Genomic DNA, 144,179 nt, shown 5'->3' on the forward strand with positions numbered 1-144,179 from the left:
TGCAACTGTATGAAAACGGGCTGGGGAAGCCCAGCCGGTGACCCCCCCAGGAGCAGTGTGGTTGCCACAGTGAGAAGGACACAAGCTGGAATGGCCAATCACGTGGCAAGCGGACAAAGGAAGATATGAAGGCGTTTGTGTGAGGAGTTACAGAGAGTGTCACCGACAGGAAGATGCTGAGGTAGGAGGAAAGTGATGTGATGCAGTCAGGACAGAAGACAAAGGAGGTCTTATGCAGGCCCTCTGAACCCTGTCACCCACGGAGGGAGGGGGGCCCGGCGACACACTCGTTTGAAGATTTCCGATGATTTATTGCATACTACTTGACTCCTTCACTGTGTCTGAGAGTGGGACAATGACGCGGGTCACTGCGGCGCCCTTAGCTGCCAGTCCAGCACTGACACAGACAATCGACAGTCAGCTCGCCCATTCAAGTTACTGTCCACTGGCACAAAACAATGGATTTATTGAGACATCTCCTTGCTCACCCAGCTTCAGATCACTTCATGATAGTTGACCATTTCTTTTTTAATGGTTATTTTGTTTACCTAAAAAGCGTGGGTAAGCTAAAACGAAATATAGCGTCTAGGGGGCGTGGTGTCACAAAGGAAAATCATATCAGATGCGCCGGCGCGGCGGACAGCTCCTGCCGTAGCTTCGGTAACTTTGCGTATTCACATGAATAATTATACCAGCTTTGTACTCGGTGCCCTCTTGCGGTTGAGATTTTTATTTTTTTACCTCAAGGTTTAAAAATTTGAAGTCGTTTGAGGGGTACATGAAATTCAGATGAGTCTCCTGTGGAAATGAATTCAACCGCAATAATTCCCACCATCCACAGCTGCAAACAAACAACGCCACACTTCCACTCTTTCCCTGAGAAGCCCACTTTAGTGTGGTATAAGAAAATGGGGGGGGGGGGGGGGAGAGAATACTAGCCGTCCACCTCCTCCTCCCTTTCCCTCTCCACCTCCTCCTAACGGTAAACACACTCAACTACAAACTCCTGGAGCACACAGCCAGCGATCCCTCCGCAACAGCTGAATAAAAACTTGAGCGGGACGGACGGAGAGAGCGAAAGGAGAAGAGAGAGAGGGGAGAGAGAGGGGGAGAGAGAGAGAGAAAAGGACAGAGGGGTGAGGGAACGCAGAGTGCCTGTTGGGGTCAGAGAATGGCGGAGAGCCGGAATGATCCGTGTTCTTTTTCAGATCGGCAAATGTAAGCCGGCGATTCTCAGTCGCGGGAAAGCAATCCATTTGAAAGGGCGAAGGGGAACAAGCGGAGCCGAAGGAGAAGCAGGAACCGCGCCGCCCAGACGCCGTCGGTGCTGCTCCCATTACAGCCCGAGATGTTCTGTCAGTCGGGAATGCGATGGGTGCTTATGTGCGCTTTTCTGCAAGCGGTCTCACCCAGAGGAAGCGACGGACGGCTGAAGCAGTGTGACACACCTAGATCGGTGAGTTTCAGAGCGGAGCCGAAACGCCGTTTTACCTGCCCGCGGCGGGAGCGGCGCTCCGAGTCCGAGTCAAGCAGGTGAACGCGGCTCCTCGACCTGAAAGTTTACACGGATCTCCAAGACTAGTTTGCGAGGTTTGGACTGTCTGTCACATCATGACAGGCGGCATGAAGAGAAATAATTAGTGTTTAAACTCTGTATATCATTTAAATCAAAATAAAGCTGTATCGCCTTTATTTTGATATCTTTTTGTTACTTTTGAGCATCTTCACATGCAACTTTTCTGCAAGTTGTAAGCATCGTTCAATACAATTAATTTAGCTTTTATTAAATTTCAGATTTGATTTTAATTCTGTATTTTTTTCTAATTCAATTCCACTTACAATATAATAATACGACATGAAATATTCCTCCCATATTATTATTTGCAACGCAAATTACACTTTTCTGTTAACTCCGATACATCTAATTCTTGTCATTTATTTTTATGATTATGGTGACGATGATGACAGATTAAAATATGTTTAAGACGCAACCAACTAGTGTATTTTGTAAGGCATTTTACTGGAGTGTTTTATTACACAAATAAATCATTTTAATCAAAATGTGTAGTCGTGAAATAAAGAGAAAACTGGTATTTTGTTGTTCCTTCAAATAAACATTTTATTGATTTCAGTATCTGTTTCAGTGCATTTTAAGGCCTAATAAGTAAAACTATAAATAAAGCTGAACGAAATGTCGCTTTCGTCATGTAGCCCCATTTTCTTTAGCGACAAAGTGAACAGACGAGCTGGGTCCTCTGTACCACCAACAGTGCTAATTAAACTACTACGTTTCAAGCTTTAGCAATGATCGATTCCATAAAGCGTGTGCAGGGGTCTTAATTTTCTGCTGACCGGCGCGTTTTAAATGTACCTTATAGTGAACTTGTGGCCGTCTGTTCTTCGATGTACATTTTATCACGGACCGCAGAGAGGAGCAAACAATCGTGACGGAACACCACTTCAAGTCGCAGGCACCCCGTTGTACACAATCCAGGCGTCGATCCCAAGACGATGTGGTCTCATAAAACCCAATGAATCATTTGCTAAGGAGGCCAGGCTATTATTCAATTACAAAGCCACAAATGAGTCAATTAACAAATAAACGCACTATCAACAGTCACGGGTGAGCATGTTGTTAAAACAAACATGGAACATATTGGAAATTAAAATGTATACATTTTCAGTTTGAGCTTATGATAATGCGGCGATTAAAGAATTAGAATGAATATTCTATCATCAGAGATTGATCGTACTGTGTTTCCGCGGTATTACTGTTGCATCGGTATTATTCTCCATCATAAACTTTCCTACAAGCATACCTTAGCCTACATGCTTCAAAGAATTATTATTATTATTGTTGGTGTTGATGATCAACAGTCATTTGTTACTGTCGTTGTTACGGAATTTGAGAAATACATTTTTCCTTATTTACTATAAACTTAATTAAATTGGATTGTCCTCTCACTAAATATTTCTTGAATCTTTGCTATTGTTACTATAATGTCAAGCTGTTGAAAATTAAAACAACGATTTATAATGGCGCGAAATATGTAGCGCGATGCATTTTCCCTGTTTGTTAAAACATAAAAAATGGAATTCATGTCGGCATGTATCCGAAATGACTAATATTCTGATATAAATAATAAAGATGTTCGGTTAAATATACGTGGGCTATATTTTAAATGCTAATAAAATATATAAATATGCCTATATTTAATGCATATGCTAAAATCCAAAGTTGGCCTATTATGTGTAAAATCATATCTGGCCCAAAGGCTGCGGTGCGCCGGGCGATCCCGAGACGCGCGCTCTGCCTGTCCCTCGCAGAGCTCCGAGCTCCAGCGGCGATCGGCGCAGAGACAGAAAACGCGGCTGAAACACGGAGCCCGGCCGCCCGCTTTCTGTCGCTTCCTTCTCTCCCCGGCCTTTTGGCCTCCGGGATATTATTTCTTGGCGCCCCGCATGTCAGGAATTAGTACTCCTTGTATTTTCATGTCGGGCAGGCCTTTGTTTAATGCGACCCTCAGCTTCTCCCCCGGTCTCTCTCTTTGGCCTTTCTTTAACGTGTTTATTTTTGCGGCGCCCCTGTCCCTCAGCAGAGCGATATGAACTCCTTCCTGTGGACGGTCAGACGCGAGCCCCCGCTGCCGCCCTCCTACCTCTTCGGGACGATCCACGTGCCCTACACCAGGGTGTGGGACTACATTCCCGAGAGCTCCAAGCAGGCCTTCCAGACCAGCACCAACGTGTACTTCGAGCTGGACCTGACCGACCCGCTGACCATCTCCAAGCTGACCAGCTGCCAGCTGCTGCCACATGGCGAGAACCTGCAGACGCTGCTTCCCCGTGACCTCTACCGCCGCCTCAAGCGCCACCTGGACTATGTCAAGCACATGATGCCGCTGTGGATGACGGCCGACCAGCGTGGGCGGGGCCTCTACGCCGACTACCTGTTCAACGCCATCGCAGGCAACTGGGAGCGCAAGCGGCCTGTGTGGGTCATGCTGATGGTGAACTCGCTCACTGAGTGGGACGTGCGTTCACGGGGGGCCCCCGTGCTTGACTTATTCCTGGCCCAGGAGGCCGAGCGGCTGGGTAAGCGGACTGGTGCCGTGGAGAGAGTGGAGGAGCAATGTCATCCACTCAACGGGCTCAACTTCTCGCAGGTGAGGTTGGGGAGCTGGGGGGCGGGGCTGGGGGCGGGGCTGGGGGAGCTGGGGGCGGGGCTGGGGGCGGAGCACTGGAATGGGTTTTTTTTTTAGTCATCCTGCATTTTTAGTCAGTCGGATCACCAGCACATGCTGTGTTTGTTTTGGGGACGTCTACAGGAGCGTAAACAGCTGTACCCCCAGCCGAATCCCCCCCCCCAAACTCTCAGCAGCCTCAGTTTATCTGTGACATCGCCACCTCTTGCACTGTAACCTGAGCTTGAAAGATGGACAAATTAACCCAATTATCCGATGACACGATAAACAGGCAGGAGATTTGTCCGGTTTCTGTGTCATTTCCCCCCCCCCTGCCCTCCCCCAGGGGTGTCCAAAAGCAGTGAGGGTCCACACTGGGGGTGCGGGGGGGGTGAGTCATACTGAAATTTTTTTCCAATTACAGGTTTTTTTTTTTTTTGGTTAGTGGGGACGCGAACAGCCTGGTGTGAATCGCCGGGTGTAAGTGCTGTACTCTGTGGTTTTCACCAGTGTGCGGTTTGTTCACACTGAAGTGCAGTGCCGTGCTCAAAAGGGAGTCACACTGGATTCAGTGGGAAATCGAGGACACCCACGGAGAAACGAAAATCATCCCAGCCTGTGCTGTGGCGGACGGACGGAGTGGGGACCCAGGGGTGTGGGGGAGAAGGGATCTCTGTGAAGTGCTGTGGTGGCTGAAGCAGGAGAGATAAATGCGAACGCAAGCGGTTTTTTACAGGCAGAAGTATCTCCTTTGCGTTCCTCCGCAAATTCCTGTGTGTATGTTCATCTGTGCCCTGCTGGAAAATCAGACTAGTCCCTGTTAGCCTGTAGCGAGGTCGTTACAGTCATGGTGGACTGTCACATCCATAGTATATCCACTAGCTAACCTGGAGCTGGAGGGCGCCGACCTGTAGGGGGCCCCGTGTTTTTTTCATGTTGTTACAGCAGGATTCTATGCTGTATGTAGGGGCCCCACAAATATATTAACCCAGGGGCCCCTACCCCCCTAAATTTGCCCCTGAGCTAAAATAAGACAGCTAAAGGCTCGCTGTCACCTTTTAAAGGCAACGAGGATCTGACTCGCGCCTGATTGGTGGGACACTAATGGGCTGGTGAGTAGGAGGTACTAAGAGCAGCAAGTGCAACGCCTGTGATTTGAGCTGCCGCCGTTCCTCGTGTGAGGTCTTGGGGGGGGGGGGGCACAAGCAGTACCACCCTGGTGCCGTAACAGTATCTCTGTACCCGGGGGCCCCTGATTCCGACCTACAGTGTGAGTGAGGTGGGGCTTGCGGGGGGGTGGGGGGGCTCTCCGTTTTCAACGTCGCCTCCTAACTACGCTGTCAGGAGCGGAAACGTACACCATGCTGCCCCGTGATGAGTGGAGGGGGGGGGGGTCGTGCTGATTGGCCTCTGGGTCCGGGACACAGGATCAGGGCAGGAACCACAAGCACACGTTTCAGACTGACATGTTCTGTCTCAGTATCTGCCTCATTTATTTAAACCTTTAAAGATCCTTTTAAAGTTCCTTTCGAAGGCACAGTCCTAACCCTACCATTTCATCAGAGGCAGGTAAGTCAGGTAAAACTGGAGTAAAATTCCAGACCAAGATTTTGTTCCAACCAACCAGTTGAGTCCTCTGTGACTGTGACTCTTTATTTTCAACTGGTTGGTTGAAACAAAATCTTGGTCTGGACTTTTACTCTCTGGACCTGGACTACCCACCTCTGCATTGAATTTTCTATAGTATTTCTAGGGAGGAATGCAGATTATTTCCTCTTGTTTCTACACCCCATCTACAGAGACTGATGATTGTTCTTGTAATAGATGAGCCAGACTTTAATCTACATTAATTGCTTTTTTAAGATTTGTCATTTGTCCAAGAAAGTTTCAGACTTGAGTGAAAAAACGGAGGTTGCCCATAATTAACATCACGTGGTCTGGCCATATTTGCGGTTCCCTGCTGTTTTGGCCCGGTGTCCAATAAAAAACAGCGGACTGTAACGTGTCTATAACAATTTAAATAGGTAACTTCAAACGCACTTCGCGAGACCACAGAGGAGTAATTAGCGAAGCTCTCTAATTAGACTTTAGCCGTTCTGAGTTTGTATGAGGCCACAACCACCACCAAGGGTGGGATGTCAGACGTGCTGGGTTTGAATCTGAGTGTTTGGTGATGCGGACTGTGGGCGGGGCTTTGGGGCTGGCTTTCCTACCCGCTGCCTGCTCCAGGCGTGCTGCTGTCGCTCTTCCTGCGACGGCAACATCCTGTGCACGTTTCCGGTGAAATAAACCCTCGCCTGTCACCAGTGTCAGAGGCCTAACCAGTGAGAAACACTTACTGGGTTACTGGGCAGCTACAACTTGACTGAAAAACAGCAGGCGAATACATTTGCTTTATTTTGACTATTTTAGCACTACGGTTGACCACAGTGTTGGAAGAGTGAGGTGGTTAGGATGGTCAGCCACTAGGGGAGAGAGCGATGTGCAAACCCCCCCCCCCCGCCCCTGATTTGGGATCTGATTGGGCTAAGGAGACCTTGGGTGCTGCTGGCTATGGTATGCAGCCCCTGGTAGCCTTCAATGGCCCCCACATTTTTCTTTGGGGGGTGTCGAGGGTCACAGGATGTGGTCTGCAGGTGAAAGGTGGATGCAGGATGTTCAGCATTCTCTGGGGTATCTGTATCTTCTGATATGGCCGTAGACGAGGTGGGGGGGGGCTTTAAGCTCTGGTTCTCTGGCGTCTGGTTCCGCGGCCACAGCTATCGGGGGCATGATAAGAATTTGGTTACCGAGCTCTCGGCTTGGGAAACAAAGGGGGGGGGGTGGTGGTGGTGGATGTTTCTTCTCCCGCCATTTGCGGTACGATGCGGTCGGACAGCTGGGCGGGGCCAACTGCAAGAGTACCCCCCCCTCAAGGAGAAACATCACAGGGCAGAGCAGCAGAGCCGACCCCTTGGCCTCCGCTGGGTATAAATATGCGCTGTTTTCCCGCTTGGTTTTGAGGCGTGTCATGACATCATCGCATGGCTGGCGCCGGGGGGGTCGGGGAGGTTGCAGCCCTCCTGTGAGCTTACAGGCCCCCCTAGTGGGGGTTAGGGTGAGGCCAGACCAGGTTACTCTACTGGTTCACTGTGACCTCAGGAGCCCGATTCCTCCCCTCGTCACCTCGGGGCCGGTCCTGTTTCTCCTCTGACAGGGGGGGTCGGGGGCTGGGGGGGGCCATGTCCCCGGCTCCCGCAAACAGAGGGCTTTCAGCCAGCAGCAGACAGAAAGCATCATTTGCCGATATTTTAATTACACATGCAGTGGCGGCGTCTGCTTTGCACGGAGCCGCAATGCTGCTCTTCTCTCGTTTTTCTGCATTGTTCCACAAACACTTCGTGCTGCATTAGCCAGACTGATTGCCGGTAAACAAGCCATATTTTAAAGAAGGAATTAGGTAAATTTCTGTCACTCCCAGGCTTAAAATATTTACATTCCGGCCCTTATGTGTTGGAGATGTTTGGAATGCCGCTCGGCTCCAAAGCCGGCTGCCCCGCTGTTCCCCGTTCATTGCTGCTCTCTCCCGCTGTTCCCCGTTCATTGCTGCTCTCTCCCACTGTTCCCCGTTCATTGCTGCTCTCTCCCGCTGTTCCCCGTTCATTGCTGCTCTCTCCCGCTGTTCCCCGTTCATTGCTGCTCTCTCCCACTGTTCCCCGTTCATTGCTGCTCTCTCCCGCTGTTCCCCGTTCATTGCTGCTCTCTCCCGCTGTTCCCCGTTCATTGCTGCTCTCTCCCTCTCTCTGATCTGTAGCCTCTGTGCGGATGAGGAGGATTTAACAGGCCCCCCTCTGGCTGCCAATGCGATGCACGGCTGCAGCATCGCAGCCCTGCGGCAGTATTCACGGATATCGGATCATCTCCTGGCTCTACTAATACACAGACGATAGTCCAAATGTTGCTTAAATTACTTAATTGGCCTCCCTAATAACTAAATTGCCCCTCGTTATCCTGAACTGCTTACGCAATTAGGACTTGGCTGGTGCAGCGACGTGCAGGGGAATGCGTCAGTCGCAGACGGCTCCCGGCACCCGTGCTGCCTGGTAGCTCGCGTCAGACTGGGACGTGCGGTGCCTTGGGTCTGCTTCACGCTGCATTTCCTGCTAGCTTCTTTTTGCATTTTGCATGCCTTCCCCTGTGGGGGGCACCACATAAACCAGTGTTTTTTTGAGCTGTGCTTTGGCATGCATGACACCACTTGCCAGTGACAAAACGTGGGGTCTCCGGCAGTGTGGGCCGCATCTCTCATTCAGCCTATTAGTCGGCACCATTTTGCCCAGCCTGCCCCCCCACTTACAAGCTTGACTTCTACTGAGCGTGCCCAGCACCAGGCCACCAGGTGTTGGGGGCGGCAAAGAGCAGTGCTCTCCCTGCACCATTCCCCAAATCCTCCGTTCAGCCGCATTCCTTCTCCGCATGGGAGAGGCGTTTTATCGTTACTCCATTGGCGTGGCGCTGAGAGGAGAGCTTCTCTCTGCCGTAATCGCATGAGCCGAGGCTAAGATGTGCGCTCCACATTCGGCCTGACGGCAGCAAGGCAGAGACAAATTAAGTTAATTAAGGGGATTGTTTTGCTTGAAAGTTCTGAAGGAAGGTGTGTTTTTCCAGGCCCAGCTGTCTGAGGCAACGGCTGATTGATCACAGACAAGAATGCGACTCGCGGACTTGTAGGAAAACATTTCTCCGGAATGCCGTCGCTGGAGGTGTGATAGGCATCTCAGATCGGAATCGCAGCAGAATCGCTGACCGCCCGTGTTTGCACGCATCCAGCGCGGGGCTGTGTCACGTGCGCTCGCTCGCCAAGCCTCGCCGTGTTCGGGGAAGGCCGGCTCATTCCCGGTAGAGAGTGCCGGAAAGCCAGGGAATAAGGATCAAAGCATCCCGAGGTAGTTTGCTAAGCAGAAAAGAGACGCAATGGCTATGAATGAGTGATAAGATCACAGATAAACAGCTATTACAGGAGATGGAAATAAGCCTCAAAGAGGCACCATATATGGAAGCGAATTTCCCTGTGGGCCTAAGAGTGTCGCCATAGGCTGCTAAGGGCTCCTGTTAACCTCCTCAGCACGTGTAGGCGGGTCCCCCGACTCTCTCCCAGCATGCCTGGCGGTCCGTCCCGCGAAGGCCCTTTATTTTTTTTCCCCGCTGACCTTGGGTGGAATTTTGTCATCCATCACTCCCGTAAGATGTCCGCGCACCCGCTGGGGGGAATCACCTCTGAGGCGGTGCGCCCTCTTCCAGCAGGGGTCAGGGCTGGAGCACGGCGCACATTCCTGCACCCGCCTGCCGCTCCTCTCGTAAACTTTTACTGGGGCGTGCATAAATCGCCGGGTTCCCGCTGCCTCACCGGGCGACAAGCATGTGAGCCACAGCAGAAGGGGACTAGGCTGGGGGCGGCTTCATCAAACGTCAACGCTAACGTCGCTAGCCGTTGCTAGGCATGGCCTCGGTCTTGTCGACCTTTGACCTTTGAGTTGTCCGCACTTGTAAGAAAGAGTTTCCTGCAAGGGGCACTCTGGGATACGTTTACCCGGTCATTCCTACCCCCCGGCCTCCCACTCCCCCCTCGCCAGTGTTTATGTTTAACGGAAGGGGTTAGGGGTTAGAGACTAATGCTGTCCATTTATGGGGGAGGGTCAGGGGTTAGGTTCTAATCCCGTAATGAAGGCAGCAAAGCCCGCCAGCCTGTGGCACATCACATTAAGAAATGAGTCATGATCAAAGGCCTTTCGGTTTGCGTCTTGTTGCTGCTGTTTCTCCTGAGTAATAAGCCTATTTTGAGACAGTAATTCATTATTCACCATAACTGCTTATTTAGAGGACATGAGTGACTGGGTGCAAATCCCAGGAAGGATGAATATGTAAAACTTGCTGTTCAGAGCGAAGCTTCTTAGTATGCAGCAGAACTGGGCGTCTTTGGACCCATGGGAGGTAACGGAGACCCACACAAGGGAACTTCAGCAGTCACCACTCTGACGCTGGGCCCAGACCCAGAACCGTGGAGCATAGGGCAGGTGTGAGGTTCTCATCCACATTGGGACCCGTGACCTGCACGTCCTGATTTTGCCCAATTCAAAGTGTCCCCTTTGTTAAGGGAAATGTCACCGATACAAAACATAGAAATATGCTCACCTGCAGAGGCTGTACGTAGCAATGTAACGGTACATCTTTAGTTCATGATGATATAATGATAATGAGGCTTGAACCAACAACCTTCCAGCCCACTAAGCCACACACCACAGCTAGCTGGATGGTAAGAAGCCTTGAGTTTGAAAGTGAGGAAAAAAAAACAGACTGATATGGTGATGGCATACAACATTGAACTCGGAAAAATCAGGACGTCTCCCATGACTGGTGAAGAAAATGGGGGACCCTATATCGGAGATGGACTGCATGGCGTGGATGTGGACTGGACGTGGATTGGATGTGGACTGGACGTGGATTGGATGTGGACTGGATGTGGACTGGACGTGGATTGGATGTGGACTGGACGTGGATTGGATGTGGACTGGATGTGGACCGGTGCTTACGCAGACATATTTCCCGAGAGCCAGGTTCACTGCAAGCTGGTGAATAAAAAGCCCTTGTGGAGTCCCTACACAATTTTTCTATGCTCAAACTTGATCTTGGACTCTGCAGCCCTGAGTTGTGTTTCACGTGTGTATCGGTTCTCTGGAGTACTGGTTTTATAGCATGCTCCCTGCCTGTTCACATCTTCTCCATCACATCATGCCCACATCCCCAACGGGGACTGTGTGTGCCTCCGCGGGTTACAATGCTGTACTCGTAATCGGAAAGTTGCCGGTTCAAATCCGATGGTCAGCAGAATGATGTCACCGTTGGGCCCTTGAGCTGGATCATTAACCCCAATTGCTCCAGGCCCTGTCTTCTGAAAAATATCTCCTAAGTAAACGCCGGTAATCCCTCTGCTCTCGCTGACACTCTCCCAGCCTCTTGCCAAATTGGGTCCTTCAATCCCAGTTTAGCACCGGAATCCAGGGTGGTCATTTACTGGAGGAAGCTGGGAGCCTCGTCCCAAACATCCGCTTAAGGCTTTGAAGGAGAGATTAATGCTAAGGAAACAATAACAGGCGCCTCATTATCTTACCTAGCTAAAGCCGTCCGCTAAGCTGCAGCTTCCCCCCGCTGCTTACCACGCCCATAACGGGGGGGGCCACCGTGTGGAATCAGGCCCTCCTCTGTGCTGCCTTCCTCCAGCGGTACCTGTGCATTTATCCAGGTGGCCTTTCTACCATCTCGGGTCGGGCATTTCAGGTCGGTGCCTCGGCTCAAAGAGGCATTGTGCCACTCCGGTTAGCACGAGGCATTGGGACGTTTGGCTTTGGGAATGTAAGCTGTCCCCTGGCTGACCTGTGACCCCACCCCATTCAGACACCATTCGGCACAGGGGAGAAAGGCAGGGAGGGGGTGGCAGAAGAGCAGATTGCGATCGTTTAGTGCCAGGAAATGATCTATGTCAGAGACACAGGTAAACAGAAAGTCTGTTCAGGAAAAAGGTCAAAAAAGAGACTGGAAAACCCGCTGCTCTCCTCTCCTCCATCTTTCCTCTCCTCTGTTTCTCCTCTCCTCTGTCTCTCCTCTCCTCCGCTCCGTCTCTCCTCTCCTCTCGCTCATTCTTGGGCCAAAACAAAAAGGGATGCAATTTCTTCGTCTCTCTCGTTTTTTTTCCCTGCCCGTCTCGCTCTGAGGTTCCTTCTTCTCTGCTCTGATCTTGCTCAATTTCACCTGCCATTCACAATTCCAGCTGTTCCCCCCCCCCCCACCCTCGTTGACAACAAGCCCTTCTTATGCTTCCCTGGAACAGTTTAAATGTAATATCCACCATGTGGCACCGTTTATAGAAGGCAAATGAATTGAAAAATCAAATTCACTTAAGGATTCCAGGCGTAGTCCCCGAAGGCCTTGTGTGTCGGAGTGGGGGGGGGGGGGGGGGGCACATTGACGGGCAGCTGTAATTGCAGTCACGCAGAAAGTCGTGGTGGGTGGGGGGGTGGCAGAGAGCTGCTGAGGTAAGCCTGGACCACAGCCATGAGGCAGCTCCCATCCTGAGTCTTACTGCCTCATCACCGGTAGGCCGATCAAGCTTTGGAGGGGGGTGGAGGGACAGGCAGGCGAGCAGGGCTTTGATTTGTGAGCGAGCATCAGGCAGGATGGGGGGGTAGAGTTTATCAGCCTTGGGTTCAAAACATCTGAACTGCTCCAGGCTGCGTCGAGTGCAAACAAACGCAGGTGGCGGGATAATGGACGACATGCAGGGGCACCGATAGCTCTCACTGCGCTTCACTGGACGGGCCAGTAACTGCACTGCACAATTACCCAAACGGAGAGCCAGGGAGGGGGCTCACAGCGACCGTCCAACATTCCGGCGGCAGGGCAGGAGCGGAGGACGGGGGGGGGGGGGGGGGGGGGCGTGTCAGGAGTGTGAAACACATTCGGATGTGCGAGTTTGGCTTGGCGCAGGAAAGTCCGTGTGTAAGCAGAGGGGGTAATTGGTTTCTGATGCCACTGTCAGTTCCATGCCAGACCACCTGCCTTGGGGGGGCGGGGGTGGGTCAGGAGGGTTAAACACCCCAGCCCTGCCGTGAGTGCTTCCCAAGACCACCGGCCGCTTCGCACGCAGAGTGCTGCCGTCGCCGTGCTGTCCGGCCAGACCGATGCTCCGATCCTCCGGAAAGTTCTCCCCGGTTGTATTAAGAGTTCTGGCCGCAGACTAGGTGGCTGCAGAGCTTCCTACAGCCGATGTAAAAAAATATGCCTTAAACGGGGTTAAGCCAAAGTATTTAAACACTGCAAGTCATGTTGCTTAGAAGGCAGTTTTCCTGTTTGATGAATCCTCTCACTGGTGAAGGGACATGGTGTCAATCTGCTGTGACTGAGCCTGTCATCGTCAACGAGGACCACTAAGGAGAAAGTTGGCAGTGCGAAAGAAGCTCTCGCTAGCTTCACTTGTTTCCCAGATGCTTTTATTTGAGGAAGCGGGGTCTGCCAGTTCCAGGAGCATTTAGGGTCTTACTCAGGGGCCCAATAGTGAACTTTCTCATCTGGGATTTGAACTAGTAACCCTCCGATTGCATCCACTGGATCTAAACCTGCTGAGTTGGACTAAACTGTAATATCCCCTACAACACCAATAAAAATGAAGCTGAAATCTTGTTTTTGTATTTTCACTGCATGAAGTAAAGCCTTTTAAAAGTGTATTAAAAAGTCTGTGCATTATTTCCAACTTCTTAGAGCCAGGTATTCGTATTGGGGGGGGGGGGCGTAGGTCATGACGTCAAAGACTGACCTGTCTAACGAGCTATAATTAACATTGTACAGATTATCTGAAGGGAAAATTCAGATTTGCAGAGTGTTGTGCTGGACAAGGAAACACGTCACGTTTACCCTGGATTGACCGCAGTGACTTAGATCTGGTTAGAGCCCCTGTCTCCCTTCTCCTTCTCCATTTTTCCTTAAGCAGATCTGCTTTCACCTGGTGTGAGAAACAGGGACAGCAGAACTAGCTCAAAATGAACAGGAAATTCTCAGAATACTGAAGATTCACTTTCTCTGGTCCCTCACACACACCGACACGCACCACTCTTCGGAGCAGCTGTTTTGTAGATGAATTTCGATAAAATGGTAGAATCTAGTGGAAGACACTTACTTCGCTGTTTGATTGTGAGCTGCTGATTTGTCGTTTCGTGGTGGGAAGTACTGTTAGAGTTTTGCGATATTTTTTCAATTGATTTTGTTTTCAAAAGACTGTTAATACTGTGCATAAAAATCGTGCTTTGGAGCTGTAGTGAAAGTGCAATGACAGCGTGTGGTTTTGTCATTTAAATTTCACGGCGCACTTCGAGCTCCCTGCCGCAATCACGGCTTTCACCGTGACTCTGAAAACTAAATCTGAAAGTAAATAAGAAGTAAAACAGAGTGAGTCATTTTCAGAAAATATAAAATCCGGCTCTTAAAACCAACTGTAACTAAACTGAAGACGCAAATAAAAAAGAAAAATTGGTAATGAAAGCTGCAAAACTGTAATAATGGCTGACCACCCCCCCCATCCCAAAACCAAGCATGCCGAAGGCCAAATCAAGCACTTCAGTGGGGTGCAAATGGATTTTTAATGCTGGCTAACAGCAGGAGCGCTGTAGTGGCCAACGGATGGGGGTGGAAGTGATGGAAGGTGACTGACCGCGAAGGGGACAGCGGATGTCACCTCCCACCCCCCACACCCAAAAATGGCCCAACCCGCTTCTGCTCTGCACATGAATACCCAGCATGCACTGCTCGCTCACTCTGCTGCCCTGCCCAGAGCTTCGGCTAGTGGCCCCGAGGTGCCAACGTGACGTGCGGCTTTGGGAGCCGGATATGGCTGCTGGAGGAGCGACCAGGAGAGACGGAGAAGGGACGCCTCTCTCGGAGGGGGGGCTGCGTAAAATTACTGCAGCACAGAAGGTAAATTGAAAAAGAAATGGTGAAAAGGGGGAAAACTGGGAAGCTGAATCGCAAAGCTGACCCCCCCCAGGTGTCGTAAAACTATGTTATGTGCTGTGAAATGCAGACGGGCAGATATTCTACATACCATGAGCTTCCACATGGACCCGTCCAGCGTCTTACATGCTGCGTGTACCCAGTTTGGAGCGGCCAGCCACCATCAAGCCTCTGCCTGAGCCATCAGGTCCATGCAGGCCTAACGGTCACTCTGTGTCCTACTGATGTCTGCGGCCACGACAGAGGAAGGAAGTGACCTGGGGGCCTGAGTGGAGGGGGACAGGTGCGCCGCCTTAGGGCTGGCCCGCGCAGTGCCTGAGCGATTTTGTTTTTTTTTTTTTCCCCGTAATGTCTTTAGCAGAAACATGCAGTGTTTTTTTTTTTGGTGGGGGGGGAACCTCATGATTTCAGGCTCTATTGGGGTAAACATCAAGAGGGGAGGAGGTTAAAATAAAAAAGTTGTGGACCTTCCAAATATTTACCTGTTGACAAACTGGTCAGAGGCTGCTTTCGTCTCGGGGGTGAGGTGCCGGCTGACAAACCCCCCCCCCCCCATGGCCTGGGCACTGCAATGAAGTGACCCACGACCCATTTCTAGTTAGGGGGACCTCTGTTGTTATGTGGGGACGCCTTCAATTGAACATGCTGGATTTTAGCCTGTAAAGAAGATACAGGAGATAGGAGTCAGTCATGGGGGGGGGGGGGGGAGTATGGTGATTGGGAGTAAGAAAAATGCTGCCTGTCTTTCATTTTATTTTACTGAGGTGACGTGTGAACAAATTGCTCTTGCATGGCCTTTTACACCCACCCCCTTATATGAATCCCCTCTGCACTCCCCCCCCAGTCTATAGACATATTGCACTGAAGTTCCCTTGTACCCTCCCTTTAAGAGAACACTTTTCCTCCACTTACCGCATTTGAACAGGAGACACTGATTATTTGTTAAAACCTCAGCGGTCTGAAAAGTAAGAGGGAAGATAGAAAAAGTGCAAAGTCTGGTTTAGGTCAGTGAGATATTCCAAGAATCCCAGTAACAGTCATGGCCAGCTTTTTCTGGCGGGACTCGCCGGAGTGGGTGGTGCAGAGGAGACAGGGAAGCGGGGGCAGGTAGGCTCAGAGGTAGGAACAGGAATTAGCTGGACACCCCAGTTATATTCTCCATTGGACCTGCTTCTGTAAATGTTCTCATACAGCAAACCGGTTTTGCCTGTTTCGGGGTGTTTGGAGTGGATACAATCCTGGACTCAATCCTGGAGCAAAAATCTAGGAATCATCTAACCCGTTGGCCGGGCCAGGATTCGGGGTAGGAGTCGGCGTCGAGTCAGCTGATCCTCAGCAATGGCTTGTTCTGGAATCTTAGCACAAACAAACACTTAATAAGTGGGGCGACTCTTTCAGGAAAGGAATGTTTTTGAAACTGAACGTCACAATTTAAGACGGATGCTCTCGGCCAACCTTTATGTTTCTACGCTTCTCTGCCCGTCTATAAATATTCCTCTTCCAGCTTTCGGTGGTCACACTCCGTTATTATTCCTGGAGAAGCTTATAAGACACTTAAATTATTGCTAGACAGTGCTGCTTAGAGACAGAGGGTGTTAGCATGGTGCTGGAATTTTATGTTTAACTTACTTTCTCCTCCTGTGGTCGACTGATGCTATTTGTAGATGGACGTTAAACCTGCTCGTGTGAAGAAGCTGCAAGAAGATGCAGATGCTTCTTTAAATGTCTTGCGAGCAGATAACACTGCACCAATTGCCAATGTTTCAAGAGCGACAGTAAAATGTAGTGGGGCTAAGTAGTTGTTATCATCACGATGGACATAGCAACTGTCAAACCTCTGAAGGTTTTCAAGGTCAGAAAAAACATGACCATGGACTGGAGTACGGTAATATTCCGGAAGGTTCTTTCCCACGTAGTCAGGAGAAAAACAGAGCTGGAGATGGTCTACTGGGGACACCTTTCTTAAGGCCCCCTTTCTCAGAGGGATAGGCCCAGGTTAGTAGTCTATGGAAGAACATCCAGACCGCTTCCTAACGAGGAGGCTAAGTCTAATAGGGACTGACGTCCGCAGGCGGGAGGAAGGCTGGGCTGCCAAACAGCTTGAAGTGGTTTTTTAGGAGGGGTGAAAAATTTGACTTATCTTTTCATCTCCTTTGTGCATATTCGTCTGTGCTGCAGAGCAGCTAAGATGGGGAGCTTGGCATCTGTTACCGTGCAGAGTTGAAGTTGGACCACTGTGGTGCGCATCTGAATTTGGCACAATATGATGTGAAAAGTAGAACTTGGCCTTTCCTTCAGTATAGGATTTAGCTCTGCTATGTTCTTGCTGAGTTTATCCTGTGCTAACATAGACAGTTTAGCTGTGCCTGTGTTCTCACTGGGGTTAGCCTATGCTAACAAATAGTTTAGCTTAGCCTATGTACCTCTGTATGCGCTATCATACAGAGTTTTGCTTTGCCACTAAGACCACTGTGCATCAGAGACACTGCCATATAAGCTTATGTGTTTGTTGTTGCCATTAGCAACTCTCAAGGCAAACTCCAGTAGGAAGGTACATGCCACAGATGATTGTTTTGAGAACAGCAGATGTAGGTACTGGTTCCTGTAGCCTGTCCTGTACTATGCCAAAAGTTTTCATGTGGAATGCCCTCCCTGGTCATTCTGTGATGTCAGAGGTAGACGGGAGGAAGAGGGATGAGACTGAAGAAGATAAGAGGGGAAGGAAGAGCAAACAGGTTTTGTGGAAGCAAGAGGAAGATAGGAGGGATTGGAAGGTCAGACAGGGAGCTGTGGAATGACTAAACATTCTCAGATGAAAGGACTCCTCCCAGCCTCCTCGATAAACACATTTCAGTGTCACAAGTCTGAAAGGCGGCGCAGTGACAGACAGGACATCTATTCAGGACGTCACACAGTGTGTCAGGCAGACCTCCAGCTCTGTATAGAGTATCAGGCAGACCTCCAGCTCTGTATCAAGTATCAGGCAGACCTCCAGCTCTGCATGGAATGTCAGGCAGACTTCCAGCTCTGCATGCAGTGTCAGGCAGACCTCCAGCTCTACGTGGAATGTCAGGCAGACCCCCGGCTCTGTGTGAAGTGTCAGGCAGACCCCCCAGCTCTGCGTGGAGTGTCAGGCAGACCCCTCAGTTCTGTGTGGAGTATCAGGCAGACCCCCAGCTCTGCGTGGAGTGTCAGGCAGACCCCTCAGTTCTGTGTGGAGTATCAGGCAGACCCCCAGCTCTGTGTGGAGTGTCAGGCAGACCCCCGTTTAATCACTGGGAAGCAAGTAACTGAATAAGTATGGAGTTTCCCCGAGAGTCCCGGACTTTTAGGGGAAGCCTACCTCAGCACCTCCTGCTCATTACTGGTTTGCGTCTCTGAGGTCATCTCAAGCTTAAATTAACTATGAGAGGGCTCTTGTACACCTTCTATCAGGGATCCGATTACGCTTTCCCCCAGTTACGCCATTTCGCTGCGCCCCCACCCGTGCCATGCAGGTTGGGGCTCCTGGCATGAACAGGCCCCCCCACCCCTCCCGTGTCACTTTCCTCCATAAATAGTGTGTGTGTGTTAACGGCGTTGTGTTTTGTTAGCTTGCGCAGTTGCGGTGGCGAGGGTGCTCATTTGTGGAGAGACCTGGCAGCGCGGGGGGGGGGGGGGGGACTCCCCACCACACGCTGTAAACGGCCCCGGCGCTAATCTAAACTCCAGCGAACATGACATTTAACAGCTGCGGTCAGCGTGCCTCCCGGGGCAGGGCAGGGTCCTGTCATTAAGGCGCGTCTGTGGAGCCGCGGGGAAACCGCGCGACCGCAGCGGGCCGGACCCAGGGAGGCCGGGGACCACAGGGCCAGGCATGTCAGGAGCCACGGGGGGGGGCGCGTCTCCACTAATGGGTCCACGCAATCCTCCCACAAGCGAAAACATCCTTTTGATCTTGTTTATTTACAGCTAAATCAGTATCTCTCTCATGTCTATGCTGTTGCCTTCCACAGCTGCTTCAGCTGAAGGTTTTCTTTCCCGCATTTAAAATAACAAACAAATTAAAGGGAATCTTAATTAAGGCCTTTTGGATAGCAGGCCGCATGTCTGAGATGGGGGGGGGGTGGGTGTCAAAAGCAAAGCGTCTAGTAGTGATTCCTGTCAAGCAGAACCCGGCCTCTCGTACCCCGAAGCTGGACATAAACATCTTGGGATGTGGCAGATTGGCATGTGTCACCGGGAAGCGGCTTCCACAGTGGGGGGAGAAGGGGATCATTAAGGGGGAGGGGTGCCAGCTAGGGTTGGCTGAGTCAGACGGCAGCACCGCGGTCTTATGAGATTTGGAGATAGACAGCAAGAGGTCGTGTCAGGGCCGACCCTACCTGCCCCCCCCCCGCCCTTCAGCAACCACGCCGACTTGCAGTTGGTCAGCTGGATTTAGTGGGGGCGCACTGCGATGAGAGATCCTCACACAGATCCGAGAACAAAGAGCATTCAGACTGTAGTGCAGACACCAGAACTCGGGACAGGTTGTTGCACTGGATGCAAAAAATGCAGCCCCACTGTACGGTACAGTGGGAAAAGATGGCAGTGTAGCCAGGGATGAGGAGCACTGGAGCTTCCTGGCAGCCACTGCGGCATCTGCAGACAGCGGAGCCTGTCAAAGTTCTGAAAACGGGCCACATACCGCGATGAAACTTGGTATGTAGCATGTGGTGTGTGTGTGTGTGTGTGTGTGTGTAGGGGGAGGGGGGCTGCAGTGAAGACGGTACTCACTGTCTGCATTGCTGTGGAAGAGATTTATTTCCCTAATAGGATTTCGGTCCTTTATCTGTTTAACCTCCTCAACCTAAAGGCCTTTCAGAAAAATACCTCCATGTTTTTGGGAGGCTCTACATGTCGTGCAATATCTTCCGACTTACAGATGCTCCATGCGGGGATCGCCACCGAGCAGCAACAAACCCCGGCCAGCCCCAACATTCACAATTACTCTCAGTCACACTTTTCACACTGTATTACCCTGACAGGCCACATGTTTAGAAAAAAAAAAACAAACATTATTATTTTCTGTTCTGTCAGGGCGTGAATCAGACCTTACGGTGACAGTCCGACATAACCATCTCCTGCACTTAAAATCACAGACTATATGAGGCATCCAAAACTTGCCCCATCTTATTCACTCGGGCCCCAGACCCTTCTTACATCTGTCCAAAATGCATCTTAAAATTGCTTCAAAAAGACGACATTCTATTTTCCGAGGTTCAGATGTAGCATTTTTTCTTGGGTCACCCGCATATCCTCTATACTACGTGTTTAGCGTTCGGGTATTGAAGTAGTATTTTGAATTGACTTAAATCTGTTCTAGAAAGTATTCCCCTGGAAAACGATTACTTCTCATTTGCACACTGACATTTTACTCCGCTCTAATCCAGCGAGACATCCGGGGAGGTGCCAGAAATGTAAAGTGCCACCATTACATTCAGATCGTGAAGATTTAAATAGCATAAGTAACACTGACACATAAATGTTCTATTAAAATACTTTCCTATAACCGAAGCTTATAAATCGTGTTGAGCGTGAAGGGCTGCAGTCGACAGACCCACTGCGTTCAGGGTTTGAGGAGCGCCGATGCCGCCAGGGCCGATCGTTTCCTGCAGGAGTGTCTGGTGCGGCGTGTCGGAGGGTAATTATCGCGCACCGGAGCCAGTGAGTCAACTGCTGCCGCTCGCCTGCCGGCTCGGTCTGTTTTTCTCTTTTGTGGTTTACCAGAAGTCGCGTGCTTTGCGAGTGGCTCGGCGCTGATGCTCATCTGGCTCGGAAGGAAGACTTACGGGCTGCCTGAAAAACTAGAAGAGACAGGAATGGGCGCGATATGGACCACGTCCGAAATCTTACCGTAGTATAAGACGAACCCCACTGTGGTTGGTAGGTGCAGTTCACATCGGATGATGTGGAGTATTGAGTTGATAGTGTTTAGGTTTAGGTGAATGTGTTTTACTGCCAATTTTCCAGAAGGGCCCGTTTTACCCAATAACAACGTAATAATATACCAACTCTATCTACAAGTGTCTCAATTTTTTTAAACTTAACTCTCATGTTTTTAAGTTGTTCTAAATAGAAATAAGTTGTGAATATATTCTTGCTTGCAATATTAATATGTGGATTCGCTGATTTCGCATGGAGTCTGAATATAAATGACACAAGCGAAATGTTTAAACTGATGTGGGAGGGTTATGAAGGATACTGATGACCAAGGTGTGATTGTGTGTGTGGCTGGTGGCTGAATATAAGGGGTTAAGTTGTGTTTATGGCTGTAGGGGGGTAGGGGAAGCACAAGGTCGGGTCAAAGAACCAGCAGGTCACTGGCTGTGACCTGCTGGTTCTGATGACACCGACTTGGACCTGATGGGAAGTATTGCTCTGCACATCGGTAGGCCTGAACCTGGGCTTAGACCCCTTATCCCCCCCCCCCATCGACCACACTTCTGGAACATTCCAGTTGGACGCCTCTCACAGAGGATTCTTTGGGAATTCATTTGTCTTTTAAAGTTTTTTTTTTAATTAAAGCAATGAATCTTTTGTGAAAAAAAAAACTAATTTAGAAAATTTCCTGGTCAGTGTATGTGAGACGGCTTCCAAACCAAACCTTTTTCTTAATGGGTGGCTGTGGTGAATGGGCTGTAATTACGCCCACGGTCTCCGCCGGTATCTTACGCTGTAAGTGGTTTCTCCCGCCCGTGATCTCCGATGCGTGGGAGCGCCCGTGAGCGTGGCGGGGGTTTTCAGGAGTAGGGGGGAACTCCAGTCTCTGTGGTTCCGCCACATTCTGCATTCACGCCGGGGCCGCCACAATCCATTGCTGCTCCGCGGATGCAGCCCGGAAAACTGGCCCTCGTGCCCGGAATGTCATGCTGGAATGCTACACTGAGAGGTGCAGACGAGCCCAGAACCAGCCAACCATGGAGGAACTTTCCAGCCAGCTCCTGATGGATGCTTGCTCGGAAGCTCACGTCAGGAACTGCAGAAGGTGGATGGTCCTTGTGATCACGTGTCACGACCCTCGAGCCCATATCCCATCTCCAAGCTACGAACCCAGCCCTCTCACCTCATATAAACACCCTTATCACTTATCCATTTAGTAGTGACATTTAACCAAATCGTTTGAGAAAGCAGGATCAGTCAGTATCAGTAATAGTTTGGGGTTAAGGTCCCCGCTGCTCAGGGGCCTGGTGTTTCAGTAACAGTTTGGGGTTAAAATGCTGGTGTAATTTCCCGATTCTGGGATTTGAACCGGCGACCTTCTGAACACAGACACAGCATCGTAACTCAGTAAGCAGCACATACGCCGCATTGTTTGACAGGCTGCTACAACATTCTCCTGTGGATTCCTGATGTTCATCACTTAGTGGGGGGGGGGAGCCCCTTCTTTCCTGAAGTTCAGCACCCTCTGATAGACATGAGTCCCCCCGCCCAGATGTTGTGCATCACAAGCAGGAGGCTGTTCCATGGGGGGGGCTGAGCTTCTGCTGGCCAGACCAGGACTCAAACTGCTTTAGGCTGTAATGAAGAGCAGCTCTCAGACTGTCTTTGCTTGGTGTTTCCTGGCACTTCTCCTCCCATCTACTCATTCGTTGCTCTCTTCCTGTCATCAAAGAGCTGCCCCCTCTGCCCCCCACCCTCTACGTCTGCCTCCCTGCTCCTCGCCCTGTCACACAGCGTTAACCCCCCCCCCGATTGGTGTCCTCATGTGATGGGAGAGGTGTCCTCGCTGGCTGCCCGTGGGTCCTCGCTGCTCCCAAACGCCTCGAGCTGGCCGCTCCTCTCCCCCTCATCTGCTTTCCATTTACACCCCATCCTCTGCGAATCAGTGTCCGGATGCCACCTGGCTGTGGAGGAATGTGGGGGGGCGGGCTACGAGGGTGCACGCGACGCATTCCCCGCGAGTGTGACGCATTCCCTGCGAGCGCAAAACGGATACATACAAAAGCAGCAGCTGACTCCTCCCCGGCGAGCTTTTCCCGACGGCGCCGGTTTCCCGGCCCCCGTCTGCCAAACGCCACGCATCTTTATCGTCCTGACACGGGAGATTACGTGTCGGGGGGTGGGGTCGCCTTTCATGGCACAGGAAGAAAAGAGCGGCCTGTAAAGTATTTTCCAGCTCGGGGAAAGCATTTCTCCTCTAGGTATTCCGGCCGTTCCGGGTTCTCCCATGGCTCCGCTCTCTCTTCGTCCTCCTCCCCGCTCTGGCTCATTCTCATTGGCTCCCCATTCCTTCCTGTCCTAAACACCCCCCGCCCCGCAGATGTGTTGACAGAACTTTTTCGGAATACAGCAAGATGCATTAAAAGTGACAGCCAGCGGTGGGTGGTGGCACTGAGGGATCTCTGGCGGGCAGACGCACGGAAGGCGTGAGCCAGACCGCTGCACACACCCCACCCCTCGAACCCCACTCGCTGATAGCTGATACATACACAGATCCAGAGGGGCGAATGCGCACGGCTCGAATTTTGAACAGATCCTGAGAGCCCTGCACCTGTTTGCACTCATATTGAGATGCATGGGTGCAGACACCACGTCACACTCGCAATAAAAACGTAGCTTTTTAACCCCGAAACACCATGAAACAGTATAAATGAAAAACAACTTTCTCTGCATTTCCTGATGAACACCCCTATTTTGCAGGTGGTACAGTCGGGTTCATTAGTGCTCAAACCCAGGCCCGGCTATCCTCCTGCACACAGGCATGCCGCCCCACTCAGTGTCTCACTTAAGAAGGAGCCGGCCCCGCCAGCAAGTGCTCTCTACATGTCGCCCCCCCCCGCCGTGAAATTGGACATTTCTCCCCCGATTTGCCGTGAAATGGCGCGTTTGTCTGGATTAGCATTTAGCATTCTGGGGAGCCAGAGGCTGCGATCCAGGGCACCTGGCGGACAGACAGACGTGGCCCCAGCTTGATGAACCACACCTCCGGACCCTGAGCCACACACGGGTGCAAGACAGAGGGGAGACAAGGGCTGAGCTAAGGGACAGTCCAGGCGGGGCGGCCTGTAAAGGTGTGTCATAAACCAGGATTACTGGTGTGGGTTTGTCCTGCAGAATACACGGCTTTCTGGGTCCTGAAGCACGGAGCCAGCTGTGATCTGGAGGGTGGGGGGAGGGTGGGGGCCATAGTTTTCCCTGGCAGTCAGCTCCTGCTCCTCCTGCTAACTGGAAACACATGGCGGCCTCTCTCTCATTTTCTTTCCCATGAGCACACACGCACGCACACACCACACACACCTGTAAAAGTCGGCTATCCTCGGGCTCTGTACCCCTGTGCTCCTCATGGCTGAACTCAATGGCCCCTATCAGGCAAATTAAATTCACAGCCTTGCGTGTGGTGCACTTTAAATAGCTGTGATCGGCCAACAGCGGCGAATGAGCCGCATAGGGCATGTTCGCCTTTTCTGCTCCTCTTCTCCCATTGGCTCTTTTGCATTTCGCACATTTCTCTCTCGTCTTTGCCGGGCTGGACCTGACAGACCACAGATCGACTATAGACCTCATTGGAAGACATGAAAACCTTAGCCGATCTGGCATCATCTACGTCTCCAGGACTGAGAGCAGTCCATCTGATTCGGGCACAAAGACACCTCATGTCAGACCCAAAAGGACTCTGTGTTTTTATTGGACCAGGCTAAAGTAGTGTGCAAAGGCATTGGCAGTTTTTAGCTCTGGCTTGCTGCTGCCCCCTGCAGGGCTGGCTTACAATTGCGACGGGTCAAAGAGGCCCTGGCTCTGGATATGATTATGAAAGCATCAGGGCCCCTTTGACCCAGCTCAGCAACCCCTCCCCCCATTCTGTGTGTCCCCCCCCCTGTTCCACGTTCCTCCAATAGCTCCTGGTCTGCCCAGCTCGGGCCCCTGGCAAGAAGTGCTGCTCTTTTCTCTGCATTGTGCTGCTGCCATGCTGGTCAATATTGACACACTCTGGCTCTTTCTGTCCCACTATGGAGGGACAGCACCACACTACTGGGGCAGCAGTGGTGAAGTGTGGGGGAGGGTCCTGGCGACACAGCTGCCTCTACAGCAACGCTTTGTTGTTCCTCTTCATTTCCTCGAGGCGGGAAAGACGGGATGAGAGCAGCGGGATCCACGGCTGCCAAGTCAAACAGCCGGCTTGTTTGTGGACAAGTGTAAAGAGAGCAGAGGTAATCCCCCTACCGTTATTAACTTTGAGGGGTCGGGGGGGGGGGGGGTAGGGGGATTAGGTGTGGTGGCGAGGGAGAGGGAGGGGACCACAGAACAGAGGAGAGGTGTCAGAGTGTGAGGCTGCTGGATCAGAGAGAGGGATGAAGATCTCAGTCACTGGCTGAGCTGTTGGGGGCAGCGTGGGGGGTGTGGATCATCGGCACGTGGGTTTCCCAGATTCCTGATGGATTGAGGAGACTGGAACTGAAACAGGGAGACGGAGAGCCAATGAGAGACAGCGTGGAGAGACTGATCACCAAATTAAAAACCAAATTTAAAAACATTCACTGCTCATTTGGGGTTTGGCGTTAGCATTCCGCAGCAGTTCACATTTGCGTCGTGCCCTGGACTGGGTGCATGTAGCCCTTAGGGGTTCCGGGACTCCCTCAGGAGTCCGGGAGTGTTGTAGAGTACTCAGGGAGTGTTGTAGAGTACTCAGGGGTATAGCAGAGAGACCTGGCGCACCGTTCAGCCCGCGCGTGATCAGTGGAAAGCATCGCTGACCTTGAGATAAGTAAAAATTACAACTCAAAAGCCAAGGCCTTGTAAAAATATTTTGGCAATTCTTAAAGTTGGAAATCACATCTGAAGCCCCCCCCCGCCCCCCCCCCTACTATTTGCCATGGTGTTGTTTTTATGAAATTCGAGGCGTTACTGGGATACATCTGAAAAGTTTCACAGCTTTCGGAGGTGGACAGTAAAACTGGCAGAGACGGCATGGAAGCCGGGACTGCATCTGGACACGACCTGCACTTGCGATAAATATCTGCGGGGGGAGGAGAGGTGGACGGGATTGGACCAACAGGCAGTTAACAGGCAGGAGGCGTGAGGGCGGGTGGGGGAAAGGATTCGAAATAGGGATAGTAGTGAAAATGCCGGGTAATACGTGAGGCGTTAAATGCTCGCCCCCGCTGACCTGCCTCAGACAAGGGCCCCCTTTAAACACCACGCTTTGTGGGACCTTTGGAACAGTATCCCATCCCTTTTTACAAGAGTAGGGGGGCTCCTGTGCGGTATGACCAGGCAGGACCGGCCTATCATGGGCGGGGGGGCAGTTGCTAGACTCCCGACCTTTTGTATGTTATTACAGCACCCCCCTCCCCCCCCCTCGAACTAGCAAGGTTCTGGGGACAACCAAATCCTATCCCCCTCCGATCAGCAAGAAAAACAAGCTTTTTGTGTGGGGTAGTGGGGGCACAGCCTTCTGAGGAATGAAATCGTATGCTTTTCTTTGTTGTCGTGTGGTTTTTTTGCACTGTTGTCATGGGTTGCATTCATTTCGGCTCAATTTTGGGCCGGGCCCTCACTTTGGATTCGCGTCCGAGTCCCTCTTGGATGCTAACAAACAGTGACAAAGACAACAGAGGGACAGATCTGGACACGAATGCCTCCCTTGTGGACCTACCGTTTGATTTTTATTTGTTGTGTTGGTCTCCATCTCTCTCTCTCTCTCTCTCTCTCTCTGAAAGGCTCAAATGTGGCACTCCCAAATTGTCAGCGTGGGCCCATGAGAATGGTGGGACGGGGGGTACCGGCTCACTGGGGCAATCATCCAACACCTTGTCATCGGCACCAACTCATTACACACGATAAAAAAAAGTGAACATTCTGGACAGGGGACCGAACATGAGCGCTATCAAACAGCCGGCTGAATTTGCTTTAAGGTCAATTGCCTATGTATTCTCGCATGTTTTGAAAAATGACTCTGCCTTTCTTTGGGCCAGTGGAAGAAGGGGAGGGGGGTGGGATTCTTTTCTTTTTCTTTTTTCTTTTTCTTTTCCTTCTTCACTAATGAAATTTTGGAATGCAACACTCGAGTGAAAGCTGGAGTTCCAGACGGTCCCAGGCAGGCCTGCGATCGGCCTTGTCTCTGCAGAGCTTTTATTTGATTATCATCTGAGTTTGACACAGGTGTGTGTGTGTGTGTGGGGGGGGGGCTTACGGGGGCTGGGAGTACTTTTTCCCCCCAATGCAGATCGGAAAGGCCATTTTGACCCCACCCCCTTTCAGTGATAAAGGCTCAGAAGGTGTGTAGCAGGTGAGGGGGGGGTGTCCAGGTTACAGTCAAGGGTGTGTCAGATTACTCACACAGGCGTGTGCTGGTTCTGCCCGCCCCCCCAGTCTGGCACGCTCACCTTGTTTAGGGAGGCACCTAGTGCTCACAGGCTGGTGCCGCTGGCAGCAGTAGAAAGGCCCCATTGGGCGCAGTGCCACATGGGTCAGGGGGCTGTGGGGATGGGAGAGGCTGACCTGGCAGGTGGAGCGCGACAGGAAAGGAGCGGCGCCCACAAGGTAGAGAGGGATTAGCGGGACGCGGTAATTCTCACGGCAGGGGCTCCGGGGGGGGGGGGGGGCAGTAGAGGGATGACGCCTTGGAGGGGGGCTGATCAAGCCCCGTGCCGTCGGATATGGGGCCGAAAATAGACCGTGAGACACTTCACTAGTAGGGGTGGGCCTCACATGCGATGGGATGTCCTGTCAGTGACTGGCCAGTACTGACCCCCCCACCCTCCCCAGTCACTGCACAGAGGGTGTGAGGGGCACCAGTGAAGGTTTGGAAGGTAACCAGTACATTACAGGGTTTGCAAACTCAGGGGGCGTCCAGAAATGAATCTCTCTTATGCTGGGGTACAAGAATAAGCGGCCGGTGAATAGGGACTGGGTGTGATCCGCCGTCTGAGTTTGAGGTCTTGGACTTCAGAAGAGCATCACAGACCAAAGAGAAACCTGAGAGACTGATGTATGAATAAAAATATATGTGCTATCGATGTCTGAAATAATGCACTACACCCAAGAATTGATTGTATCAAAAAAAAATATTTAAGAAAAGATAAGAAAATGTTTAAAATATAAACTATACAGTTTCTGTTGGCTGCGTTTTGAGTGCCGTGAAACTGAATCCTCAGAGATAACTATCCCTGCTGTCAAAAGGCTGATCGATAACTGACAGCAGCAGTCCTGCTGCCAGGCCAATCAGAGGTCAGTTCCAAGGAGGGGGCGGGACGGCATGATTTAACCCCTCGTGTCAGACACAACTGCTGTGTCGCTTAGGTTGCTGGTTGTGGCACGCCATAAATTCTCCCTAAAGAGGGCTTACTCTCCGCTTTAACGGGCAGCGGAAATTTACGGCCTGCCAGGGTCCAGCGAGCTGTTTTTAGAGGGGCTCTGTCTTCCTGTTTGAGCGCCTTTCTCTTTTGGCCTCCAGGTCGTCGGGGTGGAGCTCAGCCCCCTGTCATGCTCTGATTGGGGAAATGAGCCAAAATGGAAAGTTTTGAAATGCAGAACTACATAAAACCAGCCAGATATTTCATTTGTGTGTGGTCCAGATATTCCTTACCTTGTGGGGACCGAATGTCCCCACAACGTGATGAATACCTGTTTCCTGGTCCCCATAAGGAAAAACTCGATTTTATAAAAATCTGTGACTGCAGTTAAAAAACTGTTTTGTTTGGTTACATATGGTTATGGTTAGGGCTGGGTAGATGTTATGGTTGTCATAGTTAGCATTAGCATTTTTCCCTTAGAAATGGATGAGCGGTCCCCACAAACATATGATTACTATGATTAATCAATCTGTGTGTGTGTGTATGTATGTATCTATTACATTATGGGGACCAAACGTTCCCACAATGTGATAAAAACCTGTTACTTTGACGTTGTGGGGACCTAAAGTCTCATATTTTATTTGGTTACTTATGGTTAAGGTTAGGGCTGGGTAGGAGTTAAGGTCGTCATTGTTGGGAGTAGGGTTTTGCCCATAGGAATGAATGGACGGTCCCCACAAAGATATGAGAACAGGTCTTTGTGTATGTGTGTGTGTCTTCTCCATTGTGGCCAGATACTGCGGCGCCCTCCGCTTCATATTTACAGCGCAGTTGATAATCCAAAGAAACGCAGAGCGAGACGCAGCACAGACTGCTGTTTTGTTCCCTAAAGGACGACCCCTTTCACGTTACCAGGAAGCATTTGCAATCAAAATATAATGGCGCGTTCAGGAATTGCTGAGGACAGCCCAGTCATTTTCATCCGCCCAGATAGCGATGGTGCTAAAATAAGGGTCCTTTGAAACTGACAGTTTCTAATAAGTAGCCGGCCTTGAATCCTTGGCTGCTTCAGAGTCTTCTGGACTGGGGGATTCCAGCCTTTCCATGTCCATGCACTGGTTTATGTTGTACAAAAATGTCACAGACTGGTAAGCCTGGGGAGGGGGGGGGGGGTTTCTGCCGCATCGATTGGCGATTTGATAAGTTTAACTGCTTCCACTGTTTTCCGATGTGAACAGAGCACGCACATGTGAGGGGTTGTAAAAAATATATAGGTTCTTTTTATGAAAACACATAGTATATTTTTGGAAGTTCACCAACCCCTCCACAAAACACCCAGCGTTGCGCGGCCTGCAGGATTACTGGCTGCAGACTGGTACCGGTCCGCGGAGCTCGGCCTCAGTACCCCCCAGTCCAGATGGTGAACAAAAGCTCGCTGAGAACGACCAAACCCCTGCAATGGAAACTGCTTGTTTTAAAGTAATTTAATTTTATTACCTACAAGAACTATGTTATAAAAAAATTGCAGTAAAACAACATGGGGAATAATACAGTACAGGATCAGATTTAACCAAATTTCCCCTTTCAGGATTGAGCAGGTTCCTCTGTAAGTGTCACTGAAGGTCAGCCTGTCCCTGCTTCCCCCTGCTGCAGGTTCTGTTTGCGCTGAACCAGACCCTGCTGCAGCATGAGAGCGCCCGGGCGGGCAGCGTGCCGGGTTCCTACACCACCGAGGATCTCATCACCCACTACAACTGCGGTGACCTCAGCTCCATCATCTTCAGCCACGACACCTCGCAGGTCAGAGGTCATGACGCATATCTGTCCCGGCGCCGAGTGGGTCCGCAAGAGCCGCTGCTTCTGCCCTGAGAAACGTGTGCCGCCCTTTCAGCGCACACTGAGCCTATTCATTAACAAAGACCTTTTTCAGTACTTGAATGCTCACCTAGTGCTGCCGGGCATCTTGTTTGCTGAAGCGCTTGATCTGCAGACATTTCTGTTCACGTCTGTTTGAGGTTGAGAAAACTGCTTCCAGAAAAATTGACACTGATGGCCAGCCAATCACCATGTTAGCGCTCTGCATGCGGTAGTGGGTTACTGACCCTGATAGCCAGAGGATGAACGCATTAGCGCTCTACACCTGGCAGTGGGTTACTGACCATGATAGCCAGAGGATGAACGCGTTAGCGCTCTACACCTGGCAGTGGGTTACTGACCCTGACAGCCAATGGATCACCGCATTAGCACTGTACACCCGGCAGTGGGATACTGACCCTGACAGCCAATGGATCACTGCGTTAGCGCTCAACACCCAGCAGTGGGATACTGACCCTGACAGCCAATGGATCACCACATTAGCACTGTACACCAGGCAGTGGGATACTGACCCTGACAGCCAATGGATCACCACATTATCACTGTATACCCGGCAGTGGGATACTGACCCTGACAGCCAATGGATCACTGTGTTAGCGCTCAACACCCAGCAGTGGGTTACTGACCCTGTTAGCCAGAGGATAACGGCATTAGCGCTCTATACCCGGCAGTGGGTTACTGACCCTGACAGCCAATGGATCACCAGATTAGCACTGTATACCCGGCAGTGGGATACTGACCCTGACAGCCAATGGATCACCGCATTAGCACTGTACACCCGGCAGTGGGATACTGACCCTGATAACCAGAGGATGACCGCATTAGCGCTCTACACCCAACAGTGGGTTACTGACTCTGACGGGCAGCAGATCACCATGTTAGCACTGTACACCCGGCAGTGGGTTACTGACCCTGACAGCCAATGGATCACCGCATTAGCACTGTACACCCGGCAGTGGGATACTGACCCTGACAGCTAGTAGATTGTCGCCATACTGAAGTGTCCCAAAGTAAGCGCTGTAGGGCTGGGGGGGCAGGTGTTTGACAGCATGCAGACTTTAATCTGCACCCTCAGCTTAATCTTCATTACGGCTCCGGCTGGAGAGCCAGTGACACCAGGGGTTAATGGCTTTCAGCAGCAGCCGGTGTACGGGGGGGGCCGGGGCGCAAGAGTAGGGGCTGGCCGGGGGGGGGGCGGTCGCTTTGTGTCGCTTTAGATTTCCTGGACAGAGTGCAGTTGATAGGCCTTCCTATGATAAGGTATCTGCCTGTGGTCCACCTTGCCCCCCCCACCCCACCTCCCTGCATTCACTCTTTCTTCTTCTGCATTTTTTATTTTATTTTTTTCTTTACAAAAAGCTTTTCCTAGCACCTGCCATAAATCACCAGCCCCGGGTACAGATAAGCAGGGGGGGTGCTTCACGTGGGGCGGGGCGTGAAGACAAGAAGAGAGGAACATGCAGTGAAATGCACATTGGAAGTAGCTGGGGAGAGAGACCAAGAGAGAGAGAGAGCAACCGAGATAGAGAGAGAGAGGGAGGAACCAAGACAGAGAGAGAGAACGCGTGACCCTGGATCATAACCGCTTTCCCGCACCCCCTCCATCAGCGTAACACAGCATGGACAAGCCGGCAGGTCCTGCCACACGGCAGAAGGCTCGCCTGAGCTGCGTAAGGGGAAACAGAAGGCTGCGGAATTTCCCAGGGCCAGTGATTTAATGGTTTAATGGTTTATTTGTTTATTCCACGAATGTTCTGAAATTTCGGACTATTTCTGATGTCATGTTAAACAGCTGGACTTCAGCTGTTGTAGAAAAATAAGCAATATAACAGGGTCACATTTTTCCAACTTCAGATACATTTTATTAATTCCAGTTTATACTGCCTGATATTAGCAGATGTAGGATCCACATTAAATATCAGAAAACAGGCTTCCAATAAAGTATATAAACCCCCGATTTCACTGTAGCTGTTGCCAGCCGCTCTGTTTTTACTTATGTGGGAACGGCACAGAGACAGAGTATCGGTCGTGTTGCTCTGCTGAAATGACGTAGCTTTTTATTTGCTCATCACTGGTTATTTTCACTCCTTTGGATGACTAAATATGCTGAGCAGAGAATGTCCAGCACCCATGAGGAAGTCGGGATGTATTAATGCAGGGCCTGCGAGCAGAGCCCAGCCAGACTGCCTGCCCTTTTGGTCGCTGACTGATAGCGTGTATCAGTGTTACTATTAAACTGATTTTTCAACTCGCCACTGCACTGTACTTGATATATAAGCGGCCCCTTGGGACTCGGAGCGCGAATGGCTGGATTTCTGAAAAGACGCAATTCCGAATTTCCAGTACTGGTCCTAGCATCGCTGCCGGTGTTGCCCGTTCTGAGGCAACGTGGAATTGGAGGTTGAAATATTAATAGGACACCAGCAGGATCACTCCAACATACCTAATGGTGACTCGATACACTGTACATTGATCTGCGTAGCTGAGATGCTGGGAAATCACTGTTACTCTGTTTGTGGGTAAGAAAGCACCGGCATCCATCTTCAGACTGCTTACCCATTACAGGAGTGTGGGGGGCCTGTTCCAAGTAAGACAGAGCCGCTGACCAAGTCCACTGTGGGGCCTGTTCCAAGTAAGACAGAGCCGCTGACCAAGTCCACTGCGGGGCCTGTTCCAAGTAAGACAGAGCCACTGACCAAGTCCACTGCGGGGCCTGTTCCAAGTAAGACAGAGCCACTGACCAAGTCCACTGCGGGGCCTGTTCCAAGTAAGACAGAGCCGCTGACCAAGTCCACTGCGGGGCCTGTTCCAAGTAAGACAGAGCCGCTGACCAAGTCCACTGTGGGGCCTGTTCCAAGTAAGACAGAGCCACTGACCAAGTCCACTGCGGGGCCTGTTCCAAGTAAGACAGAGCCACTGACCAAGTCCACTGCGGGGCCTGTTCCAAGTAAGACAGAGCCACTGACCAAGTCCACTGCGGGGCCTGTTCCAAGTAAGACAGAGCCACTGACCAAGTCCACTGCACATGCTCTTGGCTACACGTTTTGAGCGATTTAGATACACCATGTAACTGCAACACAGGGAGAACAGGCCAGATTCAACAGAGGTGTCAAACAACACTTCTACTGACCACAACTAAATATTGTCAATTTAATACTGAATTACACTGAAAGACACTGATATGAGTCTGTATGTCGAGCTTCTGTCATCTACTTCATCATCAGATGACCTCCCTGGTTAGTGCTAGTTAGTTCAGTCTTACTTGTTAGAAGGTCTCTTAACGAAATATTATGGTGAAGCCCTGGTGGGAACTGCTGAGCTTGTTGACACACTTTCTGCGGTTCCTGCGAACACTCCATGCCTGAATAAAAGCCCTACCTTCCCAGAAAACACCCCCCCAGTTCTCTGCAAAGTGAGGTGCACAACTGCCGAAATAAATGCTCTCTTCTCACATTATGTCCCACATGGGTGTGTCAGCCTGTCCACAGCCTGACAGTCAGCTTCGTGCCATTGGATGGTTCCCTCAGAAGACATCACCCCTGTCTCACAACTCGACCTCTGATTGGTCAATTTCAGTTATGGAAAAACAAAACCCTGAATATAATTGTTTCCTGACAAGGACACACTGGCTTACTGTGTCACCACTGCCGGGAATGACGCGGCTCCTTACTCTGAAGCTGGCTGGGAATCAAAGCGCATGCGAGTCGTGAAGTAATTGTGAACTAATATACCAGATGTTAAAAATAACCATTTATGTTATGTTCTTTTCGCCGTAAAGCATATTATTACTGGAGTTGTGTGCTTCTCAAATGTTATGGGAATACATATGTTTACTAAGAGATGTGTTTGAGCTTCAGGTCCTAGTTCTGATTTTTAACAAACATCAGCGTTGTGGACCTGCCTGTCACTTTCCGATTTCTGGATGCTCCCAGGACACTGTGTGGCACCGTTTAAGGCAAGTCTGATTGCAGTGAGGTGATTCATAGGAAAAATGCAGGTTCAGTTCCTAGTTAGGGAGCTAAGTACAGTGGCGATCCCCGACCTGCAGGTGGCACTGTTAGGTGAGCTTTCTTGCAGCCTCGGGGTCCTGGAGCAGCAAGGTGAATGTGGGCCCATACAGCCAGAAGCCTGTGTACTTATGCACCTGCTGCTTGAGCCAGCGCAGTTGATCCCAGCTGTCGACTCCGAGTCCTTGCGGAGTGGGTGGGGGGGGACCCTTGCAGCTGCCCTTTCTAATCTGGGGGTGGGGGGGGGGGAGTTTATGGGGCAAGAATGTAGGGATTCAGAGCATCTGCTAGACGGCTTATTTAGCATTTGACCACCCTCCTGTGCCCCTCCCTAACCCCATCTCATGCTTCTTGACAAATATTTCCCACGGTACAGAAAGTAAGGAACTTGTTACTATCAAATGCTTTGACCCAGCGACCTGAGGGGGAGGTTCTGGGCTTCCTGGCGCAGGTAGAACCAGCCTTAGTCCCAATCGGGACACGTCTAACCCGGCAGGAGAGTTGCTTGAACATACTGGAACCAATCCAAGAGCCCGTTCCAAGGAGGAGAGTGCAAACTGGGGCAATGAGTGTTTGCAGGGATAAATGCGAGTTTCCCTGCCATGTCTCACACCTCAGGCTTTGACAGCAGTGTCAGAGACACCTTCTCCCCCCTATGCCCCCATCCCAGCCCCCAGGTACAGGTATGTGTTGGCTCACATTGACCAGCTGACTGTCATCCCCCCTCTCTCTGCCCCCCCCCTCCCCCCACAGCTACCCCACTTTGTGAACAGCACCTTGCCGGACCATGAACGCAGCACGGCCCAGCAGATCGACAGCTACTTCCGCCGTGAGCTCATCTACAAGCGCAACCAGCGCATGGCACACCGTGTCTCCGCACTCATGCAGCGCAGCCCCACGCAGACCTTCTTCTTCGCCTTTGGGGCGGGTAAGGGGCGGGGCCAGGATGGGGCGGGGTCAGGATGGGGCGGGGCCAGGATGGGGCGGGGCCAGGATGGGGCGGGGCCATGGCAGGGCATCCGGGAAGATGGGAGCGTGTGATCTTGGATTATATGCTGTTCTGCTTTGGTGTCCTGGAGCCACGAGGGTCTCTGAGGACGTCCTGCAGAGCAACGTCCCCAGGAATTCCCACCATGGCCATAAAGATTAACGGGATGTGGTGAAGACGCAGCCTGATCGCGTCGTGACACATGAGGGGGCTGGGGGGGGGGGGGGGGGGGTGCAGACGCTGAACCTGGTCAAGCATCTTCATCTTCTCTGGACGGCTGAATCATGCAAGTGTGTGACCAAATGTTGAGCAGCACACATAGGCTTAGAGTGTGGCTTTAAGTATAATGATAGGACTGAATATGGGCTGTACTCCAGGCCTACCACAATCCTGGCCAGGATAAGTAATCAGAAGATTCGTGGATGGAAGAATGTGGATGAATGATTGTGGGTAAAATGTGGATTGACTATTGTGTGAATGTGGGCAGAGCGTAGACTGAGTGTGGACTGAATGTGGAGTGAATGCAGATTGAGTGCTGAGTGCATGTGGGCAGAATGTGGATTGAGTGCCTTGTGAATGTGGAGAGAATGTGGATTGAGTGCCGTGTGAATGTGGACAGAATGTGGATTGAGTGCCGTGTGAATGTGGAGCGAATGTGGATTGAGTGCCGTGTGAATGCAGTCAGAATGTGGAGCGAATGTGGATTAAATGTTACGTGAATGTGGACAGAATGTGGACTGAAGCAGATCGACTGTCGCATGTATGTGGACTGAGTGTGGAAATCCCTGCAGTATATTTGTCATCAACATGAAAGCGTCACTCCAGTGCTGATACCGCTGCAGTTGTTCGAAAAAAAAAAGAAAGAGTCGTTTGTTTCAATTAGCATTCCTGGGTAATGCTGCTAATGTTTCCTGTAGGGCGCTGTCCCTCCCAAGAGAGCTCTGTGTCTGCGCGTGTGGGGCTGGCTCCTGTGCCCCCCCCATGTGTGCGCACTACACACACTGATTAATTCCCATCAAGAGTGTTCCTTAGTTCTTTGATCCTCTCTGTTGCATTTGGGGAAAAAGTCACTGCAACCATATCCAGCCACATGTGTGTGTGCGTCTCTCAGTGAGTGTGCGTTCATTGCCTTTACACCGTATAAACATAGTTATGCACTTGTAGGTCCAGGATACCTGAACTTTTGTGTGTGTGTTATGCATGTGTGTGCTTGTAAGGTTATGTCTGTGCTCACTAAAATGACTGTGTATATACATAAAAATCCACATGTTTATACGTGCACAGGCGTGGGATGTGTTTGCGTGTCTGCTCATATGGTGTGATGATGTGTATATATAGGCCTTCTAAAACACGTGTGTATGAACACAGGCGGGTCCCAGACGTGTGCAGTTACCACACGCATGTCTGCCGAGGCTATCGACCTAGCGGGGGCAGTGTTGAATCTGAACCGCACCGTGCTGCTTCTAAAGAACGTGTTTACAGAATCCGTTAAGGAAACTTTCAAACAAAAGCATCATTTTTAATTAATTTGTCAGCAGCATACTTCGGAGTGCGTTGAACCCGATGGTGAACTATAATAAATTTTAGGACCACAGGCAGATCCAGCCTTCTGGGAGGTGCGGACAGGGAGCCCGGAATTTGGCCGGACGCTCCTTGGCTTTGGGGGCTTTTCCAGGCCCGTGTCCGAGTCCCGTCTCCAGATGGTGTCGGCACAGTGGACCACGGCACCTTGGCTGATGGAGAAACCCCCACCGACGGCTGGACCTGGCAGCTCTTTTCTGCCATGTTTCCATGGAAACAGCCACATGTAGAGCCCCATGATCGTTGTCCTAGATGGTTCTGTTAAACACTGCAGAAATATCACACATATATGGCATTATGACAGAGGGATGACCAAGCCTGTGTAGACTGGATATAGGTGAAGAAGCTTAAGGAAGAAACGTCTGAAGACGAAATATAAGGAACCTCATCTGGCCAACAGTCTGCATAGAGGACGTCCGGGCAGGTTCTCCAGGTGCAGGTCCTCCATAGACAGGCTCTCAAGGGACAGGTCCTCCATGGACAAGTTCTCCACGGACAGGTTCTCCATAAAGCAGGTCCTCCATGGACAGGTTCTCTAGGGGCAGATCCTCCATAGGCAGGTCCTCCATGGCCAGGTCCTCCATAAAGCAGGTCTTATGTGGACAGGTTCTCTAGGGGCAGATCCTCCATAGGCAGGTTCTGTAGGGGCAGATCCTCCAGGGGCAGGTCCACCAGAGGCAGGTCCTCCATGGACAGGTTCTCTAGGGGCAAAACCTCCAGGGGCAGGTCTTCCAGGGGCAGGTCTTCCATGGGCAGGTCCGCCAGGGGCAGGTCCGCCAGGGGCAGGTTCTCTAGGGGCAAAACCTCCAGGGGCAGGTCTTCCATAGACAGGCTCTCCAGGGACAGGTCCTCCATGGACAGGCTCTCAAGGGACAGGTCCTCCATGGACAAGTTCTCCACGGACAGGTTCTCCATGGACAGGCTCTCAAGGGACAGGTCCTCCATGGACAAGTTCTCCACGGACAGGTTCTCCATGAAGCAGGTCCTCCATGGACAGGTTCTCTAGGGGCAGATCCTCCATAGGCAGGTCCTCCATGGCCAGGTCCTCCATAAAGCAGGTCTTATGTGGACAGGATCTCTAGGGGCAGATCCTCCATAGGCAGGTTCTGTAGGGGCAGATCCTCCAGGGGCAGGTCTTCCATGGGCAGGTCCGCCAGGGGCAGGTATCACACCCTTCCCTTGGTACTAGCTGCTCATTTAGGGCTATCGGTGTTTATAATGCCCCCCCTCCCAGTCTCCAAATCTCGGATATGGAGCTCAGAGAAAAGGAGGAAAAGAAAAACAATGTCTGAAGGAGAAGAAGAATAAACAGGCACCAAGTTTCAGGCGTCTAAAGTTACTTGGTTCGTTCCACACATTTTCCAAGGGCTGTGTGTATAAAGTACTTTGGGCAGGCCATCCATCTGAGCTGTGCCCCCCCCAGCCCCGCCGAACATACCCCCCCCCCATCAGCCCTCCTCTCCCAGTCCCCCCAGACCCTCTGAGGTGACATGGCACTCCCTGCCAGGGGCTCTGGGTAGTAACACAACATTTTTCAGTTTTATGCCCGAGTTGTTTTTGAAAACATGGCAGGAGGAGAGTCATAACAAGGGGGGAAGTTAATAAATACGAGCAATGATGTGATGGATTTTACTCTCTCTGGTGCCCCCTGCAGGGCAGGAATTTTACACTGATAAAGGTGGTCTGCTGGGAGGCTGGCCCACAGATTTCAGAGGACAGCTTTACGCCTGACTTACACTGGACGCAGCGGGGAGGCCACTATCCAAATAATTAGCTCAATAAAGCAAAGCTGAGGCAGATGGAGAAGCAGAGTACCCTGGATTTCCCCAGTCCTGATTTAGGGTCTTCTGGGTAATGGTTCCCTCACTAATCCATAACAGGCAGGGAGGTCTGATGTAAATCCGGGCTGCAGCCACGCTGACCCTGCAGACGACATGCTGACTATCGATCCCCCGTCATGGCTCACCGCTCCCTGATTGATGCCTTTTCGTTATTCGGGCAAATGGCGCAGCACTAACACCTCCACTTATATGCCATTACACTCCTCATTGAACGCATAGACAGCTGGCTAAACGACAGTGTCTCTTTCAGAGGGATGAACAGGCCTGTTCTCACACACACACACACACACACACACCAGCAGTGGAAGAACTTTTTCTAGCATTTTAATTTTTTTTTTACAGTGACACACAGTCACACAGAGACACACACAGATAGGCAAAAACACACACAGACACACACAGACAAGTACAGACAGGCACAGCCCGACAGAGAGGCACAGACAGGCACAGACAGGCATAGCCAGACATAGAGGCACAGACAGGCACAGCCCGACAGAGAGGCACAAACAGGCACAGCCCGACAGAGAGGCACAGACAGGCACAGCCCGACAGAGAGGTACAGACATTGCACAGACCGGCATAGCCACACAGAGAGGCACAGACAGTGCACAGACCAGCATAGCCACACAGAGAGGCACAGACAGGCACAGCCCGAGAGATAGGCAGAGACATTGCACAGACCGGAATAGCCAGACAGAGAGGCACAGACAGGCAGACACACACAGACAGGCAAAAACACACACAGACAGACACAGACAAGTACAGACAGGCACAGCCCGACAGAGAGGCACAGACAGTGCACAGACCGGCATAGCCAGACAGAGAGGCACAGACAGGCACAGTCCGACAGAGAGGCACAGAGAGGCACAGCCCGACAGAGAGGCACAGACAGGCACAGCCCGACAGAGAGGCACAGACAGGCACAGCCCGACAGAGAGGCACAGACAGGTACAGGCTGACAGAGGCACAGACAGGTACAGGCCGACAGAGAGGCACAGACATTGCACAGACCGGCATAGCCAGACAGAGAGGCACAGACAGGCACAGCCCGACAGAGAGGTACAGACATTGCACAGACCGGCATAGCCAGACAGAGAGGCACAGACAGGCAGACACACACAGACAGGTATAGAGAGACAGACAGAGACAGAGTGCTTCAGACACGCACACAGACAGGAACAGACACGCTCTCCTCCCTCATTAGCACCCCTGAGCTGGCCGGGACCTCCGTGCTGCGGCATCCTGCCGCCATTCCCCGGCTTCTCGGTGCCACCCCTCTTTATTAAAAACATCCCCTGGAATTTCCTGCAGCCACTGCATCCCAGCCACCGGTGGAGCGAAGCATGCAGCGAGCCAAGGGCCGTGCGTGAGGGTGTGTGTGAGAGCCGCACGATGGCAGGAGCCCTGGGGAGGCAGTAGGAGTGACGCCCTGATGATAACCATCCTGATTTTTTACCCGTTTAATATAAATGCTGCTTTATTATATACTGTGTTTTGGCCCTGCTGATTTGTCTTGAGGGGAAAATATGAGCGGGGGCATTTTCCGGAGGTTTCTCCACATATGCCGAGCAGTTGTGTTGTGCGTGCGGTGTTAGTGAGGCACCCTCCCTGACGGCCGCCAGGCTGACGGGGGCCGAGACCTCCTCTCTCTGCCCTGCTCCAGCGCCCCTCCCTTCCCCCTGCGCCCCTGTCCCCTTACTTCTTTATCGATCATGTCTCCCCCAACCCCCCCGATCCAATCTCAACCTTCCCTAGAGGATGTGGAATCGGAGGGGTGTCCTCCTGTTTTTATGGGGGGGGGGTGTTGTATGTGTACATTTTTCAGATGCATATGTGAGCATGATGTGGACTCGCACCCCCCCCACGCCTGCGAGCCTGACACTGTGCAGAACCCCCCCCCCCCCACCCATGTTTTTTTTTCCCTGCTCCTCTGGCTCACATGACCTCGCACTTGTGCACACATGGCAACTGCTGCCTAATATTTGTAGCCCATAATTTCTGAATTATATCTGAAGAGGTGCGACACTCTAACTTAATCTTGTCAGAGCCAATTTCCTGACGGATTCCAGGTGCCCCTTTCTGTCTTGCTCTGTCCGTGCCCTGGAAATTGTCCTTGGAGGTTATATCATCATTAGTCATGAATAGTGTTGTTGCTGCTCTGCCCCCGGTGGTAGCAGTAGGGGTAACATTCACAGGAGGTTGCTGCTTTCAGGTCTCCTGGATGTAACCTGCCTTTGGTGAGACAATTAAACCGGTACTGCCTGTGGCTGCAGGGACAAATGGGTGAGGTGTGAAGAGACACTAATGCAGGCTGGTTGCAGTGCAACTGCGGCTACGGTAACAGAACAGTTTCAGGGAGGCCTGTTTGTGCAGGAGGCCTCACTAGGGGGCAGCACACCATGCCAGGTTAATATCTGGGACGCTGTGTTGGTTCTTGGTCCATCACAGGCAGGAAAAGGAAAGGTGGTCTGTTTGTGGTGGGGATGGGGTGGTACTTTCATCAGTCCCAGTGGGGGGTGGCTCTGGATGGAAAGGATGATTTCGTCTGAGGCACTGACAGCGGTGTGACTTTCCAGCACGCAGGGATCCTTCTCCAGAACATCAGCTTCTCTCTACATGCTGCTCTATTCCTTCTCCAGTATGTATTTCGTCTGAGTCAAAACTCATCGTTCGCCACCGTCGTTCCAAGTTTCGGCACCTTGGTACTGTAGCCCCGGTGTGATCGCGCCTCAGGCCTGTGAGCCCCGCCCACAATTCGATAGCCTCGCCACTCGTCGTGTGCTTCATTAATGACGAGAACGGTTTTTCGTTCCAACGCGCTTCACATAAACGTGGGAGGGCCTATCCCAGTGCCTCTGCTTATGCCGTGATTCGACACACGGGACTGGCCGTGATGTGTGGGAGAATTTCAAAGGTGTCATTATTGCAAAAGGGAATGATGTGAAGAGTTTAGCCCAGTGTCTCCCAGTCCAGTGTCTCCCAGTCCAGTGTCTCCCAGTCCAGTGTCTCCCAGTCCAGTCCCTGCTCCACGTTACCAGGAGCTGGTAGGGAGCAAAATCGGGGACCGTCTGTAGGTCCCCAGGGACCGGTCTGGAAAACACTGGTTTAGCTGGTAAATCCAGGTTAATTTAAGATGACTCTTTTCACATTGTTAACTGGGTAGCGCGGCTGCTGGTGAAGGTGGAGAGGGTAGCCGGAACTTCACGCATAAGGACGTACCAGGAGGGAGGCTGGGAGTACATGGTTACCTTGGAATACCGGCTGAGATTAAAATTTCACTGAAACAGTTGAGCTTTGAGAAAAAGTGTCCAGTGAAACTGAACAAATGAAACAGGTCTGGATGCTGTTCAACTGAATAGTTAATTCAATATTAGTTCGAACACAGGAACTTGTGGTCATAGGTGGAAATTAGTGGGAGAACATGTTAAACTGGAACTACATAGCGTGTAGTTAGTGTATGGAATAGTCCTCCTGTTAGTGCAGTGCAGTGGTTCTCAAACTCGGTCCTCAGGTACTGAATTAAATATTCCGTAACTACAAAGGAAATGGAGGAACTGCTACTGATTTCAGTCCAGTAAAGGTGGGTAGTTCAGGTTCAGAAAGTAAAAATCCAGACTAAGATTCTGTTTCAACCAGCTAGTTCAGTATAAATGGTCATAGTTACAGAGTACTGGTTGAAACTGGTTGAAACAAAATCTTGGTCTGGATTTTTACTGGCACTAATATTAATATGAAACAGCTGGATGAGTCTTTCAATCAAAGAATAAACCAGTCAAAGCACAAGAGGAACTGAACCAATTAGCCAAGCACAGGAACCTTTCAGGTTTAAAGTAGTTTTTAAAACATGAAGTAACTTAGTCTCCCCCTTGACATGCATCATGTGATCACCCTACTGCTTATACTCCCATAATGCACCTGGCTTCAGGCACAACTCCATCATAACATAGTAAGGCTCTTACTGTGTAGTCAGGGAAGGCTCCGGTCTGCTGAGTGACTCATTAAAGTGTCGTGTAATCGACAGCAGAAGCAAAGCACAAAGGAGGAGAGGGAAAAAAGCACCGATTAAATGTGGTAGAAGAGATTGATAAAATGAGTGAGAACATATTTTACACAGGTAGGGCATGATGAAGATGGAATCAAAGAGGCGCTGGAGTGAATAATATGACAGATGTGAGCTGAGTGCCTGCTCTGTACATATAAGGCAGGTCTAATGTGAGCCTCTCCGAGGACTTTCTGTTGGACCGCCGGGCAGAAGGACATGTGGAGTTAAAGCGTCAGCTGTCAAGAACGAAACCAAACAGCGGGTGCAATTTTCACTAAACGTTTTAACGTGTCACAGGCCTGACCCCCCCCCCCCCCCCCAACCCCTGCACTTCCCCCCCCACCTCCCTTCTGGGACAGTTATACACAGCAGTGGTGCCCCGGCCAGTCAAACAAGGCATGAGCAAACGGACAGTCTAAATATTTAAAGTGACAGAGGTAACGGTAAATGTTCCTGCAGAAAACCATTCATGTCGGTTGTCAGGGGTCCTCGGGGGGGGGGCGACCCTCACAGGATAGGCCTGCAGAGGATCTCAGAGTCCTGTAGCAGCACTTCTGACCCGCCCCTCCCCACTGCCGGGACTAATATCCTCACGCACTCAGAGCGGTACCTCTTGTTGGGGGGGGTGGTCCCTGCTCGGATCCTATTAATGTGCTAATGAAAGCAGACAGGAACAGCGAAAGGCCTGGGATTTCCTGACCCCACGCGAGACCCGCACTCTTTTCGATGTCCAGGCCGGATTAAGCGGATACACGATCCCAGGTGCCGGAGCGCTGGGCCCGGATCGCGACCCGGAAATGACTGGGCTTGTCGTTGTATTATGGGCCCGGAGCGTTACGTGCTTTTTGATCAGCATCCTGACCACACAGCACTGCCGGTTAGCTGCTGCCGTCTGCTAATGATACCCTGGGCTCGTCTCCTGGAGTGCGGGTGAGGAGCTGGGATTGGCTGGGGGCCTCGTCAGCGTGTCACACCGAACCGGTAGCCGAGAGGACCCTGTAATTATGGTGAGGAATGCGTGCTTCCCTGGCATAATCTGCGCGAATCCCATGTCTCACATCTCACCACACAGGGTCTTCTGTTTGTTTGTAGCATAGCAACAGCACCAGGCTCCTCTGTCATTCCATGCATCCCACCTCCTGCTGTCCTTTCAAGCGCCTTTTTTAGCAGTGACCACCAGGGGCCACTAAAGTGCTCGGCCACATCATTCTTTTCCTACTGCATCCTTCCTCTGAGACTTGGCCGACTACATGGAGAGGAGGGTGAGAAAGGGCGGGGCGGAGGGATGCCGGGTGACGTCAGGGTGTTACTGGGGGGGCTTTTCCCCGTGGGGTGGCCAGGGCAGTGCCTGACCGACACGTCATTTCCAATGAGCCTCAAACAGTTCAAATGGTTCCTAAAAGTCAGGGGTCCTGTTAAAACTTGCTAAAAGCTTCGCGACATTATGTTACAGTGAGCCGCCGGAGGCCTGCCAGGGAGAGACGGCCACTCTCCCTAGCAGGCCTCTGCGAAATGGAGGCCGTCGGGGAGCGCTGGACTGGCCTCCTGTGAAAAGCGAGGAGGAGGAAAAGAGCCTGTTATGTTACCACAAGCCTACACCAGACTCCCGGACAAGCTCGGGGGGTGGGGGGTGAAGACAGCCATCCCAAAGTCAGGCAGAAAGGAGGCCCTGCAGTTTCCACAGGGCTGCACTTATCCGCTGGGCTGCCAGCGCCCTGCCTGCAGCTGGTATACGGGCAGCTGCACGTCGATCGCGGACACAAGGCAGACGAGACGCACCTCAGACTCACAGCCGCATGCCAGCGGGCAGCCGGCGCCAAAACCCGCCTGATTTCACAACGTCCGTGCGAGACGAGCCCGTATGCTCAGTGCGTAGCGGGCTGGGCTACACTCTTATGAACAACTGTTCATTCTTAATTCTATATTTCCAATGTTTTACTATAACAATTTTGGATGCTGAGAGGAAAATGCTAAAATAGCTACAAATCACTAAAACACCTATTTTAGGAGATAGGATATCTTGTTAGGTCACTTATGATGTAAATGACCCTAGAAACACTTAGTCATCGTGTAGCATATATTTCCAGCTAACTGTGGTGTGAAAGTCAACACGGAGTACGAAGGTATCTCACTAATTGGCCCGTTGGCTCACCAACAGTGAGTTTCATTGGCTAAGATTCTTACGCTTGGGAGTAGCAGGAGTTTCCGTTTCGGCTTCAGCCCTGATGTGACAGGTGGGTTAGAGGGGCTCGCTTAGCTGACCGCACGGCCCCCGGCGCCTCAAACCGCCAGCTAAGCACTTTCCCCGCCGCCGCCGGCAGCTCGACCAATCGCCCAGAATGCCCTGCTTTATTTTGCTGCCCTTGACTGCGGTGGATTGGTGTATGTGTACAGAAGAGCGTTACGAATAAATTATTAGGGGAATAAATTTGTTGGGGGGGTGCTGGGGGGGGCAGCACTGAGTGGGGGCCGGCGGTCAATGTGAGGGGATTTCAGGCAGCTGCTGGATTCGCTGACTGGCACTGCCCCCCCGAGGGCTGCCAGGTCAAGCCCCTCAATAGGGCGCCTGTTCTCTACCTGGCCCCACCCCCACGCTGCCAGGGGTTTGGGACGTAGGTGCGAGAGGAACGGCGGGGGACTCACCTTCTGCTTTTCTGATCTGCCCGACACCTCCGCCCCTGTCCTCCTGAGCTGTTGCTGTAACGATGAAGATATGATGATGTAAGATGGTCCAGAGTACTTACAGTGCATCATTTATAAGGTTCTGGGGGGGGGGGGGGGGCGGCATTAACGGTTACTGCGGGGATGAGTGACGCAGAGAATGACGGGGATTCTGTTGGAAATAGAAAGCCTTTCATGGGCGTCCACTGAGACCTCGTGTTTGATGTGCTTCTGCCGTGTGTGTGGATTAGCTTTAAATTACATTGTGGGGACCAAATGTCCCCCACAATATAATAAAAACCTGGGCTAGTATTCATAAACTTGCCAATTTACGAAAAAGCTCCTACAGGTGTGTCAGTTCTAAATGTAGTTTTTCTGACGAAGAGCAAATCACAAAGCCCCTTAACGCTAAAACTAGCACCTAAGTCTGAGAAACCTAAAAATAGGGGAGAGGCCTCTTAAGTCACTGAGAGCAACTCGCAAAAAAGAGCTTCACAACGTCATGGAAACATTAAACGGACACTGAATTACTTGAAGGACACAAGGACACTCCCTCAGCTGGGAGGGAATAAGGATCATTGTGGTGCCGGTGAGGGATGCAGTAACATCTCCAACAAACCAAATCAACCCGATCATATACAGTGGGAAACACTTACAATACAGTGATCATTATAACCAATTTTTTTTCTTTTACTTTGTCTCAGGCAGATAACCACCTAATTGACATTTATATAGCCTATTTATTACATGAATATAAGGTAATAAAAGGTAATATAATTTGAATTATATAGACATGCTCAAAATACCGTACAGCGGTTTCAGGCGCTTTTCAAATTACTGAACTGTGTATAATTCAAATACGCTATTGGCTCACATTTGGCGGTTTATCATAACCTTTGATGAGTCTATATTTGTCATTAAGAGCAAATGACTTTCATTTTCTCATCATGTTTTCTGTGCACACAACACTAGCCTCAGGTAGCTAGCCAGAAGCAGACAGTTACCGCCAGGCAAAATAGACAAGTACTTTTGTTTTGACATTGTGGAGACCTAAAAATGTCCCGTATTTAGTTTGGTTACTTATGGTTAAGGTTAGGGCTGGGTGGGGGTTAAGGTCGTCACATTGGGATTAGAGTTTTCCCCATAGAAATGAAAGGTGAGTCCCCACAAAGATATAACTACACATCTGTGTGTGACCTGCAGCACACGTCATACGCGTAGCACCCAGCAGCTGGAGGTGCACGCTGTCCCGTCACCCTCCATTCACCCTCCCTGCTGCTCTCCAAGTCACTGTGGCCCAGTGAATTAGAACCTGTACCTCTGATCAGAAGGTTTTTGGGTCAAAACCCCCTGGTTGGCAGCATGATTTCGCTGCACTTTCTCCAGAGATTGGCTGACCCCGGTTTCTCAACTGTATGTCACTTTTGCTAAAAGCGTCTGCCAAGCAAACGATCCCCATGTCTGCCGCTTGACCTGCTGTGTTTCTCCTCCATTCGCTGTCAGGCCACTTCCTGGGGAACCACAGCGTGCTGGACATACTGCGACAGGAAGGCTACGAGGTGGAACACACGGCACCAGGACAGCCAATCACAGAGTGAGTTGTGACTTCCACATGTGCTCAAATCGACCAATGAGCATACAGGACCCAACGCCATCACTCTCTGGCCACCGGGGAGTGCTCAATGTGATTCATCTGGCTCCGAGTCTGACTGTTGCGCTGTGAGACTCCGGCTTGATGCAGATGAAAATTACAGAACCATGATAAATGAAACTGTAGTGTTTGATTTTCGCCAAGTGCCCCCTTGGGGGGATTATCTGCAGGCTGCTGTTGTCAGGTGGGTCGACACTTTAGATGCGGTTTCCAAGTCAGACCTCATGTCAGAAATCCCCCTCGGCCTGCAGGACAGACGACCCCCTGAAGACTTTGGGCTAAAGTATTTAAACACACCCTCTTTTGCGAAAGAGCGGACCAGTAGTGTTACCTGGAGCTATCAGGGGGCTCGATGCTTGACCCCTACATAAACACCGCCGTTAGCCATTACCACCCCGTGGAGAAAATGCTGTAGACTTAATTAGGGGAGGCGGGTAACAGTGCACTGCAGTCTCGCCTCTCTTTTGTGTCTCTCACCGCTAATTACCATTGTCGCTAATTCATCCGGGCTCCCGGGGGTCTTTGTGGGAAAAACCAGTAGGTGGTTTGAGGTAACGCAGGACGGCCCATTGTTCCCGGGATGGCAGAGTGCCGACACCGCGACCGTCTCCGTTAGTGTCCGTCTCCGTTAGTGTCCGTCTCCGTTAGTGTCCGTCTCCGTTAGTGTCCGTCTCTGCGTGGCCTGACCACGTCTCGTGTAAACCTAACGGGGGGGGGGAGTCAAGCTGGTGGAGGATCGCCGGGGGGGCTTAGTCCACATTATTCACAAAGGTGGCACACTGGGTACCGCCGGCCCGAACCCAGCTGGCAGAAACGGGGGTGTTGCACCCCTGCAGGCATTTCCTTCTTCCTGATTGGCTGCACTAGCAGCCAGCCAAGACAAATGATGGATCTCGCATCGCCCCGCGCCATGGTGGCCAGGATTTCACACACCGCAAGGTAAACAGTCACTGCCACATGGCGGCGGTGCTGGGGGGGGGAATGCCAGAGGTCTTTTCCCCATCCTCCCTGCTGCCAGGAAAGCCATTAACGCAGGGGCAGCCAGTGTTGATCTGAACCTGCCCTCACACCCACCCATCTAGATTATGGAACATTCCTCCATCTTGTAAACCCCTTTTGATGGGCTGATGTTGGTGCTAGCCATGTGTCACCACGGCAACATCCTCACATAATCATATGGGCAGCATTCGTGCCCCTGGATGTGGCGTTTGGGTTTACACCGGCACATGCTGGATTTAGCCTGCTCAGACCGCTCTTCGAAAGACAGCTGCATCTATATTATAGCTAATAAGTCACTAATGGCGTCCCTTGGCGTGGTCCTGCCCTCTTGGGGCGTCTCACCAATGGCGTCCCTTGGCGTGGTCCTGCCCTCTTGGGGCGTCTCACCAATGGCGTCCCTTGGCGTGGTCCTGCCCTCTTGGGGCGTCTCACCAATGGCGTCCCTTGGCGTGGTCCTGCCCTCTTGGGGCGTCTCACCAATGGTGTTTCTTGCCGTGGTCTCGCCCTCTTGTGGCATCTCACCAATGGCGTGTCTTGGCGTGGTCCTGCCCTCTTGGGGCGTCTCACCAATGGCGTCCCTTGGCGTGGTCCTGTCCTCTTGGGGCGTCTCACCAATGGCATTTTTTGGCATGGTCGCACCCACTTGGGGCATCTCACCAATGGTGTTTCTTGCCGTGGTCCCGCCCCCTTGGGACGTCTCCAAAGCTCCGCTTCTACAACAATGTTCCCCATTCACTCTGCTCTCCGTTTCCCCAAACTTCTCTGCCTCAGGTATCCAGCCCACTCCGGGGAGGTCACGGCGGGCCCCGGCGTGGAGGGGGACACAGGTGCCACTGACGACCCCCCAGGCTGGGAGAGCGGCTCCCCGGGGCCCGGAGAGGGCCGGGACGGCCTGCCTCAGCTGCTGCTGCCCGACAGCCTGAGCCAGCTGGAGGAGTTCGGGCGGCAGAAACGGCCCAGGAAGCACCAGCACACCCACAGCCGGCCCCGGCTCTTCAGCGACCTGTGGGTCCGAATGGAGGCCAGGTGAGGCCCCGGGGCCCCAGTGGCCCCGCCCATAAAGGCAGGCGAGACAGCAGGACACAGGCCGACAGTCGGATAAGGACGCATTGGGATGGTGACGGGAAGGGGAGGGGGGGGGGGGCGGATAGGGGGCTGGTTTTAATCTCTCAAGGATTTTATGCGGTACCCACAAGCGTGCTGCCTAACTGCAATACTTCCTGTAAACAATCCAGCACACGTCCCATATAAATGCGCAGAATTGTCCGCCACTTTGGAGAAAGACATGACAGCCTAGCGGGAAAGTTAGAATAACAATCTGAGGCAGGACATGAAAACAAACTCCTCTCTGCGTGTCTGTGTTTCATTAAAATCACTGTTCCTATTTGTCCACTTGTCTTTGAGCAGCACCACTCCCCTGGCCAACATCAGGATAACGAACGGCTATGTGACAGTGGAGCCCCCCCTGACGCAGCAGGAGCAGCGTCGCCGGACTGTCGGCACCCCCTGGGAACGTCCTGTCGGCTCGGCCACGCCCCTCGCCCCGCTGAACTTAGCCTCACGTGACACTGGCCACGCCCTCACCTGCCTAATAACCTGCCTGCTTCTACACATGTCATTCACCTCCTGACCCCAAGGGGGAGCCACTCATTTCTAGGTGCTGACTGAATACATTAATGTCAAGCCCAATGATGCCAGAGATCTTTCATACAGACCACTTCCCACCTTAGAAAACCAAAGAAACACCCCAGCTCCGTGCCTGTGGACCGTTCCAGCAGCTTCCTCTCAACACGGATTCAGACTGTAGTACAGAACAGGGCTTTTTCCTACCTTACTTACCTTGCTGAGCAGTTCCTCTCTAATCAGACAGCAATAATAGTGATACTGATAATGACTTTATAAACACACTTATGTAAGGCAAAATGAAGACTGACTTTGTCCCACAAATGCAGTGGCCAAGGAGAAACAGAGCGGTATACTTCAAAAAGACTACAAATCTCTGGAAAGGCATAGCAATAATTAAAAAATATATAATTAATATGGAGAGAGACTGGATTCTAATTTTTTACGTCTACCACTGTAAATAATAATAATAATAAAATAATAATGTAATTCTACTAATGACCGTAACAACTCATTGACGTCTTCTAGAAGCGCCCTGCCTCTGTGGTTTTTGTAAATTGTGCATTTGTTCATAAAGAAATATTGTGTATTTATTCTTTCTCGGAGAGTATATTTTCATGCATTTGTTGATTACATAAAAGAATAAAATATAAACAGAAAAGCTTGAGCATTTTGATCCCAAAAGCCATCGTCTAACCAGGGATCCCCTGACCGGAGCGACCGGCCGCGAGGTGGCGATGAACGCTGGTGCTGCCGGCGCGTGAGGGCCGTGGGGTAGGGGTGCGTGGCTCAGGCATTGCCGTCAAATTTCACAGGACACAATTACGCAGAACGTCGGTGTGTACTGGTATGTACGTATCGTTACATGTCTATACCCGCTTGTAGATACATATAGACACGCAATGCGAGAAACGGCACTTTCAACTTCGCTGTTGAACATCTCCATAATGAATAGTTTTCTTTGTCCTCTCGTAGTTTAATTTTGCTTTTTTCTTTTTAAGTCCTTTTTTACGTTAAATACGTCAAATAGCTCTGAAGTGATCCTATCCTGCCCTCTAGTGGCATATATGAAGCATTGCAAAATTCAAAACAACCCTCCATACCGTGTTTATTCTGAAACGAGCGTTTAACTTAACTGCACATTCTTTTGTATTCAGTCTATAAGTATTATAAATATAGTAGTATATTTTATAGAGATAGTTTGGCTTGAAATATATTACAAATTCTGCAAGGAGAAATGAAGAATCCAGCTCGGCAGCTGTAGGCCTGCTTTCAATGAAAGTTAGACATCACATCTTACTGAAGGGTAAGCTGTCATTCAAAGAAGGCCGCCTCTCAAAGCCCTGACCCACACTCGACTGCATTCAAAGCAGGCGACCATACCTGATGGAGAGGAGACCGAGCTCTATTCAGCTGGGCGGATGAATGGCGTGAATCTGACGCATGTTGACAGCGAAGAGATATCGCTAGATGGCAACGGGAGCACATGTATAGGACTCGTTCGCTAAACGTGCGCGATGCCTTGGCATAGTAAGAGATACACTTATATTAAAGAGAAAATATAACAATAAAATAATAATAATAATAGGACTAATGCCCTATGATTTCATATTTTAAAAGTTTAAACTGTCAGTTAAGCGTCGAGTACAGCGCTGTTGCTAAAACTGTTCCTAATTTAATTCATTACTTTGTTTTTATTTCAACAATTTAGTCCGATTTTCTGAGTACAGTTCTATATTAAAGCAGGTCTTCAAAGTATTTTATATTGTATTAGCCTATCGTTTTCTTTTCTTCTTAGGGTGGGTATTAAATCCTAGTGATTATTATTAAAATAGGGTGTTTGTTTAGGATAGGGACGATAATCTCAGTACTACAATAATATTTTATTCATAATGATATGTTTAAAAATATGGAATGAGATCAGAGAGGCTCTGATGCTGTAACACCGTGTTTTATTAAATTAAAAATCACATTGTCGCCACAGTCAACCCGATTAGTTTGTAGATCCAAAACATGGATAGTTCCCATTAAAATCCTCAGTTAAATTTCGCTTATATATATATATATATATATATATATATATATATATAAATATAAATATAAATATAAATATATATATATATATATATATATATATATATATATATATATATATATAAAACAGCAAACAGCATTTATTCGCAATGATGTCATATTAGAAAGTTTTTCCGGAGGTCTGATACCCCGTTTGGATAGATCCACACCATATTATTTTTAACAAACAGTACATTCTGATATTCATGCGTTTTTCGTTTACAGGCCCGTTTGGTGATCGGCATTAATCTATTTAAAATCCATTTGACTCGAATGATAAATTAAAATGATTTACTAAATTGGTGATTTCACTACTTACAGTTTATATTGTGAAAACTAACAACATACGCCAAGATGTGTAAACAATGTTAATACTGTCGTTATTATGTGCATATTCTAAGAATGTTTGTTTACATTTGTTATAATAATGACGTTGTTTATATTCAGACTGACACTGGAAAATTTGCGGTTTTTTTCCCGCTAAAAGCTGTCCACGGAGAATTCCCCGCGCGTCTCACAGACCAGTCCAACTGGAATAAAAAAAAGTCGGCGCTGTGAAAACAAATCTTGATATTGTGTGCTTTGGCTGGAAATTATTTCTCGCCTAGACTTAGGATACTGTAGTTTTTCCAACGTATTTACACTAAGTAATAATAATGACGCACACATATATAAAAAATTGTGTAACAAGTAATTAACGTAATTAATTCCAAACATCTCCATAATGAATAGTTTTCTTTGTCCTCAGTCTCGTATTTAGTTTTTTGCTTTTTTCTTTTTAAGTCCTTTTTTATGCTTTAAGTCCGTTTCATGCTTAGCAAAGGAGAACACGTTTTAAAACAAACAGCTATTTCGCCCCTTAAGCCACGACAGGACAATGTTTGCTTTTGCTAAAATACCATTTTCCCTGGGCATCGGGGTGTTGTTTGACGGAGTGGGGGTACTGACAGAGTTCAGAGCTGACTGACCCTTTGCTGGGCAGGACAGGGATCTCAGGATGCATATAAATAAAAGATTAGAGCGGAAAATCAATTTCTGGGCAAACTCATTAAAAATGCTTCATCTTCTTAAATGATTCCCCTTTTCCGTTCCTGGCCCCTCTCCCCGCGCCCGCTCCTCTCATCCCCGCTTCTCTGTTGCTCTCCCTCGGCGGTAATTACTTGCGCGGGTCGTTCTCAACCCTTTGATTCGCTTGGTTTCGCAAAATGAAGGTTAAGTTTGTTTAACCGGCGTGGATTTGCCAGCCATGTTAAAGCATATAATGCGCCGGGTTCTCGGTTTTTTCCCCCACCTTCTTTTCCAGATTTCCCCTTGCGAGCCGCTCCGGAGGGAATCCAAGGTTAAGGCTGGCAAAGGCCCAGGGCCCTCGGCGTGGATAGGAAGCGGAACAAACCCGACCTGACTTAGCGGAAACGATACGGTTGTTAAAATCACCGCTGGTAACCAACCTAAAACTGATGCAGCTTTCTAGCGTTACCCTTGTGATGCTCTAATGTTTTTTTAAGTGTTTTTTTAAAAAATAGCTGCCAATTTAAAGAAATACGGCAATCAATCTGATTTTCAATGCTTGGACCACCGGGTGGTGCACAGATAGGCAGACATATTTTAAATTAATGCAAAATAACACAATACCTTTACTCCCCTACCAACTTTGTACCAGTTAAATGGGAGGGATTTAATTTCATCAATGAATCTACCAATCACATGAAACAGTTTGTACGTCGTATGATACGAATGAACACAACGCCTTTCAAAATCTATCTTCATACGACCAGCAATTTATTTATGGTGGCCGGTGCCGTTTCCTCAGAATGTTACCTTGTTATTTTAGCTTATTAATAGTAAACTTTTTACACAAAGCAAGGATTTAAGAATTAGCTAAAATTAAACGTACAACAATTTCTGACTGTATCAACTGGGGTTGTTACAAATAAGTACGAGTATTAAATATGTCTTACATCTGCCGATAGGAGCAATAGTGTAAATTAAGGATCATTCTGTGTCTCCGTCTTTGGAATAACAAATCAATATGTGTATGAATGCAAAGAATATGGATATCGCCAAGCATATAATCAGGATTATAGTTATTATCCTTCCATACAGCTCCCATAAGCAGATCCCAGGAGACAGAGGCCAGCTGGGATGCCCAGCACTGGATACCCGTCCATCAAGCTGCCACCTAAGACAGCATTTTATGGAGTTAAAGTTCCAATAGACTATTACTTTATATGTTGTCCCAGGCAGAGAATGCAAAGAACTTATTATTAAAAAGTTATGTCTTATTCTCAGTGTTAGAGAAAAGGCTACTATTGAGATCTTTGTCCAGAACAACTTACAGTAGATGGAAAAATAACAATTCACACATGCTGTTTGGGATTTGAACCCACAACCTTTTCATTGTCACTGCAACGTTCTACTTGTTGAGCTACAGGAACTTGGGCATGGCTTCTTTTGGAAGATGTGTCCACTTTCAGTGATGCTCTGAAACACTCGTCTGTGGCTGAGTCTAGAGCCCACTTCAGAGAGAAAACAGAGGCACCTGACCTTGGAGAGCTGTCGTTGCATGTAGAGGTGACCTTCGGGTGGGGTGGGGGAGGAAGACCTGAGCTGCACGGCTCCAGGGGGAGAAAGAAAGGAAGCCCAGCAGCAGGTGGCACTGGATGTGTATCCAGTGGTTTATGGGTTCACAGCCCAGAAGAGCCAGTGCTGTGTGCTCCTCCGAGTGAGGTAATTAAGCTGAATCCCTTCAGTAATTATCCTGCTATATAAGGTATACACTGCAGATGATGGCTTTGGATTAAAATGGCACCAAATCATTTGTGTGCGTTCATCAAAGTGCTGCTGGGTTGAGAGGGACAGAGGCCAGGGAGAAAGGGTATAGCCCTTGAAGGGCTTTGACACTTTAAATAATGGGTGGATCAAGGAGGATTTGAACAGCTGACTTCGTCTTCAAGCTCCTCAAACCTACTATGCACCTCATATTTACATAAAGCATAACCGTCCTCCTCTGAGCTACCATCAAAACGTTTGTCTATGATAAACACAGACAGGAGTGAATAGCATTTACTAATCCATTCATTACATTTTTACACAACCTACCTGCTCAGATGTTAGGTTTGTATATAAAACAGGACCTAAAAGTTCTGAAAAATCCATAATTATGCTGCTCAGTTTGCCTGCCAGCTTTATCTAGGGGGACCAACTGAGCCTTTTATACGGTTGAGCATTAACTCAGGAAAATCCGCTATGGTGTCTTGCTGGAGCTGGGACAGTGATGCCCCCCTTGTAGGGATTTCCCAGGTGATAATCTGGCTGTTCTCTGGTGATGTGAGAACAAAGGTAGGTCCTCAAATTGGGCGCCACGTCATCAGAGCAACGTTTCCCAATCCGGTCCTTCAGAGACCAACAGAGAGTTCACGTTTCTGCTCCTACTGGGAGCTGGAAGGGAGCAAAAACTGGACCGTCTGTGGGTCCCTGAGGCCCGGATTGGGAAACGCTGCATTGGAGGATCTGTGGTTTGGCACTGGTCAGTGAGGTGGGCTTCCTGCACAGCACAGGTGCTAATGCCACAGTCAGCCGCAAACCCCATGTTCAGCGTGCCACCGGCGGAGCTCGTTCAGCCCGTGGATCGGGGAGCTGGACGTGACGCCTGCATTGCCGCTACGCTGTTGGTGCCTTTCAGAATGTTAGCGGTATTTAGCACAGCGATGGGCTGTGCCTGACTGGTGAGCTGTAATGCATGTTAAGGTTACCAGTATGATAGAGCCAGCAGGATCTGGCTTGACCTTGGCCGAGTCTGACCTTGGCCTATCAGAAACCGGCGCCTGACAGCCGGTTGCTCTTCTTATGCATGAAGATTCTGGCCTAGATCGTTTTTAGTGAATGAATTGAATTGAACTGAAATTGAATTGGAATTGAATTGAACTGAAAAAAATTGAATTGAATTGTATTGGGGGTGAATTTAGATGGTGGGGCTGATAATTAAACTTAGTATGAGCCTCATGAAGACACACATCACACAAACAGAGTTACAGGGAGCCGTGCATCATCGTAGTCATGGCCGGCACATCGCCCGGGGGGGCGGGCTTTGTGTTTGCATACCTGCCCCAGCGTGTCCACAAAGCATGGCATCAGGCACAAACCTGTACATTGGCATGGTGCCACTTAGCGCAGAAATAGTTATTTGTTAACCTCAGTGTCGGAGCGACCGGGGGGGGGGGGGGCTGCGGGCGTTCGGCGGCGTTCAGGCGAAAGTGGCGTTTCACAGGTTTTCGTGACGTTTCGGGGCTCCACGAGGGGCACTTCACATCTGCGGAGGGTTCTCTTTGATATCGGAGGCGGCGCGCCCGAGGGGGGGCCCTCAAAAACAGACGGCGGCCAATTCATTCTCGCAGAAAACATCGGAATAGCCGCGTCCGACGCTGGCAGCTAATGGCTTTGATGCTGCCCAGTTAGCACGCCGTGCTAATGAAATATGCTAATCACGCAACCATCAGGCCTCAGCGAGAAGAGCAGATCGGGAAAAAACAAATGTCACTCGGCCCAGGACACATCAGCTCTCCTCTTCGTAGCGGATACCTCCGTCTGCCGGCGACTGTAAGCCGCGAATCATCGTTCGACCCAAAAGCTGATCTATGGCAAAAGGTTTCCAGCTCTGATTAAGAATGGCAGCTCACTGCTGACACCAAGAGCGTGCAAAACATAAACCAGGTGAACTGTGCACCAAAAAAGAGTTGCAATTACACTAATCACACCGTGTCTTTGTAAGTGCTCCGCGTTAAAACGTACTTGTGTTTGCGTCTCCACACAGCAAATACCTCATTGCCGCTGGGGTCGTAACCGGGGTACGGTTTGAATATTTTATCCCGAACGCAGCGTGTGAGAGCAAACCCCTTCATAAAGCTCATTTGGAGAGGGGGTGATTTTATTACATGAAAGGAAGGGGAGGATTTGAAAGGCAGGGTCTCCCGTGGATGGAGAGTAGAGCTGTGAAGAGGGTGGGGGGCAGAGGGAGGAAGCGATGTGGAGACAGAGACAGAAAGGTGAATATGCCGTGGGCGGGGGGGTGGTTTGTCTGTTTGACCGTGTTTGCTTGGAGTCAGACGGCTGATCCAGCCACCCCCCCTATTTTCGGTCGTCCTGCCTGCTACCCCCCAGGGGGAGCACTGGAGGTCAGGGAGAAGGTGGAGGTCAACTGGGTTTGGCTCAGTGCTCCTCAAACACTGTTAATAGGACAGTGCTGGGGGGGGGACAGCTTGGCAAACTGAGGCTAAATGCTTTGAGGACAAACACACACACACATGCGTCCCGCTCAGCAACACACAAATTTACAGTGCACTCATGCACACACACACACACATGTACCATATTCATACATACACACACGCTATATGGTTATGCGCACACACACACACTCAGTCCGCTCACGCACACATACACACACGTGGCGTGCTCGCACACATATATACACACCCAAACACATGTGTGCGTTAAGGTTAAAAATGAGAGCTGAATTTAAATAATTTTTTCTCATTCTGCTTAGCAACCAAGCTAATACGGCAACAAAAGCCGACACTAGAGGCGATTAAGACAAGGGAAGCAGCACGTGATTTTGAAGATGTCATGTTGCTGGTCAGGGGGGCAGACAGAGGCAGATGCTGAAGCCCTCAGCCTGAGGGACAGATGTGGCAGGAGAGGAGGATGATGGGATATGAGCCTCCGCATTTACCCACAGGCCTGTTTTTATCACCCAATCTCAGGTGTATCCAGGTAACTCCAAGGCCAGCCTGCACTTAAAATTCAATAGTCAAGGTAATGGCTGATTGCAGGGCTGCCTCGTAAAATGCCCTGTTTGCCCAAAGCTGTGTACGCCCCGCTCTGGGCCTCCTGGGTTTAAAGCCACATCGGCCCTTTTATGGGGGACGAGGGAACGAGCTGACACAGAAACAATTTGAAGTGGGGACACGAATTTGCTTTGAACACAACTCCCCCCTCACCATCTCTGCCCAGGATCGTCCTTCGTCAGTCTTGCCCTCCTTTCTCCTGACTTTCTGTCACCCCTGTGTCTGTCTGTCCGTAGCGGCAGCCCAGACTCGAGCTCTGGATCAGCCCAGACCCGCTCACAGCAGCCTTTTAACGCCAAGACGATAAGGGCCGCGTGAAAACCGAACCAGTAATAAAAATAAAAGGAGTTAATGTGGTCAAAGGTCTGTGGCAGTAACCAGTGTCTGTCTGGGTGCTGAGCAAACAGGCACCTAGGAGGACGCCTGCGGGGCTTTCCGCTCTCAAGGTGAACCCCTGACAGAGAAGAGCAAAGAGGATTAGCCACACGCGGCTACCGACTGCTAACAAGCTAGTGGAACGTGGAGGTGGACCCGTCCCACCGTGGGTGTCACGGCCCCATCGCTAAGCGTACATGCGCCCAGGCAGGACCCTCTTCACTGACGAGCGCCTCCATACTCCATCATTTCACCTTCGCCGCTCCCTTGTTTGTTTCCATCTGTAAACAGACAACAAGGCAAGCAAAATAGAGGCCGTAGACATCAATAAGGCCGACTTTTTTTCCTCGGCTCCCCGTCATTGTTCCGGGGCCCGATTCCACCACGTCGCCCATGTCATTATGCATTCGCCCCGCCGCTCGCGGCCTGATTGAAGAGACGGGCTGATTTCTCCGGCTTCCTGCCGGATGGAGGGTGCTATAGCAAATAGCCCGATGGGTGTGTTTGGATAACACTGACCTCTCTGCCGCCGTACTCGCACTACGGTAAGTAAGCGGTTTTATGAGGCCCTGCAATCCCTGAGTGGAAGTCAAAAAAGAAAAAGAGGCAAATTGATCAATTCAGAATTAAAAAAAATAAAAACTCCGCAATGGTTAGGGGCTGATTGTCACTCCCACCTGCCTCTCTGTATATGAAAGTGCCAGTAATCACACAGAATTGTGGGTAACACTAGAGCATCTGGGCTGATCTGCATTCTGCTAACAGGGTTACCCTGGCAACTTACTGTATACGTTTTCTGGCGGACATGGTCCTTCCTCAAGCCAGCTGGTCATTGTTCCATTGCTCATGAAGGGCTTCTTGGACGGGTCTGCCCAGTGGCATAGCCTGCTATGGTGCAGTAATCTATACTAATCAATATTGCAGCCAAACTGCTTGTGAGTTCGTAGAAACGTGCTAAGCCAGATGGAAACCGTGCTGGCATCTCGCTGAAAAGATTCATAATTAGGAAAGCGGAGAGCGCTAAATGAAACATAGCTTGTACCTTCAAACGGGGGGGTGGGGGGGTGTTCTCTCGCGCGGAAACGTATTTTTATCCATCTCTCAGGCAGATGCGAATGAATAATGTGGCCGCCTACATGTTTACCAGACTGCATTGTGGGGCTTTTTAAGTTTCACTTGAAGATGTTCGTCTTTGGTATATTAGGCAAACCAAGTGAGAACTCAGGGTAGAAATAATATGGGGGGTTGAAAGTATTGCTCTTCTGCAGGAAATGGTTTGACGTGACGTTTCTTAGCCTGGGGTGCGTTCCCAAAATTCCCAGTTAGCAACTTACTGTACGTAGTTTCACCCACTCAGTTGCGTTGTTAAAACTGTGTAAGTTGCTAACGTAGGTTTCAGCTGTGCTTTTGGGAAATGCGCCCCTGCCCGTTTTTTTTCTGGGTAGGATGAGTGCAGCCTTGGCGCTCGCTGCTCAGCGAGGAGGGTGCTGCCTGCCCCCTTTTAGCTGCGCTAACATAATGTTGTTGTTTTTTAATTAAAGCACGTGCACGCCTCCCGAAACTCCTGGAAGAAGGAGGGAAGGACATGGGGATACAGAGCCTGGGAGGCGCGATTCCCAGGGCGAACTGCACAGCTCAGCCCGACGCAGCAGCGGGGCCCACGCGGCGTGTCAGCTCCCGCAAAACATTCACGCCCAGCACAGCTGCGAAACGGGAAGCGCACCCACGCCCCGCAATATCTCAGACAAGGCGGACTTTCTATGAAAGTAATGTCCTCTGTGGAGGGAATCACGGGGACGCCTGGTACAGACAGGCCCCAAACGGGACACGAGAATAAGGGCGTCCAAATACATGACACGTGTCCCAAAGCCCTCCGACTTAAGTAAATAAACTGCATTATATATTAAACAATAAACGTGAATATTTCGTTTTTTTCAGAGTATAAACCGTTTAAATAACATCCAATTCTATTTAACGAAGGGATATCAATAAAGAAAATTAGACATATGGTTTCGTGTAAAACGAATTCTTAAGTATAAAATTCCATTGTTATCCTCAGTTATGATAACTTAAAGGCACCACTAAATGCTGTTAGGAAAAAAACACTATGATAAGAAATAATCCCGGTATCGGATTCAGTAGCGTTTTGCGGTATCTTATTGCACCCGCCGCTATTAACGGGGTCTCGTCTGAATTCATTTTAATCAATGCAGTCGAGCAGAAGATAAAATCATACTTCTGAAATAAATGCGTAATCCGTACTCAGTGAGTATTTATGTTATTAGAAATATGCATAACATTTCTAAACGATTTCCGTATTTAATAAAAAATAGCCTTCACTTTATACATTAGTGATACAGATATAGTAATTTGAGCAAAATCGTTGCCACCGCACCTGCGTTGCGCCCCTCGGCCACTAGAAGGAGGTATACTATAGTGATTGCAGGTTCTCTTAATTCGATGAATGAAGAAAAAATGTAGAACCACAGCAGCAGTGGCAAGACTTGGCTGTTACTGCTGCCCCAACAATAATGTTTATTGATACATTTATTACATATGCTGCGTGATAATCCTCATTAAAGCCATTGTTTAAAAAAAGTCGGAGAACAGCTCTCTCCTTTAAGTCTATCAATGACATTAAGTGAAATATAATAATAATATAATTTGTAAATATTGTCAGAATAGAACAGAAATCCATCATATTAAATAGAAGATACATATTTTTTTAGATTTACTAGCGGTAAGAACTTAAACAGGACCGTTTAACCTTAACTGTATACATGAGAGAGAATTCGGATATACAGGCGGATGGATGGTCACCATTAATCATTCGTACCGTAACCCTAACTATGCGACAGTTGCAACATGTAAATTCTTTCGAATAATGTGGATAAACAGCCTTTATAAAATGGGATTGTGAAGCAAAGCTACGCATATTACTTAACTGATCCGCGGATTTATTTCTGTATAACAAAATAGAAAGAAAGAACTGCTTGTAATAATTTCACTCTCGTCGTATCAAAGCCCAAGTTCCTTAAAAGTGATTGTCTCATTGGAACTGTGATATATGCATGTAGAGACCAGAATATGAACAAAATGCGGACCGGCTGTTTTTCAAAAACATACTTAACAACCACGAACGACATTGTTCTCTTGGTCACCTCGTACCGTCGATAATTCAATAGAATGCAAATCTCAAGGTCTGTAGGGGTCGGAGTTGGTAATCCATTGATTTGAGATGAATACAGTGACTACTTTCAGACCCTTCACAGTTATTAAGACTAATAGAAAAAACATAAAATAGAGAAAAAGACTCGGGGATCCACACAAATGCTGAGAATGGTGGCCTCTTCTAAGCGCTCTCTCTGAGTTTGGCTTGCAATTTGCATTCCTTTGTGCGACAACTTGTAATCCCTCCCTCAGTATGCCAAGAAACACACAACAGATTTATTGTCCCAGTCAACAAATCGTTTAGGTCATCCCAAACCCATTACTGCCTAATGCAGTGAGGACTCGGCCCCACTGCTCCCCTCTGTCTCATCACACGAACCGCTGCCTCCCAGACTCAGACCTGGAGAGCCCCAGCGGCGCGCGGCTTTGTTGGGGCCTGGTCTATTCTCGCCAATATGCTGCCGTGGACTCGGTTCCCTGTGTGGCGCGGATGGGTGGTAGAAACGAAACTCGAGGGTCTCTTTTCACCCCGTGAGCTTTCAAAGGCCTACATACATGCTACATGTATGACAGATGTCTCGCGTACACATCGGCTACATGCAGGCGCATGCTAAAATACCAAGAGGACTGCATTAAATGTGACCCGAACATTAAAGCCCCCTTAACTATATAGGCTATTAATAATTTAAAAAATTGCAACAAAACAACTTTACGACTCAGGCTTTGCGTGTTAGACAAAAAGCGTCTAATCGAATTATTAACGCCCGACGTTAAAAACACTTTTGGGGTCGCAGACGTCACAGTTACGCAATTTGAAGAGCGGGACCCAAGAGGCACTGAGCTTTCTCCAAAAAAACTATGAGGTACAGAAGCAGTCTTTAAAAAGCCCCGATAAAAATGTAACGTTACGTAAGTCCAATTCTCTTCGAAAATTAAAGCCCCATCGAGAAACGCAAAACGTTGTTCCGCGTGTAACTGCTGAATTCTGATTGTTTCGCAGATTTCTATAAAATTTGAAATAAAAAACGTCATCGGATTTTCGTTAATCTAAGTTCACCCTCTTGCAATGTCCTTTTTTCTATTAAAATTCTTTGCATGTTTTCAAAATACCGGCAATAATATATAGAATTCAATGAACAACGACCAGTTTAACATTACATTTAAATACCACTTTAAATATAATAAACATCATGCTGTCATTCATTCAGCAAAAATTCATAATAAGAGCTTACGGAGCATAAAAGGATAGATGATAAACCAACATTATCTAAACGAATAAATAATTCTAACAGATTCCCGGCATTTGTCAATATGATTACGTTAAGGTTATGACATTACTATATTTATAGGTATTCAGCGGATTTAAGTCAGCAGAAGGCAATTATCGCGGTTTAAGAATGCTTCTGTCAGAAACTGCAATTTGAAAGTGAGCGCAGCGCGCTGTTAAATATAAGTTTGCCCTGTAAGGCGAAAGAGAAGAGAGAAAATTGTTGCCCATCTGCTCGCTTTTCAGTGTTCATTGTTGTCTATTACTCCAAGGCTCAAACAAGAGGTCATCCGTGAGAGAGAGATCGCCTACTGGGAGATCTCTTCACAAGCTGGGCGACTCAACAACACAGCGGCCCGATTCGTGTGCTTGGACACAGACAATTATCTCTAATTTTTGTTTTTCTTTTCAGTTTGTCCAACTTGGAGAAGTAGTGAAAAGGGCGCAAAACAGCGTTGTGACTGCACTTCGGAGCACTGACAGTTTTTTTCCACTCTCTTGTCGCAATTAAAACATTTTCTTTGTTTAATACTTGAAACCACCAAGTGAGGCGAATAATTTAGACTTAGATTTAAATTTGACTTGATGAGGTATATCTCCTGTGAGCCCTCGAAGATTTTAGATAACACAGACGGAGATTTTATCCAAACAAATCCTGGATTGTACACCTTTGCAGAGTCTGGCAGTTGGAAGAAAGTATATATTTCTGTGTGCCCGGGGTTACGCTTGTAGTACCGAGGGAAATCATTTTCAGATGGCACAGGAAGCTGAAATACACAGTTTAAAAGCTACATTTCCTCACCGCTCATAAACAAAGCTTTTAAGATTCTTTATGATCTTTATGATGAATAATGAATGAAACATTCGAGCGGAAAAGTGAAGACAAACATTATCACGTCATACGATCGAACAGGCGTAACTAAATAATTTTTTTTGCACAGTTCTGGTGAACGTTACATTAAATTCGTACGAAAAAAGTAAGTTTTCGTACTGATCCCCTATTTACACTTAGGTTGCCTGCGATCTAGTGAGGTCAATATTGGAAACATCGCAACTGTATTTTAATTATAAGCGTGAATAAGTATTACGAATGATCAGTAATGAATCGTCTAATTCCACCTAACCGTGCCATTTAATACAGCTACATTTTGAGTGAAGGAATTATTGAATAACAAAATAACATGCTTTTAAGTTGAAAACTATTAAAAAATAATATCCAGTAGGCCTATACATATAATATAGCCACGGCATGGATTTGTTTTATTACACTTAATTTTGTTTTAATTGTGCGTTTCCTCCCTCTCGTTGAATTGTCATCCGTCTAAATGATTTCATCTCATGACATCATTGAGATGAAGGAGTTTGAATCGGATTCTCCGTCGTCGGTTGATCCGATGCAATTCGCCGTGTAAAAGCCGCCTCGCAACCAAAGTTGAAACATATGTTGTTTTGCGGGTACAGTTTCCATGATCACTTATGGAGCATGTTAGCGCTGCACCGCCTCGCACATGCTCCGGCGGGTTGGCGCACCGGCTCCTCGCCACCCAGACCCTAGCAACTATTATTTTTGCAGCTCCGTCTTGCTCTCGGGCTCCGCACGGTGAAGGCTGGCTTTCAGCTACCGCGTTGCAGCGGGCATTCGACCGGCAACGTGAGTAACATCCCGCGGCGAAGAGGGCGGACAGGGCCAGGCTGTCAAACAAGTAAAGTACATGTTTACTATCAAGGAGTCTGTCATTAATGAAACGATAAGATTACACATGCCCAGGAAAAAACGGACAGCACCTTAAGTAACTGGAGATACGCCACTGTTGCGCTGTGAGACAAGGAAGTTGGCACGATTTTATATCAAAATAAAATGAAAGAACGATGTTTTCAATTAAATAACATTTCGATAATTCGATAAAGCACAGTAGAGCTACGTCGCATGTTTCTCTTAAATGTATGTTATACTTCGAGATTAAGACGACTATGTTGCAATAAAATATTAGTACGAGTATCAAATCCAACACCACTAAGAAGACTTGACGATTATTATTATTATTATTATTGTTCTTGATGTTGTTTTTGTTGCTGCCGCTGCTGAGCTGTTTGGATTGTAGCCTATTTGTAACGGGATCATTTCAAAACTATGTTAAATAAAAGACGACTCGTTTTTTTATTTACTTATCATAAAAAAGCAAGGATCATTCTAAAACCTGTTTACTCTTATAGTTTAGGAAGAGGATGTCCGTCGTTAAGAAACAACTGAAATCCATCCGAGGTTCTCTCTGCTTTTCATTTATTTTGTCAAATTTAATTTTCCGTGGAAAGGCGTCAGGGCTTAATAAACGGCGGGACGCAGGGGTGTGTTTGTAAGTTGTGCTTGGCAGCGGACTTGGCCGTTTGAAGATCCGATGCACTCGCATTTCAAAGCCTTTATTTATTAATTTATTTATTCATTACTACTTTTGCCCCCCGCCCCCTCCCCGGGCTCTTGTAAATTGGCACAAGCTGCAAGAGTGAGTCTCTTCGCAGTGGTAGCATAACTTGCTCTATATTGAAAATAAATTGTATTTATGTATTGTCGTTCTCCTGAATAGAATCGAATTCTCTCGTGCCCCCCAGTCAGGCGTGTTTCGGATTATAAAAATATCACCTTTTTTTTTTTTTTAAAAAAAAAAGATTGTGCGTTAATATTGAAAATACAAAACGCATTACTTGCTTGGAATGCTTGCTTTATAGAATTTTTAAAAAGCATTATTTAATAAGTTGTCGTTAATTACATTGCATCATTCTATTTTCTACTACAACCTAAACGTCCAGGCATTAATCCGTGTACAAACATGAGGTTTTACGACCGCGTGTGGCAGATAAACGCACAAACTCAAGTTAATTGTAGTATTATGTCTTTATAAATGACCATAAATGAAGCGTTTAACGGGGGAAAACAGGTCAGTAAGAAAACGTAAAATTTTCTGGCAAAAAAAGAAGAGAATTACAATGGTTCCGGTTTAGGGCGTATGAATGTTTGATATCACGTACACACACGCGGTGACGGCGCTTCCTTTCAGTCAGGCGATCGCCAACTCTGTGTAGGCCGAAGTCAGTCTGTCGCCAGTCAAGACGGTCTGCGCGGCTATATCCATGTTGCCTCCTTTACTAATCAAAATGGTGTATAATTGAAGTTATCGAACCCAGAATCTTGTTTTTAGAATAAGCGAATCTGGTATTTCGTGCACTGGCTTTTATTATGTTATAAATGAAAAGACAACCACGGTTGGTACATGAAATAAACTAAGACAATGAAAATGTTTGTGGTGACGGTCCGATAAATGAATGAATATTATTATTGCTGGTGCTATCGTAATAATAATAATAATAATAATAATAGCGATATCCAGCAAGAATGGTATCTTTGCAGCAGAGCAGAGGACAAACAGGTGTTTGTCTGGTGCTTCTCTGCCTTCCACCTATAAGGAGACACTCCTGGCTCCTGGCCCCCACTTTGGGGCCGATGCGGTTGTGTTTGTCCTCTGCTCTCTGATCAAAGGCTCCCTGTGTCACAGCTGTCTATGTGTGAGGTTCTCCATCACCTATATCAACACTGCCTGCTGGGAGGGGCGTCACATTCAGCATGAGCCCCCCAGGTCTGCGGCAGCATCCGGCGCTGATGGCATTGTGTGTGTGCGCGCGTGTGTTTCTGTGCGTGCAGGGGCATCGGAGTGATGGATACCCTGGTAGATTCAGGGGGCCCAGCACTTCATAGTGGGGGCCCTAAAATATCTACTGACAGACCCAACCCCCCCCCCCCCCCACCAAGCAGAAAAATCCATCAGGATGTGTTCATGACAAATGACTAGATAACATTGTGGTTCCCTTTGCCCAAATCTTGCACAGGCACACACAAACCCTGTATGCATGGGGGGGGGGGGGGGCACATGCATGCAGTCTGCCTGGTGACACCTGTAATCTCTTACAGGGACAGCGGCAGATACCCCCACTGGGCTGGGGTGGGTTGGGAGTGGCTTTAATGTGGTGGAGGAGTTTGATTAAACAGAGAGGAAGTTCTGGAGTTCCTTTTGGGCTTGAGAAGCACGAGGCCCCACAGCTCACAGGCCTTTCATCGTGCTTCATTGGGGCTGGGGCTCCCTCACACTGCAGACGTAAGAGTCGATCCGGCTCGCGGTCTGCAAGGAGCTCGGGCAGTCCAAAGTCAGCTGTGCTTGTTTATAATTGACTCTCATTACAGGTCGTTCGTCATGGCTGATAATTAAAGACCCGGGGACGGCTTCAAGGGAGGGGGATCTGGCCGGATACAAGAGCCAGATTATTCATTGTCTGGTGATCATTTCAACCAGTGGGACCCAGGGGGCAGCAGGACCCAGGGGGCAGCGGGCGGGTGGCAAACACCACATGTGCCTGAACTCAGATGGCCCACCGAAGTCACCTCACCTCGTGTGCCTTCATCCTGCCCCCCCTCCTGCCTGACGGCACAGGTGACCTGCCCGCTGGTGGTCGATTAAATAACTAATTAGGACAGAGAGCAAGTGATCTGGCTGTAACCCTGGATCAACTTCAATGGGCTCTCAAAACACCCCTAAAAGTCACAGCTAGGATTTTTCATTCATAGCAGGGACTGACACAGAAAATAGTCCCAGATATATCTAACAACATACTTTTATGTAATGTACTTACTACTGAAGCCACTCACGTACTTGAATGTACTCAATAGCTTATAGTCAATGGGTATTTACACAAAACATAAGCACTGCTGACCACAGCGCACCTTTTTGAGGGGAAACCTACTTGCGGGGGCGGTGGGGGGGGGGGGGGGGGGCAGAGAGAGCAGGTGGGGTAGCAGTTGCTGTCTATAGCAAAGGAGCAGTGAAAATGCCAATGGGTTCGTTTTCAGCTATTCACTGAGCGAACCGCCCTCCAACGGCCATAGGTCCCAAAAAAATGGCTGTGACGAGCCCCAGGGTTACCCCCCCCCCCCCCCCACAACACTGCCTTTGCGAAATTTCGGTATATATAAACTGCAGTGACACTGCAAAATTAAAAGGCCTCAGTTTGAAGACAGACATAACAAGCTTCTACACCATGGACTCTAAGCGGAGCCCCTTATGTCACCACTGTGATTTTATGTGATAAATGTAATTAACTTTTACACATTTCTAATTTTATCATTCAAGAAGTATACAGCATTTTTAAAGGGGAACATCATTAAACGTAGAACCTCCACAGGTATATTATTTGTGAAATCGCCAAGATGTCATGCGACTAGTTTATTACAGAGTGAGAATATCAGTCAGGGCAGAGAGACTTTTGTTACACGAGGACGGCGGGATCCGTTGTTTCGTTTTCTGCCTTTTCCTGTGGCGGAGGGTGTTTCTCTGGACCTTTAATAGGCCAACCACACCTCCCGTCATCTCTGCCCGCGCCCCAGAGCGGAGTTCAGCTCGGACCCGCATAAGGTAAGCCAGGCTTCCAAGCCTTCAACATGCAAAACAGTGAAGGAGCTGGCCGCCTGTGGCAGAATTCCCGGCGGAGGGAGCCGACTGCGTGCAGCAGAATTCCCAGCGGAGCGAGCCGACTGTGTGTGGTAGAATTCCCGGTGGAGGGAGCTGACCGCGGGTGGCAGAATTCCTAGCAGAGCATGGAGGGAGCTGATCGCGTGTGGCAGAATTCCCGGCAGAGCGGCAGAAGGAGCTGACCGTGTGTGGCAGAATTTCTGGCGGAGTGGCAGAGGGAGCCGACCACATGTGGCAGAATTCCTGGCGGAGCGTGGAGGGAGCTGACCACGTGTGGCAGAATTCCCGGCGGAGCGGCAGAAGGAGCCGACCGTATGTGGCAGAATTCCTGGCGAAGCGGCGGAGGGAGTCGACCGCATGTGGCAGAATTCCTGGCGGAACGTGAAGGGAGCCGATCACGTGTGGCAGAATTCCTGGCGGAACGTGAAGGGAGCCGATCACGTGTGGCAGAATTCCTGGCGGAACGTGAAGGGAGCCGATCACGTGTGGCAGAGTTCCCGGCGGAGGGAGCCGACCGCGTGTGGCAGAATTCCCGGCGGAACATGAAGGGAGCCGATCACGTGTGGCAGAATTACCGGCGGAGCGGCGGAGGAAGCCAACCGCATGTGGCAGAGTTCCTGGCGGAGGGAGCCGACTGCGTGTGGCAGAATTCCCGGCGGAGCGTGGAGGGAGCTGACCGCATGTGGCAGAATTCCTGGCGGAGTGGCTGAAGGAGCCGACCCTGTGTGGCAGAATTCCCGGCAGAGTGGCAGAAGGAGCCGACCGTGTGTGGCAGAATTCCCGGCGGAGTGTGGAGGGAGCTGGCCGCGTGTGGCAGAATTCCCGGCAGAGTGGCAGAAGGAGCCGACCGCGTGTGGCAGAATTCCCGGCGGAGTGGCTGAAGGAGCCGACCGTGTGTGGCAGAATTCCCGGCAGAGTGGCAGAAGGAGCCGACCGTGTGTGGCAGAATTCCCGGCGGAGTGTGGAGGGAGCTGGCCGCGTGTGGCAGAATTCCCGGCAGAGTGGCAGAAGGAGCCGACCGCGTGTGGCAGAATTCCCGGCGGAGTGGCTGAAGGAGCCGACCGTGTGTGGCAGAATTCCCGGCAGAGTGGCAGAAGGAGCCGACCGTGTGTGGCAGAATTCCTGGCGGAGTGGCAGAAGGAGCCGACAGTGTGTGGCAGAATTCCCGGCAGAGTGGTAGAAGGAGCCGACCGTGTGTGGCAGAATTCCTGGTGGAGCGGTGGAGGGAGCTGACCGTGTTTGTCCGAATTCCTGGCAGAGTGGCGGAGGGAGCCGACCGTGTGTGGCAGAATTCCTGGCGGAGCGGTGGAGGGAGCCGACCGTGTGTGGCAGAATTCCTGGTGGAGTGGTGGAGGGAGCCGACCGTGTGTGGCAGAATTCCTGGCAGAGCGGCGGAGGGAGCCGACCGTGTGTGGCAGAATTCCTGGTGGAGCGTGAAGGGAGCCGACTGTGTTTGTCCGAATTCCTGGTGGAGCGGTGGAGGGAGCCGACCGTGTGTGGCAGAATTCCTGGTGGAGCGTGGAGGGAGCCGACCGTGTGTGGCAGAATTCCTGGTGGAGCGTGGAGGGAGCCGACCGTGTGTGGCAGAATTCCTGGTGGAGCGTGGAGGGAGCCGACCGTGTTTGTCCGAATTCCTGGTGGAGCGTGGAGGGAGCCAACCGTGTGTGGCAGAATTCCCGGCAGAGTGGCAGAAGGAGCCGACCGTGTGTGGCAGAATTCCCGGCAGAGTGGCAGAAGGAGCCGACCGTGTGTGGCAGAATTCCCGGCAGAGTGGCAGAAGGAGCCGACCGTGTGTGGCAGAATTCTTGGCGGAGCGTGGAGGGAGCCGACCGTGTGTGGCAGAATTCCTGGTGGAGCGTGGAGGGAGCCGACCGTGTGTGGCAGAATTCCTGGTGGAGCGTGGAGGGAGCCGACCGTGTGTGGCAGAATTCCTGGTGGAGCGTGGAGGGAGCCGACCGTGTGTGGCAGAATTCCTGGTGGAGCGTGGAGGGAGCCGACCGTGTGTGGCAGAATTCCTGGTGGAGCGTGGAGGGAGCCGACCGTGTGTGGCAGAATTCCTGGTGGTGCAGCAGAGGGAGCCAACCGCGTGTGACAGAATTCCCGGCGGAGTGGCTGAAGGAGCCGACCGTGTGTGGCAGAATTCCTGGTGGTGCAGCAGAGGGAGCCAACCGCGTGTGACAGAATTCCCGGCAGAGTGGCAGAAGGAGCCGACCGTGTGTGGCAGAATTCCCGGCAGAGTGGCAGAAGGAGCCGACCGTGTGTGGCAGAATTCCCGGCAGAGTGGCAGAAGGAGCCGACCGTGTGTGGCAGAATTCTTGGCGGAGCGTGGAGGGAGCCGACCGTGTGTGGCAGAATTCCTGGTGGAGCGTGGAGGGAGCCGACCGTGTGTGGCAGAATTCCTGGTGGAGCGTGGAGGGAGCCGACCGTGTGTGGCAGAATTCCTGGTGGAGCGTGGAGGGAGCCGACCGTGTGTGGCAGAATTCCTGGTGGTGCAGCAGAGGGAGCCAACCGCGTGTGACAGAATTCCCGGCGGAGTGGCTGAAGGAGCCGACCGTGTTTGTCCGGATTCCTGGCAGAGTGGCAGAGGGAGCCGACCGTGTTTGTCCGGATTCCTGGCAGAGTGGCGGAGGGAGCCAGCCCAGAGGTCAGCTCTGGCCTAGACCTTCTCTCGACTCCCGAAGTTTGAGCGGGTTTATGCAAACAGCCGCCACCCAGCCTTTCATCTGACAGCTCGCAGCTGCCGCTCCTTCCAGAAGGTTCTTTCAGAAGGGCATGGAACTCCTTTCCCCCTGAGTCTCCCTATTTCTTGCTCACTGGAGGTTGGAGGGGAGGCTCAGATTGAGGAGAAACGTCTGACTGACTGCGGCTGGCCCACACTCCCTCCGAGGGCCTGGCTCCTGCTCCCTTACACTCGCCTCTCCCTGCTAGGGTCTCTTCCTTCCTGCCCATCAGGGGTGGCCGGCTTGCCACCCTCTCCTCTCTGTGGTGCCGGGTCCAGGCAGATGGGCTGGGCTGGGCCGGCTGGACTGGCTGGACCCCAACCAGCTCGCACTTTAAATTGACTCATATCAGCTTCCGGTCTTTTATTTCGCTCTGGCCGTGCCGTTAAAACGTCAGAGAGAGATATACAGCAGGTCAGAACTGGAAGGATGGAAAGTAGGAGGGGTAACACAGAGATAACGGCTCTGTAGGACCGCAGGAGGAGAATGGGGCTCGCCTTGGGGAGGGGGGGGGGGGCTTCACCTGTAATAAATTATCCCCGGGAACCTGCACATCTGTGTCATCACACAAACACACACACACACACACAGAAACGTGGCTGAAAACTCTGGGGCAAATCGAATGAACAGCTCCGCGTCTCAGACGCCGTTTCTAGTGTGTTAGTAATCAGCGTGACACAGCGGCCTGGAGCCGTTACATACCACTTGCTGTTAAGTTCTCCGCATGTCCTTGTAAACACCTCCCCCCCACCCCCATCCCGCCATAGTCCCCGTTACTCCTGGCGTCTCCGTTCCCCTCCACCCGTGCGTCAGCAAACATGGGCCATGGAGCGAGGGAAACCATATTAACAGATGGTTAGAGTCAATAAAAGAGCCACAAATCAACCAGAGACGAGCGACCTGGACTATGAGGGAGTCTCTCTCCTGGGTTCTGTGCGGCCAGCTTGGGCCCCCCCGTGACAGATCTGGGGCTGAGAACCAGCAGGGAGAGACGAGGGAACAGGAGGGTGGCCGATTCCCTGCAGCACACCATAGTGAATAAGTGCGTACAGGTCACACGAGCCCTCAGGGTATACTATCACCTATATTCTGACAAAACAATGTTCCTCGTTTCCTTTAAACCTCTTCTTTTTGGCAAAGTGAGCAATGACAAGGAAAGGAACTTTTCAACTTCTACTTCAGAGTCGGGCCATGGAAAATCCAGCGCGGCGTTTCTGGAAGCGGAAAGTTCAGATATTAAAACAATAACCAGCCATCCATAAGCAGATCAGAATCTCTTGAACTACACATGACCTGAGAGGCTGCGGCCCAGCCTCTCACTCATCTAATTTATGCCCATATCACAGAATTCTGTTATTAGGTTCAGATTTGGCCGCTACAAGGAAATTGAAAACTGAAGCTGTTGTCAGGGAAAATCGCCATTTGGATAAATAGTCCTCATTCGTCGGGATCTAAGGGGACAAATGTATTATTTTTCCAGTCTAATTTGATACTGAAAATATCTGCGATGAACTGGCACCCCATCCAGCGTCTACCCCGGCTTTGTGCCCTGCGCTGCCTGGGAGACACTCCAGGCCCCCGCTGACCACAGAAGCGGATAGATGATGGATGAATTACAAATATGCGAGCACCAACATTTTTAGCAGTTGGCCAGGGAATAGACTGTTTACAGGTTGGATCAATTATATTTATATTTATTGACACAGATTCGGGGATTGACATTCGTCAGTTTGTTTTGAAATTTATAGCTGTGTGTTTAGCAGGTAAAGTCTCAAATCGCTTTTTTTTTCTTGAACAGCAGTTCTGTTGCACTTGAGGCTCAATGCTTTTAAGTACAAATCTTTAGGGCAGTGAGTGAGGAGTGACGCTGACAGCATCTGCCACACACTGCGTGGGACACTGGTTCTCTTTCTAAAGCTTAAAGCTGTATTGGGAACCAGGTTTCACTGCACGACATGGACAGAAACGGTTAGCGGAGCGACGGGGAATGAGCAGTCAGATTACCGAGGGCCGTCTCGCTCGCCAGTGTAACTGCGTGAGGTCGTCAGTAGCCAGAGGTGAAAAGTAAACAAACTCAACGTGAGCTTAAATTGAGGATAAGTCATTAAGAGTGAGGGGGGGGGGGGGGGGCTTTAATTAAACTAAGCACCTCCCACTTTCTAATAAAAGGATAACACACACACAAACACACACACATACATCTACAGTAAAAGAAAATAATCATGAAATGGACAAGAAAAAAAAAACATCAAGCAGATTTAATTAGGCGAAGGTCGATAAGCATCTAGGCCTGGTTAATTCCCAACAAATTATCTAATCCAGATGTTGCACTTAAAGTGTAAACAGCGTACCCTGTAGAATCGTAAAAGAAATAAGCATGAAAGGGTTTAGAGTTTCAAACGGTGCCTTGTCTCGGCCCAGGACCCCTCCGCACCAAAAAGCCCTGCCCCCCCCCGAACCCCCCTGCCTTTTTGAAACAGGAAAATGTAAATATGGTAATATTTAGCACGTGTTTTAAAACAGATCAGTTTTCTGAAGTGAAAAAATGGAGAAAAAAACAAGGCCACACACGAGCTGATCCTTCCCCTGCCTCAGGCCTGCAGTCCCGGGTCCCCACACCAACCTGACGTGTCGCGGCACCGTCTGCCCACGCGCAGAACCCACCGGCCCCACCGGCCCCCAGGCCCAGGGTGCGCCCGGGCTGTGCTGCACCCATGGGCCTGACCTGGTTATATTGGTACCGGCTTTTGCGTACCTTATAATGTTATACATACATATGGGGGGGGGGGGGGCAGCTAGCCCAGCCATAAAATTGCTCTGGGAGGAACAGGAAAGGTAAAGAAGAGGAGAGGAAATGGAGTGGAGAGAAGAGGAAAAGAGATATGGAAAGAGAGGAGGAAAGGAGAGATGAGGAGAAGAGGAAAAGAGAGAGGAGAGGAAACAAGATGAGAGGAGGAGCAGGATGAGGGGAAACCCTTTAGACATATGGTTGTGTTTAAGGACCACCAAAGAAGGAGAACTTGTGCATTTTCACATAAACCCAGATAAACTCCAAATATGCAATTATACAGGGTTAGGGGAACTCCTGGTGGCTTTCGGGGGGTGACATGCTCACAGAGTAGCTCCATCACCACCCCTGTCTGCGTGGCCGTGCCCCCGTCCCTCTCTTTACGAGGCCGCGGCCGAACAAAGAGAAGGAGAAAGGAAGGAGTCAAAAAAAAACTCAGACATGGGACCGAAAAAGGGGAGGCTCTTGTAAAATGCCTGCAGCACATTTTAAAACTTTCAGCGCGCCGAATATTTATGGCACGTCGACGGCGTGTCCGTGTTTGTAGCCAATTTGTTGTGCTCCAATAAATAGAGTCCCCTATTTATCAACAGAGCATATGGCAGCCATTTATGGGGGCTAACAAGAGGCAGATGTGCGGCTCTGACACGCCGACAGAACGTGCAGCTCCGGGTCCGACTTCTGAACCGGTCGAAGAGCCGGTCATGTGACTGGCACCCCGCCAATCCCAGCACTTTGCACTCGGGCAAAAAACCAATCAGGGATCAGGTGATCGATAGTATTAAATTTAGGGGCTTTGCTCTCTGCAAACAGAGACTTACAGAGCCTGCAAAGCAGATTCTAATGAGGCTGTTTGAAGAGAGCTTCAGTGTGTTGTTTCAATTTCAGTGAAATGTCGTCCCGTAGCCTAATAAATTAAAACGAATCACTGCACAAACTGCAAATTTTAAGAGAACCGACCTGTTAACTCCACCTTGTCTGTAGCTCACTGAAAGTGCAAATACCACAGACACACCTACATAATGCCATATAAATCCTTAGCCCAGTTTAACCCATAGCCCCGTGGGCTCTGAACTGCGATGCGTGTGTTTGTGTGTGTGTGCGTGTGTGTGTGTCTGTGTGTTGCCAATTACCACGGCTATAAATACAAGAACTCCATCCGTCACCGAGTTTCTGGGTGGCTGGAGCGGCAGCCTAATTGGTTTCAGATGCCCCCCCCCGCCCTCCCACCCTGCCGCATCACTGCTTGTGTTTGTGAGACGGGAAAAGTCGATGACAAGAGAAGAAACTCTGACTGACAAAGGAGCTGTAAATACAGCGAGAGAGCGAGAATGAACACGGACACATTAAAGGATCATTCTAGACTTCAGTCCCACAATCCTGTGTTCTGCTCCTGCCTTTCTGGAGATCACAGGTAGTCAGCATTGGTTCATCACAGCGAGGAAATTAAGACCCCTTTTCAGAAATTCTTTTTTCTCTTTTTATACTTTTATGTTCTGCTCCTTTTCCTGTTATTTCTTATTTAATTGACGTTTTTGCAGGCAGTAACCCCCTCTTCCCTCCTTGGAATTCAGCAAATTCCTAGAATCTGCCAAAATAAACTGTTACAGGGGCAGGTTGAAGGAGGGTCATTACGCCGCTTATCGACTGCTTTGGATCAAAAGCTAAAAGGAAAATGTTTCACTGTATTTTGAAGAAAACAAATTCTACTGTCCTTCTAATAAATCTAGTTGTGCTGCAAAGTTTATCCACGCCGCCTGCCAAACTGCGATTTTAATAAACTCAGTGGGCTTTAGCAACTGTCACCATCTTCTCTTGTACAAACTGGAAATCCCACACAAGGCAGTCCGAGGAACAACACCAACAATTTAACCTCATTTTTAGCATTCCTAGTCAATGAATTTACAGTTGAACAGCTGTCAACATATTTGCCTCCTAGCAGTAAATACTTCCATATTGATTTCATAGAATAGCAAGGAAATATTTACAATTATACAACCATGAATATGGATATGAATTATAAATCATAAACTATAAAGATATGTGCAAGCAGTCACTCAGGGGTCTTGTTGTCAGAACTTCGGCATAACAACACTGTATGTGTAGTTTTGGAACATGAAGCAGTGAGTCTTCTTGCTGGCCAAATTACTGCATAGTTAGACAGCAGTGACCAATGCTGTCACAGGACTGATACCTGGCACGTTGACATTACAGTAGAAACGCTCATCAAATTTGTTTGGGCGCCTCTAGTGGCCAAGTGCAGGCAGACAAATGTCAATGTTTTTTTTTTTTTTACAATTATCTATCAGCTCAGGGGTCTGATTGGTCTGACGCCAGATTTGTCTGTATTGGTAGGAAAACTTACGGAAGAACACATGAATAACAACAGTTATAATACTACTAAAAGTGAGAAATCCTAAGAAACACAATATACAATACTGTTATGCTATTAACTTTTTGATGCCGTTATGATGTTCATAATAATAATTATTAATGGTATTATAGTTGCCGCAGCAGCTGTTGTCGATACTGTCATGTTACGGTTAGGAAACGCTGGACGTATTAAATTCCTACGAAGTGCAGAGCTATTCGCCGTGCCTACGGGAACAGGTCAGCACTTCCCGGATTAGCACCTAATTGAGAGGAAAGGAGGTGTTGGGGGCGGCGGGTGACCTCCGACCGACCCCAGGAGACATTTGGTCAATGGACACATGTAATCAACAAATTACTATTGATCGAGCAGCCAGGGCACTGGTTGACTGTGTTAGTGCCAACTTAAATTAAAATGTCGTTAATTCTAATAAGAATAGCTCTTGGTTAAAACAGAACGCGCGAATAACTACAATAAATAATAATAATAATAATAATAATAATAATAATAACAATCATCCAGTATGCTTGAATTCCAAAGTACATTGAGGTTAATTTTGTGTCTGAAATCTATTTTACTCTGGGAATTGGACAAACAAGAGAATCTATGTGCTGTTATCACATACGCGTCGAGTACGGATCGAAATTAAGATATGTGTATTTAGATTAAAACACACGAACACAATATCTTCTACAGACATCTTTGTCGATTTCACATACATGTATTAAAACGAATTTCAAAGTTGAAGAGTCTGGCGTTTTTGCGTGGCGAGACGGGACGGATAAAAATACAAAAGACATCGTGCATTTCACCATAAGCACGCACCATTTCCACATAAAATATAACGTCAATTATCTCATTTTAAGCAGGTCAAAACTTAACTAGTTAAATCTAATTTCAGATCGGTCGACATTCGTTAATTTAACAATAATAATCCGTATTAGCAATACTGCCACCACGGCTATGGGCACAGGGACACAAATACTGCATAATTATTGTTGCTTTGTTTTCAATGCAGAATACAAGCCGTCCTGCTAAAATATACTTTCGGAGCGGAGGCCCGCAGAAAACGTGTGCGCGGAATCGTATACAAGTTTTTATAAATTGTCGCTGGCTAATGGTTTAAGCAGCACGACTGCTTTTGTTGTTGCTGTCAGAGCTGTAATTGTTTAATTTCATTCTTCATGTTTTAACAAGAGTTTGGTGGTAATGCATCATTTACCGCCCTGCATGCCATCGCCTACAGCCGTAAGGAAGTGAGCCGCTAAGCGGCCGCCCGTTCGGAGGCCGGAGGTGCGATCCGCCGTGTGCGTCCGCGTGTGTGTGCCCGTGTGCGCGCTCTGCGGACGGTCCGGGGTTAACGCCATACGCCAGTTAGGCGTCTTTCGGTTTTCAGAAAGGAGCCCCGCAGAAACCCCAAATCCTAAGCTGCTATAAATCCATTAAATCCCCCTCATTAGAGCACGAGCCTCGTTACCCGCAGATAAAGGGGAGGGGATGGGCGGGGGTGGGGGTGGGGGGGGGGTGGTCAGGCAGGGGCGTGTTTGAGGTTTTTCGATCCTTGTAGCGCATATACGCGCGAAACGCTGTCATTAACTCACTGGCAATTAGGCTAGTTTACAGTCTGCTAATCAAAACAGCATCATCAAAGGTACCACGTTTAAATAACATATTAACGATGCGTGACTGAAGCTTTCAGTCCTAAGACTGGCAATCCAGTTCACTGAGAGGCATGGACTTAACGTTTAAAAGAGAGAGACAGATAGAATTATTTATTTTATTTTGTTATTGTTATTGATTACCGACGTGTAACAGTCGCCACAAGGCAGGGGTACGTCCTGGAACAGGATGCCTGTCCATCATGGGGCACATACACATACAGCCGAGGACGTCGGAAATAATATTGGTAGACCCCCCAAATAAATAAATAAATAAATAAAATAAAAGTAAAATAAATAATAATAGCGCGTTTCTTATCTTTTTTATGAATCTGCGCATTTCTGAAGCAAATTCAGCGCGCGTGCAGTGTGTGAGGACAAAACGAAGATTGCAGTCTTATATCAGACAGTCATTTTATCATATGGATTAGTAATTTCCTGTGCTTTTTTTTGTGAAACTGTACCCTAAGCAATGTTAGTCTTATTTAAAAAAATTATTCTAGATTCTTTCTTAAATCGCATCCTTTTATGATTGCACGTGGTCTCATTGCGGTGTGACGATATACTTTGTGTCGAATGAGCTAGAGGAGTCCCGAATGAGGCACATTACCTGCATTGCGAGGGAGTGTCAGTTACGGCACTGCGGCCATGTGGCGCGTTTCCTTGTGGGTGATCCGGCTCGCAGGATTCTCAATGCTGAGGACCTGAGTGGCTGGACCAGGCTGAGGAGAAGCCCACGTAACTCCTGGCTGCGGCAGTTGGATGGCCATTTCCGGAGGGTGGGACTGGACCGTGTATCTGCCTGGGGGGTCGCCAGCCGGGATCCTGAGGAGATTCGCAATGTGGTGGGTGCAGCAACACGCTGCATCGGCACATGCTCCCCAAATGACCTGACCTGACCTGCCCACCCCAACCCCCTCCCCCCCCCTTGCCGCCCCCAGTGTGAAACTCCTTCTGACCTAACTGCACGTGGCAGAGACAGGATTCAAATGCACAAGAAACAGTCCCACACTTATAATAATGACATATTCTTCTTATCATCATATATTGACTAATGATAGTGACCTAAAAAAACAGAAAGAATTTCAATATATAGGTGTAGATTCGGTATATAGCTTTGGATTCAGGTGCTAAAGAGCAACATAATTAATTCGATAGGTGCATGCCTTCCTTTGAAATAACACATCCTATTGGCTGACGACACACCTGCCATTACAGATTCTGACGTCCCACCTAAGCATACAGAACCACGAAACCTTTATATCTTTTAAAGTCCATTTCAGTCATAAAGTTTATAGTTGAGACATATTACCTTACCGTTCATTATTGCATTTCACATAATATTATATTAGGCTCGGGCTGTTTTATTGCTCAGTCGCGAAGGTCCTCTTAAAGTCTGTGGAAAGAGAGACAAAATGTCATTGGTGGAAACACTGAGTTCATTTACGTTTCACACTCAGGCTTAAGGACGTCTTGTATGTTTATCATACACTTCATAATTATCACGTGATTGATGACGGTATTCATTAAGCAGCACATTCTCGGTCGAATGCCGCATCGATTAACACAAACTATCCTTTGTCACCTCTTCGCATGCTTTATATTTTACTAGCTAGATGTTCATGGATTATTAAATTAACTCGGCATTGGCCATTGTGACTGGCCACCGGATCACACGGGTGTTGGGTTTTAATATAAATCGAGCAGCTAGTTTCAAAGCCAGCATTGAATACCTGTGGTTAAAAGACCACATTAAGATTCTGCCTGTCTGACAATGAGATTCCCCTGTAAATGGAGATTTATGAAGCTGTAGGATTCATTGCATGAATCAGTGTACTCTCACTTCACAGATCTGGACTGCAGTTCCCCCAGAATAACAGTGTCCCATAATATACACACAGTCCCGCCGTGAAGCTTATGGCCCTGAACCGGACTGAAATCCAGGCCTGGCTCCACAGGGGGTGGTGGAGGGGTAGCGGGGGCCTCCGGAGAATCCTGCGGCCAACGGAACCGGAGCTGGGCCAATGGGTAATCTATGTGGGATGGGTCTGTGTCAGCCAGGGTGGGAGAAACCCAGTTCGCTCAGCCCTGTGGCCAAAATGAAATTAAAAATTAAAAAGGCAGATTGACGAAGGAGGATAGAGAAGGTGACAGGGGGGTCTGTCAGATCCCAGCACTCCGGTGGAGAGCAGAGAGAGACCCCCCCAGGACATCCCCTGGAGTGTGGGCCCTTGTAAAAATGGAGATGCACTAAACCTTTGCTAACCTGTCTCGCCCAAGATAAAACATTTATATACGACATTGTGTGCTGGAGCGCTCCCTGAGTAGCCGCTTAATTTGTTTTCCTCCCAGGAAAATTAATTCCCTCCCCATCATGGGAGTTGGCACTGATGGTGATTACTGACACTCTGTCTTTGGCCTCTGATAAAACGCATCCTTGAGGCCTTTTAATAGTCAAACTCCTCTCTGCAATTACTTCATACATACATTTCCATAGACCGTGCTGAAGGTCGGCACTTGAGTCCGGTGCAGTATCCCGCTCCCCTCTTCCCTTTCTTCCTCATCTTCCTTCTGGCTCTCGCAGTTTTCTCTCTCTGCATTTCCCCTTCAGCAGCTATCAGTTGATTCGCGACGGAAAAGCGCGTTTCTGAAGCACGTGGCAAGACGAAGATACACCAGCGAAAATGTTTGCCGAAGAAAGATAATGGCCGTCGGGGTTGTCAGTCTGTTCCGTGAATGACACTTCATACGAGGGACGCGGCCATTAAGTGCTTTTCCGTGAGGGTGGCGTTCCCTTCGTGGAAGTAAAAGGAACGTTTTGTTTTTTACAGTCAGATTCGGAGGGAAAAAAAGAGCTTAACTGAGTCAGAAGCAGACCAGAACGGAGCCCTGACTCGCAAAGGTGCAGAGAGCGGGCAGGAAACGGAAGGATGTTCTGTGTGTGATTGAGCGTGAGTGAGCGTGTGTGTCTCAGTCAGCTGACAGCCCATCTCCAGTCATTTCACACAGGCAGCGAGATCACACAGGGCCAGTGCTGATAGTAAGGGCCATGCCGGCGCAGGAGCGGGGCGGACAGGAGGCCCGTAATGATGAGCTTTTCGTTTCCCGCCGTGCCCCGAGGCGCGCAGCAGCTGCGCTATCTGCAGGGCGACGTGGGGGGAAATGGAACCCACTCTGGGACTTCAAGGGCAGAGTGCACTTTCATCTGACTGGAAACAATCGCATTTACAACTGCATCTCCAGCAGGGACAAACAGCCAAGATGCACGTGCTGCACTGGGACGGATCTAACATGCGCCATGTCTGCCATCATCATCATCATCGTCATTGACATCACCTTCATCGTAATACATATAAAAGTCATAATAATCACAGTAATAAAATATATTAGTATTATTATTTAGTATTATTATCATGCTTTTCATTATTCATACAATGACTGGGGCTGTTATAATAGTGTGACTGTCACTCTTCATTTTGGAGACGTTTGTCATTTGGAGGGGTGCTGATCGGGATGCGAAAACGCGAAAGTGTGAGAAACGCAGCTGGGGTCACTCCAGCATGTGGATCCAGTCCAATACCAGGTACCGTCACCTCCGCAGGCAAAAGAGAGATGCCATTAGGGAACCGGTGTACCAGGAGGAACCTCACAGAACGTGCAAATTCTGCCCACACACAGCGGGTGTGAGCGACTCACACCCCAAACCCTGAAGGTGTAAGGCAAGTACGCCTTCTACTAACCATCTCAGATTTGAGTCTGCGATGGAGCAGAAACCTCAGCGTAATCCAGATATTCAGGATGGATCATGTGTGCAGAGCTGTTTCCAAGCATGGCTGTGAGCCCCTTCAGGGGTAATGTAGATGTGGACATATCGAATTGCATGATTGGTACCGACACACACCGCTGTGTCAGCCTCACACCTCTGCCCTGCCCAGGCATGGGGTAGACGACCGGGAGGGAGACCACTGACAGCTCCAGACAGCCTCCTCTCCACAAATAATAGAGTAATAATAAAAATCTGCCATTCTTCAGCATATGTGCAGCAGGCAGTCTTTCATCAGGACAAGAGGAGGAGAGGGGGCTTTCCGGGGGGCCGCCACAGAGACCCGGATCCAGGGTGAAGAGGAAGGACAAGTGAAGAAGAAGGACGTGCAGCTCGGACATATTAGCCCGGCGAGACGGGCCTCGCTGATGGCCAACTGGAGGGGCCCTTTTGAAGTGACAGATGAAATCTGCAAAAGATCTGCACTTCATTGCTCCGATTAAACGGGCCCTCAGAGCCACCCCGCACATGTAAACCTCAGCCATGTGAGCTGGCCCAGCCCGGCCCAAGGCTGCGTTCCTGGATTGGGCCCTTTCGGTTATTCTGACTGCCGCTGTCCTGCATATTTTCACCAGGAAATGCGAGACACGCCGGTGACGCCGAATGAATGACGCCGCTAATGCGATGTGACACCTGCAGAGGGCTCTCTGCCTTTCCCAAGCCTGGCTTTCACCCTAAAGACACGCTGTCCTTTCATTTGCCCTCCGACTTCCTTCCTGTCCTATTACCCACCACTTCAGACTTTTTACATCCTCACAAGCCCCGCCCACCCAACTCTGTCTCTTTAAATATCAACATCTTCATGTCCTGATCTCCTCACCTTCACGGTGACATCTCATTGTTCATCCTCTACTTTCGTTAAAGTGGATTCACCCCTCTTAATGTACCCTCACTCCCCATCCCAACAAGGGGGTGTCACCCAGTGGGCCTGTGGTTGCCAGCATGCCTGCACAGCCTGAAACGGCCCAGTAAACAAACGGCATCCCTGATTTTATACTCTGACCCCACCTCTGTCAGCCCCCGTTTCTTTAAAATTTGGGGTGGTGGGGGGGGGGGGGGCGGTAAATGGAGAGTACAGAAAGGGCGGGAAGCAGAGCTCTTGGTGTTACACTCTGGAAAATGGAGGTGGAAGTTTGATGCAGTAATAGAAGCAGCATGCCCTCTCGCTCCTGTGTACTTCGCCCCAGCTGCCTATCAAAAACTAATATCCTTAAATTTGACACTTTTGTTGTCCTTTGAAATTAGAAACAATCTCGCTCGAATGCTGCGAGCCCCCCCGGCGCCCAGCCCCCCCCGCCACCATGTGCCTGCTATACCAGCTAACACCCGACTTCCCAGAAACCCTCACATTTTAAGGGTCCCCGACATCCCCCCCCCTTCAGCTCCCACCTCCCCCAGACCACCACTACCCCCTTTTTCATCTTCCGCCCCTTGTTCATCCCCCCCCACCCCCCCCCCCACATGCTGGCTCTCTCCCCTTTTTCTTTCCTCCTGAGTCGTTTAAAAAAAATACAGTAACATAATCTGAGGGAAAACTGATTTAATCTTTTCTAAACTATAAAAGTCAGTCACCCAGAGAAACATCTGCATGGTCAAATTTAAAACAAACTGTCGGGGGGTCGGATAACCCATAAAGGGAGGGAGGGCCGGGGGGCACACCGTTACACTACACCTCTGTCCAGGCCCACCAGCCCCCCCCCATTGCTGCCTTTTTAAAGTAATTTCTCCTCCACTGAATATTACCCTTCCCCTATGTGACTAACAGCCAATACGACCGTCAAATACTCAAAATCGGTAAGAAGACAAAGCTTTATAAAGAATAAAATTATCAATAAATAATTAATGGAGCTGCCGTTGATCCCCCCCCCCCCCCATTCCTCCACCCCCCCTCCCCCACCCGCACTACTGTTTCTCTGCAGGTGGCCCAGTATTAACCATCAAAGGATACACCAACAGCAGCGAGGCATGTCATTCCATCTGCAGCAGACAGGGGGCGCTTGCTCCTGTGGCAGCCTGGGCTCTGAAGCCACTGTTTTCCTTGCCACTGTTTTTTTTAGCCCCAGTTAAGGTTCCTGCTAGCTTTCTCCCTGGCCGCCAGTAGTCCCCCCCCCGGTGCTCCCACGCCGAGTCACATCAGAGGCCGTAAAAATGGAATGAGCTCACTTTCAAGGTCCAAGCCACCCCCCCCTCGCTTGCCAGAAAGAAGGGATGGGACCTGGACCACCACGGACCACATTGGTCCTGGCTAGTCCACCATGTGACCCTCCGAGGTCATGTGACCGTCTGAGAGAAGGAGGCGGGCCGGTCCCTGTTTGATAATAGCTTCAGTAACAGCCTGCAGCTTAGTGTCAAAACGGCTGAGCGAAAAAAACCACACACACACACACACACAAACATACACAACCACACACACACAAAAAACACAGAACAACAGTGGCAGTCGATCCAGCTAATGCCACCAAAATGGTGTCTCTAATTACTTGCCCTGGAGATGGCTTTTAGCTAAATCACATGGTTTCTGAAGAGCCTGTATCAAGCGAGACGAGGGCTTTGACAATTACATTAGGCCTCTCCTGATCCCAGGGTCCGGAGCTAACAATCACCGCGATTTCCAGCCGTTTCATTGTTATTATCTCCGCGTGACGACAATGTTTTCGCTGTGATTTGGTGTCAAAGCAAAAGCTGGACCTGCCTGTGGAGGGGTGGGGGGAAGGGGGGGGTCGCCGGTGGAGAGCTGGCTAATGTTAATGTTTTCTCTGACGGTGGAAATGCTCGAGAGCGGAGCCGGCCAAACCTGTGTGCATGGCAGCACCCGCCGCTTATAATTGATACCAGGTCACGCGTCCATTTTGACGTCCTGAAACTCACACACGCACACACACGCGCGCGAGGGACTGATGTGTGTAACAAGCCGCAGCTCATGATAGCCTAACAGAGCCGACGCGGGGGGATAGGAGGGGGGGGTTTAATGAAGCTAAATTTAACCCCGGTACTGGAAGATTGTCCGTGAGTCTGGAGGCTGGTTCCACCTGGGTAAACAGGGTAGCTATGACCTCGCAGGTCTCCTCTCCTCTTATTCCCGCATTTAACTCTCACTCAGAGTCGCTCCAGTTTATTTTCTCAGCCTGCGGTTTCACTCTAAGCGACCCTGCGTATAATTTCTCCCATTTTAATAAATCTGGATGTTTACAGAAGCAAATTCAGGTTAAGCACCTCACTCTTGGGTTCTAGCGCCAAGGCCCAGCCCAAAACTCTGACCAGTGGAGCCCAGACCTGGAAGGACTCCCACCTATGCCGGGCAGGACCCGAACGAGAGGCGTCCCATCCATGCATGGTGCTAAAAACAGCGCCACTCTCAGGGCCTGATGGGAAAAGCAGTGTGGCGTGTGGGGGAGGGTCGTTTTTGGGGGCTTTTGGTGGAAAGGAGGATCCGTGAGAGGACCTGTTAGAGAACGGGAGAGTCAGGATGAAAAAACAGCAGCACATAAAGGCAGCAGTGGATGGCGGAGAATCAGCGAAGAGGCAAAGTGAAGAGATGGTGAAGCAGGATGCCTGGTGAAGTGAGGGGAGATCCGGCAAGGGAGCCAAGTGGGGTGGGTCACTCGACAAGATGCCCTACCCTGCTGCCCCCCCCGTGAGGAGTTGCTCCACCTGCCACACGGCACTGACATGGCACCGCCCTCAGCCCTAGGGAGCGGGACCCCCCCTGGGGAAATACTGAGTGGGGTGGAGGTGGGGAGCCGGGGGGTGGCTGGTGCTCTTCAGCTAAAGAGCCCTGCAATCACACCGCGTGTTTCATCATTGCCGGCGGACTAGTGCACGCCTCTTCACTATGGGTCCTCCAGTCTGAGTCCTACAGGCTGGATACTATTAACTGGTTCCCATAGGCTGGGTCCTACAAGCTGGGTGCTATTGGTTATGTCCTAGAGTCTGAGAAATAAGCTGCTTCCTATTGGCTGGAGCCTATGGGCTAGGTCATATGGGCTATATCCTGTTGGCTGGGTCTTACAGGTTGGTTCTTAGGATTTTGTTCATTGGACTTCCTCTGCTGCCCCCTGGAGGATGGGCTCCCCCTTTGGGTCTGGTTCCTCCAAAGGTTTCTTGCTACTAGGTAGTTTCCTTAACATTGTCGCCCCTGGTTTGGTCACTGGGGACTTTGGGCAGTGATAATGTAAAGCACATTGACACAATACAAAGTTATGAAAATGCACAATACTAATAAAATTTAATTGAATTGCACTGTCTGAATCCTATTGGCTGGGTCACATGAACTGGATGTTATTGGCTGACTCCAATTCGCTGTCTTACAGTCTAGGTCCTGCAATCTGGATCTTACCAGCCAGCTCCTATTGGCTGAGTCCAATAGGTTGAGTCCTACTGTCCGGATCCTATTGGCTGAGTCCTTTGGCACGTTGCTAGTTCCCTGTCTCGATTTCTTCCCCTGTCGCTTTCTCCCTATCTCTCACACACACACACACACACACACACACACACACACACACACAAAGGGGTGGGGCCATCTCTCGGTGGCCGGTGAAGTAGAAGCACGGCATTTTAATGGGAGGGCTGGGGAAAGCATGAGAGGCGAGGGGGTGCTGGGGTGTGGTGGGGGGGGCAGAGTTGAGGCAGGAGCACAGAGAGCATGGCCGTGATTCGGGGGGCTTTTATCTGAATGATTGCCCCCAATTAGATCCTGCTCATAGTAGTTGAGAATAAGAGAGGAGAATGGGTCCGCGTGGGGGGTGTGTGGCAAAGGGGCGGGTGCGGGAGTGGGGGGGGGGTGCAAGGTCCCTGATGAACAGGCGAGCTCTTCATAAATATTTATCAAAAACAGTTGGTCTATGTCACTTTGTCATACCGCTGTTTTTCGCAGTTGTTTTTTATCGCCGTAAGCGTATAACTGCACTCTAATCTGCTTTGCTTCCTCTGTGTGTCCGCTGTGCGTCCTGTGTGTGTTTGCATGTGCGAACAGCACGCGTGTGCATCACGGTGTATAATGACCAGTGGCCTTACACAGCCGTGTCAAACACGATGACAGTGTGGGGGGCGCAGACCCACAGATACAGGGACACAAACCTGGCCATGGGATCATCTGCCAAACTCTGTCATCTTGACCTGATAGGAAGAAAGGAATGAAAGAAGTCAGGAAGGTAGAGAGGAATGAAAGAAGGAAGGAAAGAAGGTAGGAACCAGGGAGTGAGGGAGGGAGAGTATGAGGCAAGAAGGAAGGAAGGAAGAAAGGAATTAACTGAGGAGGGATTATGGGAGGGAGTGAGGAAGGAAGGAGGAGGACAGATGGAAGGATAGTTGGAAGGAAGCGAGGAAGGAATGAAGGAAGGATGGAAGCAAGCAAGGGAGGAAGAGATGTGAAGTTTTGAAAGTGATTTAGTGCTTGTGTGTGTGTCGGTGTCTGATGGCTGTGTTTATGTCTCTATATGTCTGTGAGACCGAGAGGAAAGTTGGCTTTTAGCACCAAGATAAATGGTGTGTTTGTGTCACGCTCCCGAAAGGGCGAGCTGTCGACAGCTACCCACAGCTTCCTGGCAGATGCTGAATGCCCCCCCCCCCCGGTCTCTCCCTCGCTGGCCCACCCCCCTGCCCACCTTATATCACAGCTGAATGACTGAGCACAGCCCTCTCCATGACTCTAAGCCAGCCAGTGACGCAGGGCATGCTTGCTCTTTTCTCCACACAACCCGTTTCTGGGAGGTGTGCTGTTTCTCACTGTTTCCTGCTGCCATGAACCCCGCCCCCCCCCCCATGGCGCAGTCACGTGACACATCAGGGATTTAACGTCGCTTTAGCATGGCAGGCGGACATGGGGGGGAGGGTTGAGTATATCGTGCACATAGCGTGAAACAACAAGAGCACGCTGTTTCAGCCGTAGGTGCGTCACTGCAGAGGCAGCATCTTTGAGAGGAGCGCCACACTCATGCCTGGGGGGTGGGGGTCACAGAGGGGCTTGCTAAAGCCTGATGGTCGGCGAGCACCCACGCATCCCCTGCGGTGCCGTGAGACAGGCTCCCCTCCATGGATGCGACAGGTGCGGAGGGGGGGGGGCGTCCTCCCAGACCTCGGCCTCTGCAGGCTTAAGCTGCTTTCCTGTCGGGGGGGGGGCACGTGGGCTGGGAAGTGGGGGGGGGAGGCCCGGCTCGCATAAATCACAGCAAACACGCAGACCTGCGAAACGCCAGCACAGGACATTCCAGCCGCTGCGAACCCTGGGATATACAACCCCCCCCCCACCGAAAAAAAAACACATTTGTTTTCCTTCTCTGGGCTTCTCCATCTCTCCCCCCCCCAGCTCTCTCAGGTCCCTCAGTCCCAGCCGCCTGAGCCTCCGCCCGCTAATAGTTTAATGTGAGGAGGAATGTTCTGGGTTTCCTGAGAACCGGCCTATTAATGATATTAATGTCTCTCTGCACTCCCTTCGCTGTCACACGCTGTATGTGTGCAGAAGCTGCCAGGAGACAGTGGGAGTGCAGGGGGGGAGGTGAGGTGAGGTGGGGGAGGGTGTTCTACATGTGGCAGCTTCTCAGTTGACCGGAGGGCAGGGGCAGAGGCTCAGTAATTACCCCCTGACATGGGGCAGTTAACTCGAGGCGAGCTGGAATGTCTGAGTGAGGAGAGAGACGCTTTTTAAAAAATCTGTGAGAACCGTGTGAACTGTGAAATGGAGCCTGGACACACAGAACCTGGACATGTGGAGCATGAAAACGCGGATCCTGGACATGCATAACCTGGACATGCAGAGCCTGGAAATGCAGAACATGGACATGCAGAGCTTGGAAATGCAGAACCTGGACATGCGGAGCGTGGAAACGCGGATCCTGGAAATGCAGAGCCTGGACATGCAGGGCGTGGACATGCAGAGCCTGGGAATGCAGTACCTGGACATGCGGAGCCTGGAAATGCAGAGCCTGGACATGCAGAGCCTGGACATGCAGAACCTGGAAATGCAGAGCCTGGACATGCAGAACCTGGAAATGCAGAACCTGGAAATTTGGACCCTGGACATGCAGAACCTGGAAATGTAGTACCTGGAAATGTGGAGCCTAGAAATGCAGGGCCTGGACATGCAGAGCCTGGAAATGCAGAGCCTGGACATGCAGAGCCTGGAAATGCAGGGCGTGGACATGCAGAGCCTGGACATGCAGAGCGTGGAAATGCAGAGCCTGGAAATGCAGAACCTGGACATGTGGAGCCTGGAAATGCAAAGCGTGGAAATGCAGGGTCTGGAAATGCAGAGCGTGGAAATGCAGAACCTGGACATGTGGAGCCTGGAAATGCAGTACCTGGACATGCGGAGCCTGGAAATGCAGAGCCTGGACATGCAGAGCCTGGACATGCAGAGCGTGGAAATGCAGAACCTGGACATGTGGAGCCTGGAAATGCAGTACCTGGACATGTGGAGCCTGGAAATGCAGAGCCTGGACATGCAGAGCGTGGAAATGTAGAGCCTGGACCCATAGAACCTGAACACATGGAACCTGCAAGTCTGGACACAAGCTGGCTTCCTGTTTGTCTATCTCACATTCAACAAAGAATTTTTAACGCTACTGAAGTGGAATGTAAATGGAAAAGCTGCATCATTCCCACCCCAGAAGACTGTTGCTGTTCCTTGTCTTCATAAAGCTACACTGGGCACCACATACAACCCCTACCTGCCTGAGCCAGTCCCACCTGTGCACACCACCAACCCCCCAACCCACCCCCCAGTGTGAAAGGCTATCAATCTCCCACAGTACAGGGGAAAAGCAAATATTTGGAGTAGGCCGGAGTCCCATATATCTGTGCTGGAGAGGGGCAGAGAGAAAGGGAGAAAACGATACACCCACACAGACCCCTCCCAGCCCCCCTTACAGCCCTTGGACCTGTCACTTGGAGGAAGCGGAGGGGGGAGTTTGGGGGAATCTGTGTGCAATCAGGCAACAATGTGACACTGAGGCAGGGGGACAGATAAAAGATGATGGGACCAGCAGGGACAGAGCGTGGACTACCACTCTGAGCCCCTCTAACTCCCTCTCACACACACATGCACGTGCAATTCCATGTGCACATACATGCACACAGAGATACGCATGAAGACGCACATATGTCTGCATGCACTCAGACGAGCCCCCAGCCGCGGCCCTGTGTGAAATTAACCATTGTTTCAACGACTACTTGTGTCTCCATTATTGCAAACAATATGCCAGGTTGCTAATAAAGAGAAGGGCTCTTTGTTGACAGGTCAGGGTTGAAAGGTCACGCAGAGAGTAAATTGAGGGCAGATGCCCTCCAAAACAAAGCAAGGCCTATTTATAGCGAAAGAAAGGCAGCAATAGGAGCAGGAGGGCACTTCTAGGCAGCGTGAATGCACACACCGGCACAAGGTCGCATAGCTCTCGCTGCTGGGGAAATTACTCGGCCTTTCTTAGCTGCCAGTGCATAATGGAGTCGCTCTCAGGGGAGAACTGGCGCATTTCGGGCTCGGAATGCGATGCCGATGCTTTTCAGCGTACTCTAAGGAGCGTATCCCTGTGCTAACCTCCCTCTCTGCTGAGCCGCCTTCCTCCCCCCCACAGTAGCCCCCGGCCCGAGCGGTCAGCTGTCATGCCGGGAGCGAGGGGATTTGCAAGCGCGCCGCTATCCGGATTCTGCCCCGGTTTCCGGGGCTCCCAGGGGCTGATGGGATTGATCCACAGGTTTGCTCCGCTTCCAGGCCGCATCGACTTTGACAGACTAGCGAATTGACTAAAAGCCTCCAGCCGGCATCGCCTGGGACGGGTGGAGGGGGGGCATACGTTAGCATCCAGCGCTCTGCCACCTTGGCAACCGGGATGATGGGTATTCCTGGGGGAGGGGGAGAGGCCAGACACAGACGTGACTCCCCAGGCTGTCCCAGCCCCTCATTATGGATTCCGCTCCCCCCGCCCCGTGAAATGTCATGTCTCCGTAGGCCTGTCCCCTCCTCCTTGTGTATCAATATCAGTTCTTTATGTATATGCTGTTTGGTTTCTTTGAGCACATATTTAAGTCTTCATTCTCACAATCCTCCTGCTTGCTCCCTTTTAGGCCATCGGCTCGCATTTCCAGAGCTGCCGAATGTGACGAATCTGTTTACCCTTGACCCCATCCTACTTGTTATTTTTTTCTCATTCTTTAATCCGCTACCTCGCTCGTTCTCTCTTTCCTCTCTGCTTTCTTTTCGTTCCCACATTCTCATGTGGCCCGTGAAACACTCCCTTCCCTCCGCGCTTCAGAAGTGTTTTTCCGCGGGGCGAGTACGGAGGGGGCTGTCCAGATTTCTGCCGGATTAAAAACTTGGCACGTGCTCCAGGCGCACGCAGATGGCCATGCGAGCGTATCGATAATCATCTGACACGCAAAAAAAAAATAAAAAATTTAAAAAATGGCGAGATTGAACTTCCCACACAGAGAAACCCACTTATGTGCCGTGGAACAGATATGTTTCGCATTTGAAAGTGCATCCAATACTGGGGGGTTCAGCGCTAATCACTACCACCTTCATGTGTGTATTTTGCATTAAAAAAATGACGTGGTGTTTTTCTTGATGAGGTCATACTTTCGGAGTTGACATGTGACCCAGCGACACACCTGCGTAACCTTTCTGGGATACCAGGCATTCCCGTACTCACCACTCACCACAGAGACACTCCCAGCATGCTCTGTTCAGTCAGACCACCAGGCTGGACTCTGGTGGGGGCGGGGGGGGGGGGATTTCCTATCGCACATCTGAAGCATTTCAGCAGACCTCCACCAGAATGGCGCCCCCACCCGTCCCGCCCCCAGGCCAGACCTGTTCATTACTCCCCATGACCTCCCACCTCACACACACACACACACGCCACGGACGCCATTGTCCCCAGGGTTTAATTGGAGCGATGTTCCCCATTGTGAGCGCGATCAATGCCGATGGAGGGTCCCCATTGTGGGGGTGAGTGAGGGCAGGAGTGTTCATTAGGTGTGCAGCTGAATAGGGCTTCCGGGGTGAGGCACAGCGGGCTGTGTGGTGCAGACCTCCAGCGTAGGGGGCGTAGGGGGCGCCGGTGCGCGGCCCACTTCTGGAGTACCAGCTCTCAGGATGAATCGGAGCGTGGAGCTGGGCCGGGGGAAGATGGGAGGGAGGGTTATAATCAAACTGTAACTGTACCATGCCGGGGGGGGGGTCCAGGTTCTCCAGCTACCTGGGGGGGCACTGTCACGCTTTCAGTGCTGTGTGTGCTCAGTCAGGAAGGGTCCCAGGTTACTGCTGCTGTTCAGGAGAGTCTGTGTCACGCCATGTTCCTTGCTTCTTTAATTTGTTAATAATAAAAAGTGTTGTTTACTTAGCCGGTGTTTTTACTGAAAGCGATGTTCAATAGAGAATGTGGGGTCAGCCGTGTAGGGTCTGTCATGTAGGGTCAGCCGTGTAGGGTCAGTCGTGTAGGGTCAGTCGTGTGGGGTCAGCCGTGAAGGGTCTGTCATGTAGGGTCAGCCGTGTAGGGTCTGTCATGTAGGGTCAGCCGTGTAGGGTCTGTCATGTAGGGTCAGCCGTGTAGGGTCAGTCGTGTAGGGTCAGTCGTGTGGGGTCAGCCGTGAAGGGTCTGTCATGTAGGGTCAGCTGTGTAGGGTCAGCCGTGTAGGGTCAGCCGTGTGGGGTCAGCCGTGTAGGGTTAGCTGTGTGGGGTCAGCCGTGTGGGGTCAGCCGTGTAGGGTCAGTCGTGTAGGGTCAGTCGTGTGGGGTCAGCCGTGAAGGGTCTGTCATGTAGGGTCAGCTGTGTAGGGTCAGTCGTGTGGGGTCAGCCGTGAAGGGTTTGTCATGTAGGGTCAGCTGTGTGGGGTCAGCCGTGTGGGGTCAGCCGTGTGGGGTCAGCCGTGTGGGGTCAGCCGTGAGGGGTCAGCCGTGTAGGGTCAGCCATGTAGGGTTAGCCGTGTAGGGTTAGCTGTGTGGGGTCAGCCGTGTAGGGTCAGCCGTGTGGGGTCAGCCGTGTGGGGTCAGCCGTGTGGGGTCAGCCGTGTGGGGTCAGCCGTGAGGGGTCAGCCGTGTAGGGTCAGCCGTGTAGGGTCAGCTGTGTAGGGTCAGTCGTGTAGGGTCAGCCGTGTGGGGTCAGCCGTGTGGGGTCAGCCGTGAGGGGTCAGCCGTGTAGGGTCAGTGGTGTGGGGTCAGCCGTGTAGGGTCAGCCGTGTGGGGTCAGCCGTGTGGGGTCAGTGGTGTGGGGTCAGCGGTGTAGGGTCAGTCGTGTGGGGTCAGCCATGTAGGGTCAGCCGTGTAGGGTTAGCTGTGAGGGGTCAGCCATGTAGGGTCAGTGGTGTGGGGTCAGCCGTGTAGGGTCAGCGGTGTAGGGTCAGTCGTGTGGGGTCAGCCATGTAGGGTCAGCCGTGTAGGGTCAGCCATGTAGGGTCAGTGGTGTGGGGTCAGCCGTGTAGGGTCAGCGGTGTAGGGTCAGTCGTGTGGGGTCAGCCGTGTAGGGTCAGCCGTGTAGGGTCAGCCGTGTAGGGTCAGCCATGTAGGGTCAGTGGTGTGGGGTCAGCCGTGTAGGGTCAGCGGTGTAGGGTCAGTGGTGTGGGGTCAGCCATGTAGGGTCAGCCGTGTAGGGTCAGCCGTGTAGGGTCAGCCGTGTAGGGTCAGTGGTGTGGGGTCAGTCGTGTAGGGTTAGTGGTGTGGGGTCAGCCATGTAGGGTCAGCCATGTAGGGTCAGCCGTGTAGGGTCAGCCGTGTAGGGTCAGTGGTGTGGGGTCAGTCGTGTAGGGTCAGCCATGTAGGGTCAGCCGTGTAGGGTCAGCCGTGTAGGGTCAGCCGTGTAGGGTTAGCTGTGTGGGGTCAGCCGTGTAGGGTCAGTGGTGTGGGGTCAGCCATGTAGGGTCAGCCATGTAGGGTCAGCCGTGTAGGGTCAGTCGTGTAGGGTCAGCCGTGTAGGGTTAGCTGTGTGGGGTCAGCCGTGTGGGGTCAGTCGTGTGGGGTCAGTCGTGTAGGGTCAGCCGTGTGGGGTCAGTCGTGTGGGGTCAGCTGTGAAGGGTCAGCCGTGTAGGGTTAGCTGTGTGGGGTCAGCCGTGTGGGGTCAGTCGTGTAGGGTTAGCTGTGTGGGGTTAGCTGTGTGGGGTCAGCCGTGTGGGGTCAGTCGTGTAGGGTTAGCTGTGTGGGGTTAGCTGTGTAGGGTTAGCTGTGTGGGGTCAGCCATGTAGGGTCAGTGGTGTGGGGTTAGCTGTGAAGGGTCAGCCGTGTAGGGTTAGCTGTGTGGGGTCAGCCGTGTAGGGTTAGCTGTGTGGGGTCAGCCGTGTAGGGTTAGCTGTGAAGGGTCAGCCGTGTAGGGTCAGTCGTGTAGGGTTAGCTGTGAAGGGTCAGCCGTGTAGGGTTAGCTGTGTGGGGTCAGCCGTGTAGGGTTAGCTGTGTGGGGTCAGTCGTGTAGGGTTAGCTGTGAAGGGTCAGCCGTGTAGGGTTAGCTGTGTGGGGTCAGCCGTGTAGGGTCAGTCGTGTAGGGTTAGCTGTGAAGGGTCAGCCGTGTAGGGTTAGCTGTGTGGGGTCAGCCGTGTAGGGTTAGCCGTGTGGGGTCAGCCGTGTGGGGTCAGTCGTGTGGGGTCAGCTGTGTGGGGTCAGTGGTGTGGGGTCAGTGGTGTAGGGTCAGTCGTGTAGGGTCAGCCGTGTGGGGTCAGCCATGTAGGGTCAGTGGTGTGGGGTCAGCCATGTAGGGTCAGCCGTGTGGGGTCAGCCATGTAGGGTCAGCCGTGTAGGGTCAGCCGTGTAGGGTCAGCCATGTAGGGTCAGTGGTGTGGGGTCAGCCGTGTAGGGTCAGTCGTGTGGGGTCAGCCGTGTAGGGTCAGCGGTGTAGGGTCAGTGGTGTGGGGTCAGCCATGTAGGGTCAGCCGTGTAGGGTCAGCCGTGTAGGGTTAGCTGTGTGGGGTCAGCCGTGTAGGGTTAGCTGTGAGGGGTCAGCCGTGTGGGGTCAGCCGTGTAGGGTCAGTGGTGTGGGGTCAGTCGTGTAGGGTCAGCGGTGTAGGGTCAGTCGTGTGGGGTCAGCCGTGTAGGGTCAGCCGTGTAGGGTCAGTGGTGTGGGGTCAGCCATGTAGGGTCAGCCGTGTAGGGTCAGCCGTGTGGGGTCAGCCATGTAGGGTCAGTGGTGTGGGGTCAGCCATGTAGGGTCAGCCATGTAGGGTCAGTGGTGTGGGGTCAGTCGTGTAGGGTCAGCCGTGTAGGGTCAGTGGTGTGGGGTCAGCCATGTAGGGTCAGCCGTGTAGGGTCAGCCGTGTGGGGTCAGCCGTGTAGGGTCAGTGGTGTGGGGTCAGCAGTGTGGGGTCAGCCGTGTGGGGTCAGCGGTGTAGGGTCAGTCGTGTGGGGTCAGCCGTGTGGGGTCAGCCGTGTAGGGTTAGCTGTGAGGGGTCAGCCGTGTGGGGTCAGCCGTGTAGGGTTAGCTGTGAGGGGTCAGCCGTGTAGGGTCAGTGGTGTGGGGTCAGCCGTGTAGGGTCAGTGGTGTGGGGTCAGCAGTGTGGGGTCAGCCGTGTGGGGTCAGCGGTGTAGGGTCAGTCGTGTAGGGTCAGCCGTGTGGGGTCAGCCATGTGGGGTCAGCCGTGTAGGGTCAGTCGTGTAGGGTCAGCCGTGTGGGGTCAGCCGTGTGGGGTCAGTCATGTAGGGTCAGCCGTGTGGGGTCAGCCGTGTGGGGTCAGCCGTGAAGGGCTAGCCAGTCCCTGGAGCAATTGGGGTTAAGACCCTCGGTCAGGGGTCTAGTGGTGGGATCACTCTGCCAACTATGAGATTTGAACCAGCAACACAGGGGCCTAACCTGCAACAGCAACACACCACCCCCAGTGAGGATCCCTGTTGTATATGATTGCGCCTATGTGTGTCTGTACCCTGTGATTGGCTGGCATCCCATCCCCAGTGCCCAGAGTGCATTCTGGGATAGGTTCCTGAACTATATAAGAGGTGATGGATGATGGACAGATGGGTGATCTGCAGTGTATGAAAGTTTTTTGCTTACTGGATTGATAGATCAGGAGGTCAGAGTTGAACCCTAAATCCACCGGATCACCAAATCAGTCTCACTGCTGATGGTCCCGTATCCATTCCAGATCAGTTAGCTGAATCTGAAAGTCGACACGGCAGGTGGTACAAAGCCTCACGCCACAGCTGGTGCCGAGTCAGGTCAAAGGGCCCCCCCACCGGCATTGAGGCAGCATTACTCAGTGGTGTTTCTCCAGCCATACAGCCTGTCAGCTTAATAAAAGGCGCTCGGTCTGAATCTGACATCGCTTGATAGCCGTCTGCTGTAAGTGGCACATGGAGGGTGAATGCTGATGAGCGCGTGTTGGGAGAAACTCGTGAAGCCTCGCCTCGCACGAGGGTGTTTCTATACTCGGAAGGACAGCTCTCTGATTGAAAGCTGAGATCATTTCATTACTGGGCGAATAATTAGTCAATTCATGTAATCGGCTGCATTATCGGGTCCCACTGATCTGGCACAGAGTGAGGTATAAAAAGCAAAAATGTTGCTTTTCAGGTTCCCCGGGAGCAGCAGGCAGTTTAGCCGTCAATCACAGCAGATCAAGGTTCTGGACAGAGTCTAAATCAGCTCTGCTTGTGCAAGTCAGGAACACTCATCGGCATAATCAGTGGAATGAAGGTCGATAAGTAAACAGAACCGGGGATGCAGTTCCTGACATCTGTCAGCAGATTTCATATGTTTTGATGTGGGGGTGTCACGTGTGATTCAGCTGGTGATGTCCCGGTTGCTGTGGTCGGGTCTGGAGGGGGGGTCTGGAGCTGGCTTTGTGAGCATATAGAGGGATGGCGTCTACGGTGACAAACTCCAGGCAGGGCCTCCCCCACCCCCCATCAAAGGACCGCCAGAGTGTCCGGGCCCCTTCCTCCATGCCACTCCCTGATTGGCTGATCTGTTCCTGGTGTTTACATTCCCATCGGAGCACGTAAACAGAGTCAGCGATCCCACAGGTAGCAGGCACATGCAGACGCAGACACAGATGCAGACACGCAGACGCGCACACGCAGACACGCACACGCAGACGCACACATGCAGACCCACACACGCAGACGCGCACACTCGGCCATAACGCGGGACTGACATCAGTGCCAGAGGTCTCTTGGGTTTTTTTTATGGCTGGGGGGGGGGCCTGAAAGTCTATGACCCATTATGCAGCTCTGCGGCACCAACGCATGCGCTGCGGCCGTGCATTTGGGGGTCGTATGTGCAGGAGAGAGACTCTCCTCCAGGCCAATGTTTATTTTTCCGTCTGCGAGGATCAAATAAAGCCTGCGGACGAGATGGAAGCCGGCACTGTTACCGCCACCCAACGGCCACCCCGCTGCCCGCCGGGACGGTACCCTGTCACTTCCTGTTTAGCCTGGGTGTCTGCGGCCCGTAAACAGAGAAGGTCCGGCTCTCCAGGGCGACGCGCCAGCAAGGTGACATGGTTTCTGTCTCCGGTTGCTGCCCCCCCCCCACCACTGAGGAAGCCCCACCATACCCCACACAGAGGTACCTACAGTTCCTCTCACTGTTGGAGTACATTCCTTGGAAACTTCCAGGCCAAGAAGCTCCATTTCTGAATCACAAAACGTCGCCCCCTTATCGGGGCATAATCGGCGACGTGCTGATTTGTCTCGCGGCAGAAATGAGTTTGCTATCCCTCCCCTCGACATACAGAGGAGCGACACATTTGTATATGAAGCAGCTGACAAGGCTGCAATTACGCCAATGCATTGAAGCGGCAGCGGGAGACTGTACACAAAAGCACATGACTGCATCTCTGAGGTCACGCTTTTCTCTTTATGCGATTGTGTGCGTTAGTGCGTTAAAGGGCCTCTCTCGTGAACAGGAGGTTCTGGATTTGAATCCCAGCTGCACCTTCTTTGTGCTTTAAAGGATGTCCTTTATAGATCAGTGACTTGCTAACCTGTATTGGAAACGGTAAAGCGAAGAATGATCTCTGTTCTGTGACACTCCTACATCTGTGTGTTTCTCAGCTAATCACAAGTTCTCGCTTTGTTTGTTTATGTAACTGCACATAATTAAGCCAAAGCCTGTTTCCTAAAGTGACCCCGCCCACCCCTGGGGGGGGGGGGGGGGGGGCTCGGACATCAGCAAGCGTCTGTTGAACAAATGTCTGCCTGTGGCAGGCGAGTGTGGATCCAGGAGTCAGGGGGTGGGCCAAGCCGGGCCGGGCTGGGAGATGTGGCTCCGCTAGTCCCCCCCCCAAGACAGTCCCGAGTCCGGGATTCCCCCACATCATAGTGCCGGGGAATCGCTCCCCCTGCCTTTGCAATTAAGGCACCTGGAGCAGAGGCCCTCTTATCATCTCCTGCTCCTCTGGGGGAGAAGAACCGAGAGGAAGAGGAGCAGAAGAAGGGGCTTGGGGGGGTTTGGGGGGGTTTGGGGGGGTCCAGCTGGGTCCCATTAGAAACTGACCACATGTGCCGGCGGCATGGCGGGGGGGCAGGGAGGAAGTGCTGAGAGGCCTGTGTGACAGGCGGGACACGGCGGGATTTTATGGGCCTGGCTGTGCGTCGGCACGCTGACCGACCGGCAAGGCCTTCGCCCCCCGGGCACGCAAACGGCACCACAGAGCAAAACTATTAAGGGTCGGGGGTGGGGGGGGGCGGACCACCCAGACACAAGGGGCATAATGGCTACCAGGAGGAAGTCTGAGGACAGCCTCTGCAGCTGGGGGGGGAGGCGGAGGAGGAGGGGGAGAGGCGAGGTGGGTGGAGATCAAGGGGGAAGGGGGGGGCAGAGTACGACTGACGGACATGTCCATGCACGTGTCACTCTGCCAGCATCGGGGGCCTCACCAGCCACGAGTCCATCCTGCCAAAGTCACTGCATTTTAACTAACATGGGCCAGATATCCAAAGGCTTGCCCATGCCAGCATACATATATGGGCGACATGGGACATGCACGCCTGCACATGTGAACCAATGACTGCGCGAGTCTCCATGTCGCCCGTAAAAGGACGTGGCAAAGCCCACTGGCCAAGCAGAAACATCTGGAGATGGAAGTGTTCGTGTTACTGTCCAGTCGCATGTGTGGCATCCCGAGGTTTCAAAAATCAGCGGAGATCAGCGCTTTGCAGTCCGTTATGGTGCTATACCCATATCCAAACCGTGGTCCACAGCTCAGGCCAATTTGGGTGGCTGCGGAATATGAACTAGTGGTGGAAATAGCTGGTGCTGTTTCACAGTCGGAGGGATTGATTGGTCAGGGTATGCCAACCCACAGGCCCTCAGCCAAAGCATCTCTAACCAATGGCCAGCTGTCCTGCACAGCAGCCACCGACCCAGATCAGAGATCAGAGGTGTTACAGCGCCGTCAGTGGGAGCGTGTGCATCTAAACATGGAGCTCTGCCGTCATCTGCTTCCAAGGAGGAACTTTGGGTAGCTGAGCCACTTAAAGAACACAACAAAACTTAAATTGGGCAGAAAATGTGGGGGAAAACCAACACAATTAAGTGATTAAGTAATGATTACCGTGAAAAACCCAGTTTCCGATAGAAATTAGTCAGTTGATTACTGCTCGGTATCTACATGTGCTAGACGCCGCTTTCTCCAGCATTAACCGCAGCTGAGGTATTAATAGGCCACATCTCAGTAGGAGCAACACAGAAACGAAGAAATACACCTGGATCTGATTAAACAAGTGATGCCTTTTAAGGCCAAAATTAGTGAAGTTCAAGTGGGAATTCTGGGAAAATGTTCACTGACTATGACTGGATGCGACTGGAGGGAAACCTGCATATGGGATATGCGGAGGAGGAGGCTAAGAGACACCAGGCAAAGGGGGCCGAGCAGGAAAACAGGAAAATGCCTGGAGAGCGGGATCTGTGAGCTTTATGATTCTGTAACCTTGGCTTCTTGATGAGTAGGGAGCGTGTGCCAGTCTCTTTCTCGGCCTGTGAGTAGTAAGCGGGCTACAGTTCCTTGAACAACCAGCAACACAGCACCTTACAACTTTTCCAGCCGCCCTCCAGCCTCCCTTCGCTTTTATTTCTTCCTGCGCTCCTCTCCAAAACTGCCCCCCTGTGCACCAGGGCAGATAGGAAATAATAATACAGTAATAATAAGGGAACATACTGAACCTTAATGTAACATGTAAATATAACCGAAATAGAGTACTGTAACTGATAATAAAATTAAATAATAATTAAATCTGATCATTCAGCATAACATTGCAATGTTAAATAAATATAAATTAACCTTAATAAAATTAATGCAAAGCATAATAATAATATACAACATAAATCAGTGGCATACACTTAATTAAAATAATCCAAAAAATATTATATGCACAGCAACTACGGTTACAATTCCGTGCACCGGAGGCAGGACATATGTTACATCACAGCATTTCATTGTTCTTTTTTGCACCAATGCACACTGAGACTTTAGCAAACATGAAGCACGCAAACTGCAAAACCTCAAGCTAAAAGGTTCCTTGGTGAAAACATGCCACCTTTACCCTGGAGCTAACCGTGTCGATATACACAGCGGTCCAGGCGTGATGAAGGTAAAATTGAGTGACTGGCTCATTCTCAGAGTTTCACACATGCTGAATTCCTCTGGGTCTTGCACGTAGGATATCACATTTCACGCCAAAATGTGAGTGCCATTATGGAGCTGTGGATATCAGTGAAGGCCACACAAGCCGCAAAAATGCATTTCGCAATATGCATGCACACTTCCTGAATCAGCCGCAGCACTGAGTCTGCCGCCTTGCTGTTCGTTTACCATGAACAATATTCCCTAAGAGACACAATAATTGGTATCTTCCCTCATCTGTCAGACGGGGGTGGGGGGGTTGTGACGGGTCAGACAAGCTGGAATTTACTAAAGTTTAACATGTTAGTGCATTTATAAAGTTAAAGGTGGATATTGCAAATTGTGCAAGTCAACAGAATTGGATGTAAGTGAAGAATTCTGGCGCTGCTCTCTGATTGTGACTTCACACTGCATCTCTATACTGATCACACTGCATCTCTATACTGATCACACTGCATCGCTATACTGATCACACTGCATCGCTATACTGATCACACTGCATCTCTATACTGATCTCCAGTCAGCTTTTTCACGGGTAATAATAAACTTCGGGAATCACAGAAGCTACAGCCTCATGGCACTCGGTCTGCTGTCACACGGGCCCTTCTCCTGGTAGCCCCCCCCCCCCCCCCCCCCACCCCCGCCTGGCTCAAACCTGCTCCTGATGGCCTCAGTTATGAGATTTAATCCTTCAGCTATTCAGTCATTAAGGTGTTTTATCCACCCACCGTCCAGACCTTTCTCACTCGTAAAAAATAATATTTGTCTTTCCAACTGCACTGTGAACCACAAAGCCCTTATATTTTGCTTTGACAGTCTAGTAAAATCTGGCTCTTCCCTTATCCTCTGCCATGGACAATTACGGTGCTCTGGGCTCTCTGAGTGGCTGAGGATTTTTTTCTTTACTTATCAGTGGGGAGGCAGGTCTTAAGACTGGAGGTCAAGACTACTTGAGATTATGATTTTTTTTTTTTAATTCCCTCGAGTACCCCTGCAGTTTCTGCAGGGAGGCCCTGTAGATCGCGGAAGGATGTGTGACATAGCAGTTGCTCCAGGCAAAAGCTGGAATCCATAGCAGCTAATAGGACTGAACAGTGTTTCCTACAGATGAATTGAGCCACTGAGTCAGAGATCTGGGTAGGAATTGAAGGAATCTGACATTTACAGTCTGGGAGGAGGAGAATCTTAAAGAAATCTACCTGGATTATCACAAAAAATAACATATGAATATGCTGTTCATAACTGAAGATCTCTGTGAATACTGACACAGAAGATAACCACAGGTACAGTTTGCAAACAAAACAGAAGAAAAGCTAATCCACTGCCACCCCCCCCCCTCTGTTTTTCAGGGGTCACTGTTATCTATGAATCTTTGAATATTGAACAATTACTGGTAGTAAATAAAAAAAAACATACACTGTACGCCAGCTTGGGGGCAAGTTCCATCTCCCATCTTCCAAAGCTATTTACCCAGTTCAGGTCCATGCTGAGCCTGAATCCCATTCCAGTAAACACTGGGTACAAGACAGGGAACACCCAGTGCAGGATACCTGCCTCACACCAGAACACCATGTACACAAAACTCCACACACACCTACCAATCCATGGTGTGACCATGGATAGAAATTAGTGCACAGCTCCTAGAAATAATGCATTTTATCTTATGAGGCATCCGAGTCCATCAATTATAGTGAAGGGCTGAACCGAAAAGCACGAGATGAGCTCGAGCTAAATGTCTTTTTCGGCTGTGAAAAAAGGTCCGGTCCTTATGGATTCCCTGTCAGGAGGCTCCCAGAGGCGACGGCTGCTCCAGTGCTCTACGCTCTCAGCCCCGAAGGCTGCATCTGGGTCCAAGTCATCCAACACAGACCGTCCTTGTTAATCACACCATCCCAGAGAAGCAGGCCGTTCTTTCGGCGCATGCCTCACACCGATGCACTTCACCGGCGTTCACAGTGGGATTCATCGCGTCCTGAATCTTGCAGCGATCAGCTTCCTGTCTCGCTCTGTGTCTGACCCGCGCGAAAACGCACAGCCGTAGGTCAGCGTTGTTCAGGCTTCACTGCATGACAGTACAAATGAAAATTCTCAGATAAATGATGACGATGATGATCAACAACTTATCTGCACAGGCCCGAAAATAGGGAAACGTCCTCGTTTGAGAATCAGTGGGGTTCTATGCCTGCTCTGCCACCCAGATTAATACCTTTCCACGGTCTGCACTGGAAATAACCACCTTTTCTTGGAAATAACCAAGCAAACGCTGGCACTGCTCGTGTGACTGACACCTACAACCATATCGCAGTAGTTACTGATTAGAGATCCACAAAAAAATGCCTGCTTATGATGCGATTTAACACTCCGGGCCTGTCGTTTGCAGGGCAAAGCTCTGACCCGTTAGTGTCCCTCAGCTTCCGAACAGGATGGCAGGAGGAGACTTGGAACACGGAGAGCGGACCAGACACCCTCCTGTTAAATATTAACTCCCGCCCCCGTGTTTTACGGCTCTTCTCAGAGGGCAGTAAATTCCTCACTGGCACATCCCCCCCCCCCCCCCCCCCCCCCCCACCTCGCCCCACCCCAACGTCATGCTAGTCAGGTCATGCCATGGTGGATGGCAATGTTCACCCTGGCCACAATGGCAGCGAGGCCTCGCATCTCGAGTCGCTCCAGCTCACGGCCATCTACCGCAGCTCGACCTGCATCCGCCAACACGAGGTGCAGCGACTGCGTGCCAGGCAGCCGCGCAGCTCGCCGGCAACTTGCAGAACAACAGATGGGCGCATTGACATTAAAAGCTGCGACCCTCTCTCATTTTCTCAACAGATCCCCCAAACAGATCCACAAACAGACCCCCAAACAAACCCCCAGAATACAGTCTGAAACAGTGGCAGCTGCTCTTGCAGAGACTGACTTGCCGGGGGGGGGGGGGGGGGGGGGTGAGATTTGCACATGGTTCACGTGTCTTTGTCAAACAGTAATCAGAGTCGAGCCGCAGTCAGACCGAAATGAGACTAAAATAGTGGGTATGAGGAAAAACACTTTGGTTTTCCTCCGGGGAGAGGGGAGTGACCCCTGTGGTCATCTGGTGTACTGAACATGCCAGACAGTGTTGCTGTTCTGGTTTCGTTTTTTTGGGAGGGGTGGGCGGGCGGAAGTATGCTATGAACAGAAAAGCTGCACACTTGAGTTTAAGCAGAGGCCAGTCGCTTTGTTGTTTTGCAGAGTTTGACCTTAATTCCTGATATGAACCATTAGCCTACTTTCTGGGTTACTAAGTTTACTCAATGACATTGCGCGATTTCTCTCTTGAATTAGAATATATGGCTTTGTGTGGGGGCGGGGGGTGGAGGGCGTCCTGGCAAGGAGAGTCAGGTGACCAGAATGATTTGTTCCACCTGTCGTTCACGACCATTAAGGTGTAACTTCCCTGCTGTTCTCTCTAAGTTTACTCAGCCTGCTTTGCTTTGTGTAATTTACGGATGTGCGCTAAATGTTTAGATGTGGATCCATCTGGATGTTCACGTCGATGGGGGCACGCTGTGGTCCCCTCCAAACGTTGTGCTGATGCGTATTCCTAATGCAAATGTTTTTGGAGGGATTAATGTCATGTGAAACGTCTTTCTGTATCTTGTGTGCATTGGCCGTCCCGGCCTGCTCGGATCGGCCAGGGGGAATCTTAATGGGACAAGGGTCCCAAATTTATGACTTATCTGCTTAGCAGATGTTTAAATCCGGCGCGGCCTGAATGCTGCAGAGAGTCTTCAGGCCGCACACAGCTGGACGAGCTGCCAGGGGAAATGCTCTGCGCTGATGTCAGGAGCATCTCTCAGCTTCGGGCATAAATGGCTTGGGCACAAGTGACAGTTTCTGACACTATGCTAAATGCTATACATACAATACAAAGCTTACATAGCAGGGCTGCCGACTTTGGTCAACTGGCTGGAGTGAGATTTTCAATCTGCACACGTATTCACACGTATGTAAGTTTTATCATCTTGTAAATAGTCTGTTGGGTTTGCAAACTACCGCAATGCTTTTGACGTGGCTGATTTTAGGGTTATATTGGAATGATACAGATTTGCCGTAAGATTTCTGTTGCGAGAGTTTGAAAGCGTGAGAGTCATGCCAGACGCATGAGAACTGGCAACCCTGCAAATACTCTGTATTCTCCTAAATATTACATACAATATACATCACATCTCTCTCGGTATATTTCTCATATCAGGATTAAATCTAAAGTACAGAATGTGCCTTTCTAAAATCCTAGTGCCATGTGTATATATGTTGAATTGAATCAAACTGAAAATTGATTTTCCATTGGCACAGGTGCAGAAGTTTAAGGACACTGGAATTCTTGCACAGTCTCCTGGATCAAGATTTAAAGACAATGACAACAACAGCAAAAAAACTATTTCTATAATTACATATTAAAAATAGGTAAAACAGGGTGCTTGAGTGATTAATAAAGTGCCTTGAGTAAGTGGGGGGGGGTTTAAGTATTTGTATGCGTTTACATATTTCTGCATGTATATATATATATATATATCTATATAATAGATATGCTTCTTGGGTCTGGTTACAACACGCTGCTGCTGCAGTACTTTGAGATCTTCTGCCTCTGCATGCAGCATAGACATGCACAGGTGCACAGTGGCCACGCCCTCCCAGCCATCGCCATGGTGATGTGCCCACTCCCGCCTTGTCATCTGTATGACCAGGGCTAGTGAGAGTGCAGCTTTTGGTGGGATTAGAGCTGGAATGTGAAGCCGGGCCGCGGCACGAACTCGATACGATGCTGACGTGGCACGTGCCTGTCCGGTGGCATGCGGGAATGCCAGGCCAGAGGTGGGTGCTGGGTGCCGGGACAGATCCGGCTGCCGGAGTGGTTAGCGCACTAGCCTTTACCACAGTGGCGGAATCCCGTGGGGCCTGTCAGAAGCGGCGTGCAGGAATGCGAGGTCCGCTGGGTAACTGCGACTTACGTCCGAGGTGTTATTTTCTCAAATAAAAATATTATGATTCAGGGTTTTATTTTGTGTTTGTCTGCATGTTTTACGACCTTCCAAACAGACGCGTGACAGACTGTTGGACAATGAGACACAGCAGCTGGGGGGGCGGGGGGGGTATATTCTGTGTCAGGCTAAGGTTACAGGCTTCAGCCCTGTCGACACCCCCCCCCCAAGCTCTCACTCTTTCCCCTTCCCCACAGCCCGGACCAGGGGCCTCCATCGATGCCAAAACAGTTAAAAACTTACAACACATGCAAGTGAAAACATGAAACTAAGAGGCTTTAAATGAAGCCGGTAACCATTTGTAAAAACCTCTCAATCTTACCCTCTTCCTCGCCTCTATATTGTGCATCGATTGACCTTTGTCTCCTCTCACCATTGTTTCTTTTCATTGTTATCCTGATCCTCGCCTTCCTCCCGAAACCAAACTCATGTTTTCATGTCAATCTTTCCATCCCAGAAGACCTGTGGTAGGTGTGAATAGCCCAGGAAAGTGGGCGTGGCCTCCTTGTCCGTGTGCATCAGAGTCGGGGAGGCGGCTTGTGGCCGCCTGTGTTTGGTTTTGCCCGCCCTGCTGACAGCTCCCCCCAACTGTGGCGAGACTCTTCCCACAGAGTCACGTTACACGGAGGTGAGAGGAGCGCCCGCTGTCATGGAGCGATGCGGGCAGCTATGAGCGCAGAGGTTAGCAGGTATGCCGTGACTGCTGCTGCATAAGGGATGGGAGCCGGAATTGGGTCAAATGCAGCTTGCTGTGGTCCTCCAAACCAATAGGAGTCACTGGTGCAATGTCCAACAGTGATGTGGGAAAGGTACCCCAATGTGGAAGTGAGTGAGATGGAAATGCTTAAATGAATTCGGACAGAATGACACAAGCCGCTAACAGCTTCAAGGTTACGTGTGTTATTTCGGAGACACATAAAGGCACTCTCTAGCCCAGCTCCCGTAATCCACCCCCCAGTCTCTGGCCACCCAGCCCGTTACCCCAAGGGGAAATACACACCTCTCACTTCCTCTGCCCCCCGCCCAACCCTGCCTGGCCCCCCAGTTCTCACACTCATGTCGCAACAACTCATAAAAGGGCAAGACTTTGACCCGCCCTATAAAAAGGTCCCTTTATCCGCAGTGCTGCGGGAGGGGCCCATGCTGACCGGGTATGGTTGGGGGGCCAGCATCTCTGCTGCCACCGTCACACTCTAGGCCCCCCATTGCTAAACCTCCCCCCCCGGAAGCTGCTTGGGTCATATGATATTCCTCCCTCGTTCTGTTGCATCACCCCGCACTGTCACGCTCCGGCTGTAACCATTTCTGCCGTCTCCATGGCTGCCCCCCTAACGTCCCCCCCCCCCCCCCCCGGCAGGACAGCGGGTCACAGGTCGGGGGGGTAGGTTTCCTGCTTGCTAGCTCCCATGTTACGGCCCTTCCTCCAGCTGCTCGTGCCGCGATCGCATTACTAGTCACTGCGGGGGGGGCGCGGTGGTGACTCTGCCGTGTTCTGGCTGCCCCACACCACACACAATGTCCTGGGACGATCTGGGTTATCTACTTAAATGGGAGCATGGCGGCTGATTGGGCGATGTGGCAGGCCACACAAGAAAGATGGTGGTGGAGTTTAAAGGGGGGTGTGACGTGTGAAGTGTGCATATCTGTCAGTGTGTGAATGTCAATGTGCGTATCTGTCAGTGTGTGAATGTCAAAGTGCGTATCTGTCAGTGTGTGAATGTCAAAGTGCGTATCTGTCAGTGTGTGAAGGTCAAAGTGCGTACCTGTCACTGTGTGAATGTCAATATGCGTACCTGTCAGTGTGTGAAGGTCAAAGTGCGTATCTGTCAGTGTGTGAATGTCAATGTGCGTACCTGTCAGTGTGTGAAGGTCAAAGTGCGTACCTGTCAGTGTGTGAATGTCAATGTGCGTATCTGTCAGTGTGTGAATGTCAATGTGCGTATCTGTCAGTGTGTGAATGTCAATGTGCGTATCTGTCAGTGTGTGAATGTCAATGTGCGTATCTGTCAGTGTGTGAATGTCAAAGTGCGTATCTGTCAGTGTGTGAATGTCAATGTGCGTACCTGTCAGTGTGTGAAGGTCAATGTGCGTACCTGTCAGTGTGTGAATGACTGCTAGCGTGATCATGTGCCTGGGTGCATTTACGTGTGCGTATTTGTGCACGTGTTTTGGTTGCTCACTATGTGTAACACATTGTCAGCGTGTCTCTGCACACCTGTGTATGCGTTTGCCTTGCCACTGCAGTTCAGCCCCCCCACCTCCGTGATCTTTATAAACATATCAGTGGGCTGACAGTGCACAGTAAGGGGGGAGGGGAGGGCAGTGGGGGGACGGTGCAGGGGAGGCGCCAGGACACGGCGGTCATAAAGAATCACCCCTAATTTATTTGCGGCCAAATTGGACAGTGCACGCTCACACCTGACTAAATCATCACGCGTCAGCCGGAGACGACCCCCCACCGCAGGCGGGGGAAACCCGAGCCTGGCATTGCTGCGCCGGCCGGCCCGGCGAGGCAGAGAAAACACACGGCTGGGGCGTGCTGCCTCCTGATAGCTTCTGCAGATGTGCGGCCGCCCAGGGCCTCCGCCTGCTGCTCGACGCGACTTTATCAAACTGCTCTCTCGTGTCCCTCGCGCTTGCTCTCCTCCCGCTAGCGCGGCCTCCCCATGCCCTCACACTCCCTCACTGCACTCCTCTCCCTCGCTCGTTCTCCCCCTCCATCCCCCTGCCTCTCCGTTTATCCTCTCTCCATCTCATCCGTCACACACGGGCCAGTTGCCCGTTAGACACCGGGGGCCCGGGCTCAGCGGGCTCCTGGAAAAGGAGTAGTGCCATAAAATGAGGGAGGGGGGGGAGAGAAAAAGAGGAGGAAAAAAAATAAATAAAAAAAAATAATCGCCCCTTTCTCCATGCCTCCTTCTCCTTTTACGGCTCTCTGTTGGGCCTCCACCCCCTGTCCCTAATGTGGAACACACATGTTATTATTCCGCATTAGACATGGCTATCATAAACTTGACAAACACTAAACAAACAGCACAGGTGGTCGCCGAGGTCAGAGGCAGGGGCCGCTCGCCTGGCCCTCCCCCGCATGCCTGCACGGCCACAGGGATGTAGCTCCGGGGTCCTGGGCGGCCGGGCCAAACATAGTATAGCAAAGCGCGGATATAGCATGACACCGCTAATATTAGGAATGATTTTAGCTAATAGCTAAATAGCTAGCTAATATAACTATCTGCATGACAACCGACGGTAACTATTTGCTAGCATTGGATTTCTGCACGTGCAAAAGGTCAGTCGTACTGACCACTGCTGTCAGGGACATGGAATAAGATATAAATGGACTGAACTTTTTTTATTTCCTGCTTTTCACAAAGGTGAAAGCATGCAGAACAAACAGAGGAGCAGGAAGCTGATGGAGGGTGCAGACTTTTCAAAGAAGGAAATAAGACAATAAAATTAAAAATGATGCATGCGACCAACCATTATGAAGAAATGTACTAACACTTCTGTCGACAAATTAAAAGCAACGAATTTGAAAGTGATCCAATCAGAAGCAGTCTCTTTAGTTAGTGTTGACTGTAGTTGCATGTCATTGGATAATGTTGGATTAACCAGCTTCAAGCATGCAAACAGTGCATCTATCTGACAAGTAGAAACCATTCAGTTTTGTCTGTCAAGTCCGTCTAATCTGTTTCGCTAATATGTCCGTGCTACAGTCAGCTTTAGGTGAGGAATAATGTACTGACATATAGATAAGTCACATTCGATGTGAAAACAAGCCCTAGTATGATCCGCGTGGGCCGGCCCCGGCTGGTAAAAAGACCACAAACAGCTAAGTGCTGTTCTGAAATGAACAGAAAAAAATAGTTGCTTTTTCATTTAATGTGCTTTAAAAGTTCACTGCCATTGAAATTCACTGCCATGGACTGAACTATGTGCAGAGATAAGCCCAATGCAGCAGGTTTTCAATAGTGTAATACGCGTTTATACCATGTTTTATACGAGAAACACTCGAGTTTTCTTTACTGAAGTACGCTGCTGTTCGTTGAATAAAAATGTGTCATACGCAAGTATTTTTCCTGAGAGTAAATGTTGTTTTTATTTACATTTATGGGGGGTGGGACGGGTTAGTACTGTTGGTAATCAGCATTCAGCACCTTCTATCAGTATGGATTATGGCATGGTGTCCGTGTTACGTCATGACAACGTGTTCAGCTTCCAGTCTATAATGGATACTGGTGATATTGAAACCAGCCGTCCATCTTCCAGCTCCGTACCCCAGTCAGGGTCACAAGGGGGTCTGGATCCCACCAGAGGCATTACTGAGTGCAAGGATGGTATGACAGTCCATGGCATGGTATGTGTACACTACATGGACAAAAGTATTGAGACACCTGCACGTTCATCTAGGAGATCATTTGTGAGGTCAGGCACTGGTGCTGGACGTGAAGGCCTGGCTTGCAATCTCCATTCTAGTTAATCCCAAAAATTCCCACAGACAAATTCCAAAATCTGGTGGAAAGCCTTCCCAGAAGAGTGGCAGCTGTTACAGCTGCAAAGGGGGGACCAGCTACATATCGATGCCTGCGGATATATAATGTGATGTCATAAAAGTTCCTGTGGGTGTAATGGCCAGGTGTCCCAATGCTTCTGTCTATGTAGTGTATATACTGTGTAGGTGCATGCATGTCATGAGCTTATGCAGTGATGTGACCAGCAGGTAAGGCAGTGAACACTGCTGCTTGTCAGCTGACATGGTGACGACAGCAGTGATTCGCCGTGACTGACCGTCGCCGTTCTGCTCTGTCCGGTCGCCGCATGCTGAGCTCAAGCTCCACACGAGTAGAACACGTTTTCAAAGGCCTGTTTGTGTTTTGACAGCTTGTCCCTCTGCTCCGTACAGAAAACAAGAATCACATCTCAGATCCCAGAAATATAAAAGTGGGCTCCTTTACTCCACATTCCCAAGCACTCACAGATGGAAAAGCTCATTTCCAACAATGGAATGTGCGCTTTCTGAAGAGATACATGACAACATGGTCTCCGAAACTGCGGAGAGGGATGATAGTCATTTTTCAAAAATGTCCTGAATGACATCAATCTCAGGATTCTGCTCTTCTAGAAAGGCTGATTTCTCCACTATGCAAAGGATTTTAGCTCAGATTAGCCAGAGCAGAACCCAGTGGAACAGAACTAATTTCAGTCCAGTTCTTGCCTTTTTCTGAGATGAGACCACCAATGACCTAAAGCCAGGCTTCCTCATCATATGTTGCAGTTTTGGGAATCAAAACACACTCAGCCATCATGTGATCCAACGCAGAGCTTTTGTTACATTTACAAAACTCCTAGAAATTTTCTCACAAAGGTATCCTGTGGATTGAGATTTGGAAATTTGCTCTTCAGTTTTTGTCCGGGTTCAGTAATTTCCTAGTCTCAGGGGTGCCATAAGGGGGGGAGGGGGGTTGAGGATGATTTCAGCGGCCCCTGCTTGATGGGCCCTAGAAAATTTGGACCGTTATTGGACAGTCTAGGTTGGGGGCCCAAAATCTAGCGGCACCCCTGCCTACCGCACATTTACTTCTATCACACGTATATAGCGCCTTTCATCCACCCTCTACTTTCTTGAGCTTCGGTGATCACATACAGCTCCTGTAGGGCCCCCCCATCCTCACATTGACCTTCCCCTCAGCCTTTCGTACGACGCCACGTTCCTGCAGTCCGTCTCTCTCTGCACCTTCTCCCCCCACCCCGCTTGGCATGCCCCCACCCCCCAGAAGGCACCCTGAATTCAGTGATTAAGATCAGAGCGAGCTGACTCTCCGTCCACATCCTCTTCCCTCCGCTCTCCCTCTCCTGGTCCCTAGGTGCCTATACGTAACATCAGTAAAGCTGTCAGCCGGCCCAGCCAAGGTAAACAGCCCAGCGCTGAGGTTCAAAGGTCACTGGGGCCAAGATGTTTTTTCTCAGGAACCCGGGGACCCCTGGAGGCTCTTGACTGGGGCCGGGGAGGGCCAAAATGGAAAGACGATCCCCTCAATTGCCCCCCATGCTAACACACTGGCCAGTTTCTACCCTCATCTGCATCTGTGTACACAAACCTGCTCAACAGGATCCCCTTCACACACACACACACACACACACACACACACACAGTCACACTCATTCATATACTTATAGGTCATTCTCCTTAAATCACCACTATGTCAACAGAAAAGAACTCAGTGGTTCTCTGAAAATACAATTTCTAGGTCTGACAAGCACACACACAGACACACACACACACACACACACACACACACACACACACACACAGTTTTTTTATTAGTCACAGATTTTTATAAGATTGAGTTTCCCTTGTAGGGGTCAAAATAACTGGTTTGGTCCCCACAATGTAATGTATATCTGACCCACACACACACAAACGCGTGTGAAAATAGTGAAAATTCGCATTGTGTACTTACACATGCTCATTGACGACTTTACCGACAAAAAGGCATTCAGAGAAACCCTAAAAATGGCACTTACTTATTAAATGCATACATATATACCCACACAGACTGGCGACCGGTCACTGTGTGTGGGTGCGTTTCTCTGTGATTATCAATCTATTTCCTTTGGTGCTGTGTTAACTCTTTACACACCCTCATATAGATAAATGGAGGTCACAGCCCGTTTCAATGAATATAATCTCTGGCTGTGTGAACTGATATCTTGAGTGTAGCGATCAGGCAACAGTATCATAGCACAGTCCACTATGACCTGATCAATTTCCTCGGTGGAGTTCACTTTCCTTCAGTCAATTTGCGGCATGGCTTGGATTTTTTGCGTGCACATCGCAGCAATCTGCTCCGGTCTCCAGCAGCAATCATAGCTGGGTAGAGTGATTGATGACAGACCGATGCTGCCGGCCGCCTTCAGTGGAAGCTCACGCGCATTCCGCTTTCCCTGTTCCGTCGGGTCAGTGATCCATTAGCGGGAGACGAGAGGCACAGACACGCCAAACACGGAAGAAGAAGAACAGACAAGGGCTAAGCAATGGCGCGGGACGGATAGTGGAGGGAGAAAAGGGAGAGAAGATGACAAAACATTTGGAATGAGGCGAGCGGCGGCCATCGATCAATGCGAGGCCTGTGGGTACAGACCTTTCTCCATGGGCCCGAGGGTTTGGATGTGCTGAAAGGAGGAGAAGACATGTTACCACCATTCTCACAGTCTGTACGCTTATGTAAATAATTAGATACTGTCTTATTACACTCAATGATCAAAGATCTCCCCATGCAGCAAGCAGACTGAATTCACAACAGACACAGTGACTGTATTTCTAGAACCAAGTGAAGCTCTTCAGATGGGGGCAAGTCGAAGAACCACAGCACACAGTATATATTGCTGTCAGGGACAGTTGTCATAGGTCTCTGATGGCCTGCCTATGTTCCAAACTATGAATAGGCTCTTTGACCTTATTTTACTGTCAGACTTTCCCTCCCTCAGTCACGGGGAATGGTTTTTTCCACGTGGTGTTTTGGTGCTGTCCCAACACGATACTGAGGGACGGTCGTGGGTCATACCATTAGGATGGGGGAAAATCTTCTCTTTTTAGTGCCGGGAGGCAGGTAGTGCATTTTGGGTAATTTGCATTTGATCTTTTTAGTTTGACCTCACGTCACTGTGCTGGGTATGTAGTTAGAGCATGGATGGATAGATGGAAAGAAGGATGTTTTCCATTTATTTGGAATTGTTCTGGCAGATGAGGTTTGTGCTGACAGATGTGCATCACCATCGCGGGGATGATGGAAATGCATCGGGCCACATCGCCATCCATGGGCAGAGTTTGGAGGCTGTGCCAGTTGGGAAAATAGACAGCTTCTCCTATCGTTGCAATGTGTTTTACCTGGCTAGCTAATAAGTAATATGCATGCATTTAGCAGTGTTTGTTTGTGTTAGTTGTTTGAATGCAGTTTTATGCTGGCATTTCGCAGCTTTGCATAAGTGGTTTGTTGCCGCCCTATAGGTCAGGGATACCCAAACTTTTTTTACAATGACAGCTACTTTCACAAAGAAAACACTCTGGCCAGCGACCGAATCGAGCCAGTACGTCTTGCTGATTGAGACTGACCAATTGGTTAACAGAGATATCATCTTGTGATCGACCTGGAAACAAACTGGCTTGGACACCCCTGTTATAGGCAGACAAAATAATAGATTATGTATCAGATATGAGCGCTAACATATAGGGTAAGCAGGATGCGTTTTATTTTTCCTGACCCAAGTGCAAACTCCGCCTATGATGCCGTCGCATGTGGCTGACACATGGTCACGGTCGCATGGTCATGTCACATGGTCACGGTCGCATGGTCATGTCACACGGTCACGGTCGCATGGTCATGTCACACGGTCACGGTCGCATGGTCATGTCACATGGTCACGGTCGCATGGTCACGGTCGCATGGTCACGGTCGCATGGTCACGGTCACGGTCACGGTGACATTTCCCTTCAGCACAGAGGGCTGCTGAAGCACGGCGCAGCCGCGCTCCCATTGGTGTGTTGGTGGCCGCACTTTTTGCACAAGAACACGTGTGCTGTTACGGTGCTGGCGTTGAGGGGGTCTGGCATGACCACAATGTTTTGGAGAAGACCCCTTGCTTCGCTGTATTCTGCTCCCTGTTTGGAGAGTGTGATGTATCGTTTGGAGAAATGTGCATAAACAATTTCGAGAAATTGTCGTTCATTTTTCAAAGTCCCGATTGGGGTGTTCCCCAGCCGCCCGCTCACAGCTCTGTCCCACCCTGTCATCTCCCACTCGCCACTCGCACGGCCCCCAGATCATGGCTCGCTCATCTCCCTCATTTCAGCCCAAACGCTTGCCTCTATATAGATTCACACTAAACTGTCAATCTATCACTGGGTTCACCTGAGGTCCTTCCTCACTTTACCCTGAAAGAATCTGCCCCTGCCTGGCCGGGCTTGGCGAGGGCGAGCCAGGGAGGTGTGGGTGTACAGGGACCGAGGACGTGCGGCGGTGATGTCACTCACCCGGGGCTGACCCCTCTCGGCGGCCCGAGCAGAGGGGTTTGGGGGGGGATGGACACTGTCCAGGAGCAGCAAATCAGAAGCAGCACTAAAACTCAGAGATGGATGGAGCAAGCAGGAGAGCGGCGGAGAGGGATTCTGCAGCGAGAGGGCCAAGAAAAGCATGTTGAATTGAATTAAGAGAGAAAGAGCGATGCGTGTGTGTGTGTGGGGGGGGTATTTCTTCTGGTAGATGACTCGGTCTCTCCCCTCTGACAGGGCAAAAACAAAAACAGAATGCATAAGAAGAGATTTTGGGTGGGGAGCGGGGGGGGGGGGTCACCTGCTGGGAAGGGGAGAAAAGGTGGCTGGGGGGAGGACAGGATCAAGCTGGAGAAGCGCAGTGGAGCAGAGTGCCACACTCTCACGCTCCTTCAGCTACAGCCGTCATCTCACACTGGACAGAATTCCTTCCACACACAGCGGCCCCCCAAGACCCAAAACGTTCTAAACCTGGGCTCAGGATCCAGAGTAAGAAATCTTCTGCTAAAAAGTTTTTTAAATGAAAACTATGCCTATAATCTGCCTTAAGAATGTGGTCCACTGGAGAAGGAGAGACCCACACATTTCTAGTGTGGATGCGACCCTCCCACCCCTCACTGCAGCACTGCATTGGTGCGCTACCCCCATCTGGTTGTGCAGTCTGCTGCAGCATCTGTGGCAGCCTAGGATAGCTCCGCAGGCAGGTGTGAGCCCTCGACTGACCAACCCGTGTGTGTCACCCCCCCCCCCAACCCCCCCGCTGTCCCTCATCTTCCTTCCTGCTTGTTGCCACCTGTCACTGGGTCACCAGCTGTTTGCCACTTCATAATCCCTATTATCTGCTGTGGTACCATCAGTCAGTGGCCCCGATACAGTAGCCTTACCAAGTTGGTGAGTTCGAGGATTAGCTGGAGAATTTGCTTGGGGGAAGCAGCGTATGAGACTGCAGGTTAGGATTCTGTGCCGCTGAGCAGAAGGTTTCTGGTTCAAATCCCATGGCTCTTTGTCAATGCTCTTAATTCCAGTTGCTTCAAGGGAGCTGCATACTGGCTGCATACTGGCTGCATGCTGGCTAACCCCTTGCATTGAACCCCTTGCATTGAACCCCTTGCATTGCTCTCACCTGCATAAGTATGTGTCTCTCATGAAGTGCAAGATGAAGGGTGAGAAATCCACCCAATTTCCCAGCTGCACTTAATCAAGTATCACTGTGAACTATCCTCTGCCTTCTCTCTGTCTCTCTACTTGCCTGCCATCTTCTTCACCGTTCTGGCTCCTGTCTTCATCTCTTCCTCCGCTCTGTAGAAATGGAGTCCTCTCTCCATCCATACAGGCACCTGTGCAGGGCTGCAGTCAGTCGAGATTCTGTCCCAGAGGCCGTGAGGGAGCCACTCTGGACCGAGTACCATCGCAGCGCACTGGGGGGGGGGTCAATCACAGACTATGGCCATTTCAAGATGCCATTTCCCCCCAACTGCATGCCCGTGGGGGAAACTGGAGAACCAGGGGGAAACCTGTGTGACACGGGGAGAACGTGCGACCCCACGCAGTGATCCGGGGGCGGATGAAGTGAGAAAAACAGAGGAACGGCGAGAATCGCATTTCCTACACTTAAGAAACAAGCACAGGAAGTGAAGTCAGACTCTATATATGGCCACAAGCAGAGGAGAATGACTGGGAAAAAGGGAAAGGAGAGGAGAGTAGGCAGCTTCCAGCTGTAGGAGCCATTCCCAGCCGCCAGCTTCCCGGCCCTGCTCCTCATCAATCAGGCCCAGCCACAATAGTGCCTGACAGGACGCGGTGGGCCATGGGGAACACAAACAGCCCGGGGCACACAGCACCCTTCCTCCCCCCTCTCGGCACACCTTGCCCCAGCCGCACACTTCCTGCCAGGCTGCCGCGACCCAGGAAAAGCTTCCTGACAAAAACATAAACAGATGATAAATTAAGTGGCAGCGTGACGGGCAGATTGGGGTAAACTGGGCAGCGATGCGAGAGACGGGACGAGGCAGACTGGGATAGGGGGGCGGAGCGGGGAGAGCCGGGAGGATGTGTGTCAGAGTGTGAGAGAGACCCGCGGTCTCTCACAGAAACGGAAACGCAACACAGCCAGTACTTTCTGCTGCTGCGAATCAGCCGCTGCATATAACAGCTGTGCTTCAACCACTGTGTTCAACCACTGTTTAATGGCAGGGTATAACCGCTTGCATCACCACTATGAATAACTGGGCATCACTGCTATGATGGCAGAATATAATTGCTGTGCATGACCACAATGTATAACAGCGGTGTATAACCACCGTTTATCACTGCTGTGTATCACTGCAGCGTATAACTGGTGTATATTGCTGCTGTGTATAACTGTAGCGTTTAACCACTATATATCACTGCAGTGTGTAACTGTTGTGCTTCACTACTACATATAACTACAGTGTATAAACGCTGTATATAACTGCAGTGTGTGACCACTATATATCACCGCTGTATTTGACTGTAGTGTATAACCACTGTGCATCACTTTTGTATATAACTGCAGTGTATAACCGCTGTCCTTCACCACTATGTATAAGTGCAATGTCTAACCACTGTATATCACCACTGTATATGACTGCAGTGTATAACAGCAATGTATAACTGCTGTGCTTCACCACTATGTATAACTGCAGTGTAAAACCACTGTGTATCACTGCTGTGTATAACTGCATGTATAACCAATGTATAACACTGCAGCGTATAACTGCTGTACATTGCCAATCTCTGCTCAATCTTCCCTTCAAATTTCTCATGAACTGCGATTCGTTGCAACAGAGGAGCATCCCACACTCTTCCGCTTCCTTTGCCCCACCCCCACTGGGAGAGAGGTTAGGTGCTAATAAGGCATCTGAAGAGGAGCAAGCATTCCCCATCGGTCTTCCCTTAACCCCGGCTTTTATTTTTGGGGCTGGGGTTTTTTTCAGCATCTGCAGTCCTCTGATGATGCATTCACTCCCACCCCCCCCCCCCCATTCCACCCCCCATCGCAAGCCCCACCCCAACCTCTCAGCATCTGCAGCTTCTAAATGGTGTCAACTTAAGCCTCATCTCCCACACTTTCTCCCTGGGCTCTGCTCTGGCACCCATACCACCCAGCCTCTGGGCGGAAAAAAAAGAACCTTCTAAAGACAGAGATCACTAAGGGACATTAATCAGGAATGCATCATTATGACCCCCTCCCAACCCAAGCCAGCTGCCCCTCCGCTCTCAATAACCCCTCTTGCTCTGCAATCTCAGGCCACTTCACCCTCAGCTCCAGCCACTCAGGGTTGGGGGGAGCACTATTGTTTCTCTGCAGCTTTTATTTCTTTATTTCTAACATTTTCCAAAATACGGCGCATTAGAGTGGCCTTATCATCTTTTTCTCCTTTTCAGTCTCTTTAGCTTTGAACTCTGGAAGCTTTAAACTGCAGCCCTCTTCAGATCCTATACCCAGTGCATTGCACACACACACACACACACACACACACACACACACACATACACACACACTAACACACTCACCATTTAAGACACTTCTACCCCAACCGTCGTGTCCCTCTGCCTGCAAATTGTCTCAGCATTCAATGGGAAGAGGGGAAGGTTTGGCCCGGAGAGTGACGCGTATGCCTGGGGGGGGAGGGGGGGGGGGCAGGGGGGTAATAGTGTTTTGTGACACTATCCTCTGAACACACGCACACACATACACAAATAATTTGACTGAATAACCCTATCTTCGGAGATGACAGAAGCACTCGGGGGGGGGGTATTAAAGGGCATTATTAGCGGAGAATTCCAGCATGAATGACCGCAGGAAGGAGGAGGAGAAAAGGGAGAGCAAACTTGGGAAGGATCAGATCTGCTCCCCACTGCACACCTCCACCGCAACCCGGCTCCTCGCCGCATTAACTGCAGCACCGAGGCTCGTTCACGTGCCCCGTGCTGATCTCTCCCCTGGTTACCCCCTCAAAAGTGTGGTCTGTGCTCCACTTCTGACTTGGAGTACTCAGCATTCGAACCTGGGCTGACTGTGGAAATGGCCTGGCAGCTCCACACAGCATCACGGTCACGCCCCCGGACCTGCATCGTCGGCTCGGAACAGTGTCGCCCTCTCACGCGTCCCCCGAAGTGTCACACCCGCCATCCCGTTTTCTGACCTTCTCTGGAGCGCTTACAGCCCCTACTGGGGCTTTAAATTCATCCGCGGGGCAGTCGGGATCCGTGCAGATGCTGCGGGAATCACCTGCCATAGCCTGGGCCATGGGGGGCCATGGAACGCCGGCCGCCAAGTGCTTTCCTGGAATTACACTGGAATCCAGTAACATGAAATCTGCCCATTTAATCTGCTTTTACCTGAAAATGACTGAATTATATAGGGAGTTCATCTTAAAATATTAAAGCATTTAAAGTGCACTAAATATAAAACGTATAAAGTATATAAATATATCAAGTGTAGAAATGTTTCCAAGCATGTGAAGAAAGATCACATTAAATGACATACCATAGTGCTCTTCAATGGTATTTTCATTTTGTTAAGGCTGAAAGCAAATGATTTATAAAGACGACAGTGCTGACTCCATGAGCGAAATTTAGACCTAATCTTTAATCGTCCCTCCCCATGGAGAACAGCAGACTCCCACAATGATCTGCAAGACCCCCTCCTCTGACGGAGGCTTGCTGATGTACAAATAAATAACATAAATGAATCCCCATCAGCGAATCTGTACGTAAACACGTCGAGCTCGCTGCAAAGTCGGGGCTCGGCTGGTTCGCAGTTCTGGTACAGAAGTATTACGTTACAGTTGGCCATGTGAAAGTGCACTATCTGTAGCTTTCTGAAATGAGATAGTGCAGCTAGGGACTCGTCCACACAATTAATTCCCCCAGGGTGGTGGCTGTCTTGCAGAGCCTGCAGAATGCTGTTAAGCGTTCTGAACAGGCCTGCCCGCTCGTGTGAGTATTGACTCTGTTGCTAAAGGTGCTTGCAAAAGCGGATTATGTGTTATTCAGTTATTAATGGAGGGGGTCTTATGTTCTATTACCGACCCCCCCACCTCCCCCCCCCCCCCCCAAAGCTCTCGTTCTCTTTTCCCATTACTTCACCCCTCTGGCTTCTGTTGAGCAGGGGTTTGAGAGGAAAAGTGGCAAAGGGGGGAAAGGTTCTCGAGCACGGTGGAACATTAAGAGTCTTGAGTCATCCGGGGAACTTGAGTTTCCATTGTGGTCCTTTTAGGGATCCGTCACACTGTGGGCTTCTCAGCAGGGCCGCTTCAAAGCACGATGGAAAGGAGGTTGGGGTCGGACTGAGGAGTGTCAGTGCTGGGGGGTGGGGGCGAGGCAGGGTGTTAGCTTGTGAATCTTTCCGTACAGCCAGCCTTTACATAAGTATTTTCCGTGCAGCTATGGAATCAAGAAGGGGGGGGGGTATGAGATTCGGTTATTTTTGTATCATGTTTACAACTGAGCTGATGTAGTACGAACTCCCATAGCTTCCAGAACCAGGAGTGCTGGATAGATGTGTGTTTGTGGACGGCGAAGGGGGCGGAGCTAAGAGGCAGCGCTTGACTAACCAGACAAGCTGCAGGTTTCCTACAGGTACACCGCAGCCCTAAAAAACACATCTGCCGATCCTAGCAAAAAGGCAATGAAGTTCTGCTCTCTTTCACATCAGTACTGAATATCATATTATATGAATATTGCCCAATCAAAATTACTTTTTAATAACATTACCTTTTTTTGTTATTCCTTTGAATTAAACAAATAAAGACAGAATTCCAGAGAAAACTATAGCAATAAGTTGTGGTGCAATGAGTCAGACAGCCTCATGAGGTTGGGGGTTCAAACCCCTTATTAGTGTGGAGTTACTCTAAGAGCTCCGTTCTCCTTCCACAGTTCTAAGACAGTCAGATAACTCGGTGTCTCTAAATAGTCTGTGGGTGTGTTTGCTTGCCCCATGACGGCACGATTATCGTGTACCACCGCCTTGCGCCCTACACAATCCGATATCTAAAAGTCTTTTTTTAAATCCTCCACAATCTGTGCAGCACCCCCCCCCCCCCTTCCCCTAATTCGGCGGCATGTTCTTTTTAAGATCCACGTTGGTGGCGGCAGCAGAGGAGCACTGGGGAGCGGAGATCGGGGTGAAACAAGGCAGAAAGACAGGGAGGGAGGCAGAAGCGGACAAGAAGAACGGGGCGTCTTATGGCGAAGCCAGCTGAGCAAACAAAAAATACCCAGCGACACTCCGAATCTGGGAGTCGGAAAATGTGCGGGTCTGTGAAGAGGTCACATTCCTCACCGTATCTAATTCAATTTCACAAACTGTAAGAAAACACAACAGTCCACTGATACTCCGTGTGTACAATTAGCGTTTTCTGTAGGATGTCCGCGCATTTATTGATCGCCTCCTCTAAAACTACATCTGCCTTTAGTGTTCACATCAGTGTTTAACTGATCATCCCAGTACGGATCGCATGTAGTCTAAGCACGGCCATCGCCTAATATCCTCTTTAAAGCATGTTGTATTTTTTTATGTGAACGAGGATCCGGACCCCCGGTTCGGACGCGGCGTCCCTTCATGCGCCCTTTGTGAAGGCGCTGGACTGCGGTGGTCCGGTCAGCTCTGCGAAAGACATTAGCGCTGCGTTTTTGGGCCAACGGGGAGTCGCATAGACAGCGCTCACTTCTCTAAATAAACATTAGTCTTAAAAAGTTTGGCCCCGCGACCCCGTCCAGGTCGCATTTCATTCCGGATAGTAAACTTCATTTTTATCGCCGGGTTTGCCATACTTTCCGAAAACACACTGACATTCAAAAAAGAGATTAAATATCTAACTTAAACTTTCTTCACCCACTGAGTTGTGCATGCTCGAGTTCGTTTTTTAGACTAATGTGGATTAATTAAATTTGACACACACTTTTAGACAGTATTTATCATAGCTAGAAGGAATTCGTTATTTTAGTTGGAGCTAGTGTGTGTTTCATTTATCAGATTTTAGAAAAATACATGTAGCATATAACAGAAGGACATTGTGGGAAGCCAGAATTTATGAAGTAACATAAGAAATACGCTGCAATTTGTAAGCCTTTGTCGTGGTAGTTCTGGAGCGGTACTGTTTTTTTAACACTATTTCTAGCGTAGGGTTGCTTATTATTGATCCTGTAAGACACAAATGGTACACAGAGTTTGGATAATTTGTCAATGAAATCATTTGTCAATAAAATCGTTTAAACCGTTTTATTTACCCGCCCAGAAAAATCAGGTAAATATGACAATGCTGACACGTATATTTCTTTTTTTATACGTTTTTGATATATGTAGGCCTATATTTTATACAATTAATATATGTAGGACTAGCCTATATGTATAGCTTTGGTTGTTTGCTACTTGTTGCTCTTGCACGAATTAGACGAAATGCATTAACAGCCTTGTTGACTCAATGTGCCTGATTCACCATTAGCTCGATTCCTTTGTTTCTCGTTACTTTAACCTAAAATACACAATTTTAACGCGCTAGTGGAAATGTAATCGTGAGCGTTGAACAGAATTATAATGAGCAATGCTCAACAGCAAATAAATGATCAATACATTATCATAAATGATCAGTTACTTGTTTGTCACACATAAATCATCAGATATCTGTTTGTTACACAAATACAAGAAGACACCTGTATTTATATCGTACAGTGCAACTCTGGGCAACAAAATATTATACACAGATATAGCTAAGGTGCTTTATCCCCAACGTCTGATATTGAAGTTTGCGCAAGTATAACATATATAATACATGAAGCTATGCATGAAACGACAAACTATACAATGGTTGGTTGTCGCTGTAAGCGAAGGATGCTTAACGTACAATTACACCGGTAAAACAGAGACGTGTGCTGTAAGCTATACGTAGATCTTTGGCTTATCATTTACCGTGATTCCGTGCAATAAGCCGAATATCTGAAGAGAGAATCGTAGAAGGCATGAAGGGAGACGTTGTATAGGATTAATACATACCAATTTATTTCATTTAGAGTCCACAGTAAAATATTATGATCATTTTCATTTTCCATCCATCCTTCTTCCAAACGCTTTTCAGTTTGTAATAATAGTACGTGTCTTCATCATCATCATCAATGTTGTTATTGTTATCCGTATTGTTGTAGTAATAATAATAATAATAATAATAATAATGTCCGTGATGATGATGATGATAATTGTAATTTTTTATTTTTAGGGTTGCGGGAGAGGCTGAAGCAGGGGTACACTTCGGACGCTATTACTATAGTATTGTTGCTGTTGTTGCTGTTGTTGATTACTTGAATATATGTTCGCCCCGGTAGTTAATATAGCTATTTAGGTCATTGTCAATTCAGCTATTTAAGTCTTTGTAAAAATGAGCACTGAGGAGGAAAAATACAAGAGTTGCAGATTACAATAATTAATAATAAGCCAACAGAGTTCGTGGAAGTTATGGTTGTTCGCTGGTTGATATACATTGACGTCTCTGTAATGTGAGGAACGCAACCCTGTTGACTACGCAAGTTGTCTTATTGTCAAAGTGTAAAGCCTGCAGTGGTTCACAGCTGCGCCTCTCTGTCAGGGTAATCGCCGGAGGTCACGTGTTAAACACTCGGCTGACATTAACGTTAATACCGCGCTGTCCCCCTGCGCGGCCAAAGTGTAGCAATAAGCCATATGTATGGAGTGCTGGTCTGGAGGTGAAATAGTCCGATACAGGAAGCAACACTGCAACTGAGGGGACTGGTTTTGGAAAGACTCGTAACATATAAAACAGCACATAAGACACCCCGAAAGATCTTGCGGAGTAGGACAATAAAAAGAACAGATATCATTCGTCTGCCATATGACAGTATCTGCTACAAGCTGCGAAACGAGTGGTCTCTCTGTTCGACACTCGCGGTAGCTTAATGTTTATATGTTAGCGTCTGTAATTTGGTGTGTCTAAGTCGACATCAGCAGGTGTTAGTCTGCCACACTGTGCGCAAGACGAAATATATATTATGTGTGCAGGAAAGACGAGCTAACGTCTTAGGCTAACGTAAACATACTCTGTTTGCTGCCAAAACATGAGCATAATATAGGCTGCGGGAGAGATTTAAACTAAGTGGACAGAAATAGGCAGCTACTTTCAAACATTTGCAATTTATGGCCACGATAATACCGAAACGTCTTCACGTCCTCACCTCCGCATATAGTTACGTAAAAAGCGCAGGGAGCGGAGCGCGTGCACACTGCAGTCTGGCCTTTACGTACAAGAAATATTTAGCATCTAATTTTTACATCAATTCCAGTCCATTCTATTATTTTACATTTAAATGAAATTAAAAGAATATTATGTTCGCTTAAATTTTAAAAAGTGTCCGTACGTTGTTTGGCAGGTGCCTTGATTAACAGGTTAACGAAAAAGTTTCTGTATAAAGATTCCACTTCACTTAATATTTTTAGATTTAAAATGGCATAAAACGTTTCTTTCAGAAAACAATCATTATCTCATAACGTTCATTATGTTTTTGCTTAAATAACATTGCTTACAATAATTTGCGTTGCAACTCAAAATGTACCCTATCATATCGACTACTATATTTAAATCGTTGTTAGTATTTACTCTGAATACGAGCATGTAATACATTGGTCTGTGTAACATTATACAATTATTGTATTAAATGCCAGCACGTTATTCAATTTCCATGTATACATATATTATGCATAAATAAAACGTGTTATGCAATGTTTTCAGTTTCTTCAGAATCATACTCATCCCCCAAATACACCGACTGCACGCACCCAGTCGCGCGGACTCACGACGAGAGAGCCCACGTTTGTCAATAGGCCCCAATTAGCATACGAAAGAATATACGGCTTGGAGTTTGTTGGATCAAAGCGGAACAAGCAGGTTTAAAAACACCTGTTGCTTCAAACCCTAGAATTAAGATAATAAAAAATGTTGCATTTTGCTTTTTTGTAATGTTTTCATGCTATAATGTACACCGCTACAATGCAAATACAAATATTAGTTTTTAAGATGAAACTTATATGTATAAAATAATTATACATGAATTAAACTGAATTATATAATAAAATATCTATAATAATGAGAAACCAAAATATTGTAACACAACCACAAAAACAATCTTAAAAACTCGGCAGTATATTTCGATTTCATTTGAAATTAAGCGAAGAATTAAAATACGAAATACAAATATAAAAGGACAACTTAAAATGAAACATTTTGTTTCTTCCAATCCATTTAACTCGGTTGCGTGAATGCAATATATTTACAACGAAAAGTGTTTCAAAAGCACAACGCCTGATGCTATAACAGAACTGCAACACATGTTCAAAGTGACGTCTGCAAAAAAATAATAAATCCGCAATACATCAAGCATTTTTTGCAATGTAAATGTATTAGTATATTTTGTCAGTTCCACGGGAGTGTCTCATCCCGCTTGCTGTCCTAATCCGCGTCGTTTCACACTTCAGAGCCTGCCAGAACGTCCCTAAAACGATGCTACAAAGGTTAAGGCGATCTTCAAACATCGAGCCCAAGCTATACTTAGGTCGAATTGAATTAAATTGAATTTTAATTTCTTAGATTCTAGCACTGATAGATGAACGGATTTTAGAACATTTCCATCCATCCATCCTCTACTGCTTTTCCGGGTCGGGTCGCGAGGGCACATTTCCTTTTACGTTTTATTGTATTACAATTTATTTGTTATAAAAATTACGTCCATCGCGATATCCATCCACCCATCCGAATTCAGATGTTTCAATCGCCCATCCTTGATCTGGGTCGAAAGTCATTGCAATATCAGTTCTTGAATCACTTTAAATTTATCCTATTACATATATTTTATTTTAGAAGTTCTCATCTGTTTGTCTACAGGTCTACACACGTTTGCAACACATATGTCTACAGCGATATCTTTTCATTTTATTAGGCTTATTATATTTTGACTGAATAATTACTAATGTATATGTAGTATTCATATCTTATATTGGGATGATTGTTTTGTAATGTAATTTTAATATAATGTAAGTTACTCCTTGCAAGAATCACTGCCATTTGTTGGGCATTTTGGTCACCGATTTTAGAAAAATCACACGCCGCCACCGCAAGATGTATAACTTCACTGCGTACTTTTAATTGTCTCGCCTTGCTAATTGAGACGTCCCTTTGACTCCAGCTACCTTCTAACAAAAATTATAGTAATGTGTCACAAAGAAAAATGCTGGATAAAGCACGAGGGCGAACGGAATTTTGTGCGATTTAACCACCCAGTGAGACAAGAGACCAATATTGATTTTGTCGCAAAGTGACGCGAACGTACAAAACCCCACTGACAATAATTCAGAATCAGTAATATATTAACACGGATAATTCATATTTCTACGTGCTCATAATCACGTGATAAAGATGAATATAGTTCACACCAAGGGATTCCTAAAAGGCATCATAATTTCCATAATTTCAAACTATAATTACTTCCAGTTGTTCAATTTTATGTTTTGCAGATGAAGAAATACATTTGAAAATAGATAGGATTGTGCTTGGTTTTATGATCTTAAATCGGTATAGGTTGTGTATTTGCATTTAATCGATTACAGCACAGGCAGTATAGTATATACTTCTATTTTGACGGCTACTGTACACTGTACGTTTTTTAATCCATCTACCTGATTTACACCAGGCACTAAAAAGCATAGAAATGTAATATTAAAAAAAGATTGATCGGAACATACATAATTGCACCCCAGTAAAGCTACCGTGTTTTGTTATATTATTTTCCCCATGAGATAAGAGAATATGCGTCCAGATCATTTCCCGTAAATCACAATAACTCAGCACTGATTAAAACTAGAGACGGTTTTGTTATCATACAAAGGGTAGGGTAAGCTTTCCGTGATAACAGCCCGATTTTGTTTAATCTGATCCGACATAAAGCAAATTAACAATAAGATGTAAATTACAATATCAGAAACGCAGCATTGTCTTTGTTCAAGATTTTGGACATTTAAAGTACATATATGCATATATACATATATTTTATTATCAAAAACACATCTTAAATGAAGGCATATTAGCAATTAATGCAGTAGGCTAATCGGGAATTTATACTGCTGAAAACAATTCAAACCAACAGGCATAGAAATTACTTTGAATTCGCGAACAAAATTCAGGATGGTGAGAATGTTACGCTTCGTGCTTCGGCGGTTTAAGGCCGACATAATACAGACAGAAATAACAGTTATACCCTCTGGTGTCAGAACCGAGCAAAAGTACAGTGTCGTGTAATCGTCCCCACAGCCTCGCTCCACCCCACGTGTATCCGTGTACCACACACCCCCCGGTGCCTTTCACTCTGTGTCAGTGTTTGAGTGAAGCTGCCGCGATTATAATTATAGCGACCCCCCCTGTCAGCTCACCACCCACGCAGATATTGTGAGTTAAACTGATTCCCAAACACAATCAGAAATCTCCAAATTCAGCGTTGATATATATTTTCAGTAAAAAGTACCGCCACTCGCACTAAAGCAAAGCATTTTAAGAGACAGATCTGTGCAAACTGAAAATACACATTCTCTCTCTCTCTATATATATATATATATATATATATATATATTTTTTTTTGCACATTTCTGTGCTTTTTATTTTTCCGCATTTCGTCATCAGATAAAAGAAATTTGTCCGAATAGCCTAACAATTTCTGTGTAGCTCTATACATTTATTTGGATTATTTGTGTATTTGGTTTAAATATTATGAAACACCAACCACATTGATTTGTTAAACGACTTTTCGAGCAACATACAGATTTACACAAAGACAATTCTAAACAACAAACGACAAATAATTCCATTAGTATAACTTAGAATAAAAACCTGTATTATTATTATTATTATTATTATTATTATTATTATTATTATTGCTTTGCCAGTATGTAACCTGATTTATTTTCATGTCTATTTACGTGACATTTTTTGACCTTACATCTAAATCTAACAGTATTTCTTTGTTCTTTCCAATACACTCTTACTTTTGACGTGCCCTTTTCTTTATGTACTTGCAAATTATTGGCGTTCTTATTGTCTGAACTTTTATGCATCGTTTTTGCCGATAATGTCGTATTATTCCGTTTTCAGTCACCCCTGTCTCGCTACAGTTTTACAGCGATTGAATTATACCGACGACCACGCGCGGGACGTGCAAATGCAGTATACTGAGCGACACTTTATTTAAGAATATTATCGTCACCAACAAATTACCCATAAATTAATGTAAATTAATATACAATATAAAATGGACTTAATATATGACGTTAAACAGTATTGAAACATGTTCGTATTAATAACATTTTACAGCTAATTCGATTTAAAGTTTTGCTTTCATTTCAGACCTGTATAACAGTTCATATTCCCTAGTAAAATAATTTCTCTTTATAAAAGATTAACAAGAATGCACCACGGTCACCATACACTGTAGGCCTACAGTATTAACACTATATTTAAGACACCATTTAGATTTGCGGTGTTATCACGTATTTTTATATATTTTTTTTTCCTGTCCTGCCATCGGGCTACTTTGTTTGGTTAATATTTGTAAAAGACCATTTGGGCAAATGAATTGCACCCCTTTCATCTGTGTGGTTGTCTGTCGGACACACGCGGAAGCAGGCCAATTAAAAAGTAAGGGATTGAAACACGTGGTACTAGGTCACAAATTCGTAAACATTATCATAATTGTAAGAAAATGAAATGTGTCACAATTTCATGAGGTGAACGCATTCTCAGACATGCGCTCACTTCCAAGACATTTTGAAGTTGGACGGTAGGCCTTGGTGAATATCCCGGCTGCTCGCCCAGCCCTCCCACCTTCTAACCCTATGCCTAATAATCAGCTGTCAGAAACACCCTACATAGCAATTTAACAATTTGCACAGAGCTCCACAAAATAAAAGACGCTTTATACCTCCCCCATTCTAAGAACATGTGCTTGACCAACTCTAAAATGGATTCATCGGCGTGTTTTCTGCACTGCCGCGAGTTCCCGCTGCCTCTTTTGTACATGTCCCGAATCAACACAAGCGAGTTGAAAGCGGACAGCCGAGCGCCTTGTAAGTAGATCGCTTTTCAGAGGCAAATGTGTGTGGCTTGTAGCGGAGGAGACCGCTCGCTGGGTGCCCATTCATGCCCCGGGGAGAGGGTCTTCGGAGACAACATAAACAAACGGCCAGAAAGCCGCATTATCGTGGATTAGAATCCAGATGAAAAAAAGAATGCTATTACAAATTAGCACTGAAACCCCAAGAGATCGTGGGTATCCATGTAGAACTCTGACATTCAATTACAGGTTTCCAAAGGCTGCTGCTCCTATTCATTTAGCCATTCTTATTCGTCAGAATATAGTCGATTATCATCCCCCCCCGAGAGCCACAGAAGAGACATTACATGCTCACTGTTCCATAATATCAAAAATACATTGCGCGTGAGAGTTAACGCAGCGCGAACATCTTCTAAATAAATACTCATCGGTTTATTCGTTTTGACAGCGATTAATATAATTGGCACCACATTAACATAACATTAATTACAAGTGATAATGTAATAGTCATATTTTTATTGTTTAAACGTTTATACTAGCTCGGCCTGTACTTAAATGTCCAAATTCAATGTCATGACATAAACAGAGGAAAACAGTAGACATAATAATATATGAAAAGTATTCAAATATAGGCAGTACTATAGAAGAAGTGCACGGTATACCTTCTTAATATAGGCCTAAGTAGATTACGTCTCTTGAAGAAAGGCACGTCTCGATTTTAAAATCCTTTCTTGTGAAATTATTTTTGAAAAGAAAAATATGCGTTTTCGTCTAATATATTTGTTCCTTTATGTCTGGTCCCCTGTTACATGAGCGACGCATTGGAGAAAGTCTATGCAGGAGTTTAAAAAGTTCCCAATAAAAGATCCCAACAACGCAAAGGTGGAGTAATTTGCCAGTTTAAAATGCCCTTTCTTTTCTGAGAAGCATAAATATTACCACACACAGGCTGCCGTAGTATAATGAAAACAATCCACTCTTTTACCTGGTGCAATAGGCCAATAATAAGCCTATACGATTATTGGGTAAATAATTTAACGAAAACATGATTTAAAATTCACAAACATTTATTTGTATTGTCTTTACAGCAAAGACAAATGACATTTTATTAACATTTTAAGAAGTTTTTTGTCTGTCGTTCTTTACAAATAACATATTTCACAGATTTTTTTATTGAAATAGACAAGACCCTATCCACAACAGTTGAACAGAATGAGAGGTAATGTGCTTTACACCAAAACCACATAATTGTCTATTGACAACATAGAACAATTATAATTACAAATTCACCAAACACCGCTGTAAGGAGAGCGGGGGAGAGTGGCAAAGGTTATGGGTCGTATTTACAGCCCCCGTTTTCTCTGTCAATGTGCTTTAAAACAATTAAAAACCTGAGAATTGTCGGTCTCGGTATGAACAGTGCTTTTCACAAACTAAACCAAAAATATAAAACGATAATAATCTTAATAATAGTTACATATCTGCAGGATGCTACTTTTCTTTTTAACTTGGGGTGTTGGACATACGGGAAAAGTTAGTTAGTCACTCCGCAAGTCTGCGAAACCTTAATTTGAATACGATTTTAATAAGCGTCTCCCTTTATATTATACATATTTACATACCATAAATATATTTAACGCATGTTTATTTTTATTCTATGACGATTAAGAAACACGTGTTGAGACGAACAAAATGCGCCATAGTGTCGCAAAGAATATTATCCTACCTTCGCATACGGTGATAGAACCTTATTGGGACTTAAAGAAGTTCTGTGCTTTTTGTTTTGTTGTCGATTTAGAAGTGACAACCGTTAATGTTTGCCGTTTTGCTGGAAAAAGTCTGCGCGCTGGTCGGTTGCAACAGCGTTTCCTGGGAGAGATTCAAGTGGTTAGAGGCAGATGCGAGTGCAGGAGTCAGCATAGCCAAGATCTGTGCTTGGCTGCCCGGCTGTACAGAATAAGGGGGAGCCGGAGTGTTGGCTGCGCCGATTATGTTGTCTATAGAGAAGGAGGGCCGGCTCGGGGTGCTAGAGTTCACTTTCAGAGGCGCTAGTCCAGGCAAAGTCGGACTAAGCTGTGGGTAAAATGGCTTTCTCAAGTCGGACCCCACAAGTGAGGGAAGAGAGTGTGGTGAAGGAAATGTGGCCGGAGTAGGGAGTGCACACTGCGGGTTCTGGAAAGGGATTGTGCTTCCCGGATGGTGACCGTGATATGGGTGATGGGCATGGAAGCTCTGTAGCTGGAGACCATAGTTGTACCCGTAGGGACCGTACCCAAAGCCCGGCAGGAACCCCCCAGGGTCCCTGAGGATCTCATTCGACTGGTGCCTCTTGAAACGTTTCCTCCTGCGCAGGAAGCTCCCATTGTCGAACATGTCGGCCGACTCCGGGTCTAGGGTCCAGTAGTTCCCTTTTCCTGGATTGCCAGGCTCCCGAGGAATTTTGACAAAGCAGTCATTGAGAGAGAGATTGTGCCGAATCGAATTCTGCCAAGCGGGGAACTTTTCCCGGTAATAAGGGAACCTGTTGCTGATAAACTCACAGATTTCACTTAGTGTTAAGCGCTTCTTGGGACTTTGCAGAATCGCCATTGTAATCAGGGCAATATATGAGTAAGGCGGCTTCACCAGCGTGTTTTTTCCCGATTTTCCTCCAACTAAGTTTCCTCCGCCAGATTCTTCTTCTACCCCAACACGTTCTGTCGGACACCCAGAGTTGCTCAGGCTCGGGGAAGAGGCGCACTCCCTGGCATTCTGGGAAAGGTTGTCATCAGAGTCATTGCCCAAGTTATAGTCGTGATGGTGATGTAGGTATTTCCCATCCTTACCTACAGATATGTCACCTCCAACGACATCGATGTCCACATCCTCGGACAAAGCAGAGTTGTCGGACATATCCGTCCCCAATGTCATCCTTAGGTGGTCACGCTATCAAGTCGCGTGTCTGCAGCTCCTGCACCAGAAAACGTTTGAATTCGTCGCTGTAGGTCGATTTAAAAAAAAAAAAAAAAAAAAAAAAAACACAGCAGGAAATCACTCTCTTCTGAAAATCCGAACAATTCCCAGTTTGGTCGCCAAGCACAAAGTCTTCGTTTGCGGTGTAAAAAAATGAATCACGAAGAGATCAAAAGAATCATTTTATAGGAAGCGAAGCCTTCTCTCTCCAGAACGTGGCCCCACCGTCTGAGCTGCAATGCTAGCATTGAAGTGGAAACTCAATAATCAAAATGATTTCTTGCAATAATAACATAAATGCAAGAATACGTGAATATAGAGGAATATATTTCTTCGGAGTCGTTTTTCTGTTTATGCTGGTTTGTTTAAAGAATGGTTTGTTTCTCGTCGTCGCCTAATTTAGTTAATTAATATTGTAATTTCTTCTTCCATGTGCATATATACATATACTGGTGTGAATATTTATTTTTTTGAGCACAGAGACGCTGCTCTCGTGTCCCGTGCGAGCCAAACATTCTCTCCCCTGCCGACTCTCAAAAGCATTTATTCAACTTGCGTTGTCACGTGATCCGCGTGTCACCGCTACCAGGAACTCAAGGAAATGAGGGAAAGATGTGAGAAAGGACAGGGAGAGATAAGAGAAAGAACCGTCATCACATTCCCAGTTTCGTTAATTGCCACCTCAGCAATAATATGACGTCTTGAAATTTACATAACATGTATTTGTAAATATGTAGTAATTAAGCAGGGAAGAAAGTAGCCTTTCAGGTTCCGGATAATAAAACAAAATGCAGAATACCACGCGTGAGGCATTTAGCTAATGGCCTAAAGTTAATGTATATGATTAATTGTCGATATAATAACGCGTAAAATAGCCTGTCGGTAGCGGAATATATACCTGTTACCGTATATTACCAGAATAGTATGATTACTTTCATTTTCCTCTGCAGTTACCGTAAATTGCGTATGATGTGAATTATAAATTACTCAAAAGAGCGTTCAGTATTATTAAATGTACCGTAGCAGATAAAAGTAAGATACTTAGATATTAATAATTATTTATTTTCCATAATCTATTAAATATGAATACAGATAGTCGTGCACTGATGTTTCCTCTAGCTCATCATCTGTTATTCTCTACAAGCAGGAGGGAAATGGAAAAAATACCAACTGATGTATTTTCCCCCCACTGTGTAGCGTAAAGCCAGGCCAACACCCACTTCTTGCTTGATTATTACGATATGGAAAAAATATATATGCAAAATTAAAAGGATTTTTAAAGAATAAATTTGACTACAATTGAGTTTTCTTCAATTCCAAGGAGGAGGCATAATACATACGCGTTTGCAAATTATCATTCGGTTTGCTTTCATGTGCTAAATAAATATTTGCTGAAGGCTGAATAAATTATTCATCATATTTTTTTATCATGGACGAACATAATTCACAATTGCAGGTCTTTTAATTAATAACCGTTTAAATTTATGGCATAAGCCTCGCGATAGTCTTTGAAGAAGGCCTTCGTATTTTAGAGACCATACTACAGCCGTATCCTTAAAATCACCATTATAACCATTATCATCATCAACAACAACAACAGCAGCAACAACAGCAGCAAGGTATTGAGCTGAGCCTGTTCGTTACTGACACTTATATTATAAAGTGATATGACTGGTGTGTGACTCTCCTCATACAGGCTAATTATTCTTTCAGAATTGTGGAGATTTACCGTATATCCAACGTAATTATCTCCAGAAAGGTATATGCAAATCACAGTCAATTCCCTGGTCGATCCAAAGAATCTTAACAATAAACGTTTTTTATTTTGCATGTTTATTGCATTGTTCATTATTGGTTTTTTTTTAGATAGTCACATGTCACCATAGACAATTACCTGCTTTCACGCGTCTTTTTCTTTTTCCTACGTTGTCAACCTGCATACCATAAATACGATTCTTTGCTCAACGGCAGATAGTGAATAGTCTGAAAGGCTTTCACATATTAATAAAATACGCCTATTTTTCCCCACATATTTTAATCAACCTGTTTAATGTTAGTCGGTGTATTTGTATGTGCATGTGTGTATGTAGATGTGCACGTTTGTTAACCAATGAAATATTACAGTTTCTTGCTAATAAAGAAGGACATAAATTTAGTTTCAGATTCTAACTACATATACTGTGTTCCGGCTAATAAACTAATGAGTGAATGGTGTAGGTCTAAGAAAGCTCTGTGAATAGCAAACAATTGTATGAAGTTACGCACTTTTATTGTGGCGTTTGTGTGGGTGCTCTTGTCTGCTTGTGTGTGTGTGTGTGTGTGTGCGTGCGCGCGCGCGCGTTGTGTCTGATTTTATTCCCTTTAATCGTTATATATTCACCCGACTCTTATTCTCCGATTAATTTAGTCGCATTTATTGTTTGAATTCTCGAAACATTCGACAATACAGTTCAGCTCATTTCATTATTGGATTTTGTTTGAATTAGACAGTATAAGAACGTGTAAGAAGTTACACTTTTAATGTGTAGGCTGATCGAATCTGACGCCAGACTTTCACGACATCTTCTCTTCAGAACACCGCAACTAATTTCCCCCCCCCCCCAAGTTATTTACCGTGCCGAAAATTTCTTTACATTTTTTATAGATTTACTTCATATTATAATCACAAAATGTATGTCTTGTAAGTCAAGACTGAACTTGTGTTTTCCCATAATTTCCGCATGTATTTAGTTTACATAAAAGACGCACAGACATTGATAATGATAGATACAGGCTGCTCCCGTCAGTTAGAACATGCGCAACAATCGAACAATCACAATCGAACTCTCTGAACACAGACTTCGACAGTTGTACCGTGCATGTTTTATAGCCCAACTCAAGCATATATACATTATGTATTTCTGCTCTCTACTTCTTATAACCGAACCTTTTATGGAAAGTTATACACAGGTGAATCATTATTATCATTATTGTCGTCGTTGTTATTTAATCCCACACCTCCGTTTCCCCATCAGTTCTAATTGTTTAGATTTCAAAATTGGGTCATTTTTTGGTGGTCCATTATATACCCAATGGTTTATGAAAACATCAGTTTAGTGGCTCAACTATAACTATTCGATTCTTGATGCTATAATAATAATAATAATATTGTTAAAAACTACATTAAAAACGGTCGACAAAAACAGCTTTCCACAATCACATAGTCTAATTTCTGTTACTAAGTCCTCTTCTAGTTCCAGTGCTTCCACGGGGTGTTTGGCGGACGCGGCTACGTAACTTTCATGCTTTAGACGGGCACCCAAACAGGTGTCCAGGAGGATGGCCAGGTCACCGCGGGTCGTGATTGGCTTTCTATGTTACGCGCATAAACACGATTAAAAAACACATTTAGAACATTAACGCCGAGCTTCCACGGCGCTTATTGGTTGTAGTCAAAATCACAAACGTCAGTTAGGATAATTCCAGAAGTATGCAAATAAGAGGATATTTCATGTGTTCTAGTTCTGGCCTGCAGGGATTTGAGAATGGCTCCGAATTTATGAATGTAGAGAATAAATTTAGAATATATACTTAGTCCGCATTGCAAATGCAATTACTGTATGTTTTTTGTTTGGTAAATGGTAAATTGTTTAAAACACGATTATTAAATCTAAGCCATTGATAAGATATTACATTATGCTCGATGGCTGATGCCTACCACGGAGCGGACTCCAAAACAAAGCAAACGGACCATTTCGAAAAGAAGTAGAACATTACATTATCCGCACAAGATACCCAAACGTTCTCAGAAGATAGCCCGTACACAGGACTGTTAGAGCCCCCTTTGGTCAAAATGTAACGATATATAACTAGTAGTGCAAATTTTTGTCACCAACGAAATTTACTTTTCGTTGAGCCTCGCGACACTATGCTTTTTAAAACTAAGCAGTATATTTAACTCTGCTAAGGTACCACTCTGAGATATAAAGCAATTCAATATTTTATAACATCATTTCTTAATTTTCAAATAGCCTATTTGCTGCTACACCTTCGAATAAGTCATACTTGAGTCTTATTTGCTGTGCGGTAGTTCTGCTTTTTGAAACGAAATATGTTATAGGTGCAGAGAATAATAAATATTTAGATTTGCCTTCAAAAAATTGGACGATGTAATTGCTTAGGCTCGATGGCCATTAGATATTATGTTTTTTCCATGAAAAGACGCGAACATTACGCCTCACCCTACATCTGTGGCTAATATTTAGGTAAATTATGTTTTATTTGGATTAGATTTCAAATACACAAACACTACGGTGAAAAATTCAAATCTTCTCATTTTCCTTCAAAACAAATCTATTCAAATTCGGTGTTATCCGTGGATGACAAATTAATACGGTTACGCCAAATAAAAACCATTTTAAAGTTTCGTCTGACATCTAGCGACGAAGAAAGGAATCAGCAAAAAAATAAAAAAATCAAGCGATTGTGAAAGAACGCAGCACACCAGCAGGTGTCAGTCTAACCTTTTCGTCCGGGAAAAATCCCAAAGCACATGAGGATGTCGAAGGACGAGGGTCACGCTGCCTGCTGGAATAACCTATATAATCTTATGATCACAATATGCGTATTGAACTGGAGACTGCTGTTATGATCACTATCCCAAGTTGCTGGGTCTGATTCTAGTTATGTATATCCTGGAGTGTCGGCCAGAACACCACTTAAGGCTCAGGGATCCTGACGAATGTTTATTTTAATTCCAGTGCAACGTCCTTTCTCCAGGTTTCACATATACAGGTGCTGATGTAGGTGCTTGGGCGCGCGCGCGCGCGTGCGTGTGTGTGTGGTCTAAAAGAAACAAAAATATCGCAAGTGTACACTCAGCAACTTCCCATAACAATGTCAGCTTACAACCATACATGGACATAGCGATCTCTCTTTTGCCGTAAAATCGAACCTGCATGCTGAAGTTAATTATACTAACACAGTATTGCACTGCATATGCCCCACGTTATACAATTGTAATCCCTCTCCATTTAAACGTTAACAGAGAATATATGCATGAAACTCACGTTTGACATACAATTATATTTCGCAACGCGAAAGAAGCGCATTTACTAATTACTTTAATGATTATAACAGAACGATTGCTTAGAATGACGAATAACCACTTGTATAATGAAGGCGCAAATACAAAGATAAGTAGACTCAATATTTGTCTTACCTTTTGGTCATTTTGGTCACACGAACAGAATGAACTGGCACTCGCCGTTATCCCCGCAATTAACTTTAATGAACGGAAATAAAATGGAGATCGCAACTAATTTGCGCCATGCGTGCCCACGTACTACCATGGAAACAATAAGCTAATGGCTGCTCCCATGTAACATTATAAATGGATTAATGAAACCAGCTAAATAAGAATTTCAATTACTAAATACTTAACAGTCGGGGGCCTTTTGTACACGTATTACAGACGGAAATACACGTGAGGATGAGTCATAATATTGTTATTGTAATTTAAGTAACGTGCAGGGTTTGATTCTGTAATTCTGCGCTGCCAGTGACCCCTTCTCACCGTAAAAGGCCAACAGCTGCGTTTGGCGCACTGACTGTCACTGGTGGCATGTCATCCTTTACGTGCATTGTCTAGGAAAGGAATCGACGTTTGTGGTATCATGTTATCAGTGTATTTTTCATCAAATGTGTTACATAAATAGCGATTGAATCAAATAAACTCTGCATAGCTCATGGCGCGTTCTGACATGTCGGTTCAGTTCAACTGGGCAAAAAAGAATGAATTTCAGAATGTGCATGACGTTGATTATTGTGCACAGCATATCACGTGATCAGATTATATCGCATTGATTTGTTAATGTGTTCTTTGTGATTCGAGATTTAGTTTTGTGCGCTTGGTCGATAGGTTGACATTTTTTCATTTAAGTCTTATGTAAGAGATATTTTATATGTCTAAAAACAAATGATTCGTATTTCTCACCTTAGCTGTACGGATATGGCAGTAATGTAACCCAACCTGAAATGTATTCTCATCATTTTCTACTCACTATAGTCTGGATTTGTGTAGTGATTCCGGTCTTTAGAACTTACTAAAAACGTCATCAAAATTATTGCATTTTGGCCAAATTATCCAATAATTAATATTATGTCCTTTGTGCAAAAAAAAACGATGATGGCGATTCATTGTTATAATACCGGACTGCAGTTTTGCAAGGCGTTTATTGCTTTTTTATAACATATAATGATAATAATAAAAAACAGAACTCTGGTTGCAAAATTAAAACAATCTACATTAACGTTTTTATGCATGTTAAGCTTAGATGATAAACGTTTCCAACACATCTGTTTGCAGTTCGCGTGAAATAACGTTTATGAAAGTCTGGGGTTCCATGAAAATCGTCCTGCTTGACGGCAGCTCATTTAACAACAATGAACCAGTTATAGGAATATCTTTTAAAATCATTCAGTTAGTTGTACATGTTTCCTGCTAACTTGCAAGGCTACCATTTCCTCTTTAGATAAATACAGTGAAAGTACTGAAATGCCTTGTCTGAAAGAAAACATGCTTGATATATCCAGGTAGCCTATATTAAGTAAATTTTAGATGACATTGGGACATTTTTTTACGTCAGTCATACACATGATAGTAAACGGAGAATTATCGGATTTCACCGCTTTATCAGTGTCGTGGAAAACGCGAAAGATGAGGTTTCTACTGTAAGTCTATAAAAGCTGCCTACATATATCGCTCAAATCCGGACGCGAAGCTCGCCGGTCGCATGTAAGTGTTGTTGTAGGAGTTCATGGTGGTACCGGGAAGCCCCAGCAGCTGTTCTGTGTGTTCAGCGCAAGAGCCAGAGCGCACAGCCGGCAGAGAGAGTCTGTTCCCTGCGTAATACACCTGGGAGCCGCCCGGGGAGAAGCTGCCCTGAGTCATCGTCGGTAGATGAGGAGGAGAGGAGGATGATGGATAAGAGTATGTGGTCGCAAGGTTTGAAGACATGCCGCCGCTGCCTCTAGTCAGCACAGTTGCGTTGGGGTTTACAGTCTGTGACTGGAAGCATGATGAAGGGTCGGGGCCGCTGACTGGGCAACTGGTGGACATTGTACCTAACTCTCCACCGCCCAAGGCCAATGCTTGAGGGCTGATTTCTCCTACTGGCCCGCTCTGCATTATTGTTTGATGGCTGATGATGTTGTCAATGCTGAACATTCGGTGCTGTCCTTGGGTGACCCCAGCCGGGGCTGGGTAATGGTGCAGCACTGCCGGGGGCTGCGAACCGTAGCTCGTGCTCATTCCGGGATACAGTGTGTTGGTGTAGGCCGACCGACCCACAGGTGTCGGGGTGAAGGCGCTTGAGTTCTGCATGTACCCTGGGTAGGTGCTCACATCGGTGCGCTTGAATCTTTTTCTCCTGCGTAGAAAACTCCCGTTGTCAAACATGTCTTCAGCTGCAGGATCCAGGGTCCAGTAGTTGCCCTTCCCCGGTCTACCGGGCTCCCGTGGGATTTTGACAAAGCAGTCATTAAGAGTTAAATTGTGGCGAATCGAGTTTTGCCATTTCTTTGAGTTCTCCCGATAGAAAGGGAAACGCTCCATGATAAATTTATAGATGCCCCCCAGAGTGAGCTTTCTTTCGGGAGAGTTGGCGATAGCCATGGCTATGAGGGCAATGTAGCTGAAAGGGGGTTTTCCGCGCTGCACCGGTCTTTTCCTGCGTCGGCCTCCCGAAGGGGGTAAGTGGTCGTCAGAGTTACCCAGAGGGACTCCTTCTTCTCGGTCCGTGTTGGGACTACATCCCCCAGGCTCAGACTTGATCAGTACTCCGTCTTTGGCCCGAGTCTGAAGCAGAAGCGGTGGCGGGGCCACTGGGGACTCCATGCTGATGTTAGAGGACACCCCTAAGGGACTCGCTGCCTCGGCTGGTGAGTGCTCTGACTCTGCCGTCATGTTGCACATGTCCGAGTAGTAAGAGAAGTTTGCAAGATTCATAAAAATCTCGTTGTTGTTGTTTTTCCTTGCGCAGCTTGTTTTTTCCCCTAAAATACTAAATATACGGAACGATGCCCATGTGTTTACCCGCTTACTCTAATCTCTCAGTCCAGCCCCCGGTTTCCTGCACCCTTTCTGTCCCTCTCCGTGTCCTGTGCCAGGTGTGTGAGCGGCGCGCGCTCTTATAAGGCCGACCTTTAGTGACGACGGCGGCAGTAGGCGAGCCCGACCCGTCAATTGTCAGCAGGGCTGTCTTCTGATGCTCAGGTACCTGTTTATCGTTATTCTAGTATGTTTATATACATATATGCATGGATGTGTATAATGTACACTGAATCCATTAAATCGTCTGAAGCATTTTATTGAGTATTACCGCTTGCATAATCTAGACAATGTGAATATCTGCTTTAATATTTCAATAATGTGTCAAAATGTATATTGTATAAATGAATTCTGGCGCATGTATTGGAAATATATTGATGTTTTTCAATTAGTAATGTTCATGAAAAATATAATGTTTAAAATATATTTAAGATCACGCTATCCTGCTTTAAGATGCATTTATAGATAGGGTATTTGAAGGATTTCAGGGCAACATTGAGTTCTTAAATTAGCGAAGATAACTTAGGAAATGAACGGAACAAAAGGCTTAAAGATGTACAGGGGTTATCTAACTTAGGGTTACGCGAACAGACTTTCAGCCCAATTTCCCCGGAAACCTCCTGGGCTTCTTATATCGTTCTGCCTCAGGTATTCGCCGTAAATAAATACTCTAATACAGGGAGTTATTATTTCGATATTTTTCGATTACGAATATCAGAGTCTTTTTTACATCGTTAGTAACATAACAGCTGAAATACTTGCGCACACACACACACACACACACACACACACACACACACACACACACACACACACACACACACACACACACACACACAGGTGTTTCAGCCTTAACTCCACCCACTCCACCCGCCTGCATTTACCACTCGCTACTTCCACATTTCCCCCATAACTGTCTCAAGGCTGGGTTTTCACAACAATCCCTTATACACTGTAAAATAAAAATAAGCATCAGTGCTTCCAGATTATGGCTTCAGCGTAAACTTCGATAAGTGCAACGTTTTGTGTCTTATAAGTGCGACTACAATGGTCGGTTTAATTGGGATGTGGATACATACAAATGGGCAATTCCATACAATATTTCACAATATGTTTAACTGGAATTACACTGGTAATGCAAGGCCTGTGTTAGGATTTCAGATCCACAGCAGACGTCCTTAATGAACCTCCTCAAAGGCGAAAAACTCAGAGATCTTACTGGCACTGTGTTGTAAAATAAGGGAATAAGGGAAGTGTACTGAGAAGCTGGGCATGCCCTCAGACCCGAGCCCGAACTGGAGCTAATCTCTCCCACAGACCCACCATCCTGCACTCAGAAACCATGAAGGCTTCACTGGTGCACCATTCCAGCTAAGCGGCCACAGCACCCCATCTAACCCCCCCTCCTCTGACCCCCCCGAGCCGGGTCAGACGCACTAAGCCCAGCGAGCTGCTCACACTCGGTGGATAACAGCTTCGGACAGGCGTGGGATTGAGGGTGTATCGGTGTGGGATCTGCCCCCCTGCTCTGCCAGGTCAGGCGGGACAAACAGGGGCTGTGGCCAGGAAGCGACCGTACAGCCCCTGGGGGGCTGTGGCCCCACAATAATCCTCACTCCCCCCCCCCATCCCCCAGGCACGCACCTCCCAACCTCACCAAGTCACTCTGAATTATGTCTTTACCTGTAATGCCTGTACTGTGTGCTGTGAGTGTGGCTGGACCAAGAACGCCTCAGCCCTGCTCTACCCTTCTACTATTCCAATCCCAGTTTGATTTTATTGTAGCAATTCAGTATGTATACAGTACTGTGCAAAAGACTTAGCCAGACAAAGAAAATGTTTAAAGCTATTTATCTAGGTACTGAGTGTATATTTGCTCAGAAAAAAACACACCATTTAACATTAGAATATATATAAATGAACTGTAATAATAAAAATAAGTATTTCATCCATTCTCCAAAATGATATCTCCTTATATGCCTAGATAAACAGCACTCCAGTTCCCAAACCTCTCCCCAGGGTTACCCCAGTCACTATCATGTCAGCTAATTAATTAAGTAATTAATTTAATTTGTTAAATGACTATGAGGTATCGATTAGCCGAACATGGTGCGTTAATGGCCAATTAAATTATGCATAATTTCCTTCATCAAACAATTCAGTTGCAATAAATCCAGCTTTTTGATGAAAAGTTTTCAACCAAGTATTGCAATCAGTAATGTCACGTCAAAATTAATCTGTGATTCAGTCACTGTTTGTGATTAGAGAAAGTGATAATTAAATGTTCCTCCTAAGTGTGAAATGTGAGAATGTTTGTATGATTCCTGTCGCAGTACCAACAGGTGTCACTGAAGATATCTATGCTCACAAACTGCAAGACAGACAATACTCATTCAGTTATAAAAGTTTGTATGATTCCTACTGCCTCGTGCCTGTAGCTTCCGGGATGGGCTGCAGACGCCCGCAACCCTGAAGGATAAGCGGTTTGGAAAATGGATGGATGGATGTATGATTTCAATTGCTGCAGCACCAGGAATCAGTGATAATGTCAGTACTCACCAATTCCTGCACACAGCACACCCCTTACATTCTATTCAGTTGATTCACAAAACTATATTCCAGCCAAGGTCTTGCAGAATAACATAACTGCATTCAGATACGTACGTTAGAAATGAAGCAGAATTGTTTTTACGAGAACTAGAGCCCTTGGATGAATCAGTTTTAGCTGTTTGGATGAAAGCATTTCAGCTTCAGGGTTGATATATTCGCACACGCTTCATTAGCTTCTAGGTACTTGCTCACTTGGTGGGACTGTCTGGGGTTGTTGTGAATATAACCTGCTGAACTATAATGGGAGTATTTTAAAAATATGTATTTTAAAATATGTGGCATCTAGTTTCCGGCTGAGTTCTTCGTTTTTATTATGTGAGGGCAAGTCTGGGATTCAGAGGTCAAGGCTGGAGTGAGGAAGTGTAACTTTTTTACGGTATAATGACCAAGGCCAAACTCACGCACAGGCTGACCCGGGGGCCACAAATGAGCTTTTTCCCGGGTGTTACGGCAGCAGTTTATACTGTATAGGTGGCCCACCCTCCCCTAAATTGGGCCATGATATTAACACAGCGACAGTGTTATTACATGCACTGCCTAGGTGAACTGTAGAATATTCCTCCTATTAATGTCAATGCGTAGGATTTAAGTCTGAATATAGTCGTTCGTGTGTGTGCGTGTGTGCGGGTGAGCGGGTATACCTTACCTTATGGGGACACAATGTCCCCACAACGTGATGATATACCCGTTTTTTTCCCTTATGGGGACCAGTTTCCTGTTACTGCAATGAAAAAACTAAAAATGCAAAAACTCTTGTATTTTGCTTGGTTACTTGGTTATGGTTAGAGCTGGGTATGGGTTAAGGCTGTCATAGTTAGCGTTAGCATTTTTCCCATAGAAATGAATGAGCGGTCCCCATAAAGATGTGTTTAGCCGACATCTGTGTGTGTGCGCATCTGCCCTGTAATGGACTGACATCCCACCCAGTACGTTTCACCTCTTCTGCCTTGCACCCTGGGCTTCCCAGTATGACTGTCTGAGACTCTGTAATGCATGAAGACTTATGGAGAGTGGATGGATATGAGGTGCTGCGTTACTCCCCATACGGTTAAAAGCGCTGGAACGTTTCTTTCTCTTTCTTTCTCTCCCAGTTTTCTCTCCATCTTCACACCCGGCCGCGTCTTTCTCAGGGCTGAGGGAGCCAGAACGAGAGAGACAGAGAGAGTTGCTGAGTAAACACTTGGGACTCATTCATTCGCATAGCGGATCCAGGGGGGGGGGAGGGGGGTGGACTGTAAGGGGGGGGGGGCCATGAGAAAAAGCGGGGGAATGAAAGAGCGAGGGAAAGTAAGAGAGTGAAAGTAAGAGAGTGAACGCTGCACCCTTTCTTGCTCAAGCTCATCAAGTACGGGCCAGGGCTCCTGAAAAAATGGGATTATGTGAGGACCGGGCCCTCTGGGGCCCGCTGGCTCCACGTTGCCCTGGCCAGCACGCTACACTGCCCCACCGAGGCAGCCACAGCCCAGTCTCTCACTCACACACACACACACACACACACACACACACACACACACACACACACACACACACACACACACACACACACACAGATCTGTAATCATATCTTTGTGGGGACCACTCATTCATTTCTATGGGAAAAATGCTAATGCTAACTATGAACCTTAACCCATACCCAGCCCTAACCGTAACCATAAGTAACTAAACAAAATACAAGAGTTTTGGCATTTTTAGTTTTTGATTGCAGCCACAGGTTTTTTTTTTTTTTTTTAAAAAGAGTTTACCCTTGAAGGGGTCAGAAATATCAAAACAACAGGTTTTTATCACATTGTGGGGACATTTGACCACAGACATACACACGCACATACTTAAGCATACTTATGCATACATACTTGTGCATACATACTTGTGCATTCCGTGTTACTGTTCTCACAAACACACAGATGCAAGCACAAACTCTAGCAAGAATCCTAACAGAATCCTATGTTAAAGTGATGTTGCTGTTGTGTAGCTGTGTGTAGCTGTTGTGTAGCTGTGTGTAGCTGTTGTGCAGCTGTTGTGCAGCTGTTGTGCAGCTGTTGTGCAGCTGTGTGCAGCTGTCGTGTAGCTGTTGTGCAGCTCCTGCTCCAATCCTGCTGACACCTGGACTTTCACTGGAAGCTGATGCCTACTTGACACCTTGACAGCATAAATATTTCTAATGTGCTATTTGCTTCAGTTGCACATCACTCTGAACAGAAGTGCCTGCTAAATGTATAAATGAAAATATGTGCAAATAATTCTGTGTATTATGCAAGGTCTATGTCATATATACACTGTATTTACACCATTTAGGATACATTTGATTACAACCACATCTCACAAACTCTCTCACAAAACACACAAGCCCCCCGCCCTGTATACATGACTCGCTTAAAACCCATCGCCCCGTAAAACCCACTTCTTCACTCAGACATTACGGCTTCTCAGAACTTGCAGAGAGTGTCTGGTTTATTTTGTGTCGGCCACAACTTTTTTTGTGGTTGGCGAAACGGCTGGACAAAAATGCCGAACGTGTCATACTGGCTACCCCCCCCCTTCCCAAATCACTGAAATTATGATCCGGTAAGAACTTTCTGTCAGAGATATTTGGACAGTGCTGGGGTTTTGCAGTCCATGTGCATCAACTTCCCTTGTTTTCTTAGGCCTGTACCTCAGGCACCAGGCACTTACTGTACCGGCTTCAGCACTTTATCTTTGCTGTTTTTCCTTGGACATGCTCCTCAGGATCAGAAAGTCCCGGAATTTTAAACCTGCCTGCCTCATTTGACAGAGACATTCCAGGAACTGACAGTATTCACCAAGGGTAGCTGCCTCTTACCGTTTATTATATTTGGTAACACTTGTTTTTAGTTACATGTTTTCAGTAAATTATAAACACATTCATAGCAAATAATAATACATTCATAAAGCATTATAAACACGGATATAAATGTTCCTAAAAAGGCATAACACATTACAGT

At 48.6% G+C, this 144,179-nt stretch overlaps 3 protein-coding genes and 1 long non-coding RNA gene across 7 annotated transcripts; 1 reads left to right on the plus strand and 3 right to left on the minus strand.

Moving 5' to 3' along the window:
• Positions 1-964: 964 nt before the first annotated feature.
• On the plus strand, positions 965-49,837 carry trabd2b (TraB domain containing 2B). Of its 2 annotated transcripts, none has more exons than XM_048977287.1 (7): positions 965-1,456; positions 3,597-4,166; positions 29,630-29,776; positions 34,612-34,786; positions 46,475-46,565; positions 48,393-48,647; positions 49,029-49,837. In XM_048977287.1, the coding sequence occupies exons 1-7, from the start codon at positions 1,349-1,351 to the stop codon at positions 49,249-49,251; spliced, it is 1,569 nt and encodes a 522-aa protein (XP_048833244.1). In that variant the 5' UTR covers positions 965-1,348; the 3' UTR covers positions 49,252-49,837. The 2 variants fall into 2 exon arrangements, with proteins under 2 accessions (XP_048833244.1, XP_048833245.1); XM_048977288.1 differs by having other exon boundaries at positions 3,600-4,166.
• Positions 24,964-52,686, minus strand: LOC125709144 (uncharacterized). The gene is made up of 3 exons (XR_007382621.1): positions 52,609-52,686; positions 44,954-45,007; positions 24,964-25,136 (listed from the first exon to the last, which is right to left on the minus strand). It is a non-coding gene; the product is annotated as an uncharacterized LOC125709144 (long non-coding RNA).
• A 75,931-nt stretch (positions 52,687-128,617) lies between these two features.
• foxd2 (forkhead box D2) lies at positions 128,618-135,873 on the minus strand. 3 transcript variants are annotated; one of them, XM_048977591.1, is made up of 3 exons: positions 135,721-135,873; positions 130,398-130,546; positions 128,618-130,319 (listed from the first exon to the last, which is right to left on the minus strand). In XM_048977591.1, exons 2-3 carry the CDS (start codon positions 130,476-130,478, stop codon positions 129,363-129,365), a joined length of 1,038 nt encoding a protein of 345 aa, XP_048833548.1. In that variant the 5' UTR covers positions 130,479-130,546; positions 135,721-135,873; the 3' UTR covers positions 128,618-129,362. The 3 variants fall into 3 exon arrangements, with proteins under 3 accessions (XP_048833548.1, XP_048833546.1, XP_048833547.1); XM_048977589.1 differs by having other exon boundaries at positions 128,618-130,546; XM_048977590.1 differs by having other exon boundaries at positions 128,618-130,518; positions 135,721-135,771.
• Positions 135,874-136,810: 937 nt separating this feature from the next.
• foxe3 (forkhead box E3) lies at positions 136,811-139,232 on the minus strand. The gene has a single exon (XM_048976852.1). The coding sequence runs from the start codon at positions 138,505-138,507 to the stop codon at positions 137,251-137,253; it is 1,257 nt and encodes a 418-aa protein (XP_048832809.1). The 5' UTR covers positions 138,508-139,232; the 3' UTR covers positions 136,811-137,250.
• Between the last annotated feature and the right edge of the window lie 4,947 nt (positions 139,233-144,179).

Source organism: Brienomyrus brachyistius, chromosome 15, assembly GCF_023856365.1.
Source record: "Brienomyrus brachyistius isolate T26 chromosome 15, BBRACH_0.4, whole genome shotgun sequence".
NCBI classification, from domain to species: Eukaryota; Metazoa; Chordata; class Actinopteri; order Osteoglossiformes; family Mormyridae; genus Brienomyrus; species Brienomyrus brachyistius.

Excerpts from the sequence above, each read along its gene's own strand:
- trabd2b (XM_048977287.1), top strand. The coding sequence starts at position 1,349 with ATGTTCTGTCAGTCGGGAATGCGATGGGTGCTTATGTGCGCTTTTCTG. Across the intron at positions 29,777-34,611 it reads TCAGCCACGACACCTCGCAG|CTACCCCACTTTGTGAACAG; the intron begins GTCAGAGGTCAT and ends CTCCCCCCACAG. Across the intron at positions 48,648-49,028 it reads TGGGTCCGAATGGAGGCCAG|CACCACTCCCCTGGCCAACA; the intron begins GTGAGGCCCCGG and ends GTCTTTGAGCAG.
- foxd2 (XM_048977589.1), bottom strand. The coding sequence starts at position 130,478 with ATGACATTGGGGACGGATATGTCCGACAACTCTGCTTTGTCCGAGGAT.
- foxe3 (XM_048976852.1), bottom strand. The coding sequence starts at position 138,507 with ATGAATCTTGCAAACTTCTCTTACTACTCGGACATGTGCAACATGACG.